The sequence below is a fragment of the Coloeus monedula genome (assembly GCF_965178545.1).
Source record: "Coloeus monedula genome assembly, chromosome: 9".
Lineage (NCBI taxonomy): Eukaryota > Metazoa > Chordata > Aves > Passeriformes > Corvidae > Coloeus > Coloeus monedula.
The window spans coordinates 16,498,477-16,642,655 of NC_138789.1; the positions used below are offsets into that span (position 1 = coordinate 16,498,477).

At 37.8% G+C, this 144,179-nt stretch overlaps 2 protein-coding genes across 4 annotated transcripts in view; one reads left to right on the top strand and one right to left on the bottom strand.

Moving 5' to 3' along the window:
• Window positions 1-7,133, top strand: part of GTF2B (general transcription factor IIB) — a 22,071-nt gene extending 14,938 nt beyond the window's left edge. For both annotated transcript variants that reach the window (XM_082286892.1, XM_082286893.1), the window contains exons 4-7: window positions 3,792-3,938; window positions 4,075-4,204; window positions 4,788-5,069; window positions 6,663-7,133. In XM_082286892.1, the coding sequence (XP_082143018.1) occupies window positions 3,792-3,938; window positions 4,075-4,204; window positions 4,788-5,069; window positions 6,663-6,796 (693 nt within the window). In that variant the 3' untranslated portion in view covers window positions 6,797-7,133. The remainder of the gene's footprint in view (window positions 1-3,791; window positions 3,939-4,074; window positions 4,205-4,787; window positions 5,070-6,662) is intronic.
• Window positions 7,134-9,738: 2,605 nt separating this feature from the next.
• Window positions 9,739-65,233, bottom strand: PKN2 (protein kinase N2). Of its 2 annotated transcripts, XM_082287066.1 has the most exons (23): window positions 64,793-64,815; window positions 61,675-61,791; window positions 40,665-40,965; window positions 32,616-32,767; window positions 28,111-28,228; window positions 26,410-26,555; window positions 26,100-26,313; window positions 23,140-23,325; window positions 22,743-22,852; window positions 20,683-20,826; window positions 20,469-20,544; window positions 19,971-20,145; window positions 19,596-19,725; window positions 18,998-19,134; window positions 18,831-18,906; window positions 18,657-18,748; window positions 17,508-17,684; window positions 16,862-16,924; window positions 16,690-16,766; window positions 15,203-15,345; window positions 13,837-13,944; window positions 12,176-12,256; window positions 9,739-12,094 (listed from the first exon to the last, which is right to left on the bottom strand). In XM_082287066.1, the coding sequence occupies exons 3-23, from the start codon at window positions 40,894-40,896 to the stop codon at window positions 11,891-11,893; spliced, it is 2,841 nt and encodes a 946-aa protein (XP_082143192.1). In that variant the 5' UTR covers window positions 40,897-40,965; window positions 61,675-61,791; window positions 64,793-64,815; the 3' UTR covers window positions 9,739-11,890. The 2 variants fall into 2 exon arrangements, with proteins under 2 accessions (XP_082143192.1, XP_082143191.1); XM_082287065.1 differs by lacking the exon at window positions 61,675-61,791 and having other exon boundaries at window positions 64,793-65,233.
• Window positions 65,234-144,179: the final 78,946 nt, after the last annotated feature.

Genomic DNA, 144,179 nt, shown 5'->3' on the forward strand with positions numbered 1-144,179 from the left:
AGGGTAAGTAGTATCTGACAGGGTACAGAACAACTGTTGTGAATTCCAGAGAATGAAGCAAGGTAAGGTTATTATTTTCCCAGTTACCAACTACTCTTAGTATGGCCTGGAGTGGACCCTGTATTTGTGTGCCAGAGATAGCTTTAGCCTTTCATATGGGACAGGACCAGGGCTATTTCTTTCTGCTTGAGGTAGGACTGCTGATAATAAAATCTTTACAGCTGACCTGTTCCACCCTCCCAAAAAGACCCCCACTAGAAAAAACCCTAAAACACAACCCATGTTGTGGGAAATCTGAAAGAGAGGACACTGGTAATTCTCATGGCACATCATGTTAGAGATCTGTGGGAATGTAGGTGGAAGTGGAGTCTGAACCAGTTACAACAGTATTGCCTTGTAACAGTAGAGGAACAGGGTCAGTTCTGCTTCACAGAGTGGTTTGTCCCTCTTTCCTTTGGGAAGGCAGGAGGTGCTGATCTGGGGCCCCTTCCTGCAAGGGGGTGTGTGGTCTGTATGTGATAGCAGCAGAGGCTGCTCTGCCCGTGTAAAGGGATTAATTCCTAATTGGTTTTAATGCTCAAGGAACCCATCTGTCTGAGGCAGCAGCCTGCATTGGAACAAAGATTAATTTGCCTGTGAAGAGGAGAGTGAATAGCATAGTTGGCTGTGATGGAAGTGGTTTAAATTCCACAGGCAGGTCTTCAGGATACTGGCACAGAACTGTAACTCTGAAATTAGATACTGTGTGCTACAGTTGATCTGATTACAATGCAGATCAATTGGAGGCATGGTGAAGTCTCACGTTAATTGTGGCTTCATTGCCAGAATGTTACAGATAGTTCTAACATAAAATAAAATTTAAAAAAAAATGGAACAAGCAGCTTTTAGTTTTGCTTTGATATAGGGAACTCTTTTCTATGAATCTGAAAGAAAACCGTAAGTTTTGTTTCCTATCTTGTGGAAAACATCTTTTGTCACCTTTGGTAGTTAATTGATTCCTTTCTGTAGTAACTGCAACTCCAAGAGAATTTAGATTGGTTGAAGAAAGATTTAATGCACTCTCTTGGCATAGAATTCCTATCCTTGGTTGATCAGGAAGCTGGCTGCTGTCAAACTGCATGGCCTGAATCTGGAAGTGCTACATTGATAAGCAGTGAGAAGATACGAGGGGCTGATGATTCAAAAAGAAGAAAGGATCCATCAGACTGATCCACAATTCATAAAGTCAATTTAATTTCAGTTGAAACTGTGTGGCTTCTGTTTTTTTCCATGAAGGGGAAGGGACTCCTACCATGGTTGTCAAGGGCTGAAATCAACAAAGCATTGTCCCTTGGTTGAAAGCTCCAGAAGGAAAGTTAGGTGGTGCATTTAAATAACAAATGCAGGGAGAATTTCTGTGGTTTATGTAAGTAGTTGAGGTGGAAGAGTGTTTTCCACACCTTTGATAGTTGAGTTGTATATTGGTCATGGCTCTTGAAGAGTGCTCATATCAGCACAGTAAAATCTTTGTCTAGTTTTACTCTACAGCACCTAATAGATGTGGGTTTTTTTGTTTTGGTTTGGGTTTTTTTTTATGTTTTTGGTTCTCCTTAATCTGTGGACCAGGGAAAATCCCTGTGGTGAACGGGAATACTTGCTGGCTCCAGGACAGAGCAGTATTTCCTGGTAGTAGTCTCTGACATGAAGCCTGACTAGACAAGGACTGGGGACTTGCTGTTGTTTGTGCTCACTCTTCTGGCATCTACAAGAGTTTGAGCTCATGCAGTTCCTGGAAGCATTTAAGCATAGCACTGGTGTAGGAGGCCATGATAAACACAAATGTAACACACTGCAGGGAACAGGGGTGTGAGTGATGGCCAGCAAGGAGCCTTTTGACCTGAGACTTCTGTATACTTTGGGCCAAGGGAAGTTCTGGCATTATTTTTGAATGGAAGGCCTAGCATTGCTCTTTTTGGCCTGAAGTTTGTTGTGCTTTATTCTTGTTCTTTTTTTACCTTTTTGTCATACTGGGAACCTTTGAAGAGTTGGAGGTGTTCATCCAGCCAAGGAAGTAGGACTTTCTTTGGAGCAGACCTCTGCTGTGTTGGTGCCAGGATCATGTCTGGGTGCTTATTTTGTGTGAAAGGATGTTTGAAGTAGTAGGAAAAAGCCAGAATGGTTCTGGAATCTGTTGTAGAGATCTGTTGAAGGAGCTAGGGAGACTTGAGGGAGGGTTCTGTGCCGAAGTCCTCGGTTGCCACAGAGAATCAAGGTGTGTGAGCAGGGAGGGATCCACTGGGACTGATGGAAATGGGATGTCATTGAGGCCTTGGGCATGGGAAGGGGAACAGTGTAAGTGAATGGTCAAGAGCGAGTGTTATTAGTGTCAGTCAGAGAAGCTGCATAAAATGCAGAAGTGCACCTCAGAGAGATGTGTTAAAATAGAAGGGCAGTCCCAAGAACATGGGTCAGGAAAGAAGAAACTGGGCAGCTCAGAAGAAGGAGGAGATGCCAGGGCGTGTTGTACCCTTTCTTCATTCTGTTTTTACCCCACTTTGTACAGCCTGGACATCTCAATACATTGCTGAGTATTCAGTTTGAGAGCTCTGTGTGCAAGTGCTTAGCCAGGTTGTCAGTCAGTCACAGATCAAGACCTGCTTTATGTTTACTGGTTTTGGCAAGATGACAGTGCAGTAGTTGGTGTCTGCAGTGGCTTGTTTAAATGACTAAATCTGTCTGCAGTGAAAGTTGGATGCCCTGCCCAGGTAAATTGTTTGAAGGTACCAGCAAGGAATAAATGTTGCAGATTCAGGAAATCCAGGTTTCTACACATAATGGAATTGTCAAGAAGTGTTTTCCACTTGAAAGAGCTGAAGGGGTCCTGCATACTGTGACAGCAAACATACATATAGATAATGTAAATTACAGACATTGCTGTTCTGAACTTACAAGATGTGTTGTTGTCATCAGCTATCACTAATCTGACATGGCATAATTTGGTAAAGACTTGTTTTGGACTGCTGGCAAATTGAAAACCTTAAACATTTTAGACCCTCTTGGCTGGGCAAATTTGTATATTTAATAGAAGTATGCAATCTGCATTATCACTTTTAAGGTACAAACAAAAGTATACCTTGGAAGCTTGTTTTGAAGTTGCCAGGTTGAGTTTGAGGCGCTTAATTCTCCGAAGGCCTCAAGCCTTTCTTTTAAGAGGCCTGTGGTTTTCCCATAAAGTCAAAATACACAGATATTTCCATTTTCTGATTAAGGCTTGCAGCCTCTAACAGGCATGGTTTGACTGGTTTGTTGGTTTGACTGGTTTGTTTGTTTGGGTGTTCTCTTTGCCCAGGCCTTCACTCTGGTGGTTATCATTGTAACAACTGGTCTCCAGCCGACCATAAAATTGTTTTTCTGGCTTACTTGTCTGCCACAGATGCAGCCCAAAGGCCACACAAGAGTTGCATAGAATATCATCTTGGACCTCAGCATTGGTGCCAGGAGTATTGAGATGCGCACACTGGCTATATATTACCTTACTCTTTTTTACTCTGTAACTATTGTTACATGAGGAAAGAAAAAGCCCCATGTGATCTGTGGTCTTTGGAAAGCAATTCACGATTTGAGACTGGTGCAAAGTGTAGAACCTGTTGTGTGGAACAATGCTCAATTGAATGAGTTGCTTTCAGTGATGTTTCTGTGCAGACTGTTGGAACTGTTGCTTTGAATTAAAATGTATAAAGCTGGAAGATGTTTGCTCTTAAAGTGAGCAGGAAGTTGCGTGTGTTATTGACAATACAAATTTTTCTTTTCAGGGCACAGGTGCAGCAAGTTTTGATGAATTTGGGAATTCAAAGTACCAAAATCGCAGAACTATGAGCAGCTCTGATCGTGCGATGATGAATGCTTTTAAAGAAATTACAAACATGGCAGACAGAATCAACCTCCCTAGAAATATAGTTGTAAGTTCATGTCTCCCTTTCTTAAACTGTTCTGGCATTGACTTAGTTAGCATAATATAATGAGCACATGAATTTTTGATATTGCTGCTAATTAAATGGCATAGAGTTAATTAAATTTTGTCTTCTTGTGTTGAAGGATCGAACAAATAATTTATTCAAGCAAGTGTATGAGCAAAAGAGCCTGAAGGGGAGAAGTAATGATGCTATTGCCTCTGCTTGTCTCTACATAGCCTGTAGGCAAGAGGGGGTTCCAAGAACATTTAAAGGTACATTTTCAATGATACAGATTCAATTTTGCTGTGAAGTAAAGGTTTAGTTACTGTCACTGTAGGAGGTTGGTTTTCTTATTCCTGGACTTTGTCAAATGGGTTGTTCTCAGCTGTAGCTCTCCTTTCAGGGGTGGGCAGAAGGGTCTGTGGGAATTCATTATATTTGTGTAGTAGGCTCTTGGGCATGGGGGTTTTAGCATTTGAAAGTTACTTTGAGTGTTGGTGAAATTTAAAAGGCATTGCTTTGATTAGAGGATGGATGGGGGTGCTGTTGTAACTGAACTTAACTGAATTTGAACCAGCAATTCTGCAGTAAATTTGTGCCACTTTTCCCTGACAGAGATGCAATTCTCTAGCATTGAGTACCAAATTTCCCTTACTAAGTGAGCTGTATTAATTAGCTCCTTATGATAAATGTGCACTGACTGAAGTTTCACAAACATTCAGAGCTTATTTAGTGATGGTGGCCTTCAGGACATTGGCCATCTTTGTGGGTCTTAATATATTGAGAATCAAGTTTGATTATTTTGGGGGAGCGAATGCTGTGAAGCCTAAAATTTAATTTATACTCTTTCTTCAGAAATATGTGCAGTGTCCAGGATTTCAAAGAAGGAAATAGGACGGTGTTTTAAACTTATTTTGAAAGCTCTGGAAACCAGTGTGGATTTGATTACAACTGGAGACTTCATGTCACGATTCTGTTCTAATCTGGGTCTTCCCAAACAAGTACAAATGGCAGCAACACATATTGCCCGTAAAGCTGTGGAATTAGATTTGGTTCCTGGAAGAAGCCCTATCTCTGTAGCAGCTGCAGCAATTTACATGGCATCACAGGCTTCTTCAGAGAAAAGGACACAAAAAGGTAAAACTTGACTTTTTTGGTCAAAAAAAAGCAAGCTTCCTGCTTGAAAGAAAATTCAGTGTTAGTGTAAAACTTGGATGAGGTCTGTGCAAACAGTGATAAGTTCCATTCTAACTGCATACAGCAAAGACCAAACCAGGGTCTCCCAGTCCCCAAAATGAATGTGGAGTAGTTGGCTATGCTCAGTGTAAACCAAGTTCATTTTCTTCTGGTATTAGAAGTTGGCTTCTTGAATGCAGTGGACCAGTGCATTCAAATGAGCATAATAATTTAAGTTCACCCATGCTAATATTTGCACATGTCCATTCTGTGGCTCTAAAATACTTCAGATGCAAACTTGGGGGCAGTTACAGGGAGCACTTGGGCTTTGGGACTACATTGAATCTTCAATCATTCCTACAGCCAGGAAATCACCTGCATTAGTACATGGTCCTTGACTTACTGTGAGCCTGTAGTAAGGACAGAAAATATGGCATTGCAGGGTTTGTTGTGGATCAGCTGGAGCAGATTCCCTGGTGGTAGGGTAGCTCCTGGGGAGCCAGTAAGGAGTTCAGGGCTCTTGAGCCTCAGGGCAGCATGGATCAGCCCCTGGAGCTCAAGGGAATGAGGCCTACAGGGTAGCAATGCCTGGAGAAAGAAGTGTGCTAAGACTGCAGGGGATAGAACTTGATGTGAGAAATAGATCTGAGTGCTCCACTGAGTTGTCCAGTTCAGATCAGAAATGTTAAAAATGTAGCAGTTTCTGAGTGGAGAGTTCCTTTTGGATAAAGAATAGCTTTTATCTGTCAGGTTCTGGTGTTTTGTTCTGCATTTGTAACTGCTTATGTCCCTGGAGCATCCATCATATTGGCACTTTCCTGGGCCTGTGAATGATCTGGAGCCAAGGAAGTTCAGTGCCTTCATCCTTGCTCGTTGTGAGCTATGGGATTGTATCTCTTAAGAGTGAGTGTTAAAATACAGCTGCCTGCCATGGACACCATGGCTTCACACTGTTGCAGTGTTCTCAGACAACGCTGAAGGCTCTCATGCAGTTCAAGGTTTAAATCCTAACTTGACTAAATCTTGAATAAATTTAAGTTTCTGTGCATCTTAAACAAGTGTTCCCTTGGCTTGTTAGACAGTTCTCTGTGTGTCTGCCTTATTTCTTGGTGCATTTTAAGGTTAATGTATTTAATCTTTAATTGAAGGTATCACTTTTTGTCTGTGACTCAGTTTTTTGTTTGCTTTTGCTTATATTTCATCAAAGCATAAAAATGAAGATCCAGAAGTTGATGATGATTTGTTAAAATATTGGTGGTCATATATAGAGCTTGCAGTAGATGTTTCTAATGACTTCTGCACTCTTAGCCCTCTGCCAATTTGAAATTGATGTTATTCCAAGATTGATAGGTTAAGTTGAACTGTGGCACATGAGAAGACAGACTTATACATGCAAAATATTAATCACCACAGTTAAAACCATTTCTAGCAGGCTTTTGGGAGAGTTGCAAATGAAGCCAAGTGTCTAGTGCCTCTTGATAAGTTATGCTTGCTGGTTTCTTCAGTTCAAATGGCAAAAATAAAAACTAATCACTTCTCTGCTTTTTGTTGTAGAAATTGGAGATATTGCTGGTGTGGCTGATGTTACGATTAGACAGTCATACAGGCTGATCTATCCTCGAGCTCCTGATCTTTTCCCAGCAGACTTCAAGTTTGATACCCCAGTAGACAAGCTACCACAGCTGTGAGATTGCAGAGGGTTAATTTCTGCTAACCCCCTCCCCCAAAAAAACCAACAAAAACAAACTCTTTATTTTTGCCTATAATAAAGGATGTACAAAGTGTTAATATTGGGTCTTCGTGTTGTGGAACTGGAGGATATGGAGATGGAACATAACTGCTGGAAGGCAGCACACATTCCAAGGGTAAAGAAGCTCATTGTGTGGCATTTCGTATGTATATATTAGTGGAAGTAAATATTTAATAACTGTTGCAACAAATTTAATTTCATATCGTTGTACTTATTTAGATTTCTTTTGTAGGGATCCAGTAAGATGTATTTTGGAGAATTTAAAATATTGTGTAATTCCCAAATAAACTGTTTTCCAAAAACACCATCTTGTGGGTATGACTGCAATGTGACATGCACGTACTGTTGTACATGCTGAGAACTGGAACGCAGTCCATGGAATGGTGGAGTGAGCTTCATGATTGTGGGCTTGGTCACAAGGCTGCTTAAATGCTCACTTTCTGGACAATTTCTGATCTCTAGAGTGGTTTAGTAGTTGTAGGGAGCTGTAGTGCAGGTGCTTGCACCCAGAATGTAAACAGTTGCTGAAAAGCTGTTCCAAGTTTTGCACAACTGCTGCAGAATATTTCTAAACTGGTTATGAAACGATTAATCCCATCCTTGGCACAGTCTCCCTGATTCTCACTGATGTCTCTGCTTTTCTTCTGTGAATTTGACATAATGACAAAGCAGTTAAAGAGAAGCATGAGGACTCACTTTAGTTGAATTCCTGGTAACTTCATGATGCTTAGTACTGTATAGAGAAAAATAGAAAGTATTTCTAGGGTAAGTTTCTGTTAAATTTCTGACCTGCCAGCCCTCCCTCCAGTCTGGCCTGTGGTTATGTTCTCGGTGAGCACTTGCTGTTTGAAATGGTGTGCCAGGTGCTGAGTGAAGGCCCAAAGTTGTTCAGCCCTGCCCAGACTAAGAACTTAGAATACCGGTTGCCTCCTGACAGTGTCCCTTTATGTACAAAGCAACAAATGTGCTTAACTGGGAGTCTTCTGGTTCCTGAGTTCATTTTGTATCACAGGTGCAAATTCAGTTTAACCATACAAATGAACAGCTGAGGGGTCAGCTTGCTGCACATCTGTTCCTAAGCCATCCAGAGGGAAGGCTATGTGCAGTGCTAATAGCAGTAATTGCCAGTAGCCCTCACTGTTTTCTTGCTAGCTGAGCTGTAATCCTCTTCTGCCAGTAGACTGGAAATATGACAACTGAACATTTTTTTAATGCAAACAAGTAACAAAGGTTGTACAGTCCTGTTGCACCACAGGAGCTGTTGGTTGCAGAAATATTCTGGTGTCAGTGTTAGAAGGGGTATGACCAGTAGTTTGGAGGGCATGGATTCAGTGTCTGAGGTACTGCCTTTGACTTTATTGCAACATTTTCTGTTACCTGGGTAGTCCCGGTCTTGGTCTGAGCTACTCTGCCTGCCTCCTCTGTGGGTAAAGGTGGGATGTGTTGAATGGGATGGGCCTGACCTTTAATGCTCTGTTACATCTTGGGAATGCAAAGGTGGAAATTGCTTTTTCTGTGAGTGCTGCTTTCCAGTATAGATTCGTGGGTTAAATCTACCCCATGAAGGTTAAAAGTGACTGACATGTACATTGCCCATAATGCTCATACTTAAATCCTTTCAGGCATTAGGCATGAGCACTTGACAGGTGAGGGGTGAGTGTCTGCAGCTGAAATTGTTGCATACAACAAAGGCTGTCTGGACAGGAATTTAAGTATATCTTTGCAAAGCTCTGAAGTGCAGCAGATGGAGGCAGGGATGTGCAATCCTGCCTTGACCCTGCAGTTCCACAAGCAGTTCCTGTGTCTGCCGGGCTGTGGAGCTGGCAGTAACTGTGCAGCACAAAGAGGCAGAACTGGGAATCTGCCTGATGGGGCAGGTATATTCTGAAGGCCACTTACTACTGGCTGCAGTAGACTGTAGTTAATGTGAAGCATTCCAGGAAAAAAAAGGCCTAGTTCTGAATTGTTTTTTAGGCAGCTCTGACCCCTTTGGTAGCTCCTGCCCTGCCTGTGTCAGCCAGGCCCGGGGGCAGGGCCCAGGGTGGCAGCGTTTGCCCGGGAGCAGGGCCTGCAGTGCCGGCAGTGGCTGCCCTCAGGCTGGGGGGGCTCTGCTCACCCGGGGATGGGTGTGAGGGAGGTGGCTCGAAGCCAGCCCGGGAGAAGGCAGGAGGCTGAAGGGTTGCATTCCCCACACACAAGTGCAAGGGCAGAGCATCTTCAAGCACCTCCTCTGTTAATTCAACGGCAGTTTCAGACTAGATCCTTGAAACTCAGGAGCCTTGAAACTCTGGAACAATTTTGTTTAGGCAGGTATGAAGTGTCTGTCTCTGGGCAAAATGGCGTCATGTGAAATTCCATGTGGCTCTTAAGAGTAAAGAATTCTGTCCTAAATGCACTCAGAAAAGAAAGCTTCATCCTCTGTCTAAAGAATGAGCTCAGTGGGGTAGGTAGGTATAGATTGTGGTTTGGTTACACAGCTTGCTATGGAATGGTGGGTAGGAAAGAGACAGTAATGAAGCAGTACCCAGGAGTGGGGGTGAGAGTTGTGTCCCCCCCTGCCCTCAGAGGAAGCCTGTGAGGGAGAATGCTGAGTCAAGCAGGCCAGACTCCAGCTAACACGGTCTGCTCCTGTCAGCACTGCTCCAAGCCAGAGACTGCTTTCCTTCAGAAAGAAGGGATGCCAGGAGCCAGTTTGTAATGTTCTTAAAATAAAAAAAAAATGGAAGCACACTGAGCTCCCACCAAAAGACTGGGTCCCCTCCTGATGGTAAGTTCTTTTCTGAAGTTACCTGTGGAGAAAACATGACCAGCCACTTCAAGAAACAGCAAAATCATGTTTGCGACACAATTTACAAATTACTCTATTTAGAACTTTAATTTGTGATATTAATGACTGCAAAACACTTAGAATGACATTTGTTAAAGGCACATTTCATTTTAATGCATAGTGTACCATTCTAAAATATCCTAATTTCCTTACAAAGTGCTTGAGCAGCCACATACAGATAAAGTATAGCAAAATATATTTACAATCTAGGGTTTAAATCTTAATCTGCCTAAAAATATTTAAAAAACTACAGAGATAAAATTAGTGCTTTTTTCAGCTTAACTGGGTGAACATACCCTCTAATTTTTTCTAATTTTTTTTTTTTTTTTTAGTGATTTGCTTAGATTAAAAAAAGATTTCTGTACAAGATGTAGTTACAAAAAGGTATGTTTGAGGATACTTTTGTAAGTATTAAGCACCCTGTGAGATGCTTGTGTATATATATATTTGGGAACCAAAAAGGGTGAGCTGACTGTACCTCAAAACTATTGGTTTCAGCTAGATACAGGAACATAATGTTTCTTGTCAATATAGAACCTGGAAACAAGGAATGCTGAGGAGTTGACTCACTCTGCCCAACGTGATTTGTAGCACTGGGGAAGGTGCCTGCCCCACTCCTGTGGGGGACTGGCCTGATTTAGACCTAGTAACCATTATTTTTTTTCTCCCTTAAGCTGCTCCCCTGCCTGACCCTGCAGGTCTGTCCAGCATCATGATTTTAAACCACCACCTTAGTATTGCATACTCCAGTGGTTTGTGTTTCTCTGAATTAATAAAATTACCGGTTTTTAATTCATTTGAGTGCGATGCTCACTGCCTTAGCCCATGAACAGCAAACTCTGGCCAGGATGAACCTGTGAGGTTCCAGTGCTGAATAGTGCTCGAGGTAAGGACCACGTGGGAAATTTATTTTCCAAGAGTTAATGTTTGCCCACAGAACAGCAAATGCCAAAAATAAGTCTTGGTTTGCAAATACACACAGTGTTTGGTCTAAATTACTTCTCAGCTTTTGAGGTACAGCTTTTAGTGTTAAGGGGTTTATAAAATAGACACTGTTTTTATCAAAAATATTCATACATTCTGTTACAACATATTGCTTTTTACCCTCAGTAACTGCCAATCCAGGGGCTGGAGGTCAGTGGCCTACATGGATACTTTTTTTGTTCACTTGGCCACTATGCAACATTGGTGAAGTGGTACAGTTAAATTACTTGCCTGGAGGTAAGAATACATTACAACTTCCAAATATACATGTTCACAGCATGTATACATTGAAAATCCTTGAAATTTTCTAAGTGATATGATCTTGTACAGCAGACAGAGGAGGTTGGAGGGGGTTAGATAGGGACTGGGAACTTCTCTGCCCCCTCAGGGCACTAGAAAGGCTCGAGGTGAGTACGGAAGGGGCCGGGCCTGGGCCTTTGCGGCTGCTCTGCTCTGGGGTTACACTGAGCAACATCCTCCTTACATTCCTCATCCCAACCAGGGCCTTAAGCTGTGCTCAAGGAGCTTGAAGGCAAAACTGTTTGGCAAGTGACTTTGGTAAACTTTCCGGATTTTTCTGGATTTTTCTTTGTAATGGAAGCACTTACACAGTTGTTATCTCAAAGGCAAGGTGTTTAACATTTTTCCTAATAAATACCATAGAAAATTTACAAAACAAGGCATATCTGTTCTCAATACCATTATTTTAAGAACACAAGATGAAGGTGTAGAAATGTGTAGTTTTCAAGACTGCGCAATATTTAGCTGAAATCATTTGCCTTCTCCGACTAGAACCGTATTCTGTGTGAGTGTCACCAGTATCCCAACTTATTTCAATGTGGCTGAGTGGAGATTACCTAGCTCAAAGTCTGCTTTTCCCTCTTAAGGCAGATACTTTAAAAAGCGGTATTATCTGCTGTGGAAGAGTGAGAGAAACTGTACAGATCCATGTGTGCCCATGTGCGGGAAGTTCAGCACAGCCTGGGTTCACCAACTCAGCTTAGGAACGCCACAGACCTGCTTTCCAGTGCTCAGATAAAAAACAATATACAAAGAGGCCACTCTTCACAAGAGTGTTAAAACAGTACTTAAAAGGATCTTCATGTGATTTAAAAAAACCCAGAAGCTACAGGTGGCACAGAAAGCAATTGAAGGGTCGGTACTCTTCCGAGAGAGGCATTCTCGTAAGCCAGTCAGCTGGGGCTTCACAGTGTGTGTAAATTAACACCAATCAGCAATGTAATCAAAATCTCTGAACATTTCCTGCTCTTCTTCTGAAAGTATCCTTGGTTCCCGAGGTGGAGTGAGGATAGGTGCTTCAGAGGTAAATTCATCATCAAAATTACTAACATCTTCTCGTCCTCTAATGGTGGGTACGAAAGGAGGCTTGACTTTCTTGGCTAGTAAAGCGTGCCAATCTATTTGCTGTAAAATAAATGAACTGATGTTTAGTTTCCCATCTCTACTCTCTTTGTGTCCTTAGAAATAATACTAGTTTGTACTTACCCTAAAAAAGTGATGCTTTTTCACATCCTCAGCATCTTTCTCTCCAGCTCCAAGACGCCGCTCTGGATTTCTTCGTAGCAGCTGACAAAACACGCAAGGTTTCAGTGGAGAAAATCAGGGGGAGGGATAGGAAGGAGGAAGGATGAGTGTTACTATGTAAGAGGCAACACCAAGGTGAGGTGGACAGTGAAATTCATACTGCCTGACCTATGGCCAATCCTTGCCCCTTGAAGAAAGGGACAGACAAAGCTTTAGCTTTGAGCAGTGCTCTTTCAGCCTGCCAGCACAGTTCCAGCAGCAGCTGAGCCAGCACCAGTGCCAGAGCAGACTCATCTGTCTCCTTGCAGAGCTGTGCTGCCATGTCTTGGTACTGGAGGTGATCTGGGACAAGGGCTCAGCACGAAGCTCAGAGTGTGAAGTTCCTCTTTGCTGTGAGGGTACAGATTTACATAAGCCAGTGGTTCTTGCTTGGCTCAGAGAAGAGATTACTCTGCTGTCTCAGTGCTCAGCTCCTTCACAGCAGCTGATTTACCATGAGAGGGTTCAAGCTGCTTCATACACTCAGCCAAAGGAAAGGGTTTCTTAACTAACTCCAGGAGCTTGATGCTCCCACTTGTGAATTGTACTGCTCTGAGCAGTCCCCTGTGCCAGGCAGGGCCCAGTAACAGGGTGAGTTGATATTCAGACGCAGCCATCAAAAAATAATGTCTACTATATTGTGTATGAAATTCTGTGATGGAAAGAGCATGCACAGAGCTCCAACTAGTAAAGTGCCAGTACAAAGTTCCTGGTACACATATTGTGGGTGCAGTGAAGCAGCACCCTGTCCCCTGTGGATACTGACATGACTTTTCACAGCAAAAATACCTTCCCCAGGTACTGCCTTAAAACTGTACTCTGCCTTCTTTAGGCAAACACTCCCTGGGGCTAAGCAATTGTTTTAAGTTACTGAATATTTATGCTATTACTCAGATAGTTATGTCACAGTTACTGTGCTACAGCACATTGCTGAATTGGGTGCTAAACTGATACTCAGCATCAGACATTTACGTGGAGAGGCTGATTCCAAAGGCTTTGGAACTACCTCTCCAGTATTGCCTTTCTATCAGCTGTGGTAAGGTGCTAACTTAGACAGGTTCAACTGCCTGCCTTTGATAAGCAGACACATCTCACTAAGGAATAGCACAAATAACAACCATAACCAAAATCAGCTGTTCCTTGCCAAGAATGGGACTGCAGATGCCATGTGTACAGTGTTCCCTGCCCCAGTTGGAACGAAACTAAAAAGATTTAGAAGTCTTTGAATTAAAATATTCATGTGACAATGTTAATCTACCAAATAGGTCAATGCAGCAGTGTTCAGCTAGGAAAAGAGAGCTGAACTACTCAAGTTAGGTAAAACTAGGAAACTTAGTTCAGAGAGAAAATAGAGCCTCAAGTGTTTTACATTTTAAAAAGAAAAACTTGTTCCTAATAAAGTGGAATGGCATAGACAATTTCCATTTAAGGTGACAGGCAGCATGGCACAGAATAAATGAAGCAAGTCAAAAAAAAAATATACAAAGTGCAGGTTCCTAAAGTATTTTGTTCCTCACAAAAGTAATTGTTGGAAGCAGGACAAGAGGGTGATACTGTAATATTAATTATTAAAATATTCTTACCCGTCTCATTATTGAGATGGCTTCTGTAGACAGAAATCGTGGATATCTCACTTCATCATTTACAATGCTGTCAAACACCTCTTCTTCATCATCTCCAGGGAAGGGAGACTATAATGAAAATAATCTTAAAAATACTATAAACAGGCTTAAAATCACAATTGAAAACAACATAAACTCAGCTGAATGTTTGGAAATGAAGTCCTCCTTCCCAGAAACAGATACACGGCTTTCCATAACGAAGAGAGAAAAGGCAAGCTGGTATTATCCCGTAATTCCTACTGAAGGACTGTGCTTTAAAAATGTGCTTTTAGATGTAGAAACACCTTAAACTGGGATCTTCTTTGAACTCAGGGTGTACATGGAACATGGAAAGTATCTCTCAGCTCTTCTTTGGGGTAGCTATCATTCACAAATAGTGTGGTCAATACTAATGTGTTTTTGTAAAATCTTTAGCATGTTGCAGCTCAAGGGTTTTTAAACTGTTTTGAAGTGGCCAGACAGATGTATGTGACACTGTACAAACTTGCTGTCCTTTTCTACCTGAAAGGAAGTAAGCTGAATGATCATCTTTTTTTGAAAAAGAACAAAATTATGAATTTTTAGCATGTGAGCTATCACTGTGCCACCTGGGACATACTGTTACAAAACAGACCAGAAGGTAGAGCACTATATGCAATGGCAAATAAACTTCTCAATAGTGATTTATTTATACCAGCTCATTTACATGGAACTGGGGCTTCCTGTTTTAGTGTCTTTGGCATAATCTTTCACTGCTATCCAGTTTTATGTGTTAAAGTTCACCTCCATTCAAACTACAGGAGTTAAGAAGCTTATTTTTTCCTCAAAAGTATTTGAAAGTAGAAGACTGGTATTGCTGTGGACATCCAGATTTGGTAACAGATGTATCCTGGAAACTTAGCTCCCCCAAACTGTATGTATAGCTGTACTGTACTCTTACTTAGAGACACAGATATTAATGTGCCATACTGGAATTTGATTTAAGACATAATGATGTAATTAAAAATAGAGCGAAGATTTAGAGGTTAAGTCTTTGACCAGTTACAACTCATTGGCTTCTACAATTGCTGATAATTCAAGCTTCAGACATGACTTGCCAACTTCTCCAGTGTTACAGCAGCCAATATCAGGTGAGTAGCTGCTCAGTATTTCACACTTCTCTTACTTGATGACACACATTAAGACGCTCACTGTAAAGCTGGGTATGCCTATGCATGCTGCATAATGAATACTGATACTGTGGCAGATACAGGGCATATGAAATGTTGACAGGCTGGTACCTTGAGTTTTGTAACCTTTCAAACATTGCTTAGTTTTAATGACTCCACTGTACCTTACTAGAACTTACCTCACCCACTAGCATCTCATAGATAAGAACACCAAGACCCCACCAGTCTACAGCTCTTGTATAGGACGTTTCTGTCAGCACCTCTGGAGCCAGAAATTCCGGTGTGCCACAGAATGTGCTTGTTCTGTCTCCAAATCCCATTCCTGAAAGTTACAGATAATGAAAAGCAAGCAGTATTTTCTGCCATTCCACAACCTATTCCTCCAAGCAGAACCTCTCTCCAGAGCAACTCCAACTGATACTGTAGATCCAGGGCCTGTGTCCTGAAGGCTCAGGCCAATGGGGTAAAACATTCCCTCCTTCTTCCTCCCTATGCCTTTGTTTCATACGTGCTTCTGTTCAAGTTTTTCTTTCACTCACTATATGCAGTGAGCCAGATTAAGCTTCCAGTTACACCTCTGTCACCCACTTACCTTTGGAAAGAAACAATCTTACTCTCCATTTCTATCAGTTAGCAAAAGAAAATGCAGTACACACTAGTTTAGTCAAACATGCTCCTCTAGATGCTTCTGTAGTGCAAACTACATATAGTAAAGTAAAACATGGAGTGTAGTGAAAGAACCTGGAGCAAAATAAGCCCTGTGGATTAGCCAGCAAGGCAGAGTTTTGGACATCAGCACCACCAGGCCTGATGTGACATGACAAGGGGAGCTGCTGCAGAAAACTTGAGAAAACCATTTATTGTAGCAGTCAGTGAAGGAAAGAGCTTTCCTTCTCATTTTGTTTTGCCATTTACAGAACTTATTTGTAGCTATAGTCACAGGACTTGCCCTGGCACTCATGTTTGAAGACCTACTGAATTTATCCAATTCCCCCTTAGGCTACCTAAAAGGAAAAGATATGGAAGACAAGCTACGCAAAATGAAAAAGGAACTTTGCCCACACAATGGGGTTATGAGAAAAACACTGTAATAGCTGCCTCTATTTGGTAGGTGCCAGTAGTGAGATGCTTGGAAGTAACTTTCTAGGCCTCCCTTTTGGGATAATATCTCAATTTTAGCTATAGTGTACTTTGCACATCATTTCCATATACTTAGAGTTGCAACTATTTCTGAGCTAAAAAAATAGATAATGAATTTGTCAAAAAGTAAGAGCTTGGCCTGGATTATAATAGCACTTGATTTTGTTGTACAGTGTCAACATGTTTAGAATGAGGAAACCACCTAAGGCTTTTTCTACTCACTTGTAAAATGTGCAGTGTGCCTTGTTAACAAGCAGAGATGTGATCAAGAGTCAGAATAGGTGATGCTCACAACTGACAAAAAATAAATAAAAAGAACAGGGCAATGCTCAAGTGCTCCTCATACTTCCCTACTAAGGAACTTCCTCCTATCTCCACATTTGTACAATCAGAGATATATTTTTTTCCTTCAAATGACATGGTAGATAGACCCTCTACACATCTGGCAGTCCAAAACTCTCAAGGAATAGTCAAGAGTAGGACAGACTATGGAATTCCCCTAGAAAGAAAATTTAAGGGCCATTACCTTCTTTGCAAAGACCAAAGTCAGCAATTTTCACAAAGCCTTCTGTGTCCAGCAATAAGTTATCCAACTTCAAATCTCTAAATGAACATTTAAGAACAAAATTGCATCACTTGATGTTTCTTCAGTACTGTTCAGAACAGCTGAAATTCATCTGCTGGAAATGACTACTTACCTGTACACTATCTTGTGCTCATGTAAATACTGAAGTCCAAGAACCACACATGCAGCATAAAATCTGTTGAAAAAGTTAAAATTTCAATGGAATTTCATCGTGATTTTCAGAATGTGAAGTCCATTATTATTGATTTTTTTTTTTTTAATGAGCCATCCTTTGAAGATTAACAATTGCTTTTTTTGGCACGGATTAGTTTTATGCAAGGCCAGAGTTTTAAAGTCAGATGGCAAAAATGCTCAAACTTGTAGCCTTCAAACTGTAGTATGTTTGCTTGGGCTGGAGGATAAATTTTCTGTAGTGTTCACTGCCATAGTATTGAAGGTTTTCTAAATAGGCTTATTCTTTCCTTTTTAGCCTCGTCTGCTATTTTAACTCTTCATTGAGCTTTTCTATGTAATGTTAAAAAAAGTATCATAAAAATTAAGTATTTGTATATAGATTTTGAATTCAGTGTAGATTCAGACACATTAAACCTGCATGTCTTTTTCTACCAAAATCAGTTAGAATCGCCAACCCTTTTAAAAACTTAAGCAGCATTTACTGAAGTGACATAATGTGGTGGCATGTGGTGATAAAGCCCTTAGTTCTTATCCACTGAGCAAAGTGCCCTTCACTTAATGCCACAGGAAGGGAAGATACTCACACTGCTCTGGGTTCAGAGAAGACATCAGTATGAATGTGCATCATCAGGTCCCCACCAGCAGCATATTCCATTACAAAGCACACGTGATCTTTGGTTTGGAAACAAGCAAAAAGGTTCACCAAGAAGGGATGCCTTACACTATTCACAGTTTCAAATATTCGCTTTTCACACATCAAGCTGCAAACAAAATCAGGAACAATTTAAAACGGAGTGCTGAACCACAGTTTTTCAATTCTCAGAAATTACTGGTATTTTATATTTTATGTTTTTTGCTCTATTCCTCAAGATAAGATAAGAACTTTTTATTTTGTTTCGAGAGAGACTTTAATACAAGGATTTCATGCATTTATATTTAGCTTTCCCAAATGAAAAGAGGAAACCTAGCAGTCCATGAAAATTGTGCCCTGACAATTTTCCTTCCAAATACTCAGATTGCATTAACTGTGCATTGATATAACGTGACATTCATTTCAATCAATTTTTATTTTAATTGTTTACAAGACATAAAGTAGAAAGCCAGTGACAGTATTATAGATATCTATCTCTAGTAATTCCTGGTTATTTTTCCTTAAACCAATTGTTTAAGTTGTAGGTTATTGTTTATATAGCTATCCTTCTTTCTGCAAATGAATACAGTCACTCTTAAACAGTTGTAAAAACACCTTCTTGGACTAAAACCAAACAGTTTTGTAATGGTCCCTTCCCTTCCAAGCAAATTTTAAAAAAATCTGATTTTTGGGTCAAAAAGATTGAAAAACACCCAACAGTAGAATATACAAAGGGAAAATATGATGGACAGAGCATGACAGTATGTTACAGGCTGAGAAACAGCAACATAGGTTCTGCCAGTAAAGCAAACAGTCACTGTTATCCCCTAATGTGATTGAAGTAATTAGAATAAATAATTGCAAGAGAACGCGAAAATCAAAAAGAGGATCAGCTTTAAGTCAGAGCTGTAGTTCAGGCATAAGAAGGGCACTAAAACAAACCAGAGGTTACTCTGCTCCCTCCTTGCCCCAGAACAAGACTACAGCAGCCAACTATGCAGGGAGATGCCAACTGACTTTGCTCTTCCATTCAATTCATCAACTGCCTGGCAGAGCACACAATTGATTTATGGAATCCACGTGTTATATTGTACAAACTGACCTGTCTACTTCATCACGAGCCACAATATCTCCTTTCTTTAAGGCTTTAATAGCAAACATCTCGTTTGTGTTTTTGTATTCTGCCAACAGCACCTAAAACAGGAGGGATAAATTTAAGAGCTGTATCCAGTTTTTGATAAAGCCTTGACACTTGATACAGCCTTTTGACATTTACCTTTCCAAAATGTCCTCTGCCCAGTACAGCGCAGCATCTGAAATCCTTCAGACTGAACTGAAATCTTTGTTGTGATCTATGTAAATAAAAGAAGTCACAAAGTTTCTAGTTTGTTAGCTGTAAGAAATATTATTCAGATCAAAACAGCAAAACCACTGCTTTTTCACCTTCTATCTTCAGGCTCTCTGGTGTTGGTGTATTTCATGTCTGCATGGGGAACATCAGACTCACAGATTATTTCAGGCTGGAGTTTTGGAACAATACTATTTCTGCCATTTTCAAAATCAAAAGTTGTTACTTCATCCTGTGAAAAACAAGAAACCTGAAAATTTAGAACTGATTGTGAAGGCAGCTGAATGCAGAAATTTTACTATAAGCATGTGAAATTCTTCATACACCCAATACCTGGGCTAAAATGGCAAACTTTCAGATGATACAGGTAAGTAAGATTTTAACAGACTGATGAAACCTATTGCTCCAGTTCTTTCTGTTCTTTCTTAATAAAACCATTTTATCCTGAATACTCTAATAGTTTTGGAGCTCTGTTTCTTTTTCTGTGGTGAAACCAATGACTGGGAGTGTTAAACACACCAACCACAGAGAAAGTTTGCTACCAAGAGCAATCAGAGCATTCTATTGAGACAAATCTGTGTGTAGAAGTTAAGGGAGCATGTGCTGATATATAAAGGAAGAAATCCATCATAAAGATGCCAATATTAAAACCTTGTTAAACTGTATAACCCGAGATTCTTAAAAGTTACTTGCCTGAGAAGGCACATCAGGAGCCTTTATCTCAGAGGAAGATTCACATATTTCCCCAAGGGAAGATGCACGGGGTGGAGCAGGTGGAGGCTCAGGCTCAAGTTCAAAGTCCAATTTGGCTACAGGAGAGTCACTGTCAAGAAAATAAATAACTCCTCAGTGTATAGCAAAGACTATTTTACTATCTGTAGATTTCTCCTAAACCAAACCTTGTGTGTGTGGATCAAGCTATAAAATAGTTTTCCACAGCTAAAACATGGACAGTCTGCAGCCTTGCAGGATAACCAGACTCTGCACACATTGTGTACATTAGGGCAGAAGCATCTCACTGCTCCCTCCTGCACTCAGGGGCACTGCAAAGCTGCAGGGGTGACCTACCCAGCTGGCAGGGTCAGTTCAGCGAGCTGGGCATCCACCACTGGCCCTGTGGCAGGCACTGGTGCTTGGGGGCTGAAGGTGCCAGAGTGATTCACTGTCGGAATAGCTCTTCTTACCAGCCTTCCCCAAGTGGCAATATTAATATTCATCTGAGGAGCTCTGAGAAATGTTTTGCCTATAGATATTGTGAAAAAAGAAAACAGAGTGCAAGTAATTTCCTTACTCATTACCGAAACCAATAATTAAAAAAAGCCCATATTAATTAGTTTATAGTTCATGAAGAACAAACTGAATTTGTCATACTCCTTAGCAATTTCTAATTATTCACAATTAAATGCTAATGCATAATAAGGAATTCAAATACAAAAGATTTCTAAGTGCAATGCCAAATCCTTCATTATCAACAGCATTATCTGCAGGCAAACATTAGACCTCTGTATAAAAAGTATCACAGATCTATACAATTTTTAAGCTTTAAATTTTATATTGAACAATCACCTTGCTGTTTTGAAAAAATTTTCTTCTGCCTCTGGAGTTTTGGTCTTCTTTCAATAACTGGATTAAAAAACGTAACCTGCAGTTCAAATAACGTGTGTTATAATTCAAGTTTCACAACAAAATGCATTCTTAAAAGTTTAAGGAAAACTTGCTAAACTATTCTGCAATGTAATACTTGCAAGGATGTTCAAGTGCTTCAAAGAAACAGTCTTACCTCTGCAAACAGAGTGCCCTGGGGTTCAAGATAGAGACACATGCCATGCCGCTGGTTATCCAGGAAATCTTCTAACCTCAGAAACTTTACTGCACACAGAGATCTCCAGTCACGCCAATAAACTGAGATTTCTAATTCACGTGACTATGACAGGAAACACAGACACAGGAAATCACTTATTAGAATTGTTCTGCAAGAGTTACCACAGTACAACTGTTAAGATCAAGCAACTCAAGGATCAAGATGCAGAGCAGTTACTTAAACTGGCTGTCAGAGCTAACCAGTCAGACTGAACAAGCTCTCATTAGGGTGATCACAGCATTTCACTTCAGTTCAGATGTAATCTCCAGTGTACAAATACAAGCATAGGTGTAAAATTTCCCCTGAGAGTAGAAGCAGAAAGCCACAGTCACCAGACTTTTTGGGTCAGTCTAACAACACTGCTTGATTGAGATGTATTAGCTCAAGCTCTGACAACAAAGTCTAACTTGTGTTTAGAAACCCCAATTTTAGTAGTTTCCACATTACTTGCAAGTATCAACTTAACTTCATGCCTGCAGACATTTTAGTACCTGCATGTACACAATGATGAAAAACCATATAGAGTATCTCTAGAAACGCATACACTTTTTGTAACACGGTCATGAAGAGGGACCAAAAACTTTAAACTAATAGGACCTACTGCTGTATCTTGCTAATGTGATTTATGTTTTCTTAGGGTGTCTTATATGTGTGTTCAAAAAACCTGGCCCAGAAGTGAAGAATCCTGCAATACAATGTAGCAGCAGCATTGTATGTTACTAGTTTAATTGCATCTTGATACATCAGTTTACTGTCTACCACAGTTATGATACGTTTTAAAAGAAGTAGAAGTCAGGAAGAAGCACCAGATGAAACAATAACGGGGTTTGGATTGTGCATTTCAAGTACATAAGGATTCACAGAATATTCTGAGTTGGAAGAGACCCACATGGATCATCAAGTCCAACTCTTAAGTGAATGATCCATATGGGGATTGAACCCACACCTTGGTGTTACCAGCACCATGCTTTGTCCTGCTGAGCCAGTCTCAGGATATGTGGCCAGGAACAGCAGAAGCAAAGTCCTTTTCTGGCACCAAAAAGCCGAGCTCTTAAACAGAGACCATGACTCATAGGAGGCTGGCAGGAACAGCTATTACACCAAGTAGTTTAAGTCTTAATCTGAGAATAATTGAGGCTTCAGGGCTCTACAGCTGCTTGGTTTTTTTCTGCATTACTCCTACCTGTAACCTGAATTTCTCTACCTGCAAGTCTGAAGTTGCTTTCTTCCTAGACGGAAGGAATCTGGATTGGGGCTCAGCGGGAAAAAAGCAAAAACAGGAAAGCGGCTTTTATTTTTTCTCATGTGAGAAGCATGTACTGGAGTAAGCATGTACTGGAGATAACATTTAAGATCCTAAAGTATAGTGTAACTTTCAGTCTATATTTAACACTGACAGAAAAAAATAATCTTTGTACCTTAAAATACTAGGACTATCAGGTATCTAAAAAAAATGCTTGATTAAATATATATAACATAAATTCTACTTCCAGAGTATCAATTCAATACTTGTGCCCTCCAAGTAACATTTAAAGTTACAAGAAAGAACTATTAATGAATTTATTATTCCTGAAGAATTGACCAGCTGCAGATGAGAACACTTCTATAAAAACACTGTAAAAATTCTATGACATGGTTTTACCAAAACACCCAAACTGTACTTGATATCGCAATTTACTGATAAATAAATAAAAGCTGATGATCCAAATAAGAATGTAAACCCCATCTATCACAATCTAAAAACCCACTAAGGGTTAGATCTTGGCAAAAATATTACATCAGTTTGTAAGTTGGAAAAGATTTCTAGAATGCTGGCCCAGCACAACAGCCTGACCCCAGGGAGCTCACTCTAGTAAAGATGGGAATATTGCACTTATGGAATTTGAACAAAATGACAGCAACGGGGGAGAAGAAAAGCAACACAAAATTAATACAAAGAATCAACTACAGCTGTCAATGAAATCAGGCCACATTTTTACCCTGTCTAGTTCCAGTGTAAATTTCTGATCCCATGACTGATTGGAAATCGGTTTCCAGCTAGTTTGACCAACCACAGTGTTATCCAGCTTCAGTACAGCACAGACTTCATCTGTAAGTAAAGTACACAAACTCAGCTTAAATCTTTAAGAGGATTTTACACAAACAAAAAATTCTCCAGTAAGTTTCTCTTAGAAATATAATCTCATATTTAATTGGTTCTTATGGGCATAATAGTGTTGTTGTGCTTTTGCTTTTGTTAACAGCTTAACAGGTGAAGAAACATTTACGTTTAAAGCTTGAATCAATTTAGTATTTTAAATTACAGAACACATCATGCCCATGAAAATTTAAAAAAAAGATATGCATAAAAATAAGAGAAGTAAGGGTATACTGAACTGGACAAGTCATCAGTTTTCAGAAGGTTTCTACTACTTCCACTTTTACTTTTACTGGGTCTGCTTATGAAAGATGATCGGGCTTCATTTGGACTCCAACCAGGTAATGTAATTGACGTGGCTTTTGATCGACCAGGGACATTTTCCAAAATATCTTGGCAGCCCATGAGCCTCACTTCCAGGGTACCTAGAAGAAGATGGACAATGATTTATGAAAGACTTCTGCTCTTAAGTAAACCAAGTGAATGACTAATGACTGATTGATGGCAATAGCTCACATTCTGACTCCCACAGGGTATAACAGAAATATCAGATGAAATCAAAAGACAAATCCAAGACACACATATATATTGAAAATAAAAGCATTAAAAGTCAACTATGTGGGACTCAACCTTCTAGAAAAGAGCAACAGTTCACCAAGGTAACATAAAATAAATTTTTGTTCTGTGTCTCAGAAGTTTCTTTGTTTTCTTCACTTGGGACCTAACTGACTTGGGTTCAAGTTGTTAGCAATGTCACTTTTTAAGACTGACAAATTTCAACTTTCTTATTAAAACAATGAATCTTGCAGATGGAGCAATAACAATTTTTAATGAGTTTTATATAGCTAATTAATATTGGATAAAATTAACAAACTATTGAGACTACAGATTTGCGTAGGAAATTGCACACTAAGAAATCACATTTGCCTGCTGCATGCTGAAGTCAAATTTGAGTTAGTATGTAATTTAAAATCATTGAATTGTTCCAAGTTGACTGAATTTGGATTTACAAAAGCTGAGACAAGAAGCTATTCTTCAACAAGCTATTCTTCCAAATCTTCTACATCTTTAACCAAATGAGGTATAGAGGCTGCTGTTCAAATTGAAAAGAGTTTTCTCCAGCAGCACAAAAACATCTGAATACCACAGATGGTACAAGAATGGTAGGCTGGCTTCATCCTGTACAAGATAACGTCTAAAGCTGTGACACCACCGACTGGCAAAATCAACTGCTAGAAGTGGTGAAATCAGCCAGTTCATAATCAGTGTCAGCTAGAAATGCAGCTCTGAAATGCAGTCTTCTTTTGATAGCAAATGTATTTGACCATGAAACTTAAAAGTACTCTTCTGTAACAGAAACTTAAGTCAGACTTAACCTAGAAATGATCTGGCAACATCATAGCCCACAGAACAGACACCAAGAAACCAGTCTAAGAAGAAATCCCAACCTGTAGGAAGCTAACAGCCGTAAGTGACAGCTAAGCATTAGGCTATGAAGACAAAGAGATGCTATTGGCTTCCGAAACAGGTTAAAAGGTAAAAGAATACTTCATTCCCAAACTCTGTTTAGAAAAAAAAAAGATATTAATAAGCAGAAAAGCTATACTCTTGTATAAGGAATGGATGCAAATCAGAAAGTTATGTTGATGCACGTTAAGAAGTATGACAGTAGCACTGCTCTATTTTTCACAAAGCATTAGAGGCAAAACACAGAGACACTGTTCATTTAAATCCAGCTCAATACAAAAGCTCTTTGTATGGGTAATACGAAAGTGAAACTACTAAGAACTTCACAAGCATGTAGCTTTGTTTTGTCAATTTCTGTTAAAAACTTTTCATATGTATCAGTAAATCACCTGTAAAGAGAAATTGTGACTATAATGGATCTGATCCTTGATTATGTATTACAGGAAAAGAAAAAAATAGCAAGCTGTTTTATACTCAAGGCATGATACTTCCTGCCTACAGTCACTGATCATTTGAGATTTCATTTGATGAGAAAAGTTCCTCTTACCACACGACCTTACAAGGACTCTTGGCTGAGGTACTGATAAACCACAATGCAAGAGAAATAGACTTGCTCCATTTTTTTCTTATTCTTATTATTGTAGGTTACAGAAGACTTCCTCTTTTTGTTTTAAAATACAACCCTACTGTACTTCAAAACTAAATTCTGGTTTCAGTTATACATGTATAACCTGAGTAACATTTGAATTACAGGTGGGTTTTTTTGTAATAAACTTACTATGTTAATAGTAGGCTTAATAGTTACATGCAAAATGTGTTAGGAAACAAAGCACAAAATCAAACCTATCTGTTCTAGGAATTCTCATGTGACCATTTACTAAATAAATTTCTAACAGCAACATACCCCCAAGCAGTCAAAAGCATGTTTTTCTTTAAGAACACTGTGAGGCAAATATTCAAGACCTTTGTTAAACTATCGTTCATCTCTTGAAACTTTACTTTCAAATGAAGGACAATTCCAGGTCAACCCAAACTATGAGAAGTTCCTAAGTCACATTTATATATAAATGTACTGGTCCCTCACAAGAGGCTAAGTCTCTCAAAAAAAAAAAAAAAATCACCCCCATCTTATTAACAAGGAAAACGACTGACACCAACAAACAAGAGTCTTCAACGGTTTCATGCATGTTTGTTAGGAGCTCCTTCTCTGGATTACAAATGTAATGCATGATTTGGTAGTATAAATCTCACCTTCCAGAAATCCAGTGAGATCCAGTGGGTAAAACAGGAACTGGGAGAAAAGCTGGGTGCCTATCTCCAGCTCTGTCACCTACTTGTTGTATGATCAGGGCAACTCACCGAACCCTGCTGCAACTTTATTTTTCTATCTGTAGAATGGGGATAATGATACTTATCCACCTTGATGATAAGTACTTCATAATCTAAAGATGAAAGGCATTTGGTAACGCTAGCAATATAATTCCATAGGGACCTATTTAAGGCCAGAACTTCACATTTTCAGTAGGATTATAAAAAGGTCAACAAATAAATCAAAGAAACTTATCTGCATTTTTCGCAGTGCATAGACACTTGGAAACTCTAAATGCCTTTTTCTAGGAAAAGAACAACAATTAAATATGTCCAGTAAGAAATATAGTTGTCACTAAAGGCTTGTTTTAAACTATTAATTAAGATCAAAAAAAGAAAAAGAAAAAAGCTCTTTAAATCATACCTGTTAAAGCTGCTGGTTTGGACAGTGTACTATACTGGTTTTGAGTAGATATTACACTCTGACGAGGACTTAATGTGGGTGAAGAGACTAATGAAAGCTCTTCTATAATAATACTGCTTTTGGGATGGTTTTTAGGAAGTTCATTCAATCTCTGTTCCAGTGAATACTTCAAGAGGTCCAGCTTCTGGCTTGATTCATTAAATCTTGCTTGTGCCTTATTAAAATAAAAAAAAGTTTGAAATAGTTCAGTTTTTTTTTCCTTAAAGAACCTTTAAAACAAAGTATCAGAAATTGTAATGACATAAATTACTTCTGAAAGTGCCTTTCTGTCGGTAACTTTCCCAGATCCAAGTAATTTCATCACATTTTTTGCACCTTCTGCTACAGCATACTCTATCCTAAAATGATGCCGTAATTCTTCCATTCGGAGTTCAAGAGGGCTTATCACAGGTTTTGCTGCGAAGAGATATAAACAAACAACCTTCATTGAAGATAACAACCAGGTTTAATTTCTTTAATATCAACCCCTTCTCCATATAAACAGAGAAGAAAAAGGAAAAAACCAGGAGAGATGCATATTTGGTAGTCCAAAGAGAAGCTTGAAATATGTTGTAAAAGTGACATTTTAAGCATCTGCATTTGAATGAAGAAATAACTGATCAGGGCCTCAATTCAATAAACAGCTCCTACTCCCTGAAGAGCTATAATTGCTAGAGGATGCGAGAAAAAGAATATGTCTTCAGGGAAGTTAAAGGGAATAAACCCAAATATCCCAAATATTCAACTGGCAAGGAGGTTTTGAGACTTCAACACTTCTCAACTACACTGTGAGCATTTATCTTTTAAACACTCTGTAGCCAAGTAGATCCCTGATCAGTTTCTGATAATCCCCCTGCTCCACTTGAAATCCCATGGAATCTGGCTTCTGCCAGCAGAGAAATGTAAGAGATTCCATACACTGCCTTTGCCAAATGGTCTGGGTTAACCATTCCAATATCCACGTTACAGCGCTTAGATATCCTAAACAGAGTATTTCCTGGATATATTCATTTCTGTTTAAAGCCCTAAGAGTAGTAAAAACACAAAAAGGCATTTAAAAGCCCTTTCTAGCTTGAATTTCCTTTTCTTTTTAACAAATGATATACATAACCCATGTGCTAAAATGCGGTGTTAAGAAGTGGTGTGTAAAAACAGAGAAACCAAACACCTCTTACACCACAAAACAGAACACACACATACACATATTTCATTATCTAGGATATATCCAGGCCCTGACTACAAGCACTGTCATACAACATCAATATTCAGAAATGCACACAAATAAAGTTCAATAGAGATATACCCATATGCCCGTAAGTTTCTAGTACACTCATGCTATTAGAGCTCAAGGGGTAGTTTTTTTGTTATTTGAAGATTTTCAACGAAATCCAAGTTTAAAAATACTTCAGAAATGCAGCATGACTATTTCAAGCCAGGTAATTTTAAAAACACTTTTTTGGATGTTTTAAATATAGCTGTTTAGCACTCAATCTAGCTTAAATACCTCCAAAACCAGGAAAAATTCTCCTCCGTCTGTGCTCCCACCAGAAATAATAAGGTCAATCTATTTAAGTATGACAAGCAGGCTTTGTACTGGCATCAGATTTTTTTTTGGCATCATAACATAAAGACTATATGCTTTAAAGAAAATCACTAATTATTAAGACAAAAGAAAGCATTCATGAAGGGAAAAGGTAGACCACAAAGTAAAAATGGACTGCATAAGGCATAAAAACGATGTTAAAGAGAGATTGTATTTCTCTTCATTACAACAAAGGTATTTTCCTTCCAATCAGATGCATCTGGCACCCCAATGCACACAAAGTTTTGCCTAGTCTCTGATTATTTTTGGTTCATGCAAGCTTTATCAAACACTCCTAATAGAAATTTATGGTAAGTCTGTGTGCATATGGGTATATATCTATACGGTATTCTGACATTAATGACTCGTATTTCCTTTCTACACCATCACCATTATCAAAAGCCAATTCATTGGTCTGGACTGCCTGAAGAATCTGCATCCTTATAACTTCTATTTTTGTCTTGCTGTCCTGAAGCATCTGCTGAGCTGTTGCAAGAAGTTTTCGATCCTATTAAAACAAACAGACAAGTTGAAATCATAAACTTCTTCATGGAACAAGACACATCGAAAGTTTCAAAATACACATACTTAGGAACAAGAACTAAATCTGTGCATTTCCTTTGGTATAGCATTAGGCAAACTAACCATATTAGGATTTTAGTGGAAATTAAGTTAGGACAGAGGCATTGGTTGATTGAAGACTGTAAGCCACTCCCAGGGAAACTGTATGTGTTTCAAGGTGAGTAAAGGAGGCATGATCTAGAAACATTACATGTGTAGATTAATGTTTTGTAAGCTGCTACTAAAGAAAGGAGAAGTTATTAAGTGCAAAATACCTCTGAAACTATGTAGAATGTCTCCAATTTTCTTGGAGTATGGTAGGAACTCTTGTAATAGACAAATTTGCTAGACTAAGCCCACATAAAAGTAATTGTACTATTTAATCTGAGCTGATTTCCAATAGTGAAATTAGAAATATGAAGTTGCTTACATAGCACATTATGTCTGCAGTACATTTTTCTGAACATATGAAAGCTGCAGATTTTTTGCATTAATAAATATGTAACAAACAAGGGTTACTGTTTCCTCAGCAACCTAAGTACTTTTTAATCTAAATAAACTAAGATAACCAAGTTTTGTTTTCAAAAGCAGTATCACAAGATGCCGTTTAGAAGAGAACATTCCTGAAGATGAGCTTTCATAAACCTCTATGGCTGCCATGTGGCTCACTCTCTATGTTCTGGGAATTACCAGACAGCTTAAAGGTGATCTGACTTGCAGGTAAGAACAACAACACAAAAAAAGGTATAAGAAAATTTAAGGCGGTGTATTTGTCCTGTCCATGCAGTACCAATCAATCAGAGTAATTAACAGCAGTCAGTGCAGATGTGTACCACCCTTGTCATAGCCCAAAGCGCATTTTGGTTAACTCGTTTTGTAGCCACTCTATAACCTCGCTAATAAGTTACTTTCCCATGGATATGGTTTACACTTGTATTTTTAATTTTATAATGAAGCTATCAATTATTTAAGAAGTTAATGAAATTAAATTCTTCTCTTGCCATAACCAAGACAAAGAACTGCACTAAAGCTCCCAGAGCTGGAAATACTGGCACCATGAAGCATACTGTAAAAAAAATCTGTATGCTGAGAAATTTACCTTCACAGAGCTCCTCTATGACCTTGCACCGTACGTATTACTCACTCAGATATTTTAATGCTGCCCTACATTCTGCAGGGTAGATACACCAGGATCTACACATAAGACGACTCTGGTTGCATGAAAAGAAATTGTGCCCCCTCTGCATACCATAGTGTCATAACTCTTGATTTTAAGTTTTAGTATTAATCAACATTTCAGAGAGATGAAAAACACTAGTTTTCATATTTTAAGATTCCATGTTACCTATCCAATTAATGATCACACTGACTTTCCTAAATCAATAGTTTCTCAAATACAGATGTGAAATTTTGAAATAATCACTGACTTTAGCAGAGTATAAGATTTAAGTAACAGATTACAAGTCACTCTAGAATGCTGTATTAAACCTTATCCATTCATCACTCTGATGTATAAATATGCTGTAAGTGTTTCTTTGTCTGTATCTTCCCTTTTATCTTATTTTGGATCTTGCTGCTCTTGATTATTGCTCCTAGCCTCTTACTGGAATAGATTTGCTTGCTCAGGAGCAACATTAGCCCTTCAATGTGTAGAATGGAGGCAATCCAGCATTACAGAGATATCCTTATGTTTCAAAGAGACAGAAGATCCCATCTTCAGAATCAAAATGTATGTGTAATGCTCAGCAGCTCTTTTAGTGTTGGAGCCTGAATACAAAGTATTTCAATGCATCTTCTGAGTACAGAAGAAATGACACTGCCTGTAAAACTGATCTGCAAAGCTGTCATGGGATCTCAGAGAACCTACACACGTCCAAGCAAAGATGATCGTTATCTCTGAAATGTTTAAGTCCAAATAGGTTGACCTGATTGTTACTGCAGCAAGTAAAGTACAAAGGGAAAAGCCTCCCATGAGATGATGGGCTTATTAACAGACTGCTTTTTCATTTTTAGAAAACAGATTACAACCTCCCTCCATTAAATTTAGGTCCGAAAATAATACAACGGATTTGAAATTAGATCATATAGTACACTTGTAGAAAGGTCACAAATGAGTCTAATATGTTTAAAGATGGTCCTATGACTACTTTTTAAAGAACTACTGGATAACTGGGACTGGATTAAAACTGGGGATTTTTTGCCCCTTCTGCCCATCCCATCCAGACACTCGGATTCTTTTAAGCTCTGCTTTTTAAAAACATAATCAGCATGCTCAAGCCTACAGTTCAAACTTGCTAAACTAACTCACTACTGAGCACAAAAAAAAAAAAAGAGAGATTGAATACCCACCATTTCCATCCTGTTTGTTGAAGTGGCTGGCAATGCTTTTGTGCTTTCCAGTTTGCTCTTTCCAGCCCAGTTACTATATACTCCCAATCTGGTAGGCTCATTTAAGCATTTACCAATTGCAAATACAAGATTCAATCATAAATTTTAATTACATGCCTCAATCTAAAGCAAACCAGAATTTATCTTCTCTACCTAGTCTGATCAAAGTCTCCTAACAATGTCTAATATTACAGCCTGAGTGTTTAGTTTAGTTTTTCAGCCTGTTATAAGGTGACTTACCAAGGGTTTATTAGAAACCTAATTTATGTACGTCTTTTGATCCATTTGGGTCAGCCGATTATTAGATTTAAGTGTACCTGATGTTAAGTACATGGCCCCAGAGGATGTAGACTCCAAGGGTTTTCAGGAGCTGAGGGACTGTGGTGGATGGACAGCATTCCCAGGACCTTAGTCATAATGTGCACTCCAGATATTTCTTCTATTTGCCCCCAGCTAGTACATTTACAGGTCACTTTCAGATAAGGCTACTTGGACAGAAGGAACTTGATGGCACCTCTGGTCCATTGAGTCTAAACTCATTTTCTGGGAGAAAGCAATGCTCCCTGCTATCTTTTCAAGGTATAAGGAAGTCATACAGTAGGCAGATACAAAATGATCTGCCTCTTCACCAACACCTAGCCCAAATTCAGTCAAAACCATGAAGCTCCTTTCCAACACTTTCTGGTGAAAATCAGTTATAAAGGGGAGCAATGTAATTCCCAGATGCCTACTCTTCAAGCCAAACACTTCCTTTTAGTAAGTTCACTGACCCAGGTAAGTGTTGGCTCAGCTAAGATCTTAAAACATTTCGATTTTACTACTGTCTGGACACAAAAACATCTAACCAAGCTACTACATGCTATTTGTTAGATCTACTCTTGTGTTTACTCTTAGTTTGGAAATTAATCTCCTTAATGATTTAGTAAAAGTAAATGGAAAGAACGGCTAATGAGTAATGAATGAAAGGTGAAGGGGCAGGGAAGTAGAGGATCTTCCCCTCTCTTTTTTCTAATTTGAGAACTATGACTGCCTTATACTCAACAAAATGTGTTGTGGGGAGGGGTTTGTTAGTTTCTGGATTTGGTTTTGTTGACTTTTTTGATTTTGTTTTGTTTTCTTTCATTTAAAAGGTTTGGATGTTTCACTTGAATTAAGGGATTCTTAGAGTATGATGTATTTTATTACACAGGAAAGAATACGTAATAAGTCGAATTCATTTAGAGGTTAGCAAACACTTTCCCTCTACCTCCTTGGAAAAATTCTGGTGCTATCGAGAGAGTGAGTGCAAGTACTTAAAATTCAGATATAAGAATAAGTGTGGCTTTATTTTTAATTTCACTTTATTCTATCAGTTGCTACTGCTAGATTACACTTTCATAAAGAAAAATTTCCATGTGTTTCTTATGTGTATGTATACCAATGCAGGTTATGATATCTCTATCAGAATACTACACACATCTTATTGAAGCATTTGGCACAGATCTTTTTATTGCTAACTACAACTAGATGACCAGTTCAGAATATACTTGGCAATCCTGCCTTTTTTGAAATTATCATGCACATTAAAATGTTAAACTAATGGATCTACCTTTTTGAGTGGAGCTAGGAAAAACATCAGACACCAGTCAGTGTCCTACCAAGCTTTGCTGCTAAGTGAATCCCACATGGTCAAAGATTACTAGATGTACTAAATTTAGTAAGCCGGATTTATTATTTAGGTTGAGCTGCATCTGCACAAACTGATAAAACAATCACTTCAGTGGGTATCAAACCACAACAAAAAATTGTATAGTAATTTGTAGTAGATTTGATGTAACTATTTAACAAAAATATAGCCCAAACTAAAAATACTGAAATTGCATACTGTTTATACATTGTACAGTCACATTACAGCAATATGAAAATCCACAGTCATTTAATGATCTATAGGCATTCCAAAGCCTTACCTTTGAAGAGCCATTTGAGTACATCTGTATCATATTTTCTGCTCCCTGTTTTACCTTCAGTTCTATATCCAACTGCTTCTTTAAGGCCATCAATCTGTTGTTCGTAGAAAACCGAGGATCGCTATTTGGAGTATCAGGAGTGCTAGGGCAATCTGTGAGTTAAAGGTGAGATATAAGTGTACAGGAAAAAAAACAGGAAGAAAACACCCAAACCACTCCCCAAAACCCACCTTATACTCTATTCTATGAAGTTACAGATTAAACAGAATTGGAACATCCTACTTGAGAATTAAAACTGACCCTCCTGTCCAGAGCTACTCTGCAACAGCACTGCAAATGCGCCTTAACATGAAAAGCCGCCCGAATGCCCTGTGACTCCTACACACGTCCTAATTCACATGAATCACTTCCGGGACTGGGCAAACAGGCAGGTTTGCAGCTAAGTCTATTTTTATTTCAAAGAAGACTTATTTCTTCTAGAATATCTTGAGTCAATTAAAAATGCAGTTTTCCATTAAGCTTTCTTATACCCTTGATTTTAAATCTAAGTGTTTTAAAAACAAACTTGGATAACAGTAGTAGATTCTAATGAGCACTGTCTGAATACAGCTCTTGAGTAGCACCTCATCAATTTTAGTGTGTATACTGCAGACAGTGTTTATGACAAAATTAGGAACAGATAAAATAAGCCTTTTTCTTATTGTAAAGCTGAATGCTTTCTGCTCTGGAGTCGTAACAGAATTCTGGGACAACTGGATGTATAGGCAGACAGATTACTGAACAACTGACTGATTTGTGGGAAGGATAAATCTTTTTCATTTGACAATATTACTGTGTTTGGGTCTCCATCTTGTTGGATTAATTTAATGGAATGCAAGTTAGTTTTATCAATGAAATTATAAAGTCCAACTCCTTAACTTTTCATAACCAGTCTATTATATAACTTCAATTTCAGCTCTTGCAACATGAACTGTTAGCAAACTGAAAAAGAAGTGGCCACTGGACTATTTCCAACACAGCTGTCCTTAGAGCTAACTATCTTCCCTAACATTCCCAATGATTTTTCTTCCAACCTTTTGATAAAAGAGGACCAATTATTTCCACCATAATAATCTTCTAAAATTTTTATTTCTTCTACCCCAACAACTGAGAGAACACCTTCTCTATGGACAAATGACACTGGTCTCCTGGAAGACAGTATTTACTCAATATGAACAGTAAAATCTTTTCCCCAATTGTAATAATCCTCCTTGTATTAAAACTAGGATGAGGAATCAAGTTCCTGAAATCCTCAATTACCAGAAAACACGGCAGTGCACTAGTAACTTACAAATTTTTACTTATGAAGTGTCATGGGGCGATGTCTTATCTGCCATTTCATATATCTTCTGTAAAAGCTTCTGATAACTATTTTTGGAGATTTAATACATTTTGCTTCCAGGTTTGCTGGGTAATTTCCTCCTAAATTGCAATCTTTGCCGAGGCTACATACAGATTTCATGTAAGGGTTTTAATTTCCTCTGCTGCTAATTCACTCTTCACTTCAAGCCACTTCAACTCTCTTACTGCATCCTCACTACTTAAAGGTAGGACAGAAAATACCAGATGTTAAAACCCCCCCCCCCAAAAACAAAACAAAACCAAACCCAACAAAAAATCACTACAAAAGAAAACACCAAAAAACTGCATTACTCCTCAGCTGTTTTGTCATTGATCCTCTCCGCAATGTTTAGGCTTGGTTCCCCTGTGGAACTGCACTTGAACAGCTTTACCTTAAATCTGTTATTAGTAAAACAAAGATTAACAAAATGCTTTCCTATCACTTATGTCTTCACTTTCAACTAATCCTCACCTAATAATCTATTCAAAATGAGAACAAACATGAACTTGAAAGTCACAGTGTCAAGTCTCCTTGTAAAGTAGGTTCACCGTATAAATGAATATTTACCAACTTCAGATATATGATGCAAGCCTCTACCACTTAAAGATCCTGGCCCTCTGATGATCCCTGTGAAGACTGTGGGGCTCCTTAAGTCTGTTTTCACAGCTTTTGAAGATGTACACAAGCAGCCTCCCTTTGCATTAAAACAACACTCAAGTTGCAAGTTGAGGACTAATTAGAGATACCATGTTTCAGGCTGCCCAGGCAGCTGTTATTATCTGCCTTTGCATGTCTCTGCTGTGAAGGTGTAACCACATCACTTACCTAGGTCATCTCAAGAGTTGGTCTGTATTTGTGGGTGTAACCTACCCTCTACTACTTAGTTAAAATTGTTGTACTACATGCTTTGTTAGTAACTAACAGCAAAGGAAACTTTTCTGCAATATGGACTAATTGCAAGGAAGAAGTAATTTTTTGCCTTCAGGCATAATAGCTGCTCACCAAACTCCCAAATATGGAACAATATGTTTCTTAATATATCATGTTTTTAAGAAGAAAAAAAAAATTACCAATAGCTTCTCAGAGATGCTTTCCAAGGGACTCCTTCTACCATCCCCCCAACCACCCTCCCCATTACTACTCAGTAAGCAGCTCGAGGCAGCTTCTTATAGAATTCATATTAACTTTTAAATCAGCCAGACAAACCGGTTCTATTGCAGAAAGCACTGACAGTCTTAGCAGCAACACTACAAGCTACATTTGTATTAGCTGTTTCCTTCTCTTTGTTCTGTAAGGTTGTAATGACTTTGCATGGCTAGCTATCTCAGATTTATTTGTGTAAAGCACTATACAGAGAGGGGTCAAATCTCTTCTGAAGGCATTTAGTTATCTTCATAGTACAAATAAGTAATAAATTCATCCAGCCAATTGAAATCAATGGGATTGATGTATATGGTTGAAATTAAACCAGAGTTAAGTACTAATACCAAACTGATATTTCACTCAAAGTAGGGACTGAGGAACAGAAGAGGTTCTCCAGTTTGCCCCATTTTTTGGTCAATAAGGGCAGTACCAGACTTGCCGTTTTGGATACATTCAAGTACGGCTTTGCATCAGACAGCAAGGGCTTTGCTGGGGTACAGGTTCGGGCTTCCAGGCCCAAATATTCTTGACAGTGAATATCAAGTGAAGTAATAGATGCATTTCAAGTGAACTTGACTTCAACAAGCAGGCATGCTATTATGCTGAAGAACTATGAATGCTTTTGCTTAACACTACTGAGTTTTTTGCAGCTTGTTAGCACACATCCAGGATGCTGGAAGAGCTGCAGTGCTGCTTCCCCAGCACCTAAAATATACTGTTTTCATAAAAATATACTCATCAGACCTAAAATAACTTAATAGGGATGGTTTAACTGATTTTTTTTTTAATATTTGGATTACATGAGGACAATGGCAGTTTCCAGTCTGAAATGCTTATCTGAACTGTGATCTTTGCTCTTCTGAAAACCTTTTCAGTTTGAGTTTGTACGCACTCAACCAGCAAAACCTTCTTGCTTCTAAACTGCCTTTTACCATCACTGCCATCTAAATTATATTTATAAAGAGTAGTTACGTAACTCTACTCTTCTGAGACTGCTGCTCATTCCTTTGGGATCTCCTCCCCAGATGCTACATATGCTATTTCTTCAGTAAGCTCAGTGTGAAATCTAGGATCCCACATAACTTTCTGAATTTGGGTTCCCAGATGGTACTGCAGCATGCTGCTTAAATACTCAATTAGCAGCAAGTACCCTTTGGTAAATAGTTAATTTTAATCTTATCTGAGGATATTTCATTGCAGTTAGCCTCATCAGTGTCATACCCAACAGAAATACCTGCAATGCATTTAGGCATTGCTGAAGGGAGGAAGAAAGATGCATTATCAGGCTATTCTCAGGGAGTCAGAAGGGTGGATCAGCATGTGAACTAAGCCATCAATAGGTCCAAGGCAGCAGTGGACATTCTGCACTCAGAAAACATCCAGTGCTGACCTCCTGGAAACTTCTGAGGTTCACTTGTTATTTCCATTAGGTAATAGCTAATTTTAACTACAAAAAAGTGTCAGGACATTGTTTCAAATTGCATCAATAATGTTATCCTACACTGAGGTTCCCAAAAGTTATCATGAAATTCTCATGGATATGAGCTTTGTAGGTGGAGTCTGCTGTCTAAAACATCACTACCTATACCAGTTTGGTTGCTACCTCTACCAGTTTCCATTAATTGGTCTTATGTGGACACTTTGGTGTCTAACAGATTAACCTAGTCATTCACAAGAACAAAGAAATCCCCCAAACAGTCAGCTAATCATATTCTTAAACAAAACAATTTGTTTTCTTTGCAACACCTCTAGCTAAATCTGATGTAAAGTGGATAGCTTCCATGCTAGTTAGGAGAACGGAAGAAAAGGCATGAACTTGTCTTTTGAGTTTATTTTCTCCATGTTTTATCCAGTTTTATCAATTTGTTCAAAGGTTTTTCTATCATTGCACCTCTCTATCCACCTTAAGTTCAGCTCTATGAAACAGACTAATTTCCCAATTTATAGATTTTCTATGTATTAGCTGTATGTCTAATTAAATCAGTAACTTGCTATATGTAAGCAATTTCAGTCTTAAACCTCCCTGAGTTATATTAGAAACCACCATCTGTACTGCTACTTTTTACACAAACACAAAAATACCCATTTAATCTCTGCTACTGTGTAGAAGCATGTTTTCAAGACACAAACTTTCTTCATCTCTAAAATAGAAGTAATCATCCCCATGTGACACTTTACATCTCTCAGACTTTCAGCAGTAATGGTCACTAGGCTTGTTCTACTCATTTTATATTGCTGGATTCTGCTTCACTTTTAAGTGCTGACCTACGCATTTTTAAATTCCCCATCTTTGTATGACTAATACACTGCACAACAAGGGCAGACTTGGGTACAAAGTCCCACTTCTAAAACAAGCTTAGATTCATTGGCAACCCCTATAAGGTAAAGTACACCTATGTTATGCTAAAAGTTGTTTCTGCATCACATACCCACTGTCAGATCTACCCTCACATGCAGTAATATAGCTGTTTGACTAAACTGCAAAGTTTAGTACCAATTCTTCAAATAATTGTGAGCTTTCAGCTCTAGGCAAACTACCATAAAAACATCTAAACTTGCTTGGAACAGAATGCTATTAAAACACATTTTTCTACATTAGATTTGTTAACACTACATTTAATGGTTTTAACATGTATTGATTACACTGTGATGATTACAAAACAGTTACACTAAAAATTAGTGGCTTGTTAAAAAGTAATAGATGTTACTGCTTGATACCATAAGCAACAGAAAGAGTCACAACTGCCTGCGTAACACTTTTCAGCTCTAAATTAGGAACACTTTACAAACATATGTTCACACCCACTTTTCAGATACAGGAACAAGGAAAGATTAAATGACTGTTCTGAGTTACCAAAATGATCTTTCAGCCAGTCAACAAAACAGTCAAAAAATCTTTAGAGTTCAGGCCTGACAAGTCAAAAGGATCAGCTCAATGAATCTCAATCCTGACTTTGCTACTTAGAACCCGAAAAAACCTACACAATATATTCTGTTAGACAGGGAAAAGCACAGGGCTTTAATACTGAAAAGTATTAAAGTTCACAAAGAGAACACAGACCTTGACTGCCATAGCTCTTGAACCCTCTTTACCTCATTTTCAGCATTCATGATCTGTGGAGACTAAAAATTTTGCATATATTTCCTTCTCTCTTTTAAATAACTTGTTAGTAAGTGACCAGAAGAAGGTCAAACACAAGCTAAAGTGAAAAGCAGCAACCACGATTAAAGATAACCTCTGGAAACAATGCACTTATTTGGGGAGCTCCCATATTCACCAGTAAATGGTTATTAAATTCACTGCATATTCTTGCAAACACAGGAATTCTCAAAGTGAGATATCTGTGACCTGTCCACATGGCAGCGACCTTTAGGGTTATGTATCTACATACTTCCTCAATATTCCTTAATATTATGTGTGTGTGTATATATATACACACAGGCACACATGCACAGTTGGCACATCATAATTTTTGTATTACCAATATCATTTTGCAAATGCCAAGCTCACTAATAACTTACTTCAAGCCCAAGACTTCAGTATTAAAAATCAGAATATCACCAAGACGACTTGCAGCCATTAGTCTCAAGACAGACAGAACATTTACTGATAGTGCTCCCCCTCCATGAACTACTGACCATGAATGAGGAAGGAGACAAGAACTTAAATTACAAGGCAAACAGTAAAAAAACCTCAAGCATTTCAACTTTGGAGGGTGGATGCTTGCAAATTTTTGATCTAAAAAGAGATATTAACGGAATTAAAGATTGCATTTTTTTTCCCTCAAGAACATTATGCAAAATATTCTATTAAAATGGGTCTTGCATAGGAATACCTGATGTGATATTTTACAGAGAAGATAAAGATCTCATCAGAACTAGTAAGTATTTTCTTGCATATTTCCATGATTAAGACTATATGACCTATCTACCTATAACACCTAGAACAGAGTGGAACTTAAAAACACAGTCGTAAGAAGTTTAGCATGCATCAAAAGCATGTAGAAGCACCTAACATCAACCCTGATCTTTTATCCTTTGAATCTTTCCTGCATTTCCTGAGACACGCACATGACAATATTGCTCATTAACACATTATGATAAGGCTTTTAAAACTGCTACACTTGGGAAGGAGCATTCCAACAAGAGCATTCTGTGCTCATACACTTTTCAAGTTCTATTACTAGATGGATTTTGCAAATTTATTCTGCACAGATTTTTAATATTTGGTCTATACAGTTTGTATACAATTCTCTTTCTGTTCCACTCTTCCTGTTCTTTTAAAAGCCACACTCCTGGCAACACCGAAGCCCATTTTCATAAATCTTGGCTGACATGGAACAGAATGCTTCCTGCCTACCAAAAGCCCAATGGCTATCTAGAAGCATATATTATTGTATACATTTTCATTTCATGCTGCAGCAACCACTTTGCCTTACTAGTTCCAGCTGTGTCCTTGCTTCACCTCTTGTATCTTGCACAGACAAAAAGCAAAAAAGAGCAGGGAATCCAGAGAATACTGCACAGGCCACTACAGATATTTGAGCATCTTTGCAGTATGTCATTGGGCCAGACTATGAATTGCTGACATCACCTGCCAGTATTTTCCTAAATTCTCACTGTAACCAAACTTTCATTACAAGGATGATGCAGACTTCTATTCTACTGCCCAAGCTTCCTCAGGCTTGGCATTCACTTCACATGAACCTTCAATGGCTTGTGCACATTCATTAGCTTTTTGCCAAGAGGAGTCTGTGCAATGTGAAATCACCAGGCTGGCAGTTATCTCCCAGGTCATTCCACAAAGCTGAAAGAGGACTGTTTACTTTCACAACATTCCATCTTAAAATACCAACCCTGGTATTTTTAAAAAATAACATTCAAAATTAGTATTGACTCACTGCCATGCCACAAAAAATACTAATTAAAACCATTAACTACAGCCATTCTCTGAAAACAATTTCAAATTGTCTTTAAAATGGTAGCTTCGCTGTGGAAAAGGCCAGAGACTTAACAAACTGTAAAAAATGTCACTGTAAGAAATGTTTGATAATAACAGCATAACAGAAAAACATTTTCTAATTTAAGACTTAAGTTAAAAAAACCAAAAACCAACAAAAATTTTAAGTATAAATGTTGTTATATTTTCCCCATTGAATAAAAAGGTGCATTAGTGCTGATGACTACAGTATAATTCAGAGAAAGTCACTGGAGAGTTCATGAAATTTACTTTCATACGGTGAGAAAAGCTATTAGGAAACATTACAGTGACTGAGAAAATATTTTAATATACTAAAAACTGAAAGTAAAGAACTCATAGTCCATAAAATACAGTGTTCCCTAGAAAACAGTTTAAAACTCAAAGGTACTAGATACTGATTTGTGAATCAAAACAAAGAGACACATGTAAGTAACAAGCTCACCAGCTACAGATTTGCATGTTCACAGAGCAATTTTTTCAAGTGAAATGAGGAGAGCTTATCTCAGCTACAAAGAAAAACTGATTTCACAGCAACGCATGGTACCTGCAACATCTTCAAGATCCGTTACAACAATGTGTGCATTTAGCTCCTGTAACTTATGATGCAAGTCTTCTAACTTCTTATTCGATTTTTTCAAAATGTTGTCCACATATGCCAAGTTCTTTTTATCCGTTGTGACCCTCCTGAGGTTCTCTGCTCCCTCCTTGATTTTAAGTTCCTTTCTTATTTCTCGCTTGATTTGGTCCTTTATTTCATCCAGCTTCTGCTGTACCATTGTATCTGAGAAGTCCAACTTCTGGCCAGTACTCACATTCTCAGAAGTTACGAGACCTTTGGCATCCCCCTAGGAAGAAAAACAGTAATATAATCACCAGGCAACACTGTTTCTGACAACACACACTTAAAGTGACCAGGACTCAGGTCCTTGTACGTTAACTCTGTAAGGCCATTCACTAACCACAAGTTACACTCCCACTGACCTAAAGCAATATCACAAGATATGACAAGTTAACTGGAGTTATATTTTACAACAGATTTCTTTTAAATTTAGTGACATCTTTACTATGCCTATTTTTAACACCAAGAAATTCAAATACTTTTGGATTTGTCATGGCTGCTTGCCTGGCATTTATATGCCTCAGAGCTAATAAGTCATGTTTGTAATTTTATAGGTTCGTGTTTTTTCCTCTGTCCATCTTGTCTATTAAAAGACTAACTTCTAATAATTACAATCTATGATGAATTTTTATACATTCATTAGAATAGGTTCCTTTTAAAGATCGTTAAAAAAAAAATATTATAAAACCATACTGATGTTTGCAATTGTTTAAAGAAATACTGGCATCTTTATGAAGATTGTCAAGTTGTTACTGGAAATACATTTGCTAGGTCTTTTTATGTTTTTAATCCTTCAAGTAAAGCCTTTCACTTTAAAAAGTAATAATGATTAAAAAAATCAAACCTTACTTTTTTGTGCAGGCAAGCTAGGCTGAAATGAAAAAAAAAGTTGCAGTGATGGAACAGGAGTCGGTGTAGTGAGGGAGCGGGGGATGAAAAGTCTTCAGACCCTCAGTACACAGAAGGCCACAACTGTGCCTACTATACATTTGCATATCACTGAGAAGTAAGAGCACAAAGGGTGCGCTATAGAACCGACATCAGCAAAGTCCACATACAATTAATTACATATGTCATAAGATTTCTGTGCCTTACACACAGACCCTGGACAATGAGGAGATGTTAGGTCCTACCCAAAAAAATCTCAGCTAGAGCTAAATGAGTGCAGATCAAAGAAGGGTACTACTGGACTTAGAATTTGATCCCATTCTAATTCAGAATTTACTTACTAAATATCTGGCCTGATTTGCACATATATACCCAAAAGACCAAAATTCCAGCAAATTTTCCTAAACACAAAGACAAAATTGTCTAGACTTCTGCAAAATGGAGTGGACAAAAAGGTATTTTAAAGCATAATTAAAATGTTGAAAGTTTTTGGTGTAGAACTAGTTGTCATCACCATTTGCTGTTGGAAAAAACAATGATACATTCAGGAGGGAGTTCAAGGAGCACAGAACACAAAACCACTAGAGATACTCCACAGTAACTTGTAATACAAAAGAATTTGGATCACGAAGGTTGTGCCTGGGCCCTACATGTCAACAGATAATGTTGGTCAAGCTATTTCAATCTGTGCATATTCCAGCAATACTGCCTTCCATAAGCAAGATCCAATCTACTAGTCCTCAACTGTAACTTTACAGGTTTCCTGAATCTCTCATTAAAACATTTCTACCCATAGCTTCTACTTTTAGTACAAAAAGTTAATAACTCAAAGATTCTTAAGTATTTAAAGTAGTCAGAAGCCTAATCTTGCTGCAGAATTTGACTATCAGTTAAAAAGAGAACAAGTAAGCAATTTAGAAATGACAAACTAAGTAAGAAATGAAAGGGAAAAAAACCCATGCAAATTTACTTTAAGTGCACTTGTGAGTGCTTTTCTGTCAGTGCAGATTAAAATAAATAATTATGCATATGTAGAGAGGCTATTAATAGCTGTACTGGGAAATACATGGCATTGTTTCCATATATAGGCATATAAAATAGAATCAATTTTTTTTTTTAAAATAGAATAATCAATAGCAAAAAGCAACTAGTACAAAGGTTCATATCCATAATGAAGGAAATGAATGCATACGAATTGAGTGTTTTGTTTTGAGAAAACGGAAACTGAAAATAAATTGATATAACAACTGTATGGCAAACTATTTAAGTAGTAAGTATATCTAAATCAGATTAAGATCTTTGACTTCCCTGTCTAACACATAAAAATTAAGGATGACAAAAAAGAGCATCAAGATTAGTATAATACTATTCGGCCTTTAAAAAAAGAGATGTAAAAAAAGTCTGCAAATAAAAAGTATGCATTTTTACAGCACAATTATTCCTGCCTGCTCTACAAGCTTTCTAGAAATAAACTTCCTTAAAGCACGATGCTACACTTCTTAAAGTTCAAAGGAGAAAGACAAATGAGAAGTGTAAAAAAAGCCAAATCAAGTAACAAAAACACCAAAACCCACCCTAAACCCAAAAGAAAACCTTTATTTTATGCTGTAATAGCACCCAAAGTTTGCTAAAATTATGCCAAGTATGTACACTTCTCAAACAGAACAATGTAATTAAGATATAAATAATTCAGAAATATTATTCACTGTGGTTTACTAAAGTGACTTCAGTTAATTGTTCATCCATTGAACAATAATGTATTTTGTTACAGGGGAGGTTTTCATCCCTCTACAAGCCCTATATTCCATCTGTTAAAGTCATGTTATGTTCTCCCATAAACAGGTTTTTGGAGACCTTGTTCCAGATAGAGTTCTTCGTAAGTCTTCAATGAAATTAAATCTCCATGATCATTAGTAATTTGCTTTCCAAATTTTCAGTAATTGAGTTAAAGTTCTCCTCAGCCTGAGCAGTCTCAGCAGCATCTTTGTCCCTGGATTTAAGGGTTTCAGAATAGAGTTGCTTTCTTCAATCTGCTTTTGAGACAGTAGAGAGTTCAACAGTGTGGATACTACCACTGAAAGCTGGTCACACTGCCTGTACATTTAAAAATTCTTTTTTAAATCCCCCCAAAAGCTACATACGATACTTCTTCTGTCTGTCCTGTCATCCAGAGGTAATTATACTTTTGAGCAAAAAGTATTCCCTCACCTAGTTATCCAGATATGTCACCTGGCACAAAGGTCACTGTGAAATAAATTCTTCCAAGGAGCCAACTGTGCACTCAGTGACCCTTGAAGGTCACCGTGAATGCAGAGCAAGAGTGTGTTCTGCAAGTGAAGCTGCTCTGGTCCTGCACTAATGTGTTTTGCTGCTGGGATGCAGCAAAGGTTTGAGACAGATGCTCATGCTGCAAAGATGAGCAGCCTCAAAAGTGTTCCAGTTTAAGATGAAGATAATAATCATAATGGCACAACAGAACAGAACGTCCAATAGTTAAATCAGAGAAATGAGGTAGGATTTTTTCTTTAAGAAAAGCACCTCCCAAATGCCAAACTCAAAACTATACTTTTAAACTGAAGTAACTTAAAATACAGGATATTCCAGCATTATTAGATGACATCCTATTACAAGTCTCTGCTTAGAGTTGAATGTTCTTTCAAAAAACTATTTTTCTCATTTGGATAAACTCCTTCCCAGGATAAACTTCACATCCTTTAGGCTGTAGGTGTTCTGTCCACTCAACCTGAAAATTAAGACTGTTAAAAGAAACAACTGTTAGAGGCAGGGCCCAAGTCCTTTCCCTTGCACTGCTCAAGCAGGCAGAGTGCAAAGACAGAAGAAATCATTCACCTTTCTATGCCAAGAAGCCATCAATGAATTTTGCACAACTCTTCCCTTTACTCTCCCTATCCAAATCACTTAAAACATCTTAAGAGTGGAACTGCTCTGAAGCGGATAATGACTAAACCATTCCTGCTGCAAAACAGAGAACAGACCCCACTGCTTTAAAATCCAAGGCAAAAGAATGGGCAGCCAGTTACTGATTCTCAGTTTCTTTTTAAATTCTGGTAGTGTTTTGGCTGCTGGTTAAAAGAGAGGGGCCAATCTTTGCTGGGTGGTCCCAGTACTGGACAGCTCAGCACAGCATCCTTCCGCCTTGTGCCACAGCAAACTGCCGGGGACCTGGATCTTGGCCCGAGCAGCGGCAAAGGGCAGCGTCACCCACCCACCGTGGGAGGTGTGGACAGCAATGACAGGCAGCACTGCACAGCTCTTTGCAGTACCAAAATACATGTTTGGGAGTCACACTGCAGATTTCTGAAACAATTCAGTGTGTAATGAAACTGAAGGTAAGTTTACTATCAAGGACCACAAATTAGATACTACTGCTGAATAAAAAAAAAAAAAAAAGGAAGAAGGAAAAAAGGAGTCCACTTACACAGCCTTCCCACGGCAACAGACTCAACCTCACTTTGATTGCTGGCTCAAAGACTATCTATTTACATAGATTAATTCAAGATGCCAGACTTCGACTTCTGTACTTCTGGGATGTTTTAAGTATAGTTGCTGAAAATAATGAGTAGTGGTCTGACCATGTCTTTTAATAATACAGACTATTCTGGCTGATGTGGTGAAAGAAAGTAGTAATACTGTTTATGAAAACCCATGTGGGTTTTTCAAAAGCGCACTTTTGCTTTAGATCAATTCTGAACCAAATAACTGGTGAAGCAGGTGCCTTGACATACTGCATTTATCACCAAAATCCCATTTAAGAATAAAACATATAAACTGCATGGCAGTGGCAATGGTACTGCTGAAGAGAGTATCATGAAGCTGAACATATCAGAGAATCTGCTTAAGTTGTGTAAACTGAATGGCTTTGAATTCTAAATGACATTCTCAAACTGCCCCTGCTTAGAAGATAACACTAAAACTCTGGGCATTAATAACTCCTGAAGACTTGCTCCTAAGAGCACAGTACAACTTCATTGTGCTATATCATATATTCATTATAGAGAATATTGATTAGAGCAAGAACTCAGATTCCTCATTTCTATTAGAAGCTGTTATAGAAAGGTAAGTGGAGCCTTAAACTACACCATGCTTAACAGCTGGTGAGTGCTCATGCACAATATTATTCACATTTCACATTCACATGCCACTAGCACACACTAAGCCTGCCTTTAGAAAAAATCCCAAACCAGACCTTATCGAAACTCACAGTAAAACAGCTTATGTTTTTTCCTAAAGGTATTAGCATTTCTTCTCATATGCTCTTGACTTTTGGTAAGCATTTCAATAGACATTTAGACAATAAAAAAACCTGTTTGACAAATATAGTAAAAAATGCTTGGCTATTTAATATAAACATACCTGTTTCAAATATAAAAATAGGACTTTCATCTTATGTATGATTTTAAAAAAATTATAACCCAGAAAGACAAATATTAACTTGTAATTTAATTTTGAAGAGCTACAAGTACAGATTTGGAACTAGCAGGTATCTTAGTATAACAATTTTCTGAGTAATTTTTTTGGGGGGGGGGGACGGAAATTGCTTTTCTGAGCTAGCTGCCAAGATCCCCGAAGTTCTCTACAGTAATTCCTGAAACTAGAGTAAGTCTTTGATTTTAGGAACAATGTTAATCAATTGCAAACTTCCCCTCCCCCCGAAGTCATTCATGAAACCAGATGTGACGGCTTGTCTGTATTACTGGAACTACATGGACTATTTCCTCCTGCTCAGAAGCAAATGTGATTACGGTCAAGATCTCAGCACTCACCCAATGTCAAGAACTAAAAAAAAAAAAAAAAACCAAAAAAACCAACTTGGAGGCTTAATAGATTTTGGCATTAGTTCGCTGTGCTAACATGTCACAAATCAGGATTTAAATTTAATCTAAGTCACAGCTTTCTGCTTTGTAACAACAGGCTGTTTAAGGGAGAAATATCCATAGTCCACTACATTATATGTGGATGAATTCAAGCAGGCACTGATTAAATGGGGTTCAGTTCCTGTGCACAAGCAGTGAGCGCCCAACTGCACCTTTACAAGACGAAATAGGTTTTAAAAAAAGGAAAAAAGTGTTCCTTAAAATAGGGAGATCCTCAATCAGCTGGTGCCCTCTGCCACTTTCTCCCAGTTTGAGCTGTTGTCCTGATGAATACTTCAGGAGCAATGTTTGGTTTTACCCACACAATAGCTGCTGGGCTGCAGCACTTGGTCCTACAGCTCCTCTATGAAAAACTGTGTGGCCTGACTCAGCCAGAGCTCCTCATCTAAACAGGTAATAAAATTCCCTGGGGAGTCCTTGCTAACATCTAGCTTTCAGCACCAACAATCCCCGATTCCGCCAGAATTTTCTAACATATAGAGCGTGGCCACTAAAAGGTGCTCCAACAGCAGTAAAGACTTGCTTACAGAACTAGAAGTGGTGTCCACACAGTGCTGTGCCAACACTGAGTAGAGAAAGGGGCAAAAGAGAGATTTCTTTGCTACAGAAGGGAAAGAAAACATTTTAAGAAATGCTGCCTTCAGCTGCTTCTCGTTGTAGCAGCTCCTGAAGATTTTATGCTAGAAGAACCTGCAAGGAGGCTTGCAAAGAAACACGGCAATGAAAGAAAATCCTCACGCTGACCTTTCTCACAATCACAAGAACTCAATGGAGGCACAACACAAGTGATGAGTACCCAAATGGGAGATCAGCAAATGGCTACAGTATCCAAGAGGCATGACTAGATATTCTAGCAAAAGGCGTGCTACAAACACTTCAGCAGTTTCCAAACTTTTATCTGTAGTTCCTAATCCAAGCCAAAAAAATTCCAATAGAGTCCAGCACAATGGAAACAAAACTTACCCTCTCTAGTTTCAAATGTGTAAAAGAAACAGCAAAATCCCAGTTCTCATTAATAGGGACTGCTGTTACAACCTTTGTTAACATGTGCCCAAGAAGAAGATCAGTATATGAAATTATGCCTATAACGACGCCTCTCCTCCATTCTCTATGAGACCTTGCTGTCTTAGTTTTCATTTAGCTTCTCATCATATATGAGAATAATATACTCAGAAGAAAACGTCATTTTACAGAAACAGTATGGTTTTAAGCAGACCACAAATGGTAGGTGAAGCTCTATTAAATGCCAAAATATAAACAATCCCTTTCAAGATACAGGGAAAAAGATTTTATGAAATGTTAATACCATATTGCATGCTGAAAATATCGCCAATAATGATGTATCATAGAACTGTGCCAAGAAGACTGAAGTAATTCCCCTAAAACGCAGCCTCACCAAGATGCATGCAGTCAAAGCACCGAAATGATAATTTCTCATTTAATTCCTGTAACATTATCATGGCATGTATTAATAATGTGGTTAATATACCCACTCTCCTTGAAAAGATGAGGAAAATGGGTGGATTAAATGATAGTTCAATAAATAAAAGAAAAGCAAGTTCAAAGAAACACAAAATATTTCAAGACTAAGTCCCTTAGCCACAGATCCTGAACTAGAGTTGAACACTTACTGTACTGGACCGGGCAGAGAAAACAGACAGGTATCTGTGTCCTACTTCCTCCCACTGCCAACACAGGAACTTCATGCACAAACTTGTTTTGCATTTTCTAAATTTGAACAACAAAATTTAGTGTTCTTTTGAGACATGTCTCGGTGAAAAAAATTTCAAGATTCCATAAAAATATGAAGACTGGTAAAGAGCAGAGAAATTAGTATTTCTCTGTCTGTTTGACAGTTTGAGGCTTCTTTAAAATAAAAATCCCTTAAATTTTAAAACAGATAGCAAAAATATGTATTGTGAGGGACTTAGGTATCTGTGAATTTTGGTTTTTTTGCTTGTTACCTGAAACACTTTCAAAAAAAACATAGAAGTTACTGTTTTCTTCATGAGAACAAATGCAATTTTCTGTACCATATAAATATATAAACAACTTCATTCTAGTGGCCTAAAATTATTTTTTGAATATATACAGCATGTACTTTTCAAACACAGTGTATTTTAATACACTTGCCAAACCCTACATAAGAGTACCCACGGTATCCATTTCTTTTAGAAATTCATACACTCATTTTGAATTACTGCTAGAGACTGAAACAAGGAAGGAGGCTTGAGAGAAATTCTTATCACTAGACTTGTATCATTTGACTTGACTGACTTCTCTGTAGTTATAATAAGCTAAAGTTTGGTGCAAGAAGTTGTTTTTATGCTTTGAAGTGCTTGAAGTCTAACCTAAGTTACTCAGGAAAACAGAATTATTTCAGATAAAGGTAAGGTCATGCAAATGTTGTGTGGCAAATTTGCCTCTAAGTACTAGTAATACAGAAACTAATCTGTCCACCAGGGAGAAACACTCTCCCCCTTCCCCATATTACTTCCACTATAACTAGTAAGATATCTGTTGAAGTGTATGTTAAAGCAAAAACCTAAACTCAAGAATTTCTGTTGCTACTGAAAGTTAGTATAATTTTGCTTTATGTCACCCCAATATAAATACTTTTATTGCAATTTTTTCATATAAAACATTTACCTGATTTTGTCTAACATTCCGAGCAGAGTAACATTATACATGTAGCTCAAGATGAAAAAATAATGTCACTAGATTATCCAAACTACAGGATGTGATATTTAATTTGGTAGAAGAGATTTTCAAAGGTGAAAAGGTCAAGTCAACAGACATGAGTCACAATCACGTCTTATGACTTTGATAACTCCTCCTCAAACTCAATGTACACTGTACAAAGGTCATAATTTGTTGGGCATGCATCCAAAAATACACTTGCTTTAAAGTGAAGTTAACATTGCAACTATACATTTTCAACAGCTGTAATGCTAACATTAAGACAAACATATGTGATTAAATTTCTGCTTGTGAAGGAGTTTTAGTTACTACAGAAATATAAAAATAAAACCTCATGGAACCCAAACCCTAATTTATTGATACTTACTGACAATAAGGTTCAATCCCATTGGTAAGGTATTTTTCTTGTATTATGATAAAAATGAATCAGAAAATAGCTACCACTAAAATGGTATTATTATCTGTCTCAGGTAATGCAAGAGATTGACCATTCTGCTCATCCACAAATCACAGTATCAGCTGTTGCCTCATCTGTTAACTAGTGGTATTTCAGTGTAACACACTTCAACTAAACTGCAAGAGAAGAATGCTAAAATGCCTTAGTATAGAAACAAATCACTACAACTGGAACTCCTCTGTTCTTTCAGTGCAGGTTAAAAATCTTAAACATTAAAATGATGCAAAAGAAATCCTCAGATAATAAACAGGAATTTCTCAATAACACATGCAAGTATCAGGACATTGTTAAAGACCTATACATTGAATTTCTTTAATCTGAAAAGTACAATGAAGTGGTCCATGTATGAGAATCTTCATTTCTGTGATGGATAACTAGCAATTGAAAAGAAAAACCCTCAAAACTACTTTGTTTCTGGCAATTCCAACTTTCAGCACAGACAACGGATACGTTAGTCCATTTAACTTTACTATATTTTACAAGAGCTATTTTTAGCCATTGCAAAACTAATGGAAGAGTTGAGAGTCTACATTCCACTCTAATTAAGCCATCATCTTTAGCAGCCAACTATTTAGTACATTATAAATGCAACAATACATATCAGAGATAGTACTAACATCTGTTTTATAAGGCAAGAGGCCAAGTGGCTAAATACTAGATCCTGGTGAAGGAACCAGATTTTTTGCCTTCTAGGACTGCGTGCAACAGTGGCTTCACCAGAGCTTACGGGTTTCCTAACTTGGTAGCTGAATCTGTTATTACAGGAAAGGGATGTATGTTTGTATTTACACCAAAGATCTATGTCTTTATACTCCAGGATTGAGAACTCTTTCACAGTAGCTTGGGTTGTTATATCTGAAGTTACTGAAGTTCACAGCCTGCACTCCAACCAGCTGGAAATCCTGCTCCTGCTTTCACCTCCAGCAGTAAAAGAAGGATGGGAAAGTATCCTTAAATCCTTTCCTCATCCTTTACAGGTGGTCAAGAGAAAAGATCAATTTTCCTTATTAGGCCTGCCACACCCAAAATTCCACTTGCAGAGATGCAGGCATCTCATTCCATGTCCTTCCAGTAAAAGTTTACGTATGAACAGAGGGTTATTTATAGAAGCATTACTTCACATCCCCATTTGTCTGAGACTTTACAGAGCATCACTGATGCACATTGTGATACATTTGAATAGTGTTTTTGCAATCCTTCTTTCTCTGACCCTTAAAATATGGAAGAAAGATTCTCACTGGCTCTTAATGTCCATTTTCTACTTAATTCCGTAGGCATTATAGAATAATGAAGAAATAGAATCCTGTCTTAATCTACAACAGAAGTCAGAAGAAAATTGCCTGACTTAACTGCTTTACATGCAACAGCAATGAAAAAGAGGCAGGTGATTTCACTTACTACTATATGGATTACAAAAAAATTTTAATACATTTCTAAATACAAATCTGCCTAAAGCTTTGGTTTTAAAACCTCTCTACATTTTCCTAGTTTTTAGGAGCTCTGATTCCCCAATGACTGCAATTACTCTAAGTAAATCTACTTTCTTATGACCTAAAATGAACATATGACTTACATGTGGAGTTTGCAGTGAGAAGTGTAGAATAAAAGCCTAGGATTTTAGCAAAGGATTTCTTAATGCATATTGAACAAGCTTTACTTTTTATGTTCAGTCTCAGCACCATCTCCCAAGTAAGCTGTTTCCTGTTTTGCACACCTGCTTGCATAGGACTCTCTTCCATCTAGCTCTTGTTACCAGCACTGTTCAGTATCAGTTAAATAGAAAATGGGAAGCATTAGTTTCAAAATAACCAATGCACCAGTGAGACCTGTAACATAACAGAAACAAAGCAGAACAAAACAACAGCTTTTCAATGCATCATGTATAGGCGTACCTATAAAACTAAATATTAAAGGGTATCCTATAAACCCAAGTATACATTACAATGGCAAAAAGGTCTCACCTTACAACTGCATTAGATTAGGAGAATGATGTTTTTTTTTATACTGCTGAGTATTTAGAAAACCCACAATGAGATGTGCTTGTTAGTGATTTCAATACCCTTCCTCTTTCAGAGTGGGTAAGGTTACACATGCATTCTACGAGTTTTCCAGTAGCAATCATGTGAACGGAACCTTGAATGTGGTATGTAACCTCTGTTTATCTTAAACTGACCCATTTTTAATATTAAAAGCTTCACCCTATTTTACAGGGCACATAGAAACAGAAGTTTTCATAAACACAATTTCAAAAAACATCCTAGGAGTACTTGTTGTCAATGTGAATCTGATTTTGGTATGCTCATAACTTTTGCGGCATTCTTCTTCAAGACTAAAAGTTTTCCACTTCGTTCCAGTTCAGGAGCATTTCAGTTAGCAGCCTGAGAAAAACCTACAGGTACTACTAGAAACTGTAGCATGAAAAATATGTTAAGCAAATGTACAATATTCTGTTTTATTAATAACTAAGAACTACTAGATATGACATTCAGCAGAACCTTCATGAAGAAGTGCCCTAAGCTAAGGAAAGAAAGTACTGCAGTCAGAAGCTATTTATGGTTGAAGTTTAACCTGCTGCATTCCCAAGAGTATCTACAATGTATTCCTCTACAATGACCTGTCTAATCTAAAGCATGTCACCTTTAGGAGACAAAAATACACAAATTAACTTTTGACAGAAAAATACCAGCAGGAAGATGACTCCAACTTGATGAAAGAGACCTGCATATTCTGAAATTTAAATATTACGGGGTTGTGGCTATTTCCTAACTGTATTTGCAAGGGGGCGATGTGAGTGAGTGGGGTGTGGTTTTTTGATGCTCTCTCAAATATTCTATTAAAGATGTCAAGAGTCACAGGAGAAAAATAGAAATCAGTCTCTATAATAAAAAAAGGAATTAAACTACAAAAATAAAGTACAGTCCCAATCTGTCTACACCGTATTCCAAACTAAGCTAAACTACTATATTTAGCTCAGGCTACCATCCCCTCAACTCTAAACATCTCTGACCTCTGTGAGCATTAGTGGTTTCTTTTTCATGCCCTTCGCACAGTTTTACCCAGCCAGGACACAATGAACTAGCATTATTATAAACATTATGGGGTACAGCCAATGCTTCTGCCTAGGCACAGGTTCTCCCCATTTGCTGAAGATGCCAGAACCACAGCCAGCCCTTCCTTTTGCTAACCCTGAGTGAGGAAGAGGCAGCTCTGTTCACTCCGAGTATATGCCTCTAAAATGCTCACTGCTTTTGTATCTCAGGCTTGCAGGAATTCCCAGTAGCTGGACTTCATTATGTACTAAGCTTCAGGTATATTCATTGCAATAAAGAACCATATATATTTCAGGACAGTAGACAGATTATTTTATAACAGTGGAAAAATTAACAAAAGTTATTAGAAACATCTGACATTTTCAATGTACATTGTTGGCAAAGTGCAAGACAAAAATTAGTGGAAGAATTTTCAGAAAAAACTACATGCCAGATAGAAATGAAGAAGAAAATAATTCATCTCCATAGTTCAGAAAATGTATGTGAATCAATTCAGAATACGGGTATCTACAGTTAAGTTTTAAAAATCTGTTTACTTGAAGTACTGTATAAACCCTTAATTGACAGTGAATTAATTAAAGTAGATGCAACAGATGGGAAGGGAGGCAAATGCATAAGCAAGGAAATGCTACTTTTGAGCTCATAAAATAGTATAATCTATTGTTGAAAGAAAAAAAAAATTAAAAAAATGGGAGACCATTAGCAGAACTTGGATCTCCCTCGCTTTTCTTTCATACCCAAGGTCACCTGGTTCAAGAATGCCACTGGAGCTAAAGAAATCAATTTCCATGTGCCCAGAAACTGCTGCCCTGACAGTGTCACTGAGTTACTCCCATCAAAAAGAAACACTTCAAATTAGTGCTGGCTGCTAACCTGAAAAATAGATGATGATACTGGATACCCCTCTACAGCAGGCCATCGTTCTTTTTCCTCCTGCACTTAAGAAAATGCTAGGGATTTTAAAAAAAAATCTGTTAGAATTAGTTTAATTAAAACTTGAGAATATATTCTCTTGCTCTCTTGTATGGAATCTAATACAGATGAAGACCAATTTCTAAAGCAATTAAATTAACAATTGTAAATTGCTTCTGCATTATGTAGTATGCTACAACTAAAGGTAGAATTCAAGAAAGGAGTTTGCCTCCAAAACAAAAATTAACTGCTGATGAATGCCACGTACTTTGCCATACGTAAGTATTTTATTTGAAAAATGCACATACAAAATGAAAAGGAAGAAAGTCAGATTGAGATGTTACTTTGTGAAGTGGCCCGCTTACATGCTGAGGAATCATATTTGAACCAGCTTGATAAAAATGAATAGTTAAAACTAAAATCTTTGCCCAACAGAAGAATACTTAGTTTGACTCACATTAACTTGCATGAATAAAGAAGTAGAGTAAATTAAAAAACCTTCCGAAAGAAATTATTTTGTTCTAATATTGAAGCACTATCTGTTTTAAATTTCAAAATGTCATGTTCCCATCTCTTCAGGAGAGGAGAAACCAAAGACACAAATCATAACTACTTGAAGAAAACTCCCTAAATAATGACTTAAGTTTCAGTAACAAAATTTAAATAAACTTTCTGAGGACCTCTAGTTACAGATATAATTTGCAGATCATAACTTTTGGCATCCAGGCATTCTCAGCCTAAAACAACGGCTTCATATGAGCTTATAAATAAGCTACAAACAAACTCAAATATTGAAGAAAACATGCTTCCATTAAAGGAGATTGCAGAGTCCCAAATGGGCAGCAGTTCAAGAATGCTACATGAGTAGTCAGGCATGTACGATTTACACTACTTTTACTTTCCTACTGCTGCCACTAAGTTTAGAATATGTCTACAAAAAGGCCTTGCTGATTTTAAAATGTTCTGTAGATCTGTATGCTTATTTGTGTATTTTTCAGTACAAGTCTTTGAAACTTTGACTTTGTCTTCTATAATCTTTTGCTGGAATCTGGTTTACTGTATTGGCTCTCCCCATCCGATCATGACCATGTAATTCCCTGCATGGTCTGCATGGGTTGCAGGCAGCATACACCCTTACAACTTTAGAGGTTAATAATATTTTGCAGAAAAGCTGACACTTCTTTGTCATCATTTATCTTATAATTTTAGCTTACAAAATTTGAGTATTAGGAAAGAATTTTGTCATGTCATATGGAGATCTATCTATAAAGGAAACATCCTCTTAAGACATTCCACTTAATTGCTTTTGCAGTGTCTTCCCATATAAATAAACATATGAAATTGAAAAGCAGTGGATGGTTTTACATATTGTGCTTGTAAAAAGCAACAGGCCACACAGTCAATTTGCATTACTTCTAAATTCTCAGCAATAACTTTGGATGCTTTTGGGCTTATGTTACTCAAAAATCCAAGTGATAACATGTATCACAATGATGAAAAAGAAATTTCCATCTCATATCTAGCAACCTCAGTGATGTAAATAGGGCAAGTCCTAAAATCTCTCATAAAAGGAAGGGGTTATGTTCCTCTTCCTGCAGAAGAGAAATAAGAAAGGTAGAAACAGAACGAAGCAAGTTTCTTCCATTTATCTAAGGACTGGCGTAAAGTTTCTAGCTTACATTACAGAAATAAGCCTGTTACCAGACAGCTTTCGAACACCTGGAATCACCAAAAACAATCTCCTTGTTTAAAAAAACCACAATATTTCACCTCAACAACACAAATTTAAAATAATATGCTCAGGTTTGTCAGTAAGTACAAGGAGAATGAGAAGGAATTGATAATTCTGTAATTAATTCAACATAAGAACTTTGAAAACATTTTGTTACCTCAAACTTGTTCTGCACCATATTTTTTGGCCTTTTCTCCCCCAAATTTGGCTAGACCTCTGAAACACAGCATCAGTCTTGTAAACAGTAGTTCAAAGTCCTCTAAGTAGTGCTTTAATTGATGCTCATGTGACCATTCAGAGATATTTTCTTATTGCAAACATTCAACTCATCGTTGTCAGGGGTTTTTTTCCCTACTGAATATTCAAATATTTCACAGTCATTGAGCTACTCATTAACTGACAAATGTACTCATACCAAGCTGTATATAATACCTCAGTCTCTTCATTATCTTTATGGACAGTACGTTTATAGTATTATTTGCACAGTACTTTGTCTTCACTCCAAAATTCAACCCCATCCATTTCAATTGTATATTCACTTTTTCTTCCATTTCAGTTAGAGAAATAACAAAAAGACTCATGATTTTTCAAAACTACTTCTTGCATTGAGTGCATAAGAGGTTTAACAGCAAAGGCTTACCACTTCTGAAAGTTAGCTAATGAAGTTGGGGTTATATCCCTACACTGACCTCATGTACTGCTACAAAACCTTAACACTGTTCTCAGCCTTCAACATCAAACTAAATGTAACTACATCTTCCATCCATGCATGATGTCCAAACCAATTCTATTTTTAATGCTTTCTCAGACAAACAGGTTTTCGCCGTCACATGCATAGTGTGAGACTTTCTGTGGAATGCAAAGCTAGAGAAGAATTGCCACAGACTGTGCTTGGACTGTTCATTGTCTGCCTATACACCAGCAGCAGAATCAGACTCTTCACAGTCCTTAGCGGTGAATCTGTACTCTGATAAACATTTCACTGCATGAACCACCACGGCAGGCAAAAAAAGCACCCTAAAGAACCAGCAGTTCTGACCTCCCCTAACAGTTTGTTCCTGCCCCAGACCATTCACTCATATATACCAGGACAAATCTTTTTATGGCTGCACAGTGAACTGCAATTGTGAACCTCATCTGACTGAAAACTAATGTAGGGGGGAAAAAAACTCACTAAAACAAAACAACAAAATCTGTTCATCATATAGCTGCCTGTGCAAATGTAAAGCAACACAATATGGAACATACTCTCTTTCAGCAGTGATACCAGCTGACAAAGTCTGACACTTTCTTTGAGCAACAGACTCAAGTCTGTATGGGCAAAGCTTCCAGTTCCAGCACATGATGTCATCAATGAACCAACTAGAACTCTTCCATCCTAAATTTATGTCACAGACCTGCCTTACATCTTACTGTAACAAAGAAAATCAAACTGAATATAATTTTGACAGTTTTCAAAAATACGCATGTTAAAGTTCTTAAATTAATAGGCCAAATATAGCAGCAGTGATATACTAAACCATATTACTGTTACCTGTTCAATTACACAGTTTGTGTTTGGGACTTCGAAAAAAAAAAAAAAAGGACATTTTTTCTGATGTTTTAATCATCAACTCTCAATTTCTCCTCAAAAGTTACATGAAGTTTATTTATAAAAATAAATATACATCCATGCAGCTGAATAGAAGAATAATTTCAGAACACCAATGTACTGCAATTACTTACAAGTACTATTTCAGGTAAATAACAATTAAACTTACTGTTACTTCTTGCTAATTTTAATAACCTATTTATTTTAATAGTCTAACAAATATGAGTACATAGGATATTGCATATGTATTTATGAAATTCATGTACATGTGTTTACTTTTTAAATTTCATTAGAGAAAATGTATGTGGTACTGATGTTCAAGTACTTTGAGTATTAAGAGCTAAAGAAAAAAAAAATAAATAAAAGGTGTATCAGCCCTCACATTCCAAGAGTTGAGCAATATTCTCTGGGTTTAAGGCTCAGAAAACTATTATCGTTGTATTTATCCACAAGAAAAGTTCTCCTTTCTGACCTGATCTGCTTGCAAGCGTTTCCATCACAGTAACACAGAGCCCTACAATATTCCTGTGATTTATCTTAGAACTTGAATATAATCTATTAGTACGTTGGTATTGCAGATTCAATTATGCCTTCTCCTGGCTATAGATCTGCTGCCTATTGTATTTTGTTACATCCTAATAACAAGTGTGGAAAGTTAGTGGAAAGCTGTCACCCTGGTTCTTAATAGAAACGGAAGTGATTCTGCTACTTTCATTTTCAGGCCAACATGCTCTTGGGTTTAACGGAAACTTAAAATCTATGAACCCTACTACCATGTCGCAAGTTAACAAATGTCTGAAAACCCTGAAGAGAAAAAAAAGTTTGCTTAAGCACCAGACTCCCATACATAACACCACAGGCAGGAACCAGATATTAGAGGCATTTGATTCAAGCTCTCTGATCTGCACTTATTTAGAGAAGAAGTCAGAAATTCTCTGTCATTTAAAAACCAATACATCTCCAGCTCGGAAAACAAGGCTTAAAGGAATGCATGGGAATTGGAGGTAGAAAAAGGTAGCTAATTTAGTCATATCCCCATTAAGGTTTTTACCAATCCTGATTTGTACGTTGGGCCAGAGCAAGCTGTCCCTGGGTCTTTTTTTATGGCACAAAAAAAGAACAGGTAAATGCTGCGTATATTAAACTTTCACAGCCCAGCCCTTCCCAGTCATCATTTCTTATTTGTTACCTATCTGATACCTAGCAATGTATCTACAGTAAAATAACAAAGGCTTTTAGTATAGATATACTTGGCCTAGGAAAACACACTTCTGCTAATATTCCTATTTTTTCCTGGCTGCCGAGTGGAAGCAACAAACTCCACTAATGAGAGCACAGTCTTGCCATCTCTGTGCATCTACTCCAGAAGTGCTCTGTACACCGCAGCAGCAGTAAACAGGAAGTACAGCCACAGTGGGCATAATGTTGATACAGAGTATAGGAAACTGTATCTATACCCAACATCAAGAAAAATGTAAGGCGTGGCCTGCTCTTAAAAAACAATCAGCTCACCACTACACAGCTGGCAGTCCCACAACTGAGCCAGAGTAACTAATCACATGAACCCTCTCAACTTACCCTACCCAAGAAGTTAAATGCACCAGCTCATATAGCTTCCTTTCAGCCTCTTCTATTAACCAGAGTACAACAGCAGCACAATTCCCAGCAAAGCTGGTCCATTTAGCTGAACATAAGCCTACAAATGCACACTAGTATCCTGTTCATGTGAGTGTCTCCTCATCGCAGAACCTCAGCCATATCATCCTCACCAGCTACCAGAATTTGCAACAGCAAAGCTGATGGATGCCACAAAACTTCCTTAGTTTGACATACAGTGTCAGAATTCCTGAAAGTTTGGAAAATCATCCCACAAAATTATGAAAAAGCCCAGAGATCAGTACTTTGTTCCAGAGGATGTACTCCCAGACTGCCATGCAAGTAGTTCAATTCACTGGTGGGGTATCAAACCGGTAACTGGTCAGCTATAAAACAGCAGTAACAAAAATGGTGTCGATTTGTGTCACTGTGACATAATTGTATTGCTGCAGTTCAAATAAACAAACATATCAGATCTACTGTAACTTGTAAGGACAGGCCTAAAGCATTTTGTTAGCTAATGGCACTATTAGTTTCTGTTTCAATACAGTACTTCTGAATCTTATCTCAAAGTAACAGAAGCCATAGGTTTGATTCTACTACATAAATCTCATTTCTTTAAAAAGAACCTCCTGCACCCACACCAAACACTAGCAAAGATGCTCTTTTGCTTGTGCCAGGAACTGCAGACCAAGCATTAATAATTAAAGCTTGAAAGTACCTTACAAATGCTTTGCCCATGCTACAGCGTGCAATCTCGTGAGAGATGCTTCAGCTCAGCTTGTTCCTGAACCCATTCACTTAGTGGACCCATGCAGCAAAAAACCAAAACAAACAAAAAGCCTACCATCAACCAATTCATACCAGTTGTGCAAGTGATTTCTAGCAAAAGCAAAAAAAAACAAAAAAAAGAAAGCAGACTGAGCCCTCCACTGCACATAACACACATAAAACACATATAAGACTGTTACTCTGAATCTAAGTAGAGGTCTTAGTCTCCAATTCAGGACTGACGAAGAAATTCTTAATTCCAACATTAAATCCTTAAACCACTCTTTCCCAATGTAAAGGACACATTTATCTAGTTATTCTACTGCAGATTTTAGGTTACATTGTAATGAATGACCTTCACAATGTATAAAACTGTTCCAGAAGAGCTATTACACATGTAACTAATGCTTTTCTACTAGCCATCACTAAAATTTATCTTGAGTTAAAATAACAGATCTGGGTCCTAAAAAGACAGCTGCTCTGATAAAGGTAATTCAGTCAAATGTATACAAGTCTACATCATACACAAGTTCCCATGTTACTAGGCAGACTGACAGAATTCAAAAAATAGAAAAAAACCCAACACGAAACAAAACCAAGAACTCCACCCGTGCACCTACCAAAAGGTATTTTAAGGACTGTTTATGTTCCACTGAGAACAGGATGCATATTTTGCTAATACAAGATTTGAACAGAGGATTGTTTAAAGAATAATATACATCCACAAATGGAAAAAACCCCGAAGTGCTTCTCTAAATCCACCAGTTCTGAAAGCATTTGCAGGGAACTAAGAAGTCCCAAGCAGCTGTACACACATTTTCATTTTTAAACTGCAGTTGACTAGTTCAGGATATTTTCACCTGAATGTAACATTCTCTCCTCCTGAAGAAACAAGAGTCATTCAAAATTATTTCAAGCTAATCTGTCATAGCTGAATATTATTTGAAGGCAGTCTTACTGCTGAGTGTTCAGCCCAATTACAATGCCTCTTCAAAACAGATTAATTAGGTTACTTGTACCTTTTTACGGTGTCCTTAGGCACTTGACCACAGCTAATAATATATACCCAGTACTTTCCAACTCCAAAAAAGCTGGCATTGTTACCTCTATTCTAAAGATGAGAAAACTGAGACATGAGTAAGCAAAGTCATCTGCCTAATGTCACCTAGCTGAGAGCAGAGAAGCCAGGAATCAAATACAGGTCTTCAGAATCCTAGCTAGTAGTTTAGTAAGTACAAGTGCCCAGTTTTATACATGTTTATATACAAAACATAGTAGTATAACCTCAGACTCAACTGTCCAATTTGTATCATGCAGACTAACAAAATACTAAGCATTGTTCAGTCACATTAATTTTATAAATATTATTGTCCTAGATATTAAATGGAAAAATAAAACAAACCACAAACTATACCGGATGTGCCATCATATAATCATAATTTACATATATTTCAGTTGTGGTACTGTTCATCACTATTTAAAAAAAAAATTTACTGTGGCCTTTAAACACGATTCTGTCAGGAAATTTATGCTTTAAGATCTCTAAGTACAGCACTGTAGGAAATTAGGTGACCAGGGTGTTAAAACAAGATATTCATTAAAAAATCCCTTTATGCTGACCAGTATAAAGACATTTTTTACAACATTCTGTAATATTAAAAGTATGTATTATGATTGAGTTTGAAAAGTTAAGTAGGTAGAACCTTTAATATTTCCATTTGAAGTAACTGAGGGTTTGTTATGTGCTTATTCTTTTTGGGGCATAGACCAAGTTCTCGATCTTGACCAAACAATTTCATTTAAGCAAATAAACCCAAGAAATATACTCTTTTTCCCTGATACTAAGCAAGTATTGCTTTGCAAAACACAACTTTGAGTGAAGCAAAAATTTTTGTAATATAAATCCTGTAACATTAACAATAAAAGCCCCAAGTTTAGTATTGTCTAAAAAAGAAGTGGTAGTGAACACCTAGAAGGACAGAAGTGTAATCACTGTGGATACACAATAGTTTCATTTAAATACACTTAGCAATAATTTCTGTTAACCCAGCCACACCAACTTACTACACTGATATCTACCATTACTGCTAAGAAAGCGCACACACACTTAACAAAAGACCATTTTCTTTTTAATAATGGTTTGAAAAAACACAAACCAAACTTTTTTCAATAAAAAACTTACAATATTTTATTTCATGGATACCTTATTTAACAACCTACAGCACCATATGTTAGAGTTTAGTCTTATGAAGAAACAGAATTGCTACTTCCACCAGGAAGCAAAGAGTTAAAGACTGTGCAATTAACCTGAGAGCAAGCACTAGAGAGGAGAGGCTAGTTTACCTGGTGTACAAAGTTCTAAGGGATGCAAGCCCAGAGAAGGACAGCAGAATTTTGGAAGGGAAGGCAATCAGCAATACTGGTTCTTACCCAAGCTCATTCCTCCTCCTACTAAAGAACCTGGAGATAAAAGGAGGTAAAAAAGGGTAATCTGGCTTTATGTAATCTTTCAATCTTTAGTAATCTCAGGCAATTTTGCTGGTGAAGCTACCAGAACAAACTAAAGAGAGGATTTGCTTACTGCCAAGTTTACTTTGTATTTTGCATTTGCTAAGTACTGAGGAATAAGTGTTGCATTTTTCACCTTGAACAAACTTAGCTCAAAACTTGCTAAATAGCAAGATATACTTTCCACATCCCACTAACAGTCTGTAAAATGTTCAAAGTAAAATAAAATACAGAAGAATGGATACAATATTTTGTAGAAAAAGCAGGACAGAAATATCAAGTGGATATTTGCTAGCAGAGGCTTATAAGAAATTGCTTTATGAGATATGGCATCACTTATTTAAAATGCAAAACTTTCATTGTGAGAAGTGAGATCTAGAGCCTACTTAAGGCCTGTTTAATTAAGCCTTTGAAACAAGAACATGTACCACATCTATGTTTTGCCACTTTCTTATTAGCAAGCGGTTATTTTGCATTTTTCTTTTTCATATTTTCTCCGAATCCACTTCACATCCTGTTAGTCAGTAATTGTGACGGTCTGCCAATCTTTCTGTCAGGAGCATTCAGTTGATTGGTAACTACTGATCCACTTTTATCAACTTCATCCCAGCCTAAGAGTTTTCTTACAGCATGCTGGAGTACACAGGCCTGTCATAACCAGGTGCACACAGCACGTAACACAGCACAAAGCAATGTGTTGTATTGATCGCTGACTGATACTCACTTTAGAGTCCATGTCAGGAACAAGCTTGGCATTTACACTGGGTTTAGCTTGTTTTCAGTAAGTTTTCACATGTATTAACAAAACATCTAAACCACACATGGCCCGTGATCTAGATCAACCCATGTACTTGACCCTTTAAACCTTTACTGCAGCCATGAATTCTACAACTTCCTCATCTTTCTGTGCAGGATTGCAATATGCAAGCAAAAGTCCATTTCACATATAAGCACTTTTCAAGTTAGAGTTCTTATGATAGAGGAAGTTCCCTCCTGAAGAAATGTGAGTGAAATGGCGTATCTCACACTTCACTGCAGTTCCCTTTACTTTCTGACCATACCACTAAACCAACTTTAATGCACAGGTATATGAAGAGCAATTTGTTTTGAGGTATTCCCAAGCAAAACTATATTGATGCCTTTGCCTTTCACTGCTAATACACAGCACTGCAAACAAAACACCATCTTTACAGCAGTTCTTTCTGATATGAAAGTTCCTCTTAAAAATACCTAAAAGTTAGCAGTTCACAAAGCTTAAACCCCACTGGGATTCCCACGTTAACTTTTCTGTCTTGTGCAAGAAACTATTTATTGATACAAAAGTTACCATATATAATGGAAGAGACAGTGCAACCAAAGAATCTAATCCACCCGAGGTTTGTTGGTTGGTAGGTGGGTTGTTTTTTTTGGGTTATTTATTTTTTTAAAATTAGTATCACTGTCAGTCTCACCTTTCAAGGAAAAAAGTAACAAAACAAAACCAAAACCAACCCTTCCCATCTCCCAAAACAAAAATCTCCACTCATTTCTGTTTAAAGTAATTGGAACCCCAGTTTGGGTACTTCTACAGAAATGTTGCTTCCACTTAGCTTACTTGAAACACTACTATAGTTATTCACACAGCTCACCACTTCAAACAGGTTTACCAGCTAATATGTCATCGTATCAAGTTTGTATTAACATAGTGATTCTTCCTAGGCCCTTATGAGCCACTGATTAAAGTTCAGCATTTCTGATGGATTCTTAGCCTTCAGCCATCTCACGTGCTACAATATTAAGTATACTCCTACATCTGTTGTGCCTTCCCTTCCTTTGCTATTCAAGTGAGCACACCTCTAACAGTCAAAATTAGAGGAGAACTGAACAGCATTTAGGAAATAAAATTTCTTTGTTTTTTTAAACATGCTTTTCTAATTTTTATTTGAGCATTAAATTCAATACTTTCCATTTATGGACTTCTTACTTGGGTTCATTGTCCAACTAATAAATTCAGAGACACATTTTCTGTGTGGGTAAATGTAACAACTTGCATGGATTTAGTGATGTATATTAAAAAAAAAAAAAAAGAAAGAAAAGAAAAGCAAGCTTTCCTCAGAACAAGGAAGCCGAAGAGGTAGCAGGTTGTGCTGACATTTAAAGACAAGAGCACAAAAAGTGAAGCTCCGGAATTGCATCTAACCTTGCAGCTGACAAGCAGAAAAGTAGCAGTTACACAGGCACCCAAAACCGGTCAGATTACAGGGATGGAAACCTCTAACCCTTGAGCTTTCAACCTGTAGCGGTGTTGCGGGGTCTTTTGGGATTGTTTTTTTGTAGTGACAAGAACCCTTGCCGTGTGACAAATAACGTTGATCGCACCATTTTCTCCTCTTCCCAAGCTCGGCGTTCAAGGCCTACAAGAAGGAAGCTGCTCCGGCTCCTGCGCGGTGCCATGTCCAGGGGAGAGAGAGGCTCTTTGCCTGACCCTGACGGGGGCGTGGGGTGGCCACCGGGAGCCCTTCGGGCCGGGCCCGGACGAGCGCCGTGCCCCGGGCGGCGGGGGAGGGCAAGAGCTCCGGCCCCCGTAGCGGCTCCGGGCGCGGGCAGCCTTAGGGCGGGCGGAGGGCGATCCCGGGGCGGTGGGGCCGCGGCCGGGGCGGGGGGCGCGGCCCCGGGCAGGCCCCGCCGGGGGGACGCGGCCGCTCGGCGGGGGAAGGAGGGAGCCGAGCGCAGACAAAAGCGGGTCGCGGCCGGCGGCGGGGTGGGGCTGTGACCGGGCGGCGGCGCCTCCGCTCCCGGGGGAGAGCAGCGGGAAGAGGCCTGGGGTGGGCACGGGCTTCCGCCGGCCCCCCAGCCCGGGGTGGGCGTCCCGCGCCGAGCGGCGGGCAGGGGGCGGCGGGGCGCGGCGGCTCCTCCGTCCTCCCCGCCAGGGAGGGAGGGGAGCGGGTCTGGGGCGGCGCCCCTCGCCGGTTACCTGCAGCTCGGTGAAGAGGATCTCCCTCTCGGCCGCGTTGGACGCCATTGCGCCGGGGTTTGAAGTCCGCACCTGGGCGCTGCTGCTGCCGCCGCCGCCGGCGGGGAGGGGAGCGAGGGAGGCGGGCCCGGGTCCGGGACTAAGGGCGCATCGGGGGCGGGGGGAGCGCTCCGTGCTAAGGCAGGCGGGCGGGCGTGTGCGGGGGGGCCGCCGCTGCCCCCTCTACTCTCATGGGGGTCGCGGTGGGCTGTGGGGCGCGGTGCGGCGCGTTCCCCGCGGTGCGGTACGGAGCGGCGCGTTCCCCGCGGTGCGGAGCGGCGCGCTCGGAGCGGTGCGGAGCGGCGCGGTGCGCTCCCCGCCGTGCGGTGCCCGCGGTGCGCTCCCCGCCCGGGCGCGGCGCTCGGCCCTGGCAGCGCTCGGGCCGCTGCTGCGCCTGCGGCCGCCGCCAATGTCGCACCATTTGGCTGTCACCCTGTCGCAAAGGCGTCGCTGCTTTGCGGCTCCGGGAGCACGTGACTGTGCGGGGAGGAAGAGCGAGCTCCTTCGGAGGCGGCCGCCGGCGCGCGCCCGCTCGGCCCCACCTCCCCCGCGCGGGCAGAGCGGCGCGAGGCGCCGAGCGCGGGAAGGCGGGCGCGAGGCTGCTCAGCCCCCTCAGCCCCTCACTCCCCTCAGCCCCTCACTCCCCACAGCCCCGCGGAGGCCTCTCCACCTCCTTCCTTGCACACTCCGCTGGTGGTTCTTCCCCCTCCCTTAGGCTGCAGCGCTGGGAATCCTGTCGTTTTCTCCTGTGGTGGCGGGGTTTGGGGGGCGTGTGGCATGTTCCTGGTGTTGAGGGCTGCAGGGGCTCGGCTCTCCCGGGCCCTGGAGACAGGTGAAGCTTTCTGTTGGTTAGCGAAGGCAGGTAGCTCAGGAAGGAGAGGTCACGCTTGTCTCAAGCAGCCACCTGCCGCCCTGGGGACCTGGAGCAGTGGCCCAGGAGGTTGTGGTGAGTGGGGGCTGTAAATGCCGTTTTTAATAGTTTAAAGGGCTAATCATTTGTACTTGGGGTTCTTGGTGAGTTTTTTGGGGGCTGGCACTGTTCAGTTAATCTGCAGAGTAATAAGCTTCTCAGAGCTTCAAAATCGGTTTGAGTGTCTGGGAGGAAATGGTTTCTCTTTCCTCCTGGCGCCATGTGACAAGACCATTTATTTTCAGCTTCCTGTCTGTATCGAGGGTTGGTGGTTTTTTCTCACCTATCCATAAACGTGTGCTTTCTGTTGTCCACTCTATACCCACATGCATTCTCATTCCACCTAATACTGGATGTTGCATTCGCCTAATTGGACTACTGCAAAATGCTCTGTGGAAGCAATTATAGCTGTTCGGTTTTTTTTTTTTTTACTCTATGCAGCTCATGTCAAATTCATAAGCTGAGGCATTTTCAATGGATTTAACTTCATGCAAGCATCATCAGCATTTGTTCTGTGTATGCTACTGCATCTCTGTATGGCTACAGGCCAACAGTAGTCTGTTTGCTCTAGGAATGCAAGTTAAACTTTGGAGGGTTGGGTTGTTTTGTTTTTTTTTTTTTGAGGAAATAGGAATGGGAAAAGTCAACAACAAATTATCACTACTATTCCTAGCAAATTTGAAACATTGTAAGTGTTCTTATACTTCCACTGTTGAGCACTAAACAAACCTGACAATCTAAAGTGCTATCATGTAGTAGGAAAGAAGTTTGTGAACATGTGCACACAGTTAGTTTAATGTCAAAGAAATATTAAGATAGTTCTGTAGTATCAATGCACATTTTTACTGAAATTACAGTTTCACTGACTTATATCTACGTAGCTGTTTCATACAGTTCATAATCTTGTACATACTCAAATTTATGTCTAGGCTTAGTCCACGTGAAGCCAGTGGCTTAATTTCTGTTCTATGTGGCCAGTCATTTACAGGCTCAGAGGAAAACTTTACTTGCTGATCGTCTAAAAGTCACTATTTTAGAAAGACTGGAATTCAGTAAAATCTGCGCTAGCACAGCTTCAGTGTCAGTGGTATGAAGCAGTCCTATTTTAGTGGTTTCATGTCAACAGCCATGAAATGGTGTGTGGCACATGGTGAAGTTTTGGGCACAGTGCTTACAAATGGGATGGGGGAGATGGGGAGAGGAAGACTTTTATGCAATAATTTCTCATTTTGACCATGGTAGAATGTTTCCAAACTGTGTTAAAGCTTCATTTGAACTGGTTTTAAGAACAGATGTTGAAGGATATAAAGAAGTAATCAGAAATCTCTGGATTACTGTGACTTAGTGACTTCATATACTTGTCAGCATGTATGTGGTCCATTACTGCAGCTCGTCTCCTTGCCTAGTCCCATTGCAAAGGAGGAGAATCAATGTGCTTGCATGTATAGGTTACAAGACGTGGTCAGAGGGAAACACAGATTGTGCCCCAGAGAAAATTCATAGATATATGAGTGAGTGTCAGCAAAGTTAGTCAAGCTTTGAGATTCTCTCTACAACAGGCAACTGGGTTTGGTTCATGCTTAACCTAGCCTGCCTATTGAGTATAGCCTAGAGCATATTATTACCCCTGTCAAGACAAGGCCTGTAATGTTTTTTTGTATTCCCAATGTTATTTGTCTTGGAAGGACACAGTCCTAGATTCTTTGATGGAAGTGTAGTGGCACAGGAATCTAAAGAGAAACTGGTTTGAGAAAACAATATTAGCTTAGCTAAATCTCTGATACTTAGTCGTTCTTCCTTCAGAGTCTGGAAAGCACAAGGCAGTCCTGGACAAATGTAGCTCTGCATTTAAGTACTGTGATAGTAAATTACTGAGCAAGAGGGAACATTCCGAATGAGTCCCAAAATAGAAGGCAGTTAAGTAGCTAAGTCCGAGAATTTAGCATTATATGGAATCCTGAGTTCAGCCTGTGCCTTAAAATATGTGAATGCCATTTCTTCAGCCATTATTCTGTTAGCTCATCCCTGTTGTCAATTAAGAAGCTAGAAGAGCAACCAAACGAAGTGGATGTCAGTATTACTGGCTAAGGCCTTTAATTGTTCTTCAAGTTGTGTTATTAAAGTCCTCGTCACAAAGACCTGGAAAAGTGAATAGCTGAGACTTTCAGTGTTCCTGGTGCAAAACACACCTTGTGAACCCTTAAGCACAGTACAGAACTCTTTAGATAAATGTTCAGGACACCGTAAGCAACATCAAATGTATTTTTTAGAATAGTTCTAAGTAGTACAATATATCACCTAAGAAAGAGCTTACTTTCACTTGGTGATGCATATAGAAATGAGCATTGACATGTGAAGAGCACCAGGTAGGTGTTAATTGTATTATTATACTTACTACTGGCAAAATTCTACCAGGAAGAAAGGTAATTTCTTATTTAAGTTTCTGGTTAATCTTGCTTGTTTAAATTAGTGATGTAGGTCTAGAGGGAAAACAATGTAGAGATGTGCCTAGGGATGGGCAAAATGAAACTCTTGAAAAGAAGAAATTGGATATGATTCTACATGTGTCCTTAGATGAGTGGGGCAGAGCAATACTAGGCCAGCTCACCACCTTTTCAAGCACAGAACAAGTTCTAAGGATTAGTGACCTTGTTAATGGGGAGGGCTAAAGGTTATTTAATTTTGCAAGTAATATTGATACCTGTTCATGAAAATCCTTGTCTCAGAAAGCAGGAATGCTAAAATTCGCACTTCAAATCTACTTTGGGATAGTATTTTAAGTTCTTTCATTTAGGAATAAAGACAACTAACTATGTAAAAGAAATGTAGCCCCAACATTAGTTTAAAAATAAAACCCCAAAGCACTACCACCACCACAATAGATTTTTAATAATGTAACGATTAGTCGTCCCTGACTTCTAGACAAAGCAGTGTTACTCTTGCATAGTTGACCTCTAAGTTGGATCCTTTGAAAACCTTATGAAATTCTGGAAGTATGAGGCACAGAAAAAATGAGATGGAGAATATATCCATCTTTTGCTTTCTTTATTTGTTTACTTCAGCCTGGAGATGTTGAAAAACCAGTATATTAATGAAGAATAGTACTTTCCATTTTCCTGTTTTGCTTCACAAATAATTGTGGGAATAGGAGAAGTCTTTGTTTTGTAAAGCTTCCAATACTACATCTTCCAATAGGTTTAGGAATAAATATATCTAGGTCAGGTTAAACCTTAAGAGAAAGTTAAATGTATATAATAATCTTTCCTAGACCAACAACTTGCTGGTATTTATTGAAGAAAATGCCATAAAGGAGAAAATATAAAATGGAAAAATAATCAAAAGTGTGGATAATTTTCGTTTTTTCGAAAACTCACTGCTTCCATAGTAGTTCTAGGGAGTTAATCACCTGCCTTTCACTCAGATTTCTCAAAGGGAATTCCGTGTCAGAAAAGGCTCCTGAGAGCATGCGGGCTCTCTGAGTCTCTTACTGGTGTACCAGTGGCAGTGAAGGGGACAAGTTTATGACACGTCATAAACAGAAAACTAAAATGACTACATAAGTTTATTTAGCTCTTGTGGTGCTTGCAAATTTCATGTGTATTTAAGCTATTCCTTTATTACTCTTAATTACACAACTAATCTTACAATTTCTGTGTGGATTACTGTGATGTAATCATAACCCTCCTAGCAATTGCTGCACACTTTCTACTTAAAATTTGTCTTCTGTGTTTACATACTATTACCCAGGGCTAAGTGTAGGCAGATGTTATGAGGTGTGGAGTGCAGCAGACTTTATCTTACTATCTGTTTTATTAATTCTTGACCCTGGGAAGACTTGCAGTCAGTGAGGAAAGAGTGCTCCAGGGGAAGGAGGTTCGTTCCTGTTATGGCCTCCTGTTTTTCTTTTCCATCCTTCTCTTAGGAGGAAAAGTCTGCCTTATGCCAGTTAATGTCAGTGGAACCTTGAGGCGAGGAAAGTCCTGCCTGTGCAGAACCAGCTGTTTAGATCAGACCTCATTTCTCTAGAGGAGATCAACTTGGATTATTTGAAGTAATAACAAAATGCATTATGTCTGTACATTAAGGCTATGAGCCCCACAAGTGGATCAACAGTATGGATCTCTACACCTATGCTAAGTCCCAGTGATTCTAATTAAACTTGATTGTAGGATCCAGCTTATTATACTTGGTGTTGTTTCTGCAAATGAACTGCCCAGAAGAACTCTTGTGCTTTCATTGAGTCCACTGAAGTGAATAGGGCCTAGTGCAGCACTGGTAACATCAAGACCTTATTTTCTAACAACGTAGATGAGAGATCAGTCCAAGCAAGGTAACCTTTGGATGGTTCCTGGTCTCATTGCTTTATTTCTGTAAATTGTAAGCACGTTACTTCAAATGGTGACTAGGGGAAAGTACCTTAGCTTGCTACAAAAACAAGGCAAAATGAAATCAAGAGTGATTCAAAATATGTCATCCTGTTACGAAGAAGGCTGATTTTCTGAGGGAATGTAGGTGGCTGGCTGTGATCTAAAGTTGCTATGAGTAAATATCAGAAAATTCAGGCTCAGGAGATAACTGAAGGACTTTCTTGTGCAGCATTAAGGTGTGCAACTTCCTATGATTCTAGGAAAATCAAGTTCCTGCAAAAGGCTTTTCAAATATAAAACAAAGTTTTGCAACTTTAGCTGAAATCCCAGTCTGCATTTGGAGGAAAGGGAAATGTATTGCAGAGGATGAGTCAGACATGGCATACCCAGAGAAATCTTTGCAAAGGAGATCTGTACTTGAAAGGCTGCTGCAGGGATATCTCTTGCATGCTTGTAATGTGGGGTTTGACTTGCCTGTGGGCAGTCTGTTGCTTCCAGAAATATTAGACTGCAGATTTGCTGGCAGCTTGCAGCAGGGTGTACAGAAGTCAGAAGATTGTGTCCATTCTCCTCTGCATCATGCTATCGACAGACTGATCTCACCTTCTGTTATGGAAGGTGATGTGTGTGACTTGTGAACTTCGGTCGTCTTCAGCCACCAATTTTGATTTGCTGTTTTGAAATCTGCAGCAAAGACTGACAAAAACAGGAAGTAAGTCCTGTGTATGACATGTCTGGTGATACAGCATCTATACATCAGTGTTTTCTTAACTCTGATATGTTCGTGGACACATAAATAACGATGTCAAATGGTCCTGAAACAGACTTCATCAGACACTCAGTCTTAGATGGTAATGATTTCTGGTCATGAACAGCTTGATGGCTGTTTTTTTTCTCCATGTCTTTATCTCTTCTCAGAGACAGTAGTCTGCATATGTAACTCTGGCAGGGATTGAAGTCCTAAGTAGTTATTAACTTGTACTTAGTATGCAATGTCTCCGAATTAAAAGGGCAGATCTATCTTCATCTAATGAACACTTAGAACAAGAGTTACCTGGCAGGTTTGTAGCTAGCTCTAATTGCATTCTTCTTGCTCTGCTGGGACTGACATCCCCAGGAGAGAAGAGAGCTTAATAACTTTCCAAGAAAATGACAATTGCATCAAACAATATCAAGAGAAAAACATTCAAAAACATTCTGATACCTAATATGTTAGTACTTCCCCCTCATTCTTCCTCGTCTTAACTACCTATCTTCCCTCACCTTCAATTTTTTTACTTTTAGGCTGTGGCAAACTTGCTGTCATGTAATTTAGTGCAACTTTACCTTGCTTTTATTTATGTTCTGCTGTTTATGAACCCTGTGGTTCAGAGATGTCTTGTTACATTGTATTCCCCCTAATTGTTATTTAAGCATAAGGGGAAGTAAGACTAGTATCTCTCTCTTTTTTTTTTTCCTTCTTTTTTGTCTTCTTTTTTCCTTTCTTTTTATTTCTTCTTTCTCCCCCACCCCTGGAGAGGGATGGTCTTAACATGAGCAAGCAGGGAAGTTCATGACACTTGTCACTTTTGGGATATACCTTTTTGACTAGCTGTAACTTCCACGCATTTCAGGTTCTTCAAAGGTATTTTCTCTTGTGCGAATGCATCTGCTGGCATTCTCATGTTTTCTGAAAAAAACCACAATGTAGAAAAGCTTAGGTGAGATTTCTGTACTGAAGCCTAGTTGCAAAGTTATTTGTGGAGTGACTCTTCTGACTGGAAAGTGATTAGACATCTGTGAGACTAATTAAATTATTGTGCTTCTCTTAATTTCCTTAGATACGTAGATTTAAAAAAAAAAATTAAGATTTTTTAAAAGCCAGTGATTTTTTTTTTTGAGTGTAAAGTGTTTTCTTGTAAGGATTTAATGTCATGGGCTTTATGTTCTAGGAAAACATTGGAGGTCTTAAGGACTAAGCTGAATCAGTTTGAGTTAAGTTGCTTGAAATGCATTCACTAAAATCCCACACTTCAGTCTGGCCTTGGATTTGAATTGTTTTTTATAATCACATAATGAAATATAAAAGGCTTTCAAGTTGATTTGCTGTCGAGCAGGTAGTTTGCAGTTAGTGAACTTGTTTGTTCCTTATAGATAAGAAAAATGAGGCTAGAAGCTACTGAAAAACATGGGGAAAAATGTTTAGGAGCCTTGATTTATTTTCTGTATCTGCTCTGTCAAGGAGCAGTCAGCCAGAGGCAATCACTGAGGTGGAGTTAATGGAGGAGAGGTCTGAAGTATACTGGTTTGATATTTGAAATAAGATAATGTGGATATTCTTTATGTTCATTTATGTCTTTGCTTGCTGCAGTGTTAACATGTTAGCTTTAATGGAGGTAGCTTTTACACAAGTGCTAGAAATGTCTCTAGCTAATGCAGCATGCTCTCATTCTTTGCTTGTTCTTTGCTTTCTTATGTTGCCTGCATACACCCCTTTTCCACCCTGGAAGTAGTGCAGTGATGGAGCAAGGCATAAAAATGAAGTGTAATAATCTCAAAAAAATAAGGTTTACCCTCCTCCCGTCCTATATGCTTTCTCTTCATTCTGAGGTCCATTGAATTGCAATGTCCTTAATGACTATTTGATTGAGATAAGAGAGTTTAGATTAATTGAACCTGTGCTAGATGTGGTCATGATAGTGATGGACATGATGGGGATATATCAGTGATATATGTCTTCAGAATCTTTAGAACCATGGCTGAGTTCTGTAAGACAGAAATGCACAATTACCTCAATAGTTGAATAAACAGCCTAATGTTTGGGGTTTGTTTATCATGATAGATAATAGTAACAGTTGTTAGAAGAAAGCACCACATCTAGACATTAAAAGCATGGATTTTCACCATGGACCTAAATACAACAGTAAATCCAGTTGTTATTTGCACCTGCTATGCAGATAGTGGTTGATTTAACATTAGAAAAGTGCAATAATAAGAAAGATAATAAAATTGTATACTGTATTATCATGTTTGCAGACTTCAGATGCTACAGACAGTATAACTTGTTTTCATGATGCTTAGATTATAATACTTACCAATCAAAAACATGAATATTTTGTAAGTATAGTATAACAGGAGTCTTTTAAAAGAAAAAGGTGAAGCAGAGGCCAGTTGGGGATTGCTGTTCACAGGCTGTCCTTAACTCTGCTTATTGCTTCCCCTTTTCCCAGCAAATCCAGTATTTAAGAAGGATTGTAAGACCCATGTAATCATTGAGGATTTACTTTCTTGGTGCCTCAGAACTGCATTCAGCAACAACACCAGTGTTTTGTTTTTTAAACATACACATCACCTTCACAAGGTACAGATAGATGTCATCAGGAAGTATTTTGGATAGTAACAACTGTAAATTGTTGCTTGAAACTAACATTAGAAATATAAGTAAGCATAGGTTCAACTTTTGGTCTTACACTGACAGAAGGCACTGTAGTTCTACAGCCATCTTAGATACAATTGATGTAAATTGGGACTCAGACTAGTGAGGTCAAGCCTCTTTTCCTTTTGTGTCAGTAAAAAATATTCTTAATTCTCAGTTTGATACTAAAATACAGAAGAATTCTAAATATATAATAGTTAGGCTAAGGCTCAGGGTAGGGTAGAATAATCTCTGCTGGCAAAAAGTTCTGGTGTTGGGTGAATAGAGAGCATAATATTCTGATAAACTGCTTAATATTTCTTAATGCTTAAAAGTTTCTGAAGATTAGGGAGTGTAGATTGGTGGATTAATTAAATGAACAGTTTAATTGAAGCACTTTAGAATTGCAGTTTACCTTACACTGTTTCCAGTCTTTGCTTCAATACAGGCAAAATATAGAAACATTAGTGTTTATTCATATGCAGTTTTCCTCTTACTTGCTTAATATCCAAGGACACAGCATTTCTAAGTGTCCTTAGCATAAAAACGAAAAAAAAATCGGTAATGAGAAAGGTGTATTAGTGAAAGAGTCTTTATAAATGGAAATCTTAATATTAAATTGCTCCATCTAGTGGCAATCTGCTAAAACTGCTATTTTTCTTTAGTGATTCTTATCCTTTGGTAATGATTATACCTCTTAAGAATTTAAGATTGAATTATTTTTTTACATAGGAAGCACTCTACCAAGGGAACTGCACATGTGACAAGGGACAAACTTTGATTTTCCTTCCAGGTTCTTCTGAGGATTTTCACTGTTTCCTTAAATGGAAGCAAGCCTTATGTGTCCAAGTGTCTCAACTGCTTTTGAGATCTTGGTTTTAGCGCCTTACTGTCTTTGATTTGAGTTCTTCTTGGGCCTGGGAGGGAAAATAGAGAAGCTGGATTGCATAAATAATACAATAAGGATGAAGTCTCTGATTCTTTGTCAAAGAGTTAAAATACACAGTGAATCATGTACTAATTTCAGTTGCTGATTGTTTGATCCAGATGCCTTAACTGGCATTGCTGCTGTATGTTTCATAATAATAATAATGAACTAATCGAATGGCTCGTTAATGTCAATATACTTTGTAAGCGGTTGGAGTTCTTACTCCAATCAAGGTGAAAACACCTGTGTTTCCCAATCATATGAAAACAGGGAGAAAATTCAAAAGGAAAATGTTCAAGAAGAGCTTTAATCGAGACATCTCTGATGCCTTCTTCCTTTGAACACCTTGAAAAGACAAAAAAATAAACAAAAAAGAAGGGAGCTCTTGAGGAGACCTGCATATTTCTTGCTGCCCGCTGCTGTGATCCCTTGTGCAGCTGGCTTTAAGGGGAACTGAGGTGCTTAAGAATGCAAAATCATGAAACAATGAATCACTTTCAGGGTGATTGTTTGGTATTTTTTTTCTGTTTATCAATAGAGCCCAAAACTGTGCAACCAGCAGCTGAAGTCCTGCAGAACACAAAAAATATTTAAAAATGAAAAGCAAAGAAAAGGCCCAACTGAAGTAGTCTAAACCCAGATTTTAAGTATTAGATTTTTATAAAAGAAAGCTGGCTGTTCTTGAAAATATAACAGCTGCACTGGACTTGCTGACTCCCCTGTCCTTTATTTTTGTACTAATTTTTTAGTTTTGGTTAATCTGCTACCTTTAATTTCCTGATAGATTAATTCTCTCCTCATTCCATATCTAAATACTCCTTTAGTATTGAGAAACTGCTCTGTAAGACTGGAAGAGGTGCATTGTATTCCAAGACTGTTGTTGTTTTTATTATTCACTTGAATAATGGAACATAGACCTTTTAGTGCACTTTTCCAGACTTCCTCTTCCCAATTAGTTTGGTCACTTAAAATTGCAGATTGCTATTCCTATCTTCCTTTCCCAGGCCATTAAATATCACAATTGTGTAACTTCCCTACATGCTAAGTAAAGTTTCCTTGCAGCGTGCATTTTAACCTCAACTGTTAAATTTCTGGCTGAATTTGCTAAGTTTGAAATACAAGGTATTACATCCTGATAATAGTTCATGAAGAAATATTTAATTGCTGTGAAATGGAATGGTGCTTTATCTTAAAGCAGTAGAAATTTCCTTTGAATTAATTAAAAATATGTATATGGAATCTCTCCTGTTTCCTGAGGCAGAATGCCTTATGATGATTTGTACTGGTTCAGTTCTGCTCCTCTCTGGGGTTGCTTTGTTGTGTTGTTGTACTGATTTTGATACTGAAAAACATCTATACCATTTTACTTCTCATCCCATCAAAAATGCCTTATTTTTCTATTTAAACATAATTGTTTTAAGCCTGAGCCAAACAGCAGCAGTCCCAGGAAGCAGTCAGCATGCGCACTGAAGGAGACAATATTTAATGTATACTCCTCTATTTTTTTTCAAAAGGTGCTCATCAGAACCTGGTTGTTACCCACATATAGCGTAAATAAATATTTGGCATTGACCACTTTTTCTTTAGGCTTCATCTTTGCTTCTGTAATGCTTCCTTGGTTTCTAGCAGAGTATGTATTTTTAAAAATGTTATGGGTGGATACAAAAATGGTGGGCATGTTTATCTTTTTGCAGGTTACTGAGAGTCTGCTGATCCATCTGATCTGAGCCTTTTCTCTGAACAATTTCCATAGGACAGTTCAGGACTTGCAGAGTGGTTGGGGTTTTTAGTACTAACCTTGACTTGAAGAGCTTGCTTTTCTCCCAAATTTCTGAAGATTTTGGTCTTATGCACCATCCTATTTAGACCAATGCCATGAAGTTTTGATTCTGTCAATCTTTAAAGGGAACATTTTTGCATTTTACATTGTTTACTGTGTCAGGTTGCTTATTTCATAAGCTTAATGTTGGATTGTGTGACTTAACTGGGCAAATAACTTATTCTCTTTCATCAAAGAGCGAGTCTAGATCTCCAAGCATGGCTAGCCTCTTTCATTTTGGATTGTAATAAAATCTGATCTTACTGATTATTCAACCCTTTTTCATTATATAGATGTTATTTCCTCCAAAGAAATAAATGCCACATTTTGTTTGTTTGTTTGTTTGTTTTCAGTACATTCTTACCATTGATGATTTTTCTAGTTTAGTCAGGTTTAACCCCTTCTTAAACTTTCTTTCATACATTTCTTATTGAGTATCATATTCTAACTTTGGTGGTGTTTCCATGGTTGGCCTTCTCTTAGCTAATTAACTGATTTTCACATCCACCTCTAATAAAAAAAGTGTCTGCTATAGTGGTGTGCACTGTGAAAAAGGAAAGCAGCATGTGACTTCTTGTCTTTACCTATTTCCGTGACAGATAAAAAAGCATTCTACTCAGTTGTTCTACTCAGGTTTGTTTAGGTTTGGACTTTTAACCTTTGATACCATGTGGTCTTCAGGAATAATTTCAGTCCCAATATTGTAGCTAATCTGAAAAGATTTTAATTACATCTCTTCTATGACTGTAGAACAGATAATGGACTATATTGGTGCTCCTTTCTAGATTTACTACTAGCAAAGTAGAAGTCCACATTGAGAGGCATTTTTTCAGTCCATCAAGCTCTCTATGTCTGCATTCATGTTTCCATGAAATTGTGAATCAAAGCTTCAGTGAAGCAGAACATCTGAATCAGAATTAGGCATTCTTACTCTGGACAGGCGCAATCACGTGGTAATTCATTAGCATGGCTAAGAATGCTTATGTAGAAGTCCTGAATGTCTCTGCTATGTTGTAAAGACAACCAGTAAAAAGGACAGCTTAAGTACAGAGGAGCAAAGTGTGCTTGGCTTTTGCCGGGACTTCTGACACTTCTTGTGTTTATTGCTAATATGAACTTACCACTCGTTAATTAAACATGACTGCTCATAGCATCCTATTTTCTTTAGCAGATTCCAGTCACAGCAGTAATTGTCAGACTTGACAGACTGGCAGCTGGAGATACGAACCAGGCATAGTAGGGAAAAATTTAGGTGTTTGAGGACTCTTAGATCTCTCTTATCTTTTCAATTGCGTCTCTTTTCTTTCCCTTTTTTTTTTTTTTTCTGTTTCTCTAAACTGAATTTTTTCCTGTTACTCTCCTAAAGTAGAATTACAGGTTTTAATTTTTCTCTCCTCTTCTGTGATCAAAAATTGGGTTGCAATATGCAAGGTGATTTGGAACAGAAAAGAATAAGGGTTTGCAATGGAGGCAAACATTCCCTAGAAGAAGCATATTTCAGTCTGCTTTTAGCATTAGATTAACATGGAGTTTAGCATTAGATTTGCATGTTGGAGTGTAAAACCGGACATTGTAGAAAGCTCTGTCAGAAAGAAGGGATGTCCTTCTGAAGCACATAGGTCCTAAGTAATAACACTTTTCTGGAAAAAGTCTATATATTGTGCCTACAACAAACAAGACAAGGGATTCAACTTCTGATTAAAAGCCCCAAAAAATCCTTGTGGGGATTGAGCTGAGATATATGTGCAGATACAGCTGCTATATGATCAGAATGTCTTGTGCGAATCAAAGTTAAAAGTTGGTAGTTATTGATTTGAACAAATTAAGAGTCTGGAAGGCTGATGCATCTGGATCATATGACTTTGTATCTGTTAACAGGTAACAGGCCTGTGTTACTTTACAAAACTGTATGAGGATGCCGTCTCCCACAAGGCTGTAGGGAATGTACTTGACTTACTGAGAAACAGAAACAACACCTGTGGCTTTCTAGTTGTGAGATTGTTTCCTAAGGCTGATAGGAGGCTTTGCTAAGAAGGATGGGTAGATTATGTTTACCTTAGTTTGAAATTTGCCTCCTTTTAAGAAAATGTTATGTCATGTTTATTTGCTGTAAGACAGTAATCACTTATTCTCTGCATGTTCTCCTGCAAATAGGTCTGCACATGAATTTCCTGTGCACCACGGCATTTATTATTTGCTGCTTCCAGGGCTATTAGAAATGCTTTCCAGTTGCAGACCTAATTCTACAGCTCACCTACCTTGTCACCATGTAACTTGCCATCTTCACAAGGTTGCATATCTGATCTTATGACTATTTTCTTTTCTTCCACACAAGAGGTGACTTTGAAATTACCTCAAAACAATTGTTTTACCGTGTGTGGCAGTTATGAAGGAACACGTGGGTTGTGGTGCTCAAATAGCAGGGTCTGCCACTCGTGAGGATATGGAAAATTGTGGACTCGCAGCCTCTGAAAACAGATATATCATGCTTTTCTAACTTAGTAAACGCTTGAAGACTTGGCAAAAATAACTGGGTATTAGTTTGCTGAAAAGAAATTTGGGAGGGCTGACAGGGGAAGCAGGAAAATCACCAGCAGATCTGTTGAATTTTGATTATAAGCAACCAAAGGATAGTGCTCTTCATTACTTGTGTTAAGTCTCTATGGTCACTTGGAGAAGAATAATGAGACAAGTAACAATCCAAATGGATCAGTATAATCAGTCATATCATCTTTTGGTTTCACTCTTTGATTGGATAGCTAATCAAGTACTAAAGGGGCTGTATACCTTTGTAATTTCTGTTTCATTTAATTCAGAAAGTGCAGTAAGGAATCTCTGCTTTTCAGAAAGATTTAACAACAGCATACAGGCAAAGGAGACTGAACTGCACTGTGGTCTTGCCACTGCAGAATCCCATCTGAATTGAGTGAATCCAGTTTATTGGACTGAATATACACAGATTATCTGACTAACTTATGTATAGTAATGGTAATACTGTTTTTGAGGCCTGTCCCTATGTGCATGTGCATTAAAGATGGAACTATCTTTTAGCATTCTTGTGTGATCTGCCAATTATTTGTTATTTTATCCAATAAGTTATCTTTTAAGGTAGAGTTGCAGATAACTTTTCTATTTTTTCTGAGATTCCCAGATGCCTAAAGGCTGTAGAATATTGTAAGGCAAAGCATGGAATCCTATATAAAAAAAGGACTTTAGTTGTAATGCATCTTTTGCTGCTTAGCATCAGTGAATTTTTATCCCACAGACAGTCAGTTTTGCTCCAGGAAATAATCTGACTTTTTATCTACTTGAGAAGGTTCAGGACCAGCTCATTAGCATCACATAAGTAAAAGCAGAATCAGGTTTGTATTTTGAGAAAGTTCATTTGTAGAAGACAATTGAAATAACAGATGTGGTGGTTTTTTGTTTCACGTTATGGAGAAAGATTAAAAAGATAATACTTTTCTCCTTATAGTGAGTTCCCTGAAGGCCAGTAATTTAAGTTCAAAAATGCCAAACTTTTTTGGGATGAATTAGAAACTTTGCCTAGAGCGTGTTGATAACTCTCCAATCAAGGAACAATCTTCCCTTCTCTACAAGGCAGTTCACCTTATCTAGGGGTTTTTTTAACCATTATTGTGAAGACACACATGGCCAAAATATCATCTGCTGTGTATTTTTCATACCTTTCTGTTTTTAACAGGAAGTTGGAGCCCTCAGTCTTTCTTATGTTGATTTGATGTTGTTTTTGTAAGTGGAACAAACTTCCTTAATCAGTAAAGCAGAAAAATGGTTGGAACCTGCTTTCCGAAACTATTTCCAGAGACAGTGGAAAGCACTCAGTGGAAGCTTTTGTCAATGTAAACTATTGAGTTGGCAGTCTTGGCCACTCTCTTCCCCACTAGGATGGGGAATACAAGTTTTTCCATTCCCGCCATAGCCACACATTGTGTCACTGATGAGTGAATGGGTAAGGTGCAAGGATAAAGGAAGTAGCTGAATTACTATGCTCATTTAATCTTCTTTTAACTGTTGAGATTTCAGAAATAGTGCCAATTAGAAAAATTGCTACTGCAGTCTTGGCATTCATACGAATTAAATTTCACAAGTGAATCAAATTCTGTATAATGACTTTCCTACAAGGGTTCTAATTCTGCTGGTTCAACTTGGTCAGAAGCTGCCATATAGAAGACCCCATAAGAACTCAAGGATCAACGTTTAGTATTTGCCTCTGTTCAGTAATTGTTTTCTTTTATGCGACTTTTTAGAGTGCTCTGACAAGGAAGGAATGAACAGCTTATCTTATCAAGATTTATAGTCAATAGCTTCTGTAGTCTTGTGAAGAAGACATCTGCTGTGCAAATAGCAAGGTTAAAGTGATTGCACATGAAGTAAATACAAACTTCAGCTAGTATTTCATCCTGAAAACCAGTCTGAACAATACTTAGATAACTTCATGTAATGAAAGGCCTTTCATAATCTTGACCCATATTCAGTTTTGTCAAATCCAAGGTCAGATAGAATTTAAAAAATAAGCTTTATTTGAACTTCTGTAACCATGATTTCACAATTGTAAGCATGCTATTTAATAAAAAAAAAGCACTAGTGTTGTGTGGTGGTTTTTTAAAAAAATTCTTATATAAGTCTCAGAGTTTGATCAGTTGTAATAGAAAAGAAAGTATTATCTATTTGTTTAGGAAATGTCTTCTAAATCATTGCAGCAGCAGACAAAAGGAGTTAATTTCAAATTGATTAATGTGCTGTAAGTACCTGGAATTGCTTGGTCTAGTCACTCCGTTGCTTTCTCATCTCTCTGAAAAATCAAATGAAGCATCTGGAGATACCTGATTGATGCAGTCAGCTTTGTACTGATATTACAGTGCATTTCAGGAAATGTTCAAAGTAATTTTCAATCTATTTTCAAGCATGCCACAGTAAAGTTTTTCTCTCCGATTATACAAAGTCCGTTTCCCAAGAACTGTGGATTTTTGTGTTGTGCATTTGTGGGCAGGTGCTTTTACATATGGACCTTTATAAATACATATGAGAAAACGATTTATCAGTGATATTGCCTACTGTTGTACTATGCCAAGGTGCATTTTTTTTCTCCATAACCCATACTGCCTCTTTTTCTTATGTACAGGCTTTAATTATTTTATTTTCTCAGAAGCCATGTGTAACTTGGTTTCATTTCATAAGGTATGTACAAATTTTCCAAATCTTGCTGCAGAATGTTTCAGGACCAAATATGGTAATTCATTGGTAAGAATGTTAAAGTACAGGAAACTGTAACAAAGATTATTTTCCTCCTAAATAGAGAACTTAGACAAGACAGTATTACTAATTCCTATGTTTGTTTTTCTCAGCTTGCAAGGAAAGCATGAATTACCTTAAATTATCAATTTCTCAAAGTCATGGATATGGATGTGATGTGGCCAAAAGAAATTCATGCACCTAAGCTTCCTGAAGCTGTTTAAAAATCTTACTGTTGATTTGGTTTCTTTATGAAAGCATTCAGTGAAATAAAAGCGTAGCCTTTGGTATCCATAAGCTGTACATGCAAACTCTGCAGGAGATCTTGAGCTGCAATAAAGGTGGAAATACAGAAAAACTGTAACATTCCCTCAGGAACCCCCTCCAGTTCATAGCAGAATGGCTGGCTGCTCGCCATGCTGTCACTGGCTGCTGGCCAGCACCAGTACTCTGTGACCCCTTCTGGCACAGCTTATAGGGACTGGAGGATGAGTTAATGCTACTTCTAGCACCATTAATGAATCAAATTTTAAATGTGGATTCTCATCCACTGTGGTGTGGGAAAGTCCATTGCTCTGAGATGGAACCAGGAAAGAGAAACGTTCTCTTAAATTTAGATTTCATGTAGCTGAATAAAAGGTGTCTTTTTCTTCTGATCACCCCCATAAACAACATTGTTGGTGTCTTTTCTTACAACAGCATGAGAAAAGAACTGATTTTATTAGCATATTGCCATGATTTGTATAGCATATCTTGTATGTGCACTCTGAAGGCTGCCTGATACATAGTTTTCAGTGTTCTTCTGTCTTGGTCTAAAATATACAGTGAAATATCCTGATTCAGAAAGAAAAATAGCAGAACACATTTAAGCTTGTACTTAACTTCCATCGAGTGTAATGAGGTTGAAAAAAGACTTGTAAATTCTAATATGCATAGGTATTCTCATGTAGAAATACTTAGGGAAGATTATTTCAAGTTATTAGTTCTGAAAAATTGAATGCTGACACTCTTAAAAATTTATCGAAGACATTTTGTAAAAAGTGTTCCACTGTCTTCTGAGAGCAAAGCAATTCTATCTTGAAATTCTGGAAGCGGAGCACAAACATGATGAAATTAGTGTCAAGATTATTGTGATATAGACCTTAAATAGGGTCTCCTAATGACAATGATTTACCAAAATTATTTATTTTAAGTAGCTGAAGCAGTAACACAAGTGAATATTCTTTTGCGGTAAAATCGTGTTCAATTCAGTCTCTATTTGCTTGCTTATTGCTGCAGTGAAGGAGGCAAAACAGTTACATAATCAAGTCTTTATTGTGTTGGTATAATTTGCATGTTTCTTTATTGTTTCAGAACCATCACAAATTATTATGAAACACTTATTTTCGTGCTGGATGGATGATTGAAAGTGTTGAGTGAATCATTCCATATTTTGGGGTTTGCATGATAAGGAAATATTCAAAGACACTCTAGTTTTGTCTGTCATATAGCAAAGTATATTTTCCTCTTTTTTTAACCTTCAGCATACGTAGCCTGATTCTTTTTTGCTGAGGTGATTTTGTGCCACAGAAGTTATCAATAGGGCTGTATCCTGAACCCTTTCCTTCCTATGAGCATTATTTGTGCAAAATTGTACTTGTATGAACAGTGCCATTGTTTTCAACTTGACTACATTTACAGGGGTGTGCTCGCTGTAAACTTGGCCTACTGAGTAAATGGAAAATGCTTTTCTTGAATTCACTGCAAGTTTGAGCTAGGCTTACAGTGGTACTAATTAAGCTCCACCGTGCTGTTTAAAAATTTACTCTTCAAGAAGAAAGGCATAATCAATAAAATGGCTTGTTTGTTGGTTTTCGGTTTGTTTTGTTTTCTTTTTTTTTTTTTCCTGTTCAGATGTGGGGGAATGTCAAGGATTTGCTTAATAAAGTTGTTACTGACAAGAGCAGCTCTGGTCTTAATCCGATCCTATTCTGAGGCTTGATTATGAAGAGCTGTTCTAGTGCCTTGTGCTAATCACAGATCAGTTTGTGGCCCTGTGTGTTTTGTAGTACAGTGCCCCACAACTCCTTCATCTCAAGTACACCACTCCTGTTCTCTGCGTGTGGCTAAATGTTGTAAGCAAAGTTCCAAAATAGTTCCAAAATATTATAGTTTCAAAAAAATTTGGCCTCCAGTTTTAGGCTGTTTTCTTACGGATGGTAGCAAAAGACAGTAATTTTCAGTGTTCAGGTGCTTGTAGTTCTTCATTCAATCTAAATTCAATCATTTATAGAATGCTACAGTTTAGCTAAGGCATTTTTTAAATGTAATTGTCTATGGCACTGTTTTTCTTCCCGTTCTCTGAATAGGTTTCTTTTTCTTGGTTAAGGACAATTCATTCCATCTAAAACTGTCTTCTTTTTTCTTTTTTAATTAGGCCTAGAAATGTTTTGCATGACATTGTAGCACTCCTTCCCCATTCTGTTTCTGTTTCACAAAGTGACATGCTGGGTCTGTGCTTGTATTTTGTAGTGTTTGCCTTTGGTCGGCACTGTGTCAATGCAAAGCTCTAAAAACAGTAAAATACTGACTTTGGGGGAACAGAAAGGCTGAAGGATTGGCTGTATATCTTTTTAAAATTATAACAGTAGTCTCATATACAGTTTGTATTAGCACCTCTATCAGCACTGAAACACCTTCTCTCAGAAAGTACATCTTCCAGACTTCCTGAGTACATGAAACACTTTCCTTAAGAAAGCAATTTCCCTGTAGAATCAGTGAGCTTTGCCACCTCCTTGTCCTTCTTGGAATGTCCTGTGCTTCTGGCCCTTTAATTTAATGTGAGGCATTCCTGCACTCAGGCAGCAAAGAGACAGGTTATGGCAGAGCCAAATCAGAATTATGAGAAACATCTAATGAGCCATACAGCCTGCAGAATTCTGGACAGCATAAAGGGGAGACACTTAAAAACAGCTTTCTCAAAGTCATCTCATTAGCCTGGGAACCAGGGCTAAGAGATAAGAGAATTCTTAATCAGAGACTGGAACTTGCTTCTTGTGTTTATTGGAAGTTTGTTTTTCTGAAGGTTATACAGTGTATTTTCAAGGGTCTGATAGCTAAGCTGTAGTAACCTGACCTGTCTTGAGTTTCTGTCATTACTGCTTGCAGACTGTGAACTAAATCCCCAATGGTAGTTCTATAAAACAGTAACTAGTAATGTCTGAAGGTAACCAGAATTTATAGTAGGTTTGAATTCTGGAATCCTTGCCTAAGTAATCCTCTGAAATCGAATTGTTTTCAGACAAGTAGTGCAACCAGAACTGGGTAGGGAGTACTACTTTCCCCAAAAGCTTTTCTCCCATGACTATTTTAACGTTAAATACAAAGTTGATAGAGGCTTGAGCCTCAGCTCCTGAGTAACAATTTTCCCTTCAAAAGTATGTTTTGGAAATAATAATTGAGATCCCTATACAAGGATAGGAAATATAATTTTGTGAGATTCTTTAAATAACTGGAAAAAGCTTTTGTTCTGGAAAGAGGAAGTGTGTAGGTATGCAGGGGTGGGAGGGAGAGGGAAGGGTGCATTATGGTTCCCACTCTAGTACAGACTATGCAGGAACAGAGCTATCAGCAAAGTGGAAAATAGGAATCAGCTTTGCTTCTAAGGAAAACAACTCCCAGGAGGAAGCAAAAGTCCATATGTAATACCATAACTGCTGATGTGCTGTTACTTCCCACAGCACAATGAAAGTTCAGCTTATTTTTTTCTTAAAGGGATACCCATGAAATTATGGAAATTCTCATATATAAAATTTAGTACAGGGCTTCTACTAATAAAGTGAGTCACCTGCTGCAATATGTATTTTCCTCTGTTATTTATCTGCAGAGGGGGAGATAACAGCAAAAGAAATCTCATGCAATATGGACTTGAAGGGGTGTTAAGGCATTTTCTTAACCAGACCTCCTGCACCAAGACAATCAGCTGAGCCTATGACATGCCACAGAATCACCAGTATAGGAGAGGTTACAGTTTCTGAAGGCAAATTTTTGCCTTACTTCAGTGTCTAGCTACTGTTATTTGAACCCATGCTTATAGGTGTGTATTTATCTGATTTGTTGGTTCAAAACCTTGAAATCTGTGTCCCTTATTTAAGCCATTTAAAAGGTGCTGATGCACATGTCTTTCCTTTGTTGAAGAGGGAGGAATAAACGTTCTCTTGCAGACCCTGGTGGGTAGACATGTGATGAAACTTCCTCTGACTACCTTTCACCAAGGAAACTCAAGCAGCGAAGTGGAGATGCTGGTGTCCTGGTGCTCCAGGTGCATGTGACATGTGGCCAGGGAAGCTAAGCTTTAATTGATATGAAGCTTTTGCCCCCATAAATACCCCAAATGTAATATTTCAAAATAGTTGCATTGGTAAATATTTACGGTTATATACTACTGCTGTCACTTGTAGGAAGTAGGAAAGTTGGGGTAACATGAGGTGCGATCTCTGTTTTATGCCAGTAGGAGTTTTGTGTACATGACCTTACACTGGGAAAATTGTTGCTGCTGTAATCTGTTCTGTGCATTATGGCTTAACTGTATTGGTACAATGCACATCCCTGTTAGATTCACAGTAGGAAAGCTCTGGGGGTATTCCTGTGTTGGAGTGCTTATAGTAGATCTATAGCATGAGCAAATGGCAGACACGTTTCTGTATGATACACTAATTCTTATTTATTCGTGTTGCTACAGCTTCACAGTAAAGTTTGAGGCCCTTGCATACAGAACAAGGGAGAAATTTTAAATCCTGTAATACCAGGGTTTTGCACTTAGAGCTCTCACCAGGACGCTGCTGTCACGGCTGCTGGGAGCAGGTTGATGTCTGAAGTGCCGCCATGGAAAAGATGTTAGTTGAACGCCCCCTAGCTGAAATAATTTTCAGAACATGGCTAAGACAAAAGTTTCCAGGGGATTCCAATATAGAGCTGGGGGGAATTCCACGTACAGGCTTCTTTGTTTATTGGTTTCATCTCAGCCAAGCAGTTACTCTGAGGATAGATACATTTATGTTCATATACTGATCATTTTAGAAAAGTATCTTGCATTAAGAAAGCAATCTTCATTTTTTATTCCTTTTAATTAGGTTGGTACAAATTTGGAAATATGAGGCTGTGCTTGCAAAACTTATCTGAAAACTAGATTGCCGTAGATGCATTCATACTTTAGAGGCAAATTGAGCAATCCTACAAATACAAGTGTCATAGAGCTCTGTGCCTTCTCTGGTGTCATAGATTGCAGATACTTCTCAAAGCAAGAGAACTCTGCCTTTTCTGTTAGTACAGTTGATGGTCTTTGAATAAGCTGATAGCATTGGTTTTTTATCTTTAATGAAATGGACATTTTAGTATAGGGAAAGAAAAGAAGGAAAACCTCTTTCTGTGTAGTTAGCACTTTGACTTTGTTCTATTATATACACAGGATGGCATTGATTCTACCCCTTCCTTGATTGGATTGCTCTGCATAGATCTGTCCACAGGAATTTCTCAGAGTCTGCCAACACTGTATACATTCAGGAGAAGTTGTGACATATCCAGTTAATAAATGATTTCTATTGCCTGTATTCTCTCTCTCTCTCTCTCTCTCTCCTTCTCCATAAGTCTCATTTTAATGTCATGTTGGAGTGAAATAGACAGCCAGTTTTAAAACCCCAAAGGTGTACAAAGTTAAGCATCTCAGGTGATATGCTTAACTGCTGCTTGATTTTGGACAGGCTCCGCTGTGAGAGTTTCTTTAACCATTAAAAAAGTGTCACTTAGCTATAAAGTGGATGATAGACTTGTTAAAATGGCCATACAGCCGTTCTTTTGCAATGCTGACATCGCTGCTTCCACATGGAACAGGGTTTTTGAGGATGAAGTAGTATTGTAACAATAGATTAGCCTGGTAGTTGCAAAAATCAAGTTATTGAAGATTAGAGACTTCCTTTCCTGAGATTATCAAATGAGGTTTTTTTGTCTTACTGTTTTCTGTGCATGTAAGAGTGCATGAAAAGGTGGACTGTTACCACAAGCTGTCTATATATTATTTTTCCTCAAGCAGAGTATACAGAACTGAGCAGAATTAATTGATAATACACTATAGAAAATGCTGTCTTCAAGTTTACAACAAGCATAACAAAAGTATATTCAGTATGTCTCAACTGCTAAGCAACAGTAGTTGTGAGAAAAAAAATTGACAGAGGTTCAGTACTTCCATCTCCTCCAGTTAGTGCTGAGCAAAACCTAGTCTCCCTTGTATTTCAAAAAGTAGAAAGTAGGCTTTTAAGCAACTTGTAAAACAACATCATCTTGGCGTTTTGCTGAATGTATAAAAGCAGCAAAAAGACACAACCCTTGTATTTTCCTTTGTGGATCACTGTTATGTTCAGAGATCTCTTTTCTCTTGGCTACAGCTGCAGTAAGTAAGTCCAAAAGTTGATGTGCTGTCTTTTAAGGCCCTTGGACTTTTTTGCACCTTTAGGGAAACCAAGACTGGGAGACACATGGTAAGAGTAGCTGAAAGCAAAAGATAGTAGCTCATTTCCAACTGCAGCTACCTAACATTTTAATGGTTACAGGTGTATTTCCAACAAGTACAGATTTTTTTAATGAAAATCAGATCAAACTGTGAAATTTGAAACTAACTTTTGCACAGTTCTTTATGAAGTGTGATCAGGATATGGTCTATTGATAAGACTACAATGACAAGGCATGGCAATTATCTGAAAAAATTCCCTTTACTTTCTCACTGTTTTTTTTTTTTTCTGTATTAATTATTCTTTATTATAATTTGAAAAAGGACAGAATTAATTTCTCTCCTTCCTTCCTGCCTGCTTGCCTGCCTTCCTGCCTCTATTTGGGAATCACACTGAAAATAGGCTGCTAAATAGTAAGGAATTAGTACATTTATCAGGTTGTCCATTTTAAAGCAGTTAAAGCACACTGCATATGAAAATCTCCAACAACTACACTGGTATTTGTAGTTTTTGCATAAATAAAGAGGTGATGGGTGCATCTTTATATATATATTGTGTATACTGCTTTCAGTAAAGAAATGAATTTGCTGATAAAACACTTGAGAAGATTCTTTGACTTGAAAAATCAAGAAAAATATGTAAGTAAGACATTAGCTTACATGTATTAGTCTTGCAAGTCTTGAATACACCAAAATAAAATAATTCAAACATTACTGAACTACCTGCCTGCACTAAAATTAAACGAAGATGACACAAAATATTAATTGCTATATTAACATTTCTGAATCAGTATTAACTAATTCCACTACCACCTACTCATTAGTTATTGAGGCCCAAATTTAATACAATTGCTGTTTTGTATCAAAGTACCAAGCCATAATAAAGGAGCAGAGGAAATTAAAGTTTAAGTTGTATTATTTTAGCATGTGTTTAAATCATGCTGCCAAATTACTTCTGTGTTTAGCTAAATAGATAGCTTTAGTCATGAAAACTCAGCAAAAGAAATTGATTCAATACTTAAATACTTATAGTCATACAAGTTTGAGTGCATAACACTGAGTCAGGATTTTGGCTTATCCCTGCAATTGACATTTTTACTACAAAGATCTTTGTGTGGATCCCAATTCTTAAAAACATCTAGTTCTAGACCCTTCTGTAACAAAATACCAATACGATGTCCTTCTGTTACAGGCACTCCAGCATGCTCCTATTATAACCAGATGGGTTATCTAATACTCATTAGTGCCTCAACCATGAGATTTTGTTGCAGTTAGAGTGTAATCAATCAGGAGGGAGAACTATTTGGTACTTGTCTAGTGCTTTAGTAATTCATTCTCTATAGATCCTCATTAGAACGAAAAATTACAGCTGTAGAAACGTCTTAGTTTCAAGAAGCAGAAGCACTCTTTTTCTTTTCCCTCTTTCCATGATAAATATTCCATGGTTGTAGGTGAAGGACATGGGCATTGGAAGAAAAGCATCAAATGGCTTCTGGTAGCTTAATCATTGCATTTTTAGCTATGAGGGAAGTTCCCTGCTCTATACTGCTGTGCTGGTTGCTACTTTAAAACTAAGTTCTCTAAGTTCTACACCGATACAGGAGAACCAAGGCTGAGAATCAATTACTGTTGGAAGTAATGACATGTGATTTTATGAAAGGTCACAGGAACTGTGGCATTTATTTCCTCTGCAGACTGTTTTGTGAAAAGGGAAAGAAAAATCAGAAAAATTAGGAAATCTTGAAAAATCAAAAGTCAGAACTCATGGGGTTTCAAATTATTTTTCTGCAGAGAGCAAGAAAATTTGCCATGATTTTTTACCACTGACATGTTATACTACGAATCCACAACTATGAAAATTTAGTTTTGTTTTAGTGCAAATCTTGCTCAACTCTGCAAGTGTGAACAGTGTTTGCATGGTGGAAGAAATGTTAACAGTAGGCCTCTCTGCCTCTTTATGAGTATGTGTGTCCTCTAAGGGAACCACTTGCTTAGTCTCAAGTGTGGGCTGTAGATGAAAGAACGTGCAGGCAGAATAGGTGTCTCTCAGAAGACAGGATTAAATGAGATATTTATGTCTGAGGTGGCTGCTCTTTGGCTATTTTCCTGTAATCAAACTTTAACATAGAGATAACCGCAGAACTGTATCTCCATAGGGCATGTCTTGGCTCTCCCTCTTGCTGTAGTGGGAAATGTTTCTAGTGGGAAATACAGATCAGGCAAAGCGGCTTCTGCAGATTGGAAGAAAGTTCACTTGCTTGACCAAGGAGTGTGAATGGCTGCTAGCATGCCAGTGTTAGGCCAGACCTATACAGGCCAGATTTAATCTGTAGTGCAACATCACTAAAGCTGATGGACGTGGTTCCATTTGCATAATACATGCAGAAGTTTGAGACTTCACTGCTCAGTCTGTCTTGGCTGTCAGTCTGCTCCTTGCGCTGATGTTACCACCCCTGAGGCAAAGGTAGCGCAACAAGATAGGGGAGTTTGCGTCTCTGTTTATATACTTTTCAGCCTGATGGATTAATGCAAATTCAGCTTCATTGTTCATGTAAATTAATATATCAGTTTGGAGTGACTAGAGAGAGGTGTAGACTTTTACCTTTCTGCTGTCCTTGCTTAAGGGGACAGCCTGTTGCAGAGATAGGCAACTTTTAAGGGCAGCAACACTGATTTGCACTAATAAACTTGTGGAGCCTTCTCCATGCAAGCTGTACGTTTGAATTATTTTCTTTAAGTATTAATGGATCTTCTATACATCTACTCAAAATTAACAAGAGAAAATAATATTTTTGCAATATTCTTAAGGAACAGTTTTTTAGGAAACTCCTGGCTCTTAGCGATTACTGGGATACCTGACCTTGGATTTATATCTAAAGCTATTAGAAATTTGACTGTCTCTAATTGCCACTTTAAGTGGTAGTCAGATCATCATGTCTTGTCTATTTAGCAAGTCTAGTTTTTGGAAGCTGCTTGAGATTTGGCCTTGCTTTTTAAATTACTCAGAATCATTTCACATATCTAATTAGCATGTGAGAAAATCAACTCACCTCATTTGACATTAGTCCATTAATGTAGCCCATGAAGTTTTATCTATTGTTATATATTACTGCCACTTCTACATGAATAAAAATTCAAAAAGAGAATTGCCCTAAACAGAAGCTATAAACCAGTGAATCATACAGTTTTATAGCAGTTTTACCTTGGCTAGCAAATTGTCATGTGTCACTTCTAAGTAAAAGTAAGCCATGGTCTGGATGAAGAAAGAGGGAAAAAAAAAAATCTATGCTATGCTTGTAGGAGACATCATTTAATCAGCTAGACCAGTTAATAACTCTTGCTGCCTTTTTTATTTGTCAAGGGCTCAATATTTTTTCAATATGAGGTCTGCTTCAGTGTGCTTTAAATGGCAGTTTATAATTAATGGTACTTGAGCATGTCTCTTATTTCAAAAATTCATACAACATTCTTGGTTACAATTTATACGCGATTTTAAAGTATAATTAACGTTCAGCTTTACAAGATATATGCAAACAGATATGCAAATTTGGAAATAAATATGCAAACATATAAAATGTTGTTGAATTAAGTAGTCCTTAACATTTTTAATGAAATCAATATTTTATTCATATTTTGCACACAATTTTGAGTACTTAGTGATTTGGTAGTTCTCAGACTTTTGTGGACCATGGCTGCAGATAGATTCTCTTGTGGCTCATCTTGTCTTCCAGTCTCCTGAACCTCATACTTTCTTTATGGAAAACAGGAGCTAATCCAAACCGCTCTAAATTATTGGGATTGTTTTCAATTATGCTTTCTGGATATTTGAGATAGTAAACTTAACATGTTACTGAAACAGTTGAAAATAGTCTTTATAAAAACTTCCATACTGAATCACATTAAAGGTTTGTCTGGCCCAATATCCTATTTCTAAAAGTAGCAAAATAATAAGGGAAAGATATGAAAATGTACATCAAATATATAATCTAAATGTTTTTCTAGCACACAGCCAACTGTGAGTCAAGAATGCTTATGGTGGTTTCTATGCAGTTAGTTACCCTCCATGAATTCTGTTTCATGTATATGTATATATATATATATTATATATATAGTCTGTCTTTGTATATGTATATATAAAAATGAGAAAAAAATACACATACACACACATATTCTGGATATATACATATATTCTGGAGATACATATATGTATTCTGTCCCTGACAGTGTTGGTGACACACCAGTTTACCTGTGTCTTTTGAGTGGTAGAGATCCCAACCCCAAACACACTATTACAGATGTGGTCTAACAAGTGATGAGTTTCTCTTCCCTCAGTCTGCTGATTATGCTGTTACTACAGTCCAGGATGATGCGTGCTGTCTTCACCAGATGTAGTGCGAGCTCACTGCTGCAAGCAAGGACATTGCGTCATCTGTTCCAACCCCAAGACATGGATCCTCACAATCCCTGCAGCTCCAGACCTGGAGATTGGCATCCTCTCCTCAGGAGCCCATATAACCCAAGTATTCCCTCCAAAGGACATGTAGCTAAGATACCCAGACAGTCAAGGTATAAAGATATGTGGAATTTTGTATTTAACTGATAAGATGGGAAAGTCCTCAGGGGTCCTGAAAGAAAATCAGGGTTCTGGATGTAGTTGCTAGTAAATAAGTAGCTGTTAGTACTGGGAGACTGATGGGGGCTTGACAATTGTCATGGATATATATGTCGTTACAGTGTAGCAATAGATTGAACTTGGAGGTCATAAAATACTGGTACTTCAAACTACATCCTTTATAGTGTAATAATATAATGCATTCTGAGGTGAAGCAGCAGGAGCAGTTGAAGGGTTTGGTGTTAAAAAGGCTAAAGGCTGAAGTAGCAGGCAAGATGTGGAGACAGGTTTTCATTCTGCTTTCATTTCCATCTGAAGCATGCTTAAAGGTTGCACATTGTTGAACTACTGAAAGAATTTCTGCAGCTGGAGAAAATTGCTGAAATTGGCTGTTTCTTCCTACACCTAAAGTCCTCCATCTAGATTCTGCTGTTAGACAGGATGGCTTGGACAAGCATTGACTAAGACTGAAGGAATTTGAATACCAAGCATACAGATGTAGAGTGGATGAGTATGGCATAGCTAATTGCATTCAAGTCGCAATGCACCATAGATTGCAGGGGGTGTACCCTATTCAACGTCAGGTCTCAGAAGCTAAGTAAATGTTACATTTTAAACTTCATGTGCTACAGATCCCACAAGGTGACTATCAGTTGAAGAGTAAATATGGTTCCCTATCCTTGGTTTGTGAGATTTCTGACCAAGATGGCATGTCTGGGCTTTAATTCATTTAGGCTTACTACGTAAACTTGTTGCATACAAAAAGAGTCATGCTGAAGTCTATGTTGTTGATTATTTAAGACTTGTGCATTTTAATAGTCTGTAGATTTGGTCACTTACATTTTTTTCAATACAACCTAGAATATGTTTCATTTAGTTTACGTTGATGCATAAGTAATCAAAATCATAATTATATTGCTAAAGAAACATCACTTAAAAATAGACGCATAAATGCTGTTTTGATCACTGCAAACTGCTATTTGTGGTGCAGTGTTTTAGTTATGAGATGTAGAAAAATTTATCTGCCTTTGCAGGTGCATACTCAAAATGCTATTTCAGGGCAAGTAGTGCTATAGTATTTTTCTGAGAGATACTGATTGATTTATTACTACAGGTATAGTGAGTGAAAATCCATGCAGCTGCTTCTTCCCTGTACATCTGTGGTAGTTTCAAAGTTTTCAGAGTATAATTGACTGAAAGAAGTAAGAGCTTAATATACTTAGCAAACCTGTGTTCAAGAGCTGCGCAACACCCTCTGCCTTCATACCAAATGACATTGGTCTTTAAAAGACTATATTGCACACTTGCTCATATACGTTTTATTCTCACAGCATACTTCAGTGCTGGGCTCTTGCAAGATTTTGTTTCTGTGGGCTGGATTTCATTCCAGCAGATTGCCCAATCTCCTCTTCCTTCTGTTGGAACTGGTTTTTGAATTGTCTCAAATTCACCAATGGCTTTACAACAATCTGAAAATTAACAATGGCCCATTACTTGCACAGGGCTATGTGATTCACAAATTCCTTACTTAACTGATACTTCTTTTCCCCTTACTTCCAGCCACGCAATTCTGTGTGCTTTTTAAACCAGTGTAGAGGCAGTAAAATGTGTGTACAATGAAACTTTTTCTTCCTGGCACTCCATCACTTGGAAAGTAATCTGAGGCTTTTCCATAGGCTGATGTATTGGCAGTAACTTAAAAAAACCCCCAAAAATTTAGAAACATGATTTTTGATTATGCTATAAATTGGGATTATTTCCTTCAGGCAGGCGGAAGGACATGCCAGCTGGACTTTCTATGTTGGCTGTTAAAAAGCTTTAGGAGCCAAAATTATAATTAGCTCACTCATACTGAAATATGTTCTCCCTTGCTGTTTTATTTTTTTGCCAGAGCCTGATGCAATTCCTGAAAGATGCAGTTTTCCTCAGCACAGGAAATATGCATCATACTGTTGGCATTAAGCAACCACCTGTGCAGTGGCTGTTGCAGTGCTTGCAGGAGGAGGCAATGCATCAGCTCCCTGGTGCATTTTGGGGGTGTCTGTCTGCAGGGCCTGGTGCAGAGGGCTTGCACTGACTGGGACTGCTCAGTGCACCAACTGCAGGGATCCACACTTCGGGCAGAGGGGGCATGAATCACCCAGACTTGCAGGAAGTACTTTTTAGAAGCAAACTGGGTGAAAAGCAGGGCTAGTTTGTCAACAAATCATCAGTGCAAGAAAGTTGCTTGTATTTCAGCAGCACCTAGTTTTATGTGTTATAAAGTAGTGCTTAAGAGCACCCATTTAGATCTAGGTGTCACCTATGCAAAATTAGTATTGCACACTGTACATAAGTGGTGGGAGTGAAGGACTGGTAGGCATAGCTGAAAGAAACTTTATCAAGGAACTTTGACAGGAAACATGGACTACAGCACAGGATGCAAAAATCTGCCAGACATCATGGATACTTATTGGAAGAACTAAAGTCTCACTAGGACAGTTGACCAGGCCAGTGAGAGTAGAGCTAGACTGGGAATGTTTTCATTCACGCCGCTCTGTCACACTTCTGATTTTAGCACAGATGTGTCCACTGTGAGAACTGGTCCATAACTTCTGCAGTTCACCAGAGCTGAGAAAGGGAATGAAGTATACTGAGACAGACAGTACAGCAAATGAGATTTCATAACAAGTCAGACACAGCTCTGCAAAATGAATCCAGATTCTCCTGTTTTACAGTTCAGTGTCATCCGATGGTTCATTTTAATTTGATCTGAAATTGTTACTAATTTTTTCCCCCACTGCTTGGACTGTTTATTTGCAAGATGGATATTTAGTCATATTAGGGGTGGTAAAGTGCTTTTCACTGAAAGTTCTCTCAGATTCTGCGTTTGGTTGATTCCTTTTACTTGCATTTGTTCTTTCTCTCTACATTGTGGATGCTTTCCCATGAATGGGAAAGTTTCTCAAAATGAACCCATTTTTTAAATTCTATATTAGATATCTATGATGGTTACACAGTTGCATATTTTGAATATTTTGTTTTGTTTTGTATAAAGGACTTATCCAACTCTCCATATTACTACTTTCTTCCCAAAGGAATATAAAACTTTAGGAACATCATTTAGTTTGGATAATAGACTCATAAAGTTCTAGCATTGGGGAACAATGAAGAGGGAGTGTTCCTAGTAGAAGATGTTATGTCCATGCGGGAGCTGCGCCCCGCTGGCAGCTGTGGTTTAGTCGGCTCTTCCCGCAGCTGTGGCTGAGCCGGCTCTTGCGCTGGCGGGGCCAGGCAGAGGCAGCCGCCCCCCCGGCGTTTGCAGGGTGTGCAAGCACAGCCCAGCGGGCGCTTCGGGGCACAGAGAGCCCTACCCGCACAGCAGCCGGGGACCCGCAGGACCCAAGAGCATTTTAAAGAGTACTGAATAAGTTTCTTGTATTTATTATTTCAGTGTAAAACCCTATAGTATGTTCATGCATTGATTAACTCATTTTACGGACAGCCTCCCTTCAGTTTGAATTCTCTAACTGGTTTTGAAACTTATTCTTTGCAGACACAAGAAACACATGGAGAATCATATTCTTGCAACCATAGATCAATTCAGGTATTTTGGTAGGCAAAAAGAAGAAATTCAAAGCTAGAGTAGAAGAAAGAGCTAAACATTAATGGACCACTAATTTTGAAGTTTGCAGGCAAGCAGTTAAGTTAGTCTATAAGGCTGATAGTAATCCAGCAAATTTTTTCCCAGATGCTGGATCTGATGCATGTTTCTCTCCTTAAGATGCTCTTTGTTTTACATCTGTTGAAAGATTAGGGAAAGAAACAGGCTTATAATGCTTGAGTTGAAAACTTTCTTACTAATATTAGCAATATTCAAAGGGGCAGTTTAATGCCAATTTAACTTCTTAATTAACAGTCATCTGGTATTGTAGTTTTGCTTAGATTCCTGGATTCATGCTAACATCAGTTACCATCTCTAACCCTGCTTTTTTCACAGAAGAAGAATGAATGCTGTAGAGTGTGGTACTACCAGATAATACTAAGTCACTGAACAGAATGAAATGTTTAGAATTGGAATTCTAGAAAGTAAGCATGAAGGTGTATTACTTGAAAATTACTATAGTTTCCATGGTGAAAAATGTAGAAGGATTTTAATACAGTTTGTAACACCTATAAAATGTTTTATTTTGATGGACCATTTTCTATATTTTGAAATCAATGAAATATAAATGATGGGAATGTGGTAACAAATATGAATGGGGTAAAAACTTGAAACTTTTACTGCTTGAAAAAAGGGAGTACTCAGACTTTCATGCTTCGTGTTCTGGAAAGTATTAGTAGCTGAAATGTAAAATTTTAATTTTCCTATACGTTATACAGCAACATACTTGCAAAAGTGATATCTTTTCTTTCTCTTTAAAGCTGGATGTGTATTATAAAAGCAGTTACTTTTCACACTTTTTATTGACTTATATCTTCATAACTGTTTTTGGAACTAGTTTTGCATTAAAATACATGATGCCACAGTAATTCTCTTGGTTGTACATATTTTCATAGGACTACATGTTGTCAAAGTAATTCTGATTATACTTTCAAAAAACTCCAGTAAGGAAAATGCGGTGGTAACAAATATCTTTTATGTGTTTTTGGAGGAAATACATATATTTGGGGAAAGGAAGAGAAGTTTGTATGTACTTTAGACCTGATTCAAGCACTTTTGTTTAGTATAATAGTACTGATAAGCACTGTTTTTCTATGTCCCTACTGATTTGCTACAGAACAGGAAATGTAAACAAAGATCAGTAATCCCCCCAACTCAAGTTCAATGCTAGGCATGTTTAGATTCCTACCTCTTTTTTTAGGTAAGTGAAGATATACAAAGGAAATACACGTTTCACTAGGGCTGTTTGATCTGAAGTGAGTTTGCTTTGAAATTATTTTTGCTTCTTGAAATTTGTCTGCTTTGCTATCTTTGCCTAGAGTACCTACCTACCAAGACTACTCTGTCAGCTGAGGATATCTCTGCTGTAGCAGTTAATGAATGTTTGATGCATGGACTTACTTTTTGACAATGCACTTACCTTAGTGTCCTGTTGTGGACCTCGAAGTAAAAGGCACTGTCTTATGCTAATATTTCAAGATCATCTGCAAACTCTGACTGTTGGTGACCATGCCGTAGGAGCCAGTAGGAAGTCTGTTCTGCTTCCTTCATGTATAGGTGGTTAACCATTAGCAGTTACCAAAAATAGCGTTATATGTACATACACGTTGAAAAAGAAGCTAGAATTTTTGTGAGAAAAAATAATGTAAGTGTGGAAACTGTGACACAAGAAGGGTATACTACACACCCATACAGAAGTTCTCTGTATAATTTGATGGCTTTAGTACGGAGAAGTTGCTGTGTGGAATAACAAACTGTTGTACCTCTGAACTTACCATTGAATAAAGAATTCTCAAAACCAAAAAAATGAGACCATGAATAAATGAATAAGCAATGATGTGTCAGCTGAAAAGAAGCAATGAAAAACTGGGAAGAGAGAGAAAAATGAAGAGGATTTGATGCCGAAAAACAAAGTTGCAAAAAAATCAGGGTCTGTCAGATTGGTACGAGCAATAGTCCCTAGTTCCTCATTAGCTCCATATACAGTGCATGTTGTCAGAGTCCTTTGGTCCTACATTAATTTATAAAGTATTTTGATAAACAATTTATTCTTTCCAAAGATGTGCCAGTGAAGACAGAGAAGGGAGGAAACAATGTCTAGAAGCAGTCATGTAACAAAGGCACATAATGCAACCAGGGGTTCTGAAAGTTTACTGAAATGCATTTCTCATAAAATGCAATGATCAGATCAACAGTCATCATTCCTCCTAGGACTTCTATAGATCTCCGAAGAACATAATTTTCTATGTTCAGCAACTATTTATTTGTGATACTAATATTATAGAGATAGTAAATGTACTTCATTCCTTTTATGCAGCTCAAGTGACACTGAGGAGAAACCGTACAATTATCCAGCTGTACTTACACCGTTAGGGAGCTTGTTCTGGATCACAGGTAAGTCAGATAAATATTTTGGCTTTGCGTATTTGGGTACAGAGCCTGTGGTTAGCAGTTGGTATTTGGCATGCAACTGCATACTTTATCCATTTTTATGCACCAACTAATTTCCTTGATGTAGGGATTTGGGGATGGTGAAATAATTTCATAAATTATAAGCAAAAAAATTAATCTGTTTCATCTACTTCATTCTGGATAGCCATTGCATAAAAACTGTCAAAAACATATTGCTCCGGGTTCATCCCTGCTGCAGTTCCATTGATTACAGTGGAGTTAAATCAAAGATGAATCTGTCTGTTCAATTTAAATCTAATGATTGTTTAAAAAGTCGGGGGGAGAGCCCTGTCTAAATCCAGGGCTGTTTTATCCTTGTGTCAGCATTTAATTCCATTTGCATATAAGCCTATTTCCCTTCTCTAAATTTAATTTGTTAGAGCTTGGCCCTCAGCAACAACAGCAACAACAAAGTAATTGCATGCACTATTGGGCAATGGTGCCAATACAGCATGTGCTATAAAAATGTCTCATGCAAATTTATAAAATGTAGTCATTAGTGACACTCTGCCTGGTAACAGGTGTCTGGATATCAGAAAAAAACCCCAACCTTGAGCTCCATGGACATGCAACATCTAATAATACACATATGAAGAAGCTTTTTTTTAATATCAGCTATTAATTGTGGCCATTTCACCAAAGGAAATAAGATATCCATGTATTGTATGACCAATAGGAACATTCTAGAGTTTCACTGCGATGAGATAAAACTGGCTGAGGTTTACTTCTCAGGCTGCATTAGATATCATCTGTGACTTTGCACAAGGTACTTTTGCAGTGTGACTTAGCAAGCTTGTTTTAAACTGGGGAGGAGTGGTTGGCATTGTCACAACATACCTTGTTTGTTTAGCTGCTACACTCCACTGCAGTACTGTGTTCTCTTATCACCTAGCCTCCAAACACAGAGCCTGGTCTTCACTGAGACCTTTCACCTGGCCATTTTTGAATAAAAAGACTCTTCTTGTTGAACTTGACCTGTTCAGCAGTCATTCCAATTCAGCTGTTCTTCCAAAGGTAGTGCTACCTGCCTTAAGCTGATAGAATCCTTTATTCTTCTTTTCCCTATCCTTAATATTTGATTGCACCCAAATGGGAAACACTCAAATTTTGTAGGATTTGAGTTTTTCTTTCTGCTTTTTCATCATGCATTCTGATGCATTTAAACTAATCATGGTCATAGTTTCTTATGTCTTGTCAATTTTGCACAACTTCATGATCTGTTGAGGTCACTTCAGTTTCACTATTTGTGGAAAGAAGACACTGATACCAAGGGGTAAATATATTGACTTGGGGCACTGTGCAATTTTATGCAAATAACAAAGCCTGGAAGAGAAGCCAGGTTTTCTGAAATAGGGCTGCATAATGTGGGACTAAGGCTGTGCTATACTTACTCACAGAGAGTGGAAAATAAACACTCACCTTCCCACTTTCTGATTTCTGTGTTTAGATAAATCAGGTTATTTCCTAATGTATCAGATCTTTTTAATACACACTGTTCCTCATGTGGACAGGAAAGCCCACTATTACTTCTATTACTTGCTCCCATTACCTCTTGATGCACTTGCAGCCTATCCTCAGTAGGATTAGAAGGCACTCAGGACCTTTCAGGAGGCACTTACCACTTTACAGGATTATTATAAGCCTGCCTTTGATGTCTTTGTGATCATACCCATCTGTCATAACTGAACATGGTGAAGTAGGCTTTCTTTTTACTTACTGTTCTAACTACGTTTAAAAGGTTGAATATAAAAATATATTTTCTCAGTTTGCCTGCTTTTCTTTAAAACATCAATAAGGATTTGTTGTTTTTCAATATATATGCTAACGTTTGAAAAGTAAAAAAAAACCCCATGGTTAGAATCAGCAAATAAAGATGTGGTTTCACCTGATTTTAAGGTTTAACAATTGTACTCCATGTCACACTCCTTCCTCTTTTTCCATCCATATATTCATTACAAATGTCAGATAAGGCTAATCCTTCATGTGACATTACTACAGATGGTTCCATTGAGGACTTAAACCAGATGCTGATCATCTGGATAATCTGGATAAAAGCTGGTAACCTAAAACAAATCCATTTTGTGTATTACTCATGCTAACAGTTAAGAAATACATAAAATCTTTATTACCTTTTAACACTTTACATCACTCTTTTGCTTTCCTCTTTTTATACTTTCAAAGTTGTTATTTTACACAAGATTTTTCTTCATCTCCTGCTGTCCTTCTACTTCAGCTAAATCATGCATGTATGTATGTAATGAGATTTAGGGAGGGGAGAGACACTTTCTAGATAAGAATGAATACTACATTTATCTTTTGTTTTAAAATTCCCATTGGATTGAAAATTGGTACTGGGAAGTAACTTTAATTTACTTTCATAAAAAGAGATTTAATGAAAATATAAGCAGTAGAAAACTAACTCCCTTCTGTACTTTTGAAGAGTCTTTGAAATTCAGTCATTAGGATAGGAGCTGATAGGGATGTGTTCTGCTGAGTGGCCCAGACCTCTGACTAGACTTGAGTGAAACCCATTTTTCTGTCTATTTAAGAATAGAAATATCATATCTTAGATGGGATTTACTCTGAATTTTATGTGTATGTTTATTCTTTCATTTAGTAATGAAGTTTGTATTCTGAACCAGGGGATTCACAAAGACTTGTTAGTCTAGGAAGAACTCTGTGTGTTTGTTAAGCAGCTAATTACTTACATGGGAAATTCTGTGCCATAAAAATACTGGATCCTTCCTTGCCCACCTGTGACTATCACTGAATGCTGCCTATGGCTAGAGGAATTGGAGAGGAAGATACTACGTTACTGTTTGTAGCTTAGTATAAAGCTGTTTTGGGCTCTTTCAGCTGTACTATTTTTTATTTATTACTAGGTTTTGCTTCTAAGCTGGTCACTAGTCTGGAAGTACGGGAAAGTAAATTTACCAAGCACCTGAGCTATGCAATTATTGTGTAGCTTTTCATCTGTTGCCTAGGACACTTGGGATTTAGATTAGGGTAAGCACCTTGAGCAGGTCCCCATACAGTATATGATCTAGGGTCTAATCTGATCTCTGTTTAGTCCAGTGAGCTATGAGGGCAGTGGTCTGGAGCATGGTTCATGGAGCATGCTTTCTGTGATTTGCTTCTAAGCTTGTTTTGCTCCTAGTGTGTACTATAGGAACAGGTAAAGAAGTCGAGGTCCCTGGTCAGCCAAAGCATGTGTAGTACTAAGGTTTGAATACTGGGATTTAATCCCACCTTCTATTGCCAGTCAAAGCTCTCAGGTGGACAATCCTCATAGTCTTTAGCCACAGATGCAGTAGCTTGTAATGACTACCTCTCTCAGAGTCCTCACTATTTCACTGATTCTAAAAGTGTATAGATTACACCATTGACTTAAAATTAACACAGTTCTACTGAAATTAACAGAATCCAGATGACTTACACCAGTGGAAAAACTTCCCTTCATGTATGGAATGATACAGCAGTGAGGTATACTGCTCACTGTGAGTCAAATAATTCTCAACAAGTTGCTGAAAATGTTTAGAAGAGTAGTCAGTCATTATGCCTTAGAGCATACTGCATATGGTGCAAACCTTCTGCAAGGAGATGAGTAAAGACTTATTGTCCAGATAGTTTCTGTTGTTAATACTCTGTTGTTAATATACTGTTAACAAATGCCATCATAATTGTTCATTTTATATTTATACATTTGTAGTGGAAGATAAGGTAAATACTTTGGTCTGAAAGGTTAGCCAAAGGAAGAAAAATTATTGCAAATATGTGGAAAGGTGAAAGAGGTGAGTAATTACATGAAATATTGCAAGCAAGGAACCAAACTCTTACAATTATGTGTTTTGTGGCAAATGCAGTCTTGGTGGGCTGATACTCATTACACTAAATATTATAATTAATAGTGATAATGTTATTTTAATGTTCGTGGTAATCAAAGAGTGGAAGCAATAACTGGATCTAATTGATAGCAACATTTGACTAACTTTTGACAATTACTTTTTTAAGTGTAAATTTTTAGATTGTCACTTTAAACAACAGCAGTTCCTTGATGATATATTTTAGACACTTGCAGAAAGTATGAAAATAAAGTTCTATTACTGACCTCATAGATGTGGTTGAAAGACCTGTGCATGGGGCACATATTTTGCTACCATCTGTTCCATCTTAGAGGAAATGCCCAATTCAGCAGAGCTATTTCTTTGCATGTTGTAGGCCTGGAAATGCCATGTCAGCACTATAAAGTCTGATTCATCAAGAATGAAACGTCACTTTCAGCAATGCTGTTTAGTGGAGTGCGTATGTATGGAAATTATGTCCTGGTATAGAGAGGGTCCTGGGTTATGGGTATTTTATGATCCACATACCTCTAATTCATCTTTTGCTTTTGAAACATAACACATGTTCTAGCTGCACTGATACGGGTTCTTGCTTATTATAGTTAATGGATTATTCATCCTCTTTGTCCTTGACATAATCCTAAGTATGTGCATAAAACTCAGATCATGTTGCCCATAAAAACCAATCAGCCCAGAGTTCTTCTGCAAGGTGTTGAACATTCACCCAGAGCAGATGGTAAAGATAATGTTTAATAAAGAGTTAGAGGATTAGTTGGAACAAAAATAAGCTAAGAGAAAGGGATAATTTAATTTCATATGAAACTCCATGACATTTCATGTACCCAAGGACTGATTAAAATTATGCCAAAAGCTGCTCTTTTTGGCCAGTTTGTCCTAATACTGACCCTGCTTATATTGTCAGCTGCTATATCTGCATGTGTTATTTTACCACTTTCTGAATAACTCAAAAGAAAGCTCTTCTGATTCTCCTGTTCCTGGCAGAAGTAATTCTTAATTAAATATGAAGAGGGGAGATGATAGGAGTCTGCTAAATGTGATGAATATATTTAAGCAACTGATACCTCAGCTGAGGTTTAGAAGAAAAGTTTTATAGGTCATTTTAAACATAAATTTTAAGTGGTAGTTTTCATAATGTGCAGAGTTAAGCTTTGGTTTGCCTTGAATTTTTAGATGCTAAATGGAAAACAGAGCAGGGGATAGTCCATAAATGATTTTCAGTCTTGTTTTAGGAAAATTTATTTTTGCTATCAAAAAAGTAGTGGAGTAACAAAACTTACAGATTTTGCATATTGCATAACATTTGTAATGAATGTCCAGTTGTTCTTTAATAAGACTTAATAAAAGAAATTGAGTAAAACAAATCAGAAGCAAATATTTTACAGTTATGGTATTTCTGGGCCCACAATTGTCTGCTATAAATTTAAGATTTATAAATCAGAAACTCTGACAAAGTATGTCAGGTATGGGTGCTGCAGAAGCAATGCAAGTGGAATTTACTCTTAAATGCAGTGTCCTTTGTTCCAAACACAAAATTTAAATTATTTGAAGCTGTTCTCATAAATAAACTCATGTTCTTTTAAGAAGACATTTTAGAATGGTTGGTGGGAGACAGAAGACAACTATTTCTTTCAATGGTTATGGCACAAAAGCAAAACAGGATCAAAATCCAAGCTATTAATTTTCTTTACTGAGACTCAGTGGTCACTGAAGCATAAAACCAGATGTGAGCATCTCTGGACTTACTCCAGCTGAAGCTTAAAGCTCTGATCAGTCTTTAATGATAGAGCTCTGTTAGCTGCTTCTGTAATGCAGGAAGACAAAAATATTCTAGAATCAACGTAATGGCTTTTGCACTTATATGCAGAAGTGAGCCAAAGCGGAAACCTTTGAAAGCCTCTTGATATTTGGTGGCTTGGGTAATATCACTACCTAGTAGTTCCAGCATTCAGCTGAAATCTTCTCAAAACCTGCTCTGCATTTTCTAGCCATTTCCTGTGCTTAAGGCAGTGTTTGCCTCCCCAAAACAAAGGCCCTAAAGTTGTCTTCTGCTGCAGATTATTCCTAACTTAATTTATGCTCTTGTTGCTTCTCTAATTAGTCACATTTGAAAATGTTTCATTGGGCACTTCAAACAGCTAGGTATATTTAAAATAGTCTGGATTAACATAAAAATAGCAAGACAATTAAGAATGAACTGGAAATTAATGAAACCTTAATTTCACTGACAATAAATGTAAATATTTTATTACAAGATGCAGGTTTAGCTGATTAATGGTTGTAAAACAGATTACTTTAAAACTTATTTCCAAATTGCCTTCAGTCTGCTAAATACTTGTTCATACTTCATTGTAGTCATCTTTTGAAATCACAGTGGCAAGAATAAAGCTCAAGAAGTGTGTCAGTTGATACACAGTATCAGAATCCGATAGTGCAGCTCAGCAAGAAGAGAGAGTCATATCGCACAGCTGAGATGAGACATAGATAAGTCTAAAGCAAGTTATGGCTTTATCTCATCTCAACCTTGAACTAGATGCCCTTTGCAAAGCCCTCCCTTCCCCCCACCCCCCCGTGTTTGTAGTGTGCTACAGCTGTGCTGTAACAAACAGCTAGAATTAACAAAATTGGAGATGGGAGAAAGGCAGCTTCAAAAAGGATATTTTTCATTCAAAACATGTTTCTTAAAGTGTACAGCTAGAAATAAATTGATTGACTACCTGAATTTTGAAATAGAACAAGATATTCAGGTGTAAAAGGACTTCTGTTTAGTCCTTCATGTTAGTAGAATAATAATAGCAATGAAATGTATTGTGAAACAAAATATTTTTAACTTGTTCATATTTTTAATTTAAATAATGTTCCCACTACAATAACCCCCAGAAATTATCATCATTGAGGAGTGGGTAGGTGTTCTAATTCTTTCCCAGATGGTGAATGATTAATATACAAGTAATTTCTCCCAGCACTCAGAATGTTGTTCACCTTGCAAGTCCCTTCAGTTACTCACTCTCCAGCCTGCCAATTAGTGTGTTCACACCATCCTCAGATAATGCTTTTTTTTCCCCCCATCTGTATTTTTTTGGTCTTGGCAGGGAAATGTCAGAAAACAAGCTTTGTTTTGATTTCTTCCCCTTTGTTTTTCTCAACTGCTGCCTTTTCAAAAGTTTTCAGAAATCAAATGTGTGTGGCTGCTTTTTTATTTCCATTTTATCTGTAGTGGTTTCCTAGCTTGCATTCTCCATCTCTAATATCTCCTTTAATGGGATCTCTGTGCTTCTTTTCTCACAAGGTGAACACTTTCTTCTTTTTCCATCTGAATTACACACTTGTACTTCATTAAGAGATTTTTGGGTTTTGGTAGCTTTGGGATAGGTGAGATCCTACCACTAAGCATACCACATTTTGAATGCATTTCTTGTGTGCACAGTTATTGCTCTTGACTTGGATTAATAAAAAAAAATTTTTTTTTTCCTCTAAGGCTCTTATATTCAAATGCATAATCTCTTTCTTCATTGTTAGATGCTTATCCAAAGGAGGGTTAAAGTTATGCTTGAGTATCATGAGCCAGTATTTTTTTTTAACAGAAAACCCACAAATTATTCATTGGCCCAATGTAAGTATCTCTGGAACACACACCCTTGAGGAGATAATAACTGTGACGATATGTGCTTTTCTGTAGTAATAGTTTTATTGGCAAATGTAATGTTTTGCTTCCTAGTTACATCAGTGGGTTTTAATAAACAGATATCATGCAGCTACAAGGAACTATCTAATGATATTTCACAAACTGCTTTTCCCAACAGGAAAGAAAGCCAGTAGCAGCTAAAGTCACTGCTTTTCATTACAAATATTCTTAATTTTTAATTTATGTTAGGCTAGGGGATCTCCAGAATAACACAGTATAAAACTCAGAGTACAGCTACATTTTCTCTTCCTCTCTAACTTCCAAGGTCCCTGCTGAAGATTTACTTTAACTGTCTTACCAGGTCTGATGTAAGTTCATACCCAAGACAGATCTCAGTCTGTAGCTGCAGTTGTATATCCAAAAGAATAACCACAATGACTTAGTTCCTGCTGTTAGGTTATTGCTGCACCTGTGACTTCTTAAATTAGCCACAGCTGGCCTAGCTAGGACCTAGCAGCTGCCAGTGGGGAGCGGCAGTCTGCTCCAGGAACTCTCCAGCTTCTCCATCACATGCTTTTGAATGGAAAAACAGCACTGAGGCAGAAGGGCAATGGCAAACTCAGGTTCTCTTTCCTCTCATAGGAAATAACCCTTACTCAGTTTAAGCTGAGTCAAAGCCATATTCTAACACCCGCTTTCCAGATAAATGCTTAAATTTCTGCATATTGCAGAAATATAATCGACATACTCCCTTAATTTGGAAGATCTCCCAGTCACCTGGAAGTAAATTATCATTTTTCAGCACTTGTGACTTCTGTTTCCTCCAGATATGCAAATAAAAGCCAAAAACAAACCGAAACCCAAACCTGGTGCAGAAGAACTGGAAAAATCCCATTATAAAAAGCGATTTGAAAAGGACTGGTGTTTTTTCCATCCAGTAAGTAATAGTTTCTTTAAAAAAGTACACATAACAGAAGGGAAGAGTCACCCTTCTGCTATGCCCTTCCTTAGATATCCTCTTCTGGAAAGCCCAATAAAAGAGGAAGGAATTATATGCTTTAAGGATGCCCTTCATTAGCATAATTAGAGAAGCAATACTGTCTTCTGCTTTCTTCTGAGACAACAGCTATTACCTGACTTGGCTTGGCTTGCCTATGCAAGTCACACTAAGATGGCTGCTACTTTGGCCAGTGAGAACATGGAGAAGCTGGGTACAGGAAAGATTGGACTCCCGCATTTTCTAGTAACATCACGTTTTTCAACCTCCTTTCTTAAAGAAAATATAGAAATTGCTCCAGGTTTTCAGTGAAGAGTGGCAAGATACAAAATGCATTCCTATTCCCCAGAGATTAAATTAGTGGGTAGGAAGGGTTGTCTGATGCCTTGCTTGCTTGTAATTGCCAATTAAAGAAAATGAAAGGAAATGTTTTGTTTTAAACAATTCTATCCCCTTTTGAATCTGGGCAGATGTGTACATACGAAAATCAAACTTATAATATTTCTAATGCATATAAATTCAAGTATAATACTTTTAATCTTTAGCAGGTAAGTATTTACTGGGGACCTAGATTAATTCTGTTTCCTCAGAATTTCCTTGTGCTGTTTTTGGTATAATAAAGCTGTTTGTGACATTAAGTGTGGTGGATTTGATTTTACTTCAGGTTGATATTTCATGGCACTAAGCGTGAAAAATTACATCCTCAACCAAGCTTTCCTTGGTGGAGCTCTTGGAGACAGCAATAACACCTTCTCATGCTAATTGGAGCCTGTGTGATGGCTGAGGGGTTGCTTCACTGTTCTTTTTGAGTTTTTGACTCTCACCCTGTTACCATCAGATGCTAAAGATAAGATGGAAGAGTAAAAAATGTAAAAAAAAGGAGAACCAACAAGGCTACATATTGGTTTTGTGTACATTTAAGTGGCATTATTTAAGCAGGTCAGTTCTCTTGCAAATCAAATGAAAATGAAGTGAATGGAGGATAGCTGGAATAGGTAGATCTATCATTGCTAATCTGGACTAGGATTTCTTTCTATTGAAGCTACAGGAAGTCATGTAAATAGGGGATAGTTTTCAATAATTCTCAATGTTTTCAAAATGAATATGTTCATGTACATATATGTCTAATTGTCAAGCATGCTGGAAGTTTGTAGAGACTGATTGCCTTGTGAATCAATAACAATGAGGCCTTGTCTTTATGAAACTCTGAGCCTTGGATTACAAATCAAAGTAAATGAGGGCAAACTAAGAGCTACTGTATGGCAAGGATGCTTAAGATCGAGTGCAGTCTGTCTTTTAAAGAAATATTGGTCTTATTGAGGCAAAATTTGGTGATACCGACACGTGGCATTGCCACAGAGAAAAGATAAATTTAGATTGAGTGATTTCTCAGATAAATAGGGACCAACAGGGAGTTCATAATGAAACAATTTACACATACTTTGGAATATGACAGTGGCAATTTTTCTTGTGCTGAAAACAAACCATTACTGATGTATGTTTGTGACCCAGCAGGAAGTTTTCTAATGTGGACTCTTTCCACATCTATCCAGTAGCAGATGTAATTTGTCCAACTTGTGTAGCAGTATATAATACCATGTATTGTTACTCTTGTCACATTTTTCTATCATGGTGAAAAATTTAGGTTTGTTAGGAATCCCCCAGAAGTGACATATGTCCTTCAGCCTTGAAAGTTTAGCTCTTAATGAATTAAAGGCTTAAATTCACTTGTCTGTTTTTAGGTTTCATTAAAAATATTTGTGGTGTAATCTCTGATTCTAAAAAAAATTTATCAGGTAACATTTTGACATATGTAATAGCAATTTTTCATTCAAATGCTCTAATGTAAATCAGGAGGGGTTCCTTTGTCAATGCAGTAAATCAAGGTGAAAGAACTGACTTCCTTTTTACAGGAAATTTTAGTTGCATTTAAAATACCTGATACTAGAAGTACTTTTATTACTTGTGGCTTATTTTAGCTGTGTAACAGGAGAAAAGGTTGTCAGTATTTCTGATCTAAATGTGAGGTCTAAAGTGTCTGTCTTTGTCAGTGTGTATACAACCAATCCCACTCAAGATTGGTACAGTCAGTAGGGCTTGTGGACCAAGAATTTCTTGTAAGAGCAACTGAGGTCTCAGGTGATCTTCAGGATCACTGCAGGTCAAATGGAACTACTGGTGCTCCCTAGCATCGAGCAGAGACATTTCTAAGACTTCCTTGCTGAATGAGATGATACTGATACAGCTGATTCTGAACTAGAGAAACAGCTGGCATTTATAAGCTTGGGATCTTGAAGAGCTGCCCATCTAAAGGAATGCTTTGTTTCTGCAGTATTGGTGTGCACCATTGATTTATGGGAGAAAAGTTAGCAGAAATTAATTGTAAAGTATTAATAATTGCACTGAAATTTCTGTGCAGGCCCAAGGGGAACACATTCTTCTGATTTCTGGATTATATATAGCAACATCTCGATGCTATTATCATGATTACCACTTTGCAATTGGTATGTCTTAGCACAGGAACATAACATTCCTAATGAGATATAGCAATAATTTACCTGTCACAAAATGATCTTTTCCCTTGGAAGCAACAGTGTCTTACTGTTACAAATATGTCCCCATTGACTAAAGCACTAATGAATAAAGGTCTAGCATTATCATATTAGATGTTTATGCCATTTGATAAAGTGTAGAACCTGGATAAAAACTATTCATAGTAGTGCACAAATCCTGGAGGTAGTTAAGGAAGTGAGGATATCTTTTCTCTTTTTTTCCTGGCACACAGAAGGCTTGAACTACTCAGGAAATAGCTGGGGTAAATGCAGAGATTTTTCAAAGGAGACTAGAAGAGTTAAGCATTGCAGTCTTAATGTAAGTTTTTGTAAGCAATTCCTTTTGGAATCTCTGAGCCATTGTTTCTGTAAGGCTCAGTTTTGTACTCCTTCTTTAGGCTTTGAGCCCACAAATTTATGTGGGATTAATTTTAAGCATGTGGGCCTGTGGACTTCAACAGGCACATGAGTATGCATTTTCAGAAACAGAGCTGGAGGAGAGATTCCCATGTATTTTGATGGGAGTTCTGCCTGAATGCAGTTTGAACTCTTGTGTTACTAAAGCCATTCTTTGACACTCCAGTTGAACTGTTGTAACTAGGAAGAAGGTAATTCAGTGAGAGAAATGTGTATTGCAAGTTTTGCCACACTTTTGAGAGGAAATCTGTTTCTTACTGCTGAATTTCCTTAGTGATGTAGATTTAAGTTTACTTTACAACACAGGGAGTAGCCAATACATAGTTTAATGTCAATATGATCTGAATTCTGTACTGTTCCTTTTGTATTATTTTGCTTCCTATGACTGTGATTGAAGAGATGGTACAAATCTTCAAAATACACATTTTATGTGTGGTGATATGCATCACTGTGAATTATTTCATAACCATTCTATCATTTTTAAAAGTACTCTATTGTATGGTATTTCTTGGCTGTGTTGTGAGTTTTGGTCATTTTCTTACAAAATCAATGAGGATGACTTTCAATACTTGAATAGGGTAAAGCTATTGACTAGATGTTTAGAATTGTGTTTGAATTGTGCATATAGCTGCTGGTCAAAACCTAATGACATTATGTAGCTCAAACTTCCAGAATTTGGAAGCCAGTTTTTAATAAATATTTTAAGATTTAGGTTACTGTTTTAACATAATACCACACCTCCTGCATATTGCTTTGTGGGATTTAATGGAGACCTGGGCTTCAAAGTGTTGTATCATTTTGTGGTAGTGCTGCACTTACTGGTATGAATCTAGATATTGCAGTATCTGAATAAAACTGGGTTTTGAGGTGAAAGAGAATCTTAAGGTGCAAAATTTCATGTATTTTCTGAATGGTGCATGAGACCTTGTGAACTACTCTTCAACACTGCAGTGTCTGTAATCAGGAAGAGGGCAGGGATTGAGACTGATAGTTACAGGACTTTAGAAAAATTGCAGCCAATGCACCAGAGTTCCATTGTGCACTTCACCTACAGGACTGGGTATGATTTCACTAGAAACATCTTCCCCACATATTTTTTGTCTGAATGAAGAAACTGATCTGAGTGTGGGTTTGAGCAGGTACTATTGGGAGACACATGCTTGCTCCAGCTATAGCCTACCTTTAATTACAGGGACTGGTTTGTATTATGTTGTTTAAAAATTTTAAGGAAACAATGAACTGACTTTACCTCCATCAGTACTATCCCAATATGTTGCTTTTTAAAACTAGAAATGTTTAAGAATTTCTGAAAATTCATGTGACTGGTTCTAGGCTTTCACACTGGCTCTGTTCTGTAGCAGCAGAATGCAAAGTCAAGCATGCAAACCTGAGCCATGAGATGACACCAAGTACAAATCCATATGAGGGACTGAGGAAATAGCATAATGTGAGATATAGGAAGTCCTCTTGGATAGCATTTACCTTTTCCCCCACATTTCCACACTAACATTAGAAGTGTTGATGAGATAGGACAGAGTCCTGGATGGCTCATAAGTCCTTTCAGTATATAACAAAATACTGTAGTATTGTATATCTCCATCTGTTTTAGTACTGGTTTCCTACTAGGAATTTAACTCAGGCCAGCTTACACCTGATAATTTCTGGACAATACTAAAGTAGAGTAGGTTCCAACTTGTACCATGGAAGTGAAAAACCCTATTTATCTGTGCCTTGACCCTCCATCAGCAGAGTTTATCCAGGATTAATATTTTTTACTAAAGGTGTTAGAATCACTTGAATAATTCTGATATAAACTAAGTTTGGATCATCTTATTCTAACACCTCATCAACCAGAGTAATATGATGAAGAATATAATGCGATACTTTGTCTGGGAAGATTAGGACAGTCCTTCTTTAAAAAGATTGAAAAACCTCTGATATATGTGAGAAAAAGAAAACCTGTTCCATTTTTACTGAAATATGCAGGGAATCTTTAAACTGCTAAAGCAAGGCTATGTTCCAAAGTGGTCCATTATTAATATTGAGCAAATATGTACAAAAAAAGCACACAGAAGGTATGTAATATAAAGAAGATGCAAAATATTTCTTCAGTAGTATTACTTGAGTATTTTCTGTTACATGACCACATTTGTATTTGCTTTGTAAGCAAACCATTTTCTTTTGAAAAAAAATCACAAGTCATACTTGACATATAAATAATACAATAAAATGAATATGCATTTAAAATGCTACATGGAAATAATTTCTTTACAGCCCCAAAGGGTGGACTTAGATAGCTGAAGAAACTGAGAAAGAAAAATTAAATGCAAAAGTGCATCACTGACCCAAAAGTTCGCCATATTTGGGTACTTAGTCTTTTGGTTCTGGTACTACAAGCAGGTTAATTCAATCCACAGACTAGTAACTAGCATGTAGAGATGAACCATCTCTGAAATATGTAACATTTATGCAAAAGCATAAATATCAGCGTTAATTAGCAAAATAGGTGCAGCAACAATTTTACATCTGTAAAAGCTGATATAAATTAATATTTTAATGATGTAATGATGTATACTAAAGCTCCTGTGAAAGTGCCTATTGAAATAGCTATTGACAAGTTCTTTTATGTACTCAGTGTACTACCCGCTCAGCAGTACACTGTCATTTTAGAGTAATTGCCCAGCAAACTTTTAAAATGCTGTCACAAAAAAATTGCTAAAACAGAGGTAGCTCTTTAATTTGTCTGTCACTTTTTCTGTCACTCTACTGCACTTTATGTTGAGTGCAAGTTTAGCTGTCACATTTGAAGTTCTTCCACATATTTTTACAGATTGGGTTGAGGCCATGTTGCCAATTTGTCCTACAATGTTAAGGAAAGTTTTAAATAAAAATATTTTATATACACTTCTTTTACTTGTACACTTTAATATAGAAGATTGGGAATTATTCCTCCTATAGTTGGGGAAACTATTTTGGATTTGTAAAACAGAATGAGTTTCACTAGAGATGATGATTTGTCCAAACCCAGCTGTTTCATAGGAGAATGTATGTGGGTGTGTATATATGTGGTTATTTATATATATATAATACAGCTGCTTAAGGCTGGTCAGTAGTTGATATTCTGTCCAGGTACAGGTTCTTCAAATGAAGATTTTCTGTTCATAGAAGATAAAAAGGCTACAGTGGGAAGTTTGAGAACAACTTACCCCAGACTTCAAGTGGCCATGGTGCTCAGCTGGGATGTGAGAGAATACTAAGAGAAGAACTAGAACGTGCCTGTGTGCACTGTGTTTTTGTAATGTTCACTGATTTATTCAGATAGGAAACAGTAAAGCATCTGGAAGTTTTGAATTTTCATGAGATGGGAAAACTTTTCTTCACAGTTCTAGATCCAGGAAGTTTCTTGTGCATTAGCTATTCTTGTGTGATGCTGGAGGCAAGAAGGCAAAACTGTAATTCAATTTTTTGTACCTTTTCTAAAAGGTTTTATTTTCTGTTTGCTTTTTTAGGCAGGTCCTTCCAAGCAATAAGATTCCATGTTATCTCCCAGGGCAAAGTAGAGGTATAAGGCAGCTATGTCAGACAGCAACTTCTATGCCAGGAAATGGGGAAGAGTTGCTTTAAGGCCAAAAGAGAGTTATGCAGTCATCAGACTTCCATGTAGTTAGTATTGTACTTTGCTGGATATTCTGAGATCATGAGCAGGAAGTAAGCAGAACTGAGTGTGTTATCCTTCTTTTAAAAGGAACTTAACTGTGGCATATATTGCAGACTCCACAATTGAAACTGATTGTAAAATTCTGAATTGCAGCAACTTGATCAGCTAAATACTCTTACTGCTAGAAAATGGTTTTGCTGTCTGAATACCATCACAACTGGAAACTGTATTAGGAGGAAACACCTGAAGTTCATTATCACATGGATCACTTTTTGTTTTCTTACTCCTTAAAAAGACTTTTCATTTTTAGCTTTCATACTTTTTGAGGGTAAAATGATAAGGAAAAAATTACTGTTTATAGGATTACTTTTTGATTTCAATGAAAGGAAGGTTGCATTTTGATTTTTCAGCAGCATTTAATTCTCTCAAGTAAATAGTTACAACAGTAAAAAGGAATAATAATAAAAATATGAGCTAGGTATGCTTGATACATTTAAATGATGGAAAAAACCTTTCTTTTAACATACAGAGTTACTAACAGTTTACACATTTGACTGTAGGGGGAGTGAACATTCATAATAGGAGAAATTTTACAATATGAGAAGGCAGTAGTTACTGACAATCTGTAGATATCAAAGAATGACGACTGGCACATTAATAAGGAACTTAAAAGCAGATCCACAATCTAACATCTTAGGAACTATAAAACTACAACTTCTACATGAGTCATATGTTTGAACTCCAAACTATCTTAGAAAATTTAGCTGGAACACATTTTTCTTGACACAAATGAGTATATTAATTTCCATAAGATATTATCTCTTACCATATATTTAATTCAGTTTCTTTTTCTACTCCCACTAAAATAATTGCTTACAATATACTGACTTGATTTTATATGGCTAATTAGAGCAGTGCATGGAAAAAATAGGTTTGCAGGTAATAGTGAAATTAAATATGTTAATCTGTAGCTCAGTGCACACATTTTCTATGAGTTCTAATTTGCTATATAAATTACAGTTCTGTGTTTATAAAATGCCCTTGAAAGAATGTCCTATTTTTTGAATACTAATACCATAGGGAAACAAATATACAAAGCTTTTAGCTATAGGCTATATTTGCATAAATTAAGACAACTAGTCAGTCTGAATATCCAACTGCAGATATACTTTTAAATTATATTCTACTAAGAGTTGATAGGACTCTGTGTATTTAAGATTTTCATTCAGTTAGCAATGCAGCAGCCCTTCATAGTAGGCAAGTACATTTTGAACAATGAGGCATAAATAGTATAATAAATAGGCTGTGGTTTATCAGCTAGAGCATGGACCAAATATTTCAAAAGGCTCTGAACTCATTTCTCTGTGAGCTAGTAGCAAATATCTCCACTACTGGTCTGCTTTACAGGTTCATTCTAGAAGAAGCTGGTGTGACTCTCAGTGTAGCTGCCCAGTGCAGTGTGTATTTTGTGACATGACTGCAGTGGCAGTTTCACTGCTATTCTCCACAAAGATTCTGGTAACCTCAGCTAAAAGACTGGTAATTTCAGCCTTTTAAAAAAAAATCCTCACTGTTTAGATAACTCTCCATCCATGTGAATTCAGTTAAGATTCACTAATGATAGGGAGAAGGCAATTACAAAATTTGTGATGCAGAGTCCCAAATTCCGCTTACACTGTTTTATTAAGAAGGGCAAAGGTATATGCATGGCAATGCACTTTTGTGCTTTTTTCATAGTCAGAGTGGTCAAAATATTCTCTCTTGTTTAGGCAATGGCAGTAAATTGGGATCAAATCATGAAATGTGTAGAAGAACCTAAATCCTTTCTGTGTCTGGCTCAGGAACAGTATCTCTACTGGAGTTACATAGCCACATGTTGTGGAATGCATAGGAAACATTGTATGGCATTCAAAATGCATCCCTGAGAATGTCTATTTTGAAGCAGCATCTTAATTCATTTTTATTTCCCATGGCTCTGTATCAGTAATCAAGATCTTGTATGCTCTTGACAGAACAAAGCATCACTGGTCAGAAAGTTTTTGATGAGTCTGACAGACATTTAATAGTGTTAGAGTATTAACATTTGGGCTATAATTTATTGCTTCCGTTACCATCTTAAGAGCCAGTAGTATGCTCTGAGTCTTCCCACTAGCTTCACCATAGAACAGAAAACTCAGAGTTAATTTAACCTTCAGACTGTCAAAGTAAAATAAACATTTTTTTAAATGAAAATAGCTAGTCAGGAATAGTTCACAGTGAAGAACTTCATTTTTTATTCATTCTCTTCATACAAGGTGAAGATCATACAAGTGAATGCCTAATATTGTTCCTCTGAGGGAGTGTCATTGAAAGTTCCATGTAGAATTAATGGTTTGATGATGCTGAACAAGCCAGAGAAAATTGCCCCAGAATGTTTTTTAGTGACACTACTATTTTTGGGTGAAGATTTCCCCCTTAGATTTTCTTCATTCTATATAATGCTGTTTGTGCAATTAAATAGTGAATTTGACTTTTTGGAAAAATAACCCTTCAACATTAGCTTTCTAGTAAGATTATTGTGATTGTCCATTGCTCCTTGCTGTTACATGGAAGTTAATAGAGCGCAACAAATAAATCTTCTTTGCTAAAATAAAAAAGCATGTTGCATAACTAAGTGTCCCCAGCTATGACTAAATATGTGACAGTATGAGCCCCAGTTACGAGAACTGGTAGAAGAAATACAGTCTCTAGTGATACTTTCATCAATCTTTAAGCCAGGTCAGAAGTTTATGTGACACCTTTTTATCTCTCTTCTCCATTACTAATCTAGTAACAGCAACAGAATAGCAAATATAAAGGAACATTTAAAATGTGAAAATTGCCACAAAACTCAACTTAGACAATGTAATGGTGTAAGGTTTGAAGAGAAATCTCCCATAGGAAGAAATCCAACCCAAAAGTATGATAGAAGTCCTGTCAGCTGGCCAATTTTTGATTTTTCTTTTCTTTGAAATATGGCAGAACACTTAGCTGAAGTTTACAGTCTTTAGGGCCAGTTAGCATGGAAGACCATCATACACAATTTCAAGATGCAATGAAAAAAACCAGCTGGAATGGCTGCAGAAACCCTGTTTCATAGCAAGTACATTGGCAGGTTAACTGTGACTATAGGGGGAAACATGGCAGCTGAATGATAGAGAGTACAAAAAGTCCAACACAGCTTCCCAGATTGACTTAGTCTATGAAGACACTGGCTGGATTTACTGAGAGGCTCTGCAGATAAAACCCACAAACTCCACTTAGGAGCAGTAGAAATCAGGGGTGAAAGAAGGATGAGCCTTAATCCTTTCCTCCCATTGCAATGAGAGCTCATCCAATCTGTACTAAGAGCAATGTAATTTTGCTTCTGCCTGGAAACTGTCAGCTAAGACCAAGTGAAACTTAAAATGGGACAATTTCCTGCAAGAGTTGCTAAATTCTGTCAGTCTTTGGAACACTAGGGGACAAAACCAGGGATATGCTGAAGATCTGTATTTCAGGATGCTCTCTGGGTGGGGTTTGTGTAGATGCAATACTGGAATGTTTGGTGGAGCAGAACATCGGATTCATAGGCATTCTAAGAATGGGAAAGTAGAGGAGAGGGAGCAAGGAAGGAAAAAAAAAACCCCATTAATAAAAACTGTTCCTGCTTTTTAAAATCTAAGTTTATCCATATATCACACAGTCTCAGTATCTCTGAATCAGTGTTTCACTGAGGTGAGAAATTAATAACATTTTAAAGCAATATTTTAGATGGAAAAGCAAAGAAACAACATATTTATTTCTCTTCAAAGATGGAAAACACCTGAACTAAAACATGCAGAGAATAGCAAACTAGAATCCTTTTTCTGACTAAAAGTGCTGTAGGGCATCAAAAACAACCACAAGACTTGCATCTGATACAGAATCCTTTTAATTAGTCAACAAAGGTCAGGTCTTAAGTCAATGCACCAGAGCCATTAGAATGGACTGGACTGTACTAAATCTAATTATTCCCAGTCCTACTGTCAGACAAAGATGTTTTGATAATAACTTCTAACAGAGTAATAATGATAGCACTCAAAAAAAGGAGAAAAAAAAAGATGATTCTTCAAAATAAAATCAGATTGATATCAACATATATTATCATTTGCAAGTGCTACTTAAATCAATCAAACATCTGCTTTTTGATTTTAAAATCTGTGACTACTATCCTACTGAACTTCTCAATTTCTTCTTATTGTAAGGGGTATTGTCAAAGCCTGTTGACAGTTTTCAAACTTTCCACATTAGAAGGCACATCAATGCTACACTCTTGCTTTACGCACTTGGACACTCGTACTGTTGAACACATTTTACACAAAATAATGAATCATGATACCGAGGCTACAGAAGTAGTTGTGAATCTGTCACACATTGCATCCCACCTTTGGGCCTTGGCTCAAAGAGAGGTCTGTCTGGCAGTGAGGAAAGACACAATGGAGAGAATCTCGCCTTTAATTCACTATTTCATTCAACTATTTTTTCATATAAATTGGAATGGCTATCTGCCTTTTTTTCAGAAGCTCCCACTCATGCTCTTCCAGCTTTAAGGTTCACATAGAATCAGGTTTTTTTGGTGTCACTTGTTTTTGAAAAATACACTAAACCCCTAAGTTTCGGGGTTTTAAAAATTTTGAAAATGTATTAGTTAAAATAATTGGAAGTATTTTTTAAAAACCCGACAAAACAAACCCTGTACTAATTATGCTGAGTACTGTCAGTATGATGAGATACATGCAAATACTTCAGCTGTGCCTGTGCCACAGAAATTCTGGAGTACATGATATTTGAATCGTCAACATGTAGTACTCTGATTTAGCTGCTAGCAAATGTATATTTTAAATATCAAAATTTTGCTATATAAGCATAAGAAATTTTTTCAAGCAAACCTAATTTTTATGACAGTTGTTTAAGTTAAAAATTAACTAAACTTTACCCAAAACTGATCTAAACCCCCAATAATTATATTTCTGTTTGAGTCCTTACATGCCAAGTTATAGCCTGATATCAAAGTCTAAATATTTAACTGTTAAGAATTCCAGTAAATCCTCCTTATGATTGTTGGATCAAATCATGAAATGTTTAAAAAACTTTCCTTTTGATTTTGGTTCTCTCATCTTTCTATGATTATGACAAGTGGTATACCTATGCGTCTGGATTCTGTGCAAAGCAGAATTGTTCAGTGGAATTATTATTTTTGCCTAGCTAATTTATTGTGAAAATAAATTAATTTCTATTTAATTACACATTGCAACCTAACTGTATATTAGAGCTATTTGAGACTACATTTTATCAGAAAACTTTGATCATTGATAAGAAAGTATTGAATATGCCAGTTTTGAATATTTTTTGGAATAATTTCTAGGCCAGACTATGGTGGAAAGGATGGCAATGTGCCAGCCACAGAGAAATGCAGGTTCAAGTATCAACTCTTATGATTGTTTGTGCAAAAGATTCTCAACAAGTTCCCTTTCAGAATTACCACTGATCTCTGGGATATGGTTTTGGCCCAAGAATGACTGTTGATGTTAAAGACAAACCTCAGCTCCTGAATGAGTCTGTAGTTTAGAACAGGGATGAATATATACTTTTGCCGGGCATCTGGGACACACATCTAAGTCCTTTTTCTTTATCCCGTATCCTCTGTGAATGCTCTGAACACTTGGTGTTGACTTTCAGTGCCTGCGGCCTCTTTCCTTCTTTTCATAAATATCACTCAGGGCAATCATTGCATAATCACTCCTGCTACTGAACCTGACCTGCAACATCCTTCAGAGTGCAAGTCTTGTTTGCTTCTTTCCTTCATGTCCACATGGAATATAGCAATACATATTATGCAAATGACAACACCAATTTTTGTTTCCTTGTCATTGTGGCCCTTTCATTATTTCACATCTTGGCAGTCCTTTTGTTGACTCAGAATTTCATCAAATTGAGAATAGGAATAAGATCAACCGGAACTCTTCCATCTGGTGCTTTGACACCAGTATGAGTGTAACTCAGTTTGTGAGTGACCTTAAGGTCTGCTTTAAACTCACATTTAACTCATAATTATAATAGCTAGCTTTGACCCCAAATGCATCATGTCTATCAGAAATTGAAACCAAAGTTCCATTCATACATTTTTTTTTAATGTAGTCTCCCTTATTAGTGGCATCTTTGACGCCTACATTTACAAACCCCTTGGACTCAGGATCCTTAGTCCTATTCCATGCTTGTTGTACTGCTTAGTGGGAGGACTCCTGGTTCATACAAAACTAGTTTATGTTCCTCAGTTCTCCCTTTGGCTCTTGCCTGTTTTGTGCTTATGTCAAGCGGATGTTGTGCTTCATTGATACGCAGCCAAAAGGAGGATCCTTAGGTTCAGTGACAAAGTTGCTGAATTTGTAACACTTCTAAGGCTGTCCTGACTTACACTGGGAATGGAATTATTCCTCAAGTATTAGAAGAAAATAAAAAAAAGGATAGAATTAAAAGCAGATTCCTTGCTGCAAAATACAGATTTGTATTCTGTATAGGGGGATCCGTCCCTATTTCACCAATGAAACAATTCCCTACATGCCTAATAACACAATCAAACCTTTTTCTTTCTTGCCAGCCAGGTCTGCGGGTCTGTAGTAGTTTTTTCAAGTTCATGAAAAAACTGCTCATTCTAGTTTGAATGGCTTAACTGCTTTTCTATGTACTGAATGCAATTTGCCCATGAGATCTTTGTATTAATTATGATATATCAAACTGTATTTCATGTGTATATAGTGCTGTACATAGATTTAGTAACTAGATTTAAACACTTGTTTAGTATCAATGCAAAAGGAAAGATGAAGGGGGTATACTTGCCACAAAGGGCAGACAGTCTTCTTTATGTTTAAGGGAGTGAGGTAGTGTTTTTTTCACCAAATTAAGTAGATGGAACTGCAGCTTAAAAATGACCATAAACAGGAGAAAATGATGGGGCTTTTTTGTTTGTTTTTCACTAGGCTGATGTAAAAGACTTCTCCTTGGAGTGTCTAGCATTGAAGTTTCTATTCTGTGATGAAATACATGCCCTTTACTTCAAACAAATTCTAGTTGTTAAGGTGGATGGACCCATAATTTGAGTAAAAGAATTTGTGCAATTAAAATAGAGAGTATCTTGTACTTTGGCTATAAAGCACTTAAATTTATTACATACAGTGAAAAGTTCTCATTCAATGAAATTGTTCAGTGGTCTGACAGATCACTTGTTTAAGGCATTGAATTAATAGTAAACTATATCTACAGATTAGCAGTTTGGAGCTTGAGCCTATAAATATTCCTATGAGTAATCCCAGTGAAGTAATTTCTTCCTAAATGATTATTTCTAAATGCTTTAGAAGAGTGTAGTGGCTGTATTCTAAAAAGATACTGCTTTTTGGAATACTTTCCTGTTTCCAATGCATAGTGTCCACTGCCAGCCTACACATTAGCTTCAGGAATCAGCATAACTGTTTTCTCAAATATATATATATATATTTTTCAATCTGTGAAAAATTCCAGTCTTGTGAAAAGCACTAATTAATGCCAGTGAAATCGGTGGAGCTGGACCCTCGTGGGAGTAGCTAAATCAGGGTAAACTGAGTAGTACGTTTGAAAGTAGTATTTTATGGCTACCAACACTGAGCCAGATAGCAACCTGGCCAACAGTTTGTGGCACTTACTCTTCATCTGTGTAGAGCAGAGACTGATTTGTGAAGTGTTGGGCGATGCGTTGTGTCATGAGGGGCTCCATCAGCGTACGGGTTGGATGGTTGCGCACATGGCAAGGCTTATTCTTAGGAATAAGGGAGTCTTGGTAGGACTGAAAGGCTGAGCTGAAACTGCGGGTGCTCAGTGGCCCGAGCTAGACCTTGTTCTGCCTTGAAGGGCCCCACCAGACAGTGACACATCGGGCCCGTGCCCCCTCACCCGGGCGGCTGGAAACTGCGTTTTTGAGGAGAGGCCTTGGGCTTGCGGGAAGATCGCTGAGCAGGACGCCGCGGTTTGCTCAGGGCAGCCTGAAGGGCAGAGCTTTGCACTGGCCCAGGCGCGGGGCAGAGCGGGCGGCTCCCGGCACGGGGAGCGCAGCCTCGGTCCCCTGGCTGCTCCCGGCCGCCAGCCCCGGCGGCGAAGGGGCGCACAAGCGCTCCAATTCGCTCCGCGGCCGCGCGGCTGGGAAGCGCCCCTGGCCCCGCCGCTCCCCCCGGAGCTGTGCCGCAGCGGCGCGGGGCCCTCGGGGCGCCTCGGGCTCGGCGGCGCCGGGCTGCAGCCGCCCACACGCCGGAGGCGGCCCACGGGGGCCACTGGCGCTGCCACCGAGTCTCAGGCGGCCGCGGGACCCGGCGGCGGGCAGGAGCGGGGGCAGGAGCGGGGCAGGGGCAGGAGCGGGGGCAGGGGCGGGGCGGGGCCGGGCAGGGCTCGGCAGGGCCAGGTGCAGGGCCAGGGCCAGGCTGCCGCCTGCTGCCGGCCGCCGCGCGGGCAATCACGCGTCCCCCCTCACTGCTGATTTGCAAGAGCAGATTAATCAGAGCGCGCGGCTTGATGAAATTTGCTGTTATTGTGCCCATTTTTAGAAACATCTTTTATTATCTTCATTATTCATTTACAGGGGACCGGCATCAATTATGCAAATGAGTTCACAGACTTTGCAGATTACTTCATTTGCCGCTATTGTTTGTGGAAATTTAATTATTAAATATTATTAAGCTTGCGTTTTCTTCAATTTTCCGAGGCTTAGTTTCATTTGATTTTTCCTCCAGCTGCTCTCGTTTCCTTTCAGTGCCAAAACAGCTCCTCATCAAAGCAGCTCTGGCATGTGAAGACCAAATAAAATCTCCTCAATTTAATAATTTTGATGTTAGTCCCTTGTTCTCAGCTGCTTGCTCAAAGCAATGCAGAGAGAAACGCAGAGCACATTCAATTTAATGAGTAGAAATTGAATTCAAGTTTGTTCGGAATTGACTTCAATTAAGCAGAGTCTTAATGATAAATTAATCTCTTTTCTTTATTCCCTAGAATTTGTTTTTCAAAGTAGGAAATTGGACTACATTGAAAGACCAAATAAAGAATACCAATTTTAACTAGATTATGGAACCGATAGCAAAATTTAATTCTTTATAGTAACGTACTTGGACAAATAGCATTCACTCTATGGCATGTATTATAATTTATATTCATTGTTACCACTCACACTTTCATGGCATGGATAAAATGGCAGTTGAATTAAATATGGGCCTGTAATAGACTTCAGAGTTTTAATCTTTATTAAGAAACTCTAATTGAATGCATAATTAGCTTTTCAGGGTCTAGGAAACTAGGTTTAATATCTATGTGGGCTGAAAACATAGATCAGGCATTTTTTAAAGAACATTTTTTATGAGTTTATTTTTTAGGAGAAATTATCTTGTAACATGGCTTGTGTAAAAAGCCACTTTTTAACTTCATTGCAAGAAGCTATGTATGGAGGAGTGGTAGCAAGTTTTCTTGTGCTCTGAATTCCGAAAGACAGCTCTTGCTTTCTGGGTTGACAGTGGGTAGTGCAATCGTCTTTCATTAAAACAAGTCAAGATGCCTTGTGCCTGTCCCCATTGAAACACAAAGGCAAAACAAGTCAATGCTTTTGAATAGCAGTGTGCCCTTTTCCTTCTGTGCTACGGTTCTACCATGCTTAGACACCTTAGTATCTTCATTATTTTCCTCTGTGTTATTCTTGCGGTATGACTGCCATAAGCTCTATATTTTGCTATTTCAGAGAGCAAGTCATTTTTTCAAGAGTGGAGAGTAACTTGCGTGCCTGCTCTAGGTTTTCAAAGGTGATCAAGCAACCTTATGATGTCTTAAGCTGGCCATCTCATGCCATTGGTAATTCATGAAACTGTGATTCTTTTACCCCTCAGTGGAAAAATCCCACTGTTTCACTGTGTTTGATTAAACTTATAAAATATCATTAGATGAGGGACCTTCAAACAAAGCTCTGTCTCATATATGGTTATATTTATGTTCAAAATGAATAGAATATCCACCCATAGTACTAGCATTTTAGAGCTATTATGCAAACATTCTATCCAGTGATGTCTCAGGTACGGAAGGAATTTTTACTAAGATTAATTACAGGTTCAGGGGGTGTCAAATTCTGTGCTTTTGGTTTTCAGTGAAGAGAGTGGGTAAGTTCAGCCAGCTGAGGAACATTCAGTCTTCTGCTTTACCTGCACATAAATTCTGTGGTTCCCAGGCACTGAGCAAAGGTATATATTGCTTTTTAAATAAGAAGTAATAAATTGAACAATTTCCGTTAGACACCTTTTACAATCTGCACTGGACTTGTGAGCACCTCCCACTGTGTGTCCAGCACTGGTGTGTTTCTGTTTTCCTAGAGTTTCCTGTTATGTTTTCTTGGTGGAAAGGGTCAAGAGCCTGTTAACAGACTCTTTGCACGGCACACAATTGAAAATATTTATTAAGGAAACACGTTTATTTTTACAGATCTGGAAGACTAAGTTTTACTGCTTTAAGGGTACCCATGTTCCAAAGATTTGCTTCAATTTTCTGAATGTGTTTTTCAGTAAATATCCATTTGGAAATGGGAACCAAGTTTCTCTGGAAATGATAAAGAAAGGTTGTTTTGTCTTATCTTCTCGTATGTTTTGGGGATATGGTTTAGTGGTGAACATGGTGGTTCTGGGTTAACAGTTGGACACAATGATGTTAGAGGTCTTTTCCAACCTTAATGATTTTATGATTCTATACTTCAGAACTGCAGTTATTTAGAAAGAGATTAAATGTTTTTACAAGAAACTGCAGTTGCAGTTCATACATAGCTGTGTTGTTCCGTGTAGAAATCAGTCCCTCTGTTCCAGTAGACATAGACCAGATTTATGAAAACATTCAGGTGCTCAGGATCACAGACAGCCTTGTAGAGGTGGGAGATGTCAAAGCTCCATCAATCTTTGCGGCCTGCATGTCCGATTGAGCCTGGGTTTAGGGATGACGCTGTATGCATCACACACATGCATGTTCCAACAATTGACTACATTTTAAAACATCTACAAAGAAGTCATTAAGATAGTGTCCTGCTAGAAATACCTATACTATAATAGCACTGTGGTACTCCATATTCCCTTGTATATCACTGATCCTCTTATCAATTGCTTCAGTGCAAAAGAATAAAAACTTTTATTGCATATAGATCTTACAAGTTCACTTTAAGGTCTGACCATGAAACCAAGCTGTTTCCATCTATTTGTCTTCATTTGCAGTAATGGTTCTGTAGTTTGGTGCCTGCCTTCTGCAGTCCCAGTGTTCTCTGATTAGACTCCTGTGGACACCTGTGCAGATCACACTGCCATCTTTTCCTTTCATCTGAAAAAGCCCTGCAGGGCCCTATATGTGGTAGAGTGAAACAGTTTCTCAAAGTTACTTGTCTTATGTACAAAGGAAGACTGTATGTCAAAACAGCTTTTTTAAAAAAAACCCTGAAACTGACTTTCCCCCTTTCACAACTGAATCTGATCTTGGTGAGCAAGTCCCTTTTCTGCCTTGTATGTTTTCCCAGGAGATTTTGATTTTTTGAATCTCTATGAAGCAGAAATGGGATGACTCCATAAGCAAAATTCAGCCAAAGCAGTAAGTTCCTTGGAAAGGAAAAGAGCCATAAAACCAATTTCAACTAATGAGTATATTCTGCATCTGATTCACAGAAATGCTGTGCGTGTATTAATATGCCTTTTAAAACAGAAGAGTGAATGTTTTTACAAGAGACATTGTGTCAATTTTGGCTATGCTAAGGAGTACAGTTACTAGTAGATTATCTAGCCTGGCTGGAAGCTCAAGCTCCCAACTTCTCAGAGAAGGATGAAGCAAGATACTGTAAAAGGAAATAATTTGTTTCTACAAGAAAGATGGAAGGGGAGGGAGAGATCACCTTCCTTAAATTATCCTTTGCTATGCCTGCTTATGAGAGGACTATAGTTATTTTATATTCTGAGTTTATTTTCTGGAGATTTCAAAATAATACATTTCTTACAATCAAGGTTTTACAGCTTTCTTTAATAATTTCTTACTCGACAGTATTGTTTGCAGTGCTGCTTTTTTCTACTTCCATTTTTTTTCTGCACATTCGTTCAACAACCCTGATGCTAAATGCATGAGGCAAGAATAAGGTTAAATATTCAAAAGGTAAGAAATATCACACTTATAAAATCCCTCTATGAAGCAACTCTTAACTACATTGTCAGCTACTATTTCTGAAGTACAATTATTATATCACTTCAGATAGTGTTGCATTTTGTGCTGTTGAGCACTTTGTATATGCCAGAAAATCTGGCAAATCTGTCTCAGCTTTTCAACATCCATGAGCCAAAACTGCATTCATGACTACTGCAACCTCCAACCACAGGTCTCTATTCTGTTCTCATGGTCAGGGGCAAAGCATGGATTTGCTGATCCACCAACATCTGAGTACTTTCTAGTGAATAATTCTGTAAATCACAGCTGCTTTGCAGGTTTATTCTACATTGCAGGTATGATTATCCAAATTTCAAGCCTGACTGATGAACTGGGTAGCTATAATTAACTGTCAAGGACAAAACAAAGCTCTATGGGCTACAACTAAAATTATTTCTCAGGACACAGCTATGGGCAAGAGAGAAAAATGTGCATTTATTCTATATAGTGCTGTTTAAGAAGTGTTTCCAAGTGGCCCACAAATTTTTATTCAGTTGTATCAAGTGTCACTGGAATGGAAATTTACGTAACAGAAACATCCATGTGTTCTTTGAAGTGATTACTTATTATTATTTTTTTAATCTCTGTTCTTATGGTAGCTGTGCTTAAAATCACTGTTTTCATTGTTTGTGTTGGATGACCACACTGCAGGTTGTGTTTTGTTATTGCTTACTGGTGGGTTTCTTACACCTTTCCCTGAAGCATCTTCCATGCAGGAGATAGGATGTGAGACTAAGTAGCCTGTGTTCCTAAGCAATTCCTGTGATCCTAAGTTTGTGTACTGTATTGGAGCTTTGAAACTCTTGCATTAGATGGGATATGGTTGTATTGCCCCGGGGATGCAAAGCTGAAGTACCAAAGGAACAAATTAACAGGATGTCACATTAAAATAATTTTTCAACTCTAATTTAGGTAACTAGATTAATGTGAGTTCATTTAGGAATACTTAAATATAACATAATCACATCTAAATGATGTACAATATCAACAATAATTAAGGTAGAAAAATCAAATTTATGTAAAAAGGAGTCTAGACTTTCAGTGTTAGTACACCTCAAATACATCTGTTGAAAGAAAGTAGAGTCAGAAGGGAATGCTTGTAATTCCAAATCATGCAGTAAACATGACTTTGACTCTTGGTCTTTCTGTAGGGAACTTTTTAAAACCTGACATTTTCTTCTGGCTTGTTTTCCATTACCAGAACTGGTCAAGCCCTTCAGTCCACTTGAAAACACTGTAGAATTTCTGTAAGTACTAAAGCAATGTGACCACAACCTATAATAATAATTCCCAAAAATATGTGTATTTTCAGTGGTTTTTTTAATGCGCGTGCTGTGGTCCTATTTTATAAAATGTATAAATGGCACAGTAACTTTTGGCATGGATGTTTTAACAAAGCAAGTTTTAAGGGTGAAATGCAGAGGAATGCCAGAAGAAAAAGAACCTTTGAAGCTTGTGATATAAGTGAAATAGACTAAATATATAATTAATAAAGGGGAAAAACTAATTTTCAAATGGTTTGTTGAAAAGCAAGGAATTACATTTACTGGAATAGGTCAGGTTACCCTGAGAGTATTAGCACTATTAATTCAGCCTGGATAAACAGCAAAAATATCTATTTTAATTTTCCCAGAGCAGATTTCTTCTACTTTTAAATTTTCTAATAAAGAAAAAATCCTGTTTATCTATCCAGGAACAAAATTCTTTAGGAGAGTGTCAATGGTCTTTACTGTGTACCATTTCATCTTACTGCAATACAATTTTAAAATTTATTATTTGGTTATTAACTGTGACTATTAAGTCATTTTAATCATAAGGAACTAAAGTGAAAACTTCAAATAAAACTTGGTAGGTTTTGATGCTCCATGAAAAAGCAAAAATCATCCATAGACTGATGACATCTTGCTGTTTGAAATGAGCATTTTTGTTAAGTTTGAAGACTTAAGTCTATAGGTGGTTATTGTCTTCCATTGTGCAGTTTCCCGGAAGTTTACCTAATTTTAGTAGTTCTATTATATTGCACAGAATAAAGTCATTTTCCTGTCTGCAAACTTTCTCTCTGTAACTGAGCAATCAGTTGCCTGAAATACAAGCTGTTGATTCATAAGAGGAACAGACAGGTATTTAATCAAGACTCTACTTAGATGGCAAATGAACCACTGCAGAATATTGCTCCCTACTCTGTGTAGTGCATCTTAATAGAGAATATTCACCTTTGTGCCAAATTTTCCATCATGTGAACTTTTGGATCCAGAGCTTTTCCATACCCCTGTTTAATTGGTGAGAGAAATTCAACACTGAGTGTGAACATCGGAGTGATTTATAGCCTATTCAACACTACTAGCATGGTAGTTTTGCAAAGGATGAGATCATAAGCAAGCAGAGATTTTTGTCCTAATTAAGCTATATATGTGTACTGTGCCTAATATGAAAACAATACAGAAGTAAACCAAGAGAAGTCATTATTAGATTCTGTTCCTCAGAAGCTTCTTTTGTTTGCTGTTAATGCTCCTCTTATCAGTGCTGTTGAGAGATCTACTCTTAAAATATCTGCTAAAGAAAAAGAAGAAAGGAATTATTGCTTGAACTTTCTTAGATTGCAGCCACAAGCTCTTTTAAAGGAAATGTAATGAAACAAGGAAAACTAAGACAATGGGTGAAGAAAACGAGTCAGAATAAACAGGATAGAATGAGTTGGAGAATGTCAACAATGGAGACTTCTGCTGAAGCTGCACTCCTATTCCTGTGGGTTTGTCATAGTTTAACCTACTTGGCAACTAAGCCCCACACAGCTGCTTGCCCACTCCCCCACCAGCAGGATGGGGGAGAAAATCAGAAAAGTAATAGTCAGAAAACTCTTGGGTTGTGATGAAGACAGTTTAGTAAGTAAAGCAAAAGCTGTGCATACAAGCGAAGCAGAACAAGGAATTTGTTCCCCAATTCCCATGGGCAGGCAGGTATTTAGCTGTCTCCAGGAGAGGTCTCCATCAGTCAAAGTGGTTACTTGGGAAGACAAAAAGCCGTAACTCCAAACATGGCCCCCTTTCTTCTTCATCCCCCAGATTTACATGCTGAGCATGATTTCATATGGTGTAGAATATCCCTGTGATCAGTTCTGTCAACTGTCCCCGCTGTGTCCCATCCTAGCTTCTTGTGCACCTCTAGTCTACTCACTGGTGGGGTGGGGTGACAAGCCGAAAAGGCCTCAATGCTGTGTAAGCCCTGCTCAGCAATAACTAAACCATCCCTGAATTATTAATGCTGTTTTCAGCACAAATCCAAAATGCAGCCCCATATGAGCTACCATGAAGAAAAATAACTACTTCAGCCCAAACCAGTACAAAGTGTCAGTTTGCTGTGAGCATGGGAGGATGTGTACAGAAGGCGGTAAAACTGTCCTGAAGTGCATTTCCCACACTACTGATAAAAAATAAGTCTTGCTAAAAAAAGGAAGTGACAACCCATGTTCCAGTGTTCTAATGCAGCAGATTTTCTCCTGTCACGTATGAGATTTACAAATGGAAGTATATGTGTGTCTAGGGACAGTAGTGTCACCAAAGTGAGTCACCTCAAAAGAGAACAGTTGGTGGAAGTGCTGCATTCTCCTTGAAGGAAGAAGCACCAGTTGGTGGCTGAGTATCTCTAGTTAGTTAATAGGAAACTTGTTCAGAGACTCTGTCTGAGCCAGCTGTCTTTTAAGCCTGCTTCTTAAACAGATTGCCCAATGCCTATCCCAGAGAAAGGCTCCCTAGGAGAAGGGTTGTGTATGATACCAGCTGCTTTATTTTGGGTGAGTTAACTTGGTTTTCTTCCATCAGCATAGCATTCAGTTTTTAGAAAGTAAAATGTTTTACACTGTGACTGAGGTGGTGCCTGTTACCCACAACTTCTATAGCATTAGCCTTTGTTACTAACTCTGGCAAAATCTATTTTCCACTTTAGCTTCTTGGTAGTAAGTAGTAGTTATTCAAGGCCTAGACTCAAGATACATAAAATTAACCAGAAGTATCATAGCCATTAAATTGTCAGTTTTCAGCAGGGCACTTGTGATATTACCGATGGCTTCCTGGCTTCCTCTAACGATCTCGTCCATCAGCTGTGTCTCTTATGCCCTAGAAACTGCTGTCAGTGGCCTGGTGGATGGCGAATTTGACATGTCTGTCATGTTCTGAAGTGTGTGTAGGAGCTGGATTAAATGAAGAGAAGGTTGGCTCATCTGGCTGCCTTCTGAGGAGCTTCAGGTTGGGGAAAATTTCTCTACATTAGGACTGCAGTAACTGGAAGAGAACAAAAGTAGAAGGCAAGGACAGCTTGTGGTGAGGTAGGGAAAGGGAGGCAGCAGGGACTAGATGGAGATGGCTGAAGTACATCTGCTGTTGGAGTATAGGAATAGTAGTTCTTTTCAGTGCCATATTGGAGTCTTTCAGAACTTTTAAGGAAATAATTTACTGTCTGTTTTTTCAACCTTAGACTTCTAGCACACAGGCTTCTCCTAATGCTTGCAGGCATTAGCTCTTCCTGCTTTTGGAAGGTTGGAGGGAGAAGACAGAAGTAGAGGAGTGGTGTGGAAGTATCTGTCTGCTTGTGGATAAAAAGAGTGAGGCATCTTTCCCTCCTGTCCCAAACCTGCGGCTTTTGTGGAGCTCACACTAAGTTATAAGAAACTCATCTGAATAATTCTGCGCTCTGTGGAAGTCAACTGCTTTTTTCAATAGATTTGTAATGTTCCCAAATACAGTGGTGATACAATGGTAAGGTAAGCAGTGAAAACTTCTGATACATTTTTAAGTAAAATGAGGGAAAACTGCCCTTAAAATTGCATTAATGAAAAGTCATCCCCGGAAAATAATGGTGAGAGTTATTTTTATGCAAATGCAGATTTTTGATGCCAAGACAATAAGGAAAAGCCGCAGTTTGTTCCATTAAGCTTGTATCATATTGTCAGCACTTGCCCATATGGAAAACATATAAATTGTCATGAAAACATGAAAACGGCACAATTTAGTAGTGTTCTGAATAGGCTTTATAAATATCATATGTATTTTTAAATACATAAGTGATGCAGTTTTGAACACAAAAGAGCCACAATTGTGGCAGCCAGATTTTGCTGTGTTCCCAGAGCAGCAAAATTAGCAGAGCTGCAAATGAAGTTATTCAAAAGTTTAAAATTTGGAATAAGTCAGAAGAAGTATTAAGAGATTTGGTGGGAAACCAATAAAAGCTAAAAGTGGCACAAATATGCATTCTTTTTTCTCACCGGAGGTCAGATTTTGTGTGTGTGCTTCTAGATTTAACTGAGCTTTTTTTCTTTTGTATGAGAACTCAATCATAAAGCTTAACAATTTGGTGGCTGGAGCAAATTTTGAGCTCATGGGTGGCAGAAGTAGTGCTATTGTTGGTCACAGGGTATGAATGTGGGCAGCTCTATGACCTTTCACTACATTATGTGCTTGTGTGGATCTGGCAAGTACTAAGGCTGGGTCTATAGGTTTATTCTTACCCTGCTGTTAAACATACCAGTTGTAGAGAATATCAGAGCTCAATAGGTATGAATGGAAAAATGAGGCTATGCATTAGCTGAGAATCTGGCTCATTATGGAGAGAAGAGGAATCAAAAGCATCTTTGACATTTTTTTCCCTTACCTTATTCCGCTACATGTCTTCCCCATAGGTTTTGTGTTGAATTTGTGATGGCCTCAGTTTCAGAAAAAATAATTTTGATCACTGTTGAGTATTATGGTGTGTGTGTGTTTCAGTAATTGATGCAGGCCAGAGACTAGGAGGTGTTTGGCAAGCAATAGTGTTATTTTGGGATCCACTGTGCCCGGGATTCCTTCACATGCTAATCATCCAGTAGCTTTCTGCTAAAATCCCTTCTGACTTGATTCCCTGTTTGTAGAGTCAGTAACATTCCTTTCTTTTCCACCTTGTATAAGCCCTTCCTTGTGGAGTTTAAAGTCTCCAGAGCACATCACACATGCCTAGCTAAGGTCTTGTAGTACTACTCCAATGCACCTCCTAATGTATTAAATTGTCATTCAGTGGTGTTCTGGGTCTTGAAAACAATGTCACCTGATTGTACTGGCTTGGCCTGTGTGTCTCCTGAGGCACCATCTGCATGAGAATAGCTCACGTCTCTTCTCCACAAAGGCCAGTTGGTGTGCAAACCCCACCTTTTTGTCTCTCCCTGTGGATTTGTGACCTACCACATGGGGGTATTCCATCACTGGGGAAGCTGTCCTTCCAGCTGTGGATTTTTTACTGTTTTTCACCCTGGTGCTATGAGAATCTGCTTCCAAAGCTGGTGAAATCTAACTCAGAATGCCAGTGCTTTTAAAGTATATTTTAGGGAGAGGGAGAGGGAGGAGAGAGAGCATGCAATTAAAAAGTAGTAATTCTTGTTGTTAGTGACATGACAATAATAACAATGTCTGTCTTTTAAAAGAATTCCAAGGAAGTCCTACTGATTCATATTTATATAGAAACCGATATTGAAACATTTATTTCATAGCTAGTGGCCAAGGGATAAGATAAAATTCTGGTGCTGTATTTATATTATGTTTTGCAGACATATCTAATCTTCAGTGGCATGAGAAATGTTGTAGAAAAGTATGTCATCAAAAATTGCTTCAGCATCATGCTTAAAAATCTGTCCTCTGGAAAACAGGTCAGCTTTCACTGTAGCTTATGGTAATACACACAGACACTACAGAGTATTTTATATCTTATAATGGAGATAGTATAGATAATAATATACTTTCATCTATTACTTTTATCAGATCGTCTTATCTCCTTTGTGGCATCAAAAGCATGCATTCAGAGAAGATTGAGACAGAAGTGTCTGCTTATTTAATACGCACATGAAGGGCCTGATTCTGTTTACACTGAAGTCAGTGGAGATTTCTGTCCTTGATGGGAGCAGAAACAACTGAATTCTGCTTACAGCATTTCATTAGTGTTCTTTACGGTATGCACATGGGGAATGGAGACTGACCTCTCAAATCATGAAAATATTTTTATAATTGAAAAGATATTAGTGCTGTAACTTTGTTGGCAATTAGCAAACCTGTCAGTTCTGTTCTGTCAAAGGGTGTGCGTGACCTCTCAGTGTTACAGTATCCGAGTTCTGGCAGCAAAAAGAATTCAAAGCAACATGCATATACATCCTCTTTGTCTTCCAAGAAATTAAAAAAGAGCTTCAATATTTTTCAGAGTTTCAAAAAATGATTGTCCTGTTGGAGAAGAAGCAATAGTGCAGGGCATTAGGGATTGTCACTTTTCTCCTGTTTTTCAGTTGTCTTGAGTATGGGTTAGGAGGTTTTGCTTTGTTGTAGAGTTATTTGGAAGAAGGTGCTGTTTATGTCTCCTGCAATTGTCCCGATTCACCATAGAATAATGATTTTTCAGTTGATGGTATGTTAAAAAAATTTAAAAGTCTTTTTTTATGTTTTGAAGAATTTCAGAAAGAAGAGGAAAGTTTTAGAGCATCTGTGAATCAAGTCTTTGGCAAGGCAGTGGTCAATAAGCTTCTGCCTTTGGTTTGAGAGGAAAAATAGGAGTAATTTCATAACATTTTCTTTCATCCAACAGCTTCTTTTGACTTTATGGTAGCAGTAATTCACTAATATAACTTTTTGTGGGGTCTTTAATATGGAATAATTTTTTTCCTGCTGACCATATTACTGTGTATTTTTAGTTCCCTCTAGAGGGGAATGTTCCTGAGAGACTTTGGTTGATCCCAATTATTTGCCCTCCTGCATCTCCCAAGGAGGTTGAAAACCAGCTATAAGTGACAGTCTGAGATCCTTTTTATGCTTCCAGAGTAACTGCTTAACTGTAAAAGTCAGAAGTTAAATAGGCAGTATAGTTCTCAAGTCCATCTTTCTAGGCACCTGTGAGATCAGACCAGTTGAGAGTGGCTTTTTCAGAAAGGTTTTAGAAGCTCAGCTCACATAAGCATCAAATTATCAGAATATTTCTCTCAATTTCATTGATTTCCTGAAACTGTAAATTGAAAACTCAGTCACATTAGTAGTCTTGTGACTCCACCCTTCTTTTTGTATTTAGAATTATTTTTTTCACCACAACCAGGCAGGGTAAGAAACTGTCAAATTCTTCTATAAAATAGTTGAAATTTTAATTTAATGCATAAACCTTCTGTTGATCTCATTAAAGGGGTTGGTATTTTATCATACTTTTGTTTGTCTTTAATATTTTTAAATTTTTTATATAGCTCAGGAGCACAATGGCAGGGTTTTTCTTTTCAGAGACACTAAAAAATGTTCTTAATTTAAAATAGCAACACTTTAGAAAATGCTTTTCAAATTCAAGATCCAGTTAAATGTCTTTAAACCTTTCGTGAGATTTCTGTACTTTCATTGGTGGGGTATGGAGAAAATATTTTCCTAGCTTTAGGTTGCTTTAAGAGACAGAGGACATATGTGGTGAGTCATGGAGGAGTTTAGCTGTGACATGTTACTAAAATGCATTTTGGCAGCAAATGGAGAAGTAACTACTCAATCTGTTGTGAAACAAGAGAGTCCTTCAACCCATTTTTCAAAGTGCTCACAGTTCCCTTTTGAAGGCAAGTCCAACAATAAAAGTAGTGAGCAAAGGAAATTAATGTGTATCTGGAATACTTTAATTAAAAATAATAATAATAATTATAATGGACCCATGGTGCTCACGAGCTCCTATTTTCTTCTTATTGTTGATTGATTCTGCTCACAGTAAATTATGTTGCTGTTCTGTTACATTTCATATTTGATTACTGAGAGATAGTGAAGCAATTTAAATGGGACTTTTACGAAAAAATTAAGAGTTCTGATTTTGAATTGAAACAGTATCCTTTAAAATAAAGGAAGTTGTTTTAGTACAGTGATTATTTATAATAAAAGATTTTGCAATAAAAATCCCAAGCAAGAATTAAGTACAAGAATGAAATAGTTGGAAGACTCTCTTGAAAGCATGAAGCAAATGGTAACTTCCAGGAAATTAAAATGCAGCCTTGATAAAAACAGGGTTATTGTGGGAAACAGTGCAAGTATTTCTCGTACAGGCTTTGCTTCTAACTGTAAGTTCCCTGTTTTATTCTTTATCCTGGAATGCTGAATTTCTTCTGTCGTTCTGTCAGCTCTACCCCAAGAATCCTCTTTCTGTTAGTAGCATAAGCTGGTTGTGTTCAAGCTGTTTCAGTCTGGGAGCCTGTTCTTCATGTTCTGCCAATAAAGTTAAATTGCACAGAGTTTTGTTACTTGATGCACATCCTTTAAGACAGGACAGATCTTTCTTCTCTAAATCTGTAACTTTAGAACAAACTGTAATTTTACCTTAATTTGCAGTCATTCATGTATTTCACACTACAGCCCAGAACGATACAGGTATTGTGGCAAGAAGAGCGGAATGACCGTCAAACTTTCTTTACCATGAAACCTTAAAAGTATGACAGTGCAGATATTAAGATGTATGAGAGTGACAGAGTTTGGTATTGGAGCAGCAGTATTTAAAAGAGGATTGTGGTTTGATAGTCGCAGCTTACTGAAAACAAAGATAAAACACTGGTTTATTTAAGAACACTTAAATATAAACACTTTTTGTTATGTGCTCAGTAAGACAGAGAAAGTGACTCAGAACAAATCTGATCTAATTCCGAATCTTTTCCTCCAAAACTTGAAGAGAATCCACACAAAGTGATGAGCTTCAAGTAGTATGACCATGTTTACTTTTGTGTGTGTTTTCTAACTTCTCTGTGGAAGAAAAGGTTGTTCAAGAGAGCAAATATTGTCAGAAACTTTAGAAGTCCATACTGAATAAACACGGTGACATTTTTGAACTTTGTACTAGATTCTTGATACTGGATATCAATGGACTCAAGGCTGTGACTAAATTTATACATGTTTTTAAAGTTATTGCTTAAAGTGGCTTATGTGAAAAGATGTTTAGAATTTGAGCCTAATTTTCTTCATTCAGTAAGAGAGATGGCAGCAATATGCAGGACTGCTCACATGTCTTCAGTTGGTTCAGTTATGGCATAGAGTAAGAGTGGAAAATGAGCCACTTTTGCATACTTGAGGTAAAAGGAAAGAAGAATCAGAGGCTTCTGTGGGGAAAAGGTGTAGCTGTGTCTTTCCGCTGATACATCTGTGAGCAAAATGTATCCACTTCCTACAGGGGCTGGCAAAATGGGAAGAACAAAAGCAATGCTACTCTACATTAGAACATAGGGTGACAGTGGATTCAGCTTCTGAAGAAGAGAGAAACAGAAAACAAGTCTGTTCTCAGTGTATTTTCTGGCTTTCTTGTTTCCTGACCAAAACAGACTTCATGGAGTCATTTTTTGAATGTGAGATCGATCTACAATTTGGTGGGAAGGACATGTATGGAATAGTCACAGAATCAAACAGAATAGTCACAGAATCAAACATGCAAAATTCAAGAAATAGCTGTATCTGTCTTGCAGTTTCTCATTTTGTTTTGCCTGAAACAAAGGCAGTATGCACATACCTAATTGTGTTCAAGCATTGTAATAATTCAGACCACATGAGAAAAATTCCCCATCAGGTATGGAGAAAGAACCTAGGAGAAGTGTCATTCTCTGATTATGTTTTTTCAAAATAAACTGTTAGAAGAAAAAAGTTATTAAGAAACTTTTACAGTTATTTAGTACTCCAAATAGACTTTAATGCATTTGATTTTTATAGACTAGTAGTCTTTAATCTCCGTTGCAGAATCTGAAGTGTACCTGTTACATACTGGTAAATTAGTTGTTAATCCCTTGGGCAGTATATTTTAATATCAGTATTATATGGTAGATGATATAAATCTTGTATATGGTATTATTAGCTTAGGCAGCTGCTGACTTAAAAAGGCCAGTTTAACAAGTCACCACTGTATTATGTTTAATTAGGTACAGTTTATATAATGAGGTGTTCAGTTCTAATGGAAAGACATGCTGTGAGCAGCACATCTGCAGGAATAACTATTACAATCAGCATTGCAGAGACCCATGGAACTGCAAATTAGACTTACTTATCTAGAAATAAATTACATCCCAATGCCTTCATAAAGCTCATTAATTAATTCCACTGGCATAAAGGTCTTTTTCTTAATTTCATGTTCCATTAGCATAATAAACACAATTTGAGTTACAACAGTATGATCAGTTTAATGGATGCTATTTATTTTAGTTTTTTATTTAAAGTCCCGGTAACATAGAATTAACATCAATATGCTGTTTGGTCCTTTATTAAAAATTCCCATAGGATAACCAGCACAGATGTTCAATACAGCATCATATATTTGCTGCATTTTATGACTTTACTAATTGGCCATATGGAAAGGTGTTGCTTGGATTTCTTTATTTTTTTTTTTAAATCTGATAAATTATACGGATTGTAATAGTCACAATTGGTTACTATGTGAAATTGGACAGGTTAATATGCACTGCATGCTGGGAGCAAAACAAGAGTAAGCAAAGTTTTTATGTATGTGGATTCATAGTAAATAGTAACAATGTACTTCCTGATGTATTACAATCAGCTTCATTTATATGTAGTTCCTGACATAATTGTAATTCTTTAATTTATGCGGACCCTGTCTAATCAGAATGAAATGCTGCCAGCTATTTGTTTAGTCACAGTTAGCTTATAGCAACCTAGTTCCATTCAGCTTTTCTTGAGTCCCACTTTTCATTATAAACTACACTGTTAGCAACATTTATGGTAAGATGTATGTTATTAGAACAAGGGGTTTCATTATTCATCTATCTAATACTAGTTATTTTAGCTAAAATCCATATCTATGATTTTTAAAATTTGTAGCAGACTAGAAAAATGTCCTAAAAAATTTGGTTTTACCTTATATTGCCCATTTTATGCTAAAGCCTAACTGTAATATAACCAAGCTAATTTTGTCATCAGCTTGGTAAGTATATTTCCTAAGACTTGTCTCTTATATTGTTTTTGCATTTCCTGATCTTATTTCTCCTCTCTGCATTTAATATCAGTGACTATCTCTGTAAATATCTTCTTCAGCCTTTCATGCAGCCCCCTTCAAAAGTTATGGAGTGACTGGGTAGTATTCATGCATCATGTAAACCCATCATCTGATTTTTCATGTAAAAGCTGATTTCCGTCTTTACGCTGTAATTCACCTTTCTATTTCTCCCATGCTTTCCAAAATCATCTGAACCTGAGTCATCTGTTTCTGCTAGTGTGACTTCCTTCTATTACATGGCCTCAATTATGGTATCAGAAAGAGTTGCACCAGAGCAGATGAGGGGGGGTTGCCCCATTAGGAGAGTGTATATCTGTATGGGCATATACATACACAGGTATATAGTTCTCAAGGATTACATGAAAGCACTTGGTTTTAGAAAATGCTCTGTCGCTCATTGCATTTTTTAATACCCCCAGCCTGGCACATGCACATGCCCTTGGGGTTTCTGGTTTGAGCTTGTTTTTGTTTAACAATTCCTTCTCATGTATTTAATGACTGGATTTTTTTTAGGCATTTAAACATGGATCCAATCTTAAGAATGGAATTTTACCTTGAAATTTAGGTTTTTATTGTAATTGGAAATTGTCTAGCAACATGCAGAAAAAGAACTAGCCTTTAGTATAGTCCCTTGTGGGTGACTCTGAGCTGTGGGAAGCACAAAACAGTGTAGGTTGCTTAACGCAGTGAAGTTGTATGATCAGAATAATGTCTCTTTCTTTGTAAATTCTGTTTAGTGCAGATGTTCAAATGAAATTTTTAAAATGAATCACTATTTTCAGATGTCTGAGTATTATGGGTCCTAAGACACACGTCAGCAAAAAATGATTTTGCACTTAAGGACAAAGCTAACATTATTACACAGCTGCATTGTCTGTGAATATAACAAAGTCTTTTCGTGCACTATGTAGTTGCACCCTGTGAAGATGAAAGAGAGGTGACAATAGGGGATTGATTCTGTCCCAGATTTAAGAAACAGTGACTTGAAAAGCTTGTGCATTTTCAAATTCTTACATAGTTATTCACAGTTATTTGTTATATGGTTCAAGCTGGAAATATATGTTAACAGGGTTTTGACAACAACAAAAACAAGCTGGACAAATATTTCCCAGTCATGGCCTTTTGGTTGCGTTGGTTGTGGTTACACAGACAATCATGTACAGTCTTCTTTAGCAGTGTAAAATGAACACTGTTCCAATTACATGGGTGAGTGTAAGCTAAACCTTGTTCAGGTGGCAGCAGGCTGCTAGAGGGGATGGCCTGAATGCATTTGGAACAGAGGGAGAGGCAGATAGTACTTTTGGGAAACAGGGTATTGGAATGATTCAGGTGATGATAGCTCTTACTACATTGCTATAAAGTGGGAGTGAAATAGGAAGTTGAGCAGTAAGAATCCATGGGGACTCTGCAGCCACCTATGGAGCTCTATGTTGATTCCTTTTTGCTTTCTATACCTTGCTGTGAGAGCTTAAACTTATCTCCTGCTGTTAGCCTGTGTTATTAGCTTGTGTTACAAGGGCAAACATTCTCTGGAAAATTTTATCCTCAGGAGGAAGATAAAACCACATTGCTTTATGTCTGGTTGTAGAGGGTTATTTCTTTATTTTATTTGGATATCTGAACCTGTAATTCCAATTCACCTACAAAATTATATTTGTAATGGCAACTAACTGGCATAGAAGATTTTGGAAATCTTCTACATGGCATTCCCCTGATCTCAGAGCACCTGAGGTATCTGCCTGTATGAGGTTAAGCATTTTGATTTGCCTGGCAGTGTATTGGGCATCTGACAGCTTGGGTTTTTTTTCCTCAGCTGTCTTTTTGTCGTAGACACCACTATCCTATCTCCACTTCTACCACCAGCTTTGCACTTTGCAGCTGAACAGACAGTAGTTGGCTTTGTAGGGTTGAATGCCTGAAATGCTTGCAGCAATTTTCTTTCATCTGTTGGATTCAGAATAGCAGAGAGGTCTGGGATCAGAGAGAACAGGTTCCTCCTGTTGATACTTACTCATCTGATGTCTTACTCAATTATGTCCCAATGATGACTGGGTTTTCTTAAAATCTGAGTAGATGGAGAAAGAAAGGATAATAGGGAATAAGTCCTAAGAAACACATTAGAAGGAGACGATTGTTCATGGAAGGGCAAAGCTATCATTATACTGCTGCACTGCATATAACCCTCTGCAAGGAGGAGTTCGGATGAAGGGCTAACCAGAAAGAATAAGGAGAAAATCTAGCATAACACAGAAGTTTCTACATAAAGGTTTAGTCTTCTTCTGAAATAAGGCATCTTTTGAATATTGCTTGCTGTCTGATATAGAGAAAGAAGTAGCAGAGAATCAAAATTAAATTGGCTTCTCACAGTGCCTGAGGCTTAGGATAGAACTTTGTGTCACTGAGGAACACAGAAAAGCATGGCTGCAAGTATCATTTCACAGACATGGGTGGTCCTGGGGAAATTTGGCTAGGGAAGAGGCGAATTACTGTTAACTTTCACCAGAACACAATCAGATCAAATACAGCTGAGTCAGAATAAAACACCTTTGCCACACAGACATAAATGTCATCTAAATTCAAATGGAACTGTACTGTGTTGTCTGGTAAGCGAGGCTCCAACAAGAATATTTTTTGAGAAGCTCAGAGCTTCTCCAACCTCTCAGCAATACCTAGAGACTTCCTATCTCATTAGTGTACTTATAACAAGAGATGGGAGATTTCTTGTTTATTTAAAACAGTATGGTGAATAAAAATGCAATTGAAATGCTTTGTAATGTAGTCTTAATACAGACATTGACCAGGTGCCAGGTTGGTGCAACTGAGTAAAGTTATTACAGTCAAACATGTTTCTTAAAGCCATCCAATGCATGTTATTTCCACAGGGTGTTACAGATGCTTTATTTGCATCTTGGTGATAAATATTTAAGGAGCAGAAATATTATTTTAGAAGCTTGTAGGACTACAGGTGTCACTTCTCCAAATAGAATCTATTCCCCCTAGTAGTTTATATTAGTGATCCTGTAAGTATCCATGGAAATGTATGTATTCCTTTCTGCTTAGGAGTGCTCTCTATAGTCTGTCCTTCGCATGGTCTCCAGGAAGCAATATCAAGTGCCATGCTCAGGCCTTAGACTTCAGACCACAAACTGTAGGTTTCTGGTTGTTGATTTTTTTCCATAGTTCTTGCTTCAAAAAAGTAGATAACTTTTTGGAAAAAAAATCAGACAGAAATATGTGGAGAAACTGAACAGTAACATTAATGGTGAATCCAGAAGCCTTGTAACCTGTGACATTTGTTTAAGCGGCCACTTTTAATTATAATAGATAGTGTTGCACTGAGGTAAACATTAGTGGCACTTGAAAACAGCAACTAATAAGCAACAGATTTGTAGAAATTCAGTACATGTAGCTGAACTCCTTTGAGAAGCTGCTTTGTCATAATGCTTGAAGTTAATGGACAACTGAAATAGAATGGCTGTATGTGTCATACATTGAGTGAAGAGGACTGACTTAAAGCCATTAGCGTCCAGAAAAGAAAGACAAAGGCAGAAATTACATTGCTTCCAGATGAATCCTAACTGCTCCCCAAATCCTGTGTTAGCATGACAGGCTATAAGCAGGGCCATTAATCGGAAGGTCAGATAGCACAATTTTAGCTAGATTTTCTTGATTGAAAAGGCACCAGGAAACTCTCTAGAATGTTACAGAATCTACAAAATACTTTTTAAAAACTGGTTTAATGGCTTGATGGCCTAAGTGACAATTCCACCTGTCAGACTAAAAGGGAAAGTTAGCTTTCAACACTGTGTATGGTAGAAGTGCTAGAAGAGCTGAGTTATTCTGCAGTTTGAAAAAACCACTTGATTATTTTTTGTTTCTTCAGAATTCTCTAATGCAGTTAAAGCATAAACCTTAAAACTCCCTTCCATTACTACTGTTCTTGAATTTATTTAATGTCAGCCTTCAATAACTTCTTTACTCCTGAAGAAGTATTTTTAATAGATCTTTATCAGCATTTTCTCCTTAACAGTTTTAAAAAAATAATTTAATATTTAGCTCCCCCACATTCTAATTATAGATTTTTTAATAAGCCTCATCAATCATATTTACTATTAATATAATTAAGGTGTGTTTCAAAACAGTCCACTATTGACATCGAATTCTAAATACAAAACAGGTACTTAAATATATGCAACATTGAAAACTCCACTGTAGCTCATTTGTGTGTTCCTGTGAAAAACATGTCTCAGACCCTTCTCTTTGATTAGCAAATGTGTCAGCTGGAGCTTTTAGTACTGAAATCTGTACATGACCTGTTTTTTGACTGTAGATTCCTCCCACTTCTCAGTCATTAAAAAGCCTGTGTATTTACTGGGCATCTGTATAAAGTTGGTTTGGTAGGAGGCATGCCTGTCTACTTCAGTTTGCCAGTCTTGAAGTTCTGAAGTTAGACTAATGCTGAAATTACAATGGAGAGAGAAGAAAAAATCTTAAAATCCTCTTCTTGCTAACCAATAAAAGTTGCTCAGCCAAAAAACCTCGCATATTTATGGCCTCGTGATTAACATAAGGCAACATTTGGTCTCAGGCATTTTGTCAGTTTTGTTCTCCTGTCACTACTTTTCATTCTTTACTCCTGTCAGTAAATCCACATGAACAATAACGGAGAGATCATTCTGTTAGTATAATAAATACTTTAATGCATCATTGCTTGAGCTGACTTATCTGCTGCTTGAAGCTTGAATGAATGTCCACAAGTTGCGGTAAATCTGTTTCTCTGTAATGGAGCAAACCCCAAATACGGCATAGCAAGAGTCATTGAGCTACAGTCACTACAGCTCTAGTTCTTGTATCCTTGGGCTCTCAGTACATGTTGGATACCACTTGCAGTTTTGAATGTGAAATTGGACAGGCTACACTAACAAGTGGTCTAGTTAGTGCAGGCTGCAGAACAACTACTTCTACCAAACAAGTGGTGTTTTGCTGTAAGAGGGGGAAATGCTGCTGTTTTAGATTAAAACCTTTCATTTTCCCATTTCAGTTGCACACATTTTTCTGTACACTGTGGAAGTACAGTTCTGAGGAAGGTAGAGCAGATGTGCATTCATGCAGTGGTATTTTGTTGTTTGACTTAGTGCAAGGAGAACTAAGTGACATTTCTGAGTTTGTGTTATGTAAGAGGTCAAATAAAATAATCTAATTACACTTTTTAGCCTTGAAAATTAATTAACCTGTACTATGGGGTTTTAATGGATAAGCTTTCTGAGACTTCTTTTCCATTTCATTGTATTAGAATGTAAACAGGCTTTGTTAGTAATTGTTAATTAGTCTGGTTTGTAGAGATTCTGACACATTCAGGCTCAAAATAGGAAAAAACCTGCTGATGTAATGTTTACAGAAGTAATCCTGCTAAATTTTCTTATGTATAGTGATGTCATGCATTTGGATTACAGTTCACAGTATGTACAAACACCCTTTTCGAAGTGAGAGAACTATCCTTTGTGCCACTCCTGAATAACCTGGCTATTTTTTTAACTTTGCATTAAATACATGTGACTTCACTGTTCATACAGCTTGTCATGAAAAATATCAGTCAGCTGTTCCCTTTATGTCTAGATATTATACACCTGTAAAAGAAAAAACATACATTCTTCCTTTCCCTTAATATTTACCAATTTAAGAGATTTTGTTGTCTGTTGAGCAGTCTCAGAAGGAAATAAATGACTACATAGGATGGAACTTGCAACTAAAAGACTCATTGTCTTCCTTTTTATTTCTTAGGCTGTTTTCCATCAGTGCAGTGAAATGGAGTGCTAGTGCCCAATGTGTTGGAAACGAGTGGTTTTCACTTCTGTTTTGCTTTTTACCTTTTGCTCTTATTTAGCCTAAATAAAATTATGACTTGTCCTGAAGCATTTATCAGTTAAATGTGGCATTATAATCAATTTTATGAGTTTTTAAGCCAAAGTGATTGTCAAATTGGAACTGAGGGCACGCAGCATCATACAGGGTGGGGCCCATAGCAAAAGTTGATGTTTGAGGAATAAATACTGTGTAACATTTTAAAGAATTGCTAGACTTCATTATGAAGTTTTGTTTAAACTGGTGGAAAATTGTCATGGATAGAGTCAT

Excerpts from the sequence above, each read along its gene's own strand:
- PKN2 (XM_082287065.1), bottom strand. The coding sequence starts at position 64,840 with ATGGCGTCCAACGCGGCCGAGAGGGAGATCCTCTTCACCGAGCTGCAG. Across the intron at positions 17,685-18,656 it reads GCTCGTGATGAAGTAGACAG|CTTGATGTGTGAAAAGCGAA; the intron begins GTCAGTTTGTAC and ends TTTTGTTTGCAG. Across the intron at positions 12,095-12,175 it reads AAAAGCATCACTTTTTTAGG|CAAATAGATTGGCACGCTTT; the intron begins GTAAGTACAAAC and ends TTTATTTTACAG.